Source organism: Python bivittatus, unplaced genomic scaffold (genome assembly GCF_059951505.1).
Source record: "Python bivittatus isolate LINGU-HERP-01145 unplaced genomic scaffold, Pbiv_v1 ctg000980_np1212, whole genome shotgun sequence".
In the NCBI taxonomy this organism is placed as follows: domain Eukaryota; kingdom Metazoa; phylum Chordata; class Lepidosauria; order Squamata; family Pythonidae; genus Python; species Python bivittatus.
In genome coordinates this window covers 4,369,988-4,490,074 of record NW_028277125.1, presented here as the reverse complement: position 1 = coordinate 4,490,074, position 120,087 = coordinate 4,369,988, and the positions used below count along the sequence as shown (strand labels likewise).

At 47.2% G+C, this 120,087-nt stretch overlaps 3 protein-coding genes across 7 annotated transcripts; all 3 read right to left on the bottom strand.

Moving 5' to 3' along the window:
- Nucleotides 1–15,854: 15,854 nt before the first annotated feature.
- On the bottom strand, nucleotides 15,855–40,107 carry CHRNG (cholinergic receptor nicotinic gamma subunit). Of its 4 annotated transcripts, none has more exons than XM_025167382.2 (12): nucleotides 39,827–40,106; nucleotides 37,799–37,938; nucleotides 35,113–35,157; nucleotides 33,730–33,839; nucleotides 32,684–32,839; nucleotides 32,026–32,123; nucleotides 25,596–25,799; nucleotides 25,402–25,516; nucleotides 24,860–24,974; nucleotides 23,315–23,522; nucleotides 21,256–21,389; nucleotides 15,855–17,297 (listed from the first exon to the last, which is right to left on the bottom strand). In XM_025167382.2, exons 2-12 carry the CDS (start codon nucleotides 37,892–37,894, stop codon nucleotides 17,133–17,135), a joined length of 1,446 nt encoding a protein of 481 aa, XP_025023150.1. In that variant the 5' UTR covers nucleotides 37,895–37,938; nucleotides 39,827–40,106; the 3' UTR covers nucleotides 15,855–17,132. The 4 variants fall into 4 exon arrangements, with proteins under 4 accessions (XP_025023150.1, XP_087988101.1, XP_087988102.1 ...); XM_088131975.1 differs by lacking the exon at nucleotides 39,827–40,106 and adding an exon at nucleotides 38,508–39,184; XM_088131976.1 differs by lacking the exon at nucleotides 35,113–35,157 and having other exon boundaries at nucleotides 39,827–40,107.
- A 14,367-nt stretch (nucleotides 40,108–54,474) lies between these two features.
- CHRND (cholinergic receptor nicotinic delta subunit) lies at nucleotides 54,475–72,248 on the bottom strand. The gene is made up of 12 exons (XM_007429367.2): nucleotides 72,169–72,248; nucleotides 70,278–70,423; nucleotides 67,384–67,428; nucleotides 66,630–66,739; nucleotides 63,834–63,989; nucleotides 63,455–63,570; nucleotides 62,059–62,259; nucleotides 60,948–61,059; nucleotides 60,419–60,533; nucleotides 57,483–57,693; nucleotides 56,314–56,432; nucleotides 54,475–54,852 (listed from the first exon to the last, which is right to left on the bottom strand). Exons 1-12 carry the CDS (start codon nucleotides 72,218–72,220, stop codon nucleotides 54,670–54,672), a joined length of 1,566 nt encoding a protein of 521 aa, XP_007429429.1. The 5' UTR covers nucleotides 72,221–72,248; the 3' UTR covers nucleotides 54,475–54,669.
- Nucleotides 72,249–75,422: 3,174 nt separating this feature from the next.
- Nucleotides 75,423–99,504, bottom strand: PRSS56 (serine protease 56). Of its 2 annotated transcripts, none has more exons than XM_088132241.1 (16): nucleotides 99,289–99,504; nucleotides 97,413–97,574; nucleotides 93,723–93,776; nucleotides 91,522–91,711; nucleotides 90,391–90,499; nucleotides 90,128–90,287; nucleotides 89,371–89,513; nucleotides 88,184–88,343; nucleotides 87,499–87,687; nucleotides 84,185–84,346; nucleotides 82,996–83,098; nucleotides 82,110–82,254; nucleotides 80,004–80,145; nucleotides 78,535–78,627; nucleotides 77,075–77,199; nucleotides 75,423–75,881 (listed from the first exon to the last, which is right to left on the bottom strand). In XM_088132241.1, exons 1-16 carry the CDS (start codon nucleotides 99,488–99,490, stop codon nucleotides 75,708–75,710), a joined length of 2,313 nt encoding a protein of 770 aa, XP_087988367.1. In that variant the 5' UTR covers nucleotides 99,491–99,504; the 3' UTR covers nucleotides 75,423–75,707. The 2 variants fall into 2 exon arrangements, with proteins under 2 accessions (XP_087988367.1, XP_087988368.1); XM_088132242.1 differs by lacking the exon at nucleotides 99,289–99,504 and adding an exon at nucleotides 98,400–98,575.
- Between the last annotated feature and the right edge of the window lie 20,583 nt (nucleotides 99,505–120,087).

Here is a 120,087-nt window from a genome sequence, read left to right as displayed (position 1 = left end):
AATAAGCCTGTTTTAAACTAGGCACTGGAGCTTTCTAGTGTTTCAGAAATGCTATGGAAGCAGCATGCCAGGGGTGTAAAGGTTAGGGCGGTGTTTCTCAGCCTTGGCAACTTTAAGAGGTGTGGACTTCTACTCCCAGAATTCCCCAGCCAGGGGAATTCCACACCTCTTAAAGTTGCCAAGGCTGAGAAACACCGCCCTAATGAATACATCTCTCCACCTTGTTATAATACTAAGGATCCAGATGTACCTCCTGTTCATTGGCCAACAAAGGGAATTTGAGAACAACATTGCCCAAATTTAAAGTCCAACTCACAGATGCGTTAGACTACAACCCCCATAATTCCCTATTAGCTCACCATTTGGGGGACAAGGCGGTACTAAGCTTTAGATTCCTGTTGGGGGAGAACTTCCTGCAAACTAGCAATAAGAGTTGGAAAGAAAACCCCTTTTCCGTCTGCTTTCCCCCAGCGCGGGCCACTCATTTTCCCCCGCCAAGAGCCATGCTGGCGAAGAACAATGAGGGAGGCCAGCGCTGAGCCAGGATTTCGAGAGCCCCCTTGTTGGCGGTATCTGTCACTAGCCACAATGGGATCCTCATGACTACGTGTGCCTCAAGATACCTTCACCCGAATGGTGCGGCGCAGTGACCCTGTGGCATCTGATGTAAGCCACTTAAATTGCATTAGGGCCTGCTGATGCCAGCATGCACAAGCCCAGGGTGTCTACCGGGCACGGTCAAAACAATTCAAGATGCCAGCCCCAACAGTTCAGTCAAAACAGCCTGTTCTTTAGGTACGTTGCGTACAATGCACATAAGCAGCATCGGTTTGCACCACTCTGTCCACCATCTTGATTTTTTCTTTTACCATACTCCAGAGATACTCCTGCACAAGTCACCTGCGCCCTCCCCTTTATTAAAAGGGGGCACTGTCAGTCGGAAGAGCCCCCTATGTGGATGCTTGACACCAGCTCAAGGCAGCAAGTCTTAACCGGGCTTATTTCTTGTGATTTAAATGTGCAGAGTGTCCTAAAGACCCTCGGAGCCAAGAGCATAACAAAACAACATTGATTTTTCTTTCCTGTGTTTTTATTGCTTATCTGTTTGGTCGTACATGTGTGCCCACAGAATTGCAAGATTGTTACGCAATTGTCATTTGGAGGTTGGGTTTATTTGCCATTATTCACCTGCTCCCTGAGAAATGCCTGACGCATCTCTGGGTCAGCTGTGTCTTTTGTCTGGGCCTCAGGCTCCCAGTGAAGCTGAAGCTTGATCATGCCCCCACCGTGACAGAAAAACATGTGCCAGACAAGAAGGCGGCGAAGCACGTAAAAGGAAATGTTGCAACAGAGAGCGGCTGGCAGGGAAAGCTCCGCATCGTGGCTCTGGGTCCTGCCGTGGGCCAGGCTCCCGTGACAGGCACAAGGGAAAGGGGAGTTGAAAGAGGGCTGCTTTTGAGTCACTCGATAACCCTAACCTGCTCTTTGGAATAGAGGCCACTAACATGAGCAACCCAGTCAAAAGCAAATGGCGCGATGCATCCCTCGCTGAAATAATTGCGGAAAGTCCCAGTCGCTCTTTAACGGGACAGCTTTGCTTGAGGGAGCTGCCCACTTACACTGTCCTGATGCTCCCGAGATCAAAGGGCTGTCCCCTTATCCACACAGAGACTTTTCTGTTTTTGCAGAAAGGGGACCATGAGAGGTTTTAGTGGCAGTTCCCTCTTCCTAGTGGAAACTATCATGTGCCAGGAACTAGCTGAATAAAGTAATGAGATACTCGGGGGGGGGGGGCAGTCATCTTTTTTATACAAATATCCTGGCCTTGTTGATGCAACTTTCTGAGCTCATTTATTGGGGCATGCAAACCTTGTAAGTAACTCCCTAGGTCAGCCCTGGGTTGCTTTAGCGTCCATCGGTTGGGGCGGTAGGCTAAGCTGCTGAACTTCCCCGACATTAGGCCAGCGCAGACGTGCAAGGATCACACTGACCAAGCATTGCTTGTCTGTCTGTGGCTCTGCCGCTCTTTAACTGACCCAGTTAAACATGAAGCCTGAATCCGGCCACCCGGCATTTCAGCTTGGTTGCTGGAAAATCTTTGGCCAGTTGCAGATCGGCATCCACGGGTGGGGGTCAAAAAAGTCAAGATGGCGGCAGCCCTTTTGAAGCCCTGTGATGCACATAAAAAAGAGCAGAGCTTTGCTTGTAGTTGGCTTTTTTGATCTTCCCTGTGAACGCCCGTCTCGGGGATGATGAGAGGCGTAGTTGACGGTGCATCAGAAGGAAACCGCCTTGCAGGATGAGCAATTGGTGCCTCTTAAGCCTACCCCTGATCTGGGAGGGAGAATGTGGACCTCAGCCTCCCTTTTTCCTCCCCCCACCCCAGCCCACCCCCTCAGCTGCACCCCTCGCCCCCTCCGGATGCCGTTTCTGGTTTTCCTGCTCCGCGCCACTGCAGCAGTTCGACATTTATTATTCAGCTAAACGCACGACCCCCACTGTTTTCAATATTGGTTATGGTGGGATTTGCGTTCCGCTTATAATAGCACTCCGGTGCTGTAAGCCGACAAAATACCCATGTAAAAGCCGCTGACGCTGCCAGCTGTGCTCTCCTACCCGCCACGTTGCATTAATTGTTTTGCAAATGACGGCACTTAAGGCTTTAGTCTCGCTCCTGAGCCCAGCTGTGCGTAGAAGAAGTTGCGGCTGCTTCAGCTGCTCCCGCGCTCGGCGTACCGGCTCCTCCAAAGAGCCGAGGCCGCAGCTGAACCCAAGAACCCCGGATGAGGGGGCTTTGTCTCGGCTCCCTGACCAGCTTCCATGGCTTGTCCGAGCCCCTTGCAGTCTTGCATCCAGTTTATTCTGATTTCCCTTTTTTTTTAAAAAAAAGAGGGAGTGAAGTGTGTTCTTGCTAATGTCAAACCTGGGAGGGAAGGAGGGGCTGGAAGCTGGAAGCTGTGCAGATAAACCCTGGTTTGGTGGTGGAACCCAGTCTCTGCGTGGACAAGGGTTAAGCCTAGTTGAAGGTGCAGGGGACAACCTTGACCAGACTTTGGACCAGTGTTTCTCAGCCTTGGCAACTTGAAGACGGGTGACTTCAACTCCCAGCAAGGCTGGCTGGGGAATTCTGGGAGTCGAAGTCCACCCGTCTTCAAGTTGCCAAGGCTGAGAAACACTGCTTTGGACTAAGGTTGGGGGCTGATCCTCCAGGAATGGAGGGAACAGTGAGAGAACCGAGGCATGGAAGAAGGGAGCTACCCCTGGTTCTGGAAGGCTGGACCAAAGGCTACAGCCAGCTGGTTTCTTTTGTTCTTTGAATGCTTGGAAACACTTCATTTTCCACCCCTCTCTTTCTTCTTTGGCTTCCATGCTAGGAAGCCAACACAAGCAGGGGTATAGGTGGAAGACCTCCGGGGGGGGGGGAGAACATCCACTGGGAGGGCTGGACTATCAGTTAAGTCCCTGTCCAGATGGCCAGTCATGCAGTTTAAGACACAGGTGCCATCAAGGTGAAGCTTTTTGTCATCCTGGTAGGAAAAGCCTTTTGGGCTGAATATTTGCATCAGCACAAAAGGCTTTTTGCATATAGAAAAATGCGGTATTTGCAATAAAATATTAGCAAAATATTTGCAATACTTGCAATAAAATATTTGCAATACTTGCAATAAAATATTTGCAATATTTGCATCTCTCAGGTCACAGGGAAAAGCCCTGGGAGATGGCTGACTATCCAGTGCTGATGGAAATACTGTGGACAGCAGCCTTTCCCTCACCCAAAGCTGGCACAGAGGTAGGTCTTGCTGGCAGGGGATGAAGGGAGTTGTGTCAGTTGGGCCAGGCAGCTCTGTGGCACTGGACGTAGTCCTTTCCAGCAGAGATGTTCTGGATGCTGCTGTGGGGCAAGAGGGCTTTGCCCTTCCCTCTTTCTCACGACCCCCGTCCTCAGCTCACTTCAAAAAACATGAAGTTCTGGGAAGCAACAAAGAGAAGTTATAATCCCAATTTTCTGCCACCGGGGATCAGTCAGGCTGCATTCACACATGCTGAACCAGGTCAGACCCAGAAGATGCATTTATGCAACCTGTAAAGGTTCACTAGGTTTACTCTTGATTGGTTGGGTAGCAGGGCAGTTAACCAGGGGTGGAAATTCAGTCTGATTACACTTTATGAAGGTGGGTTAAATCAGTAACCCAGGTTAAGCATGTTGTGGGAACACAGCTAAAACTTTCCCAACCTTTCAGCACCAGTGGGCAGTCCCAGAATTTGGAGAGGTCCTGAGCCAAAAGTAAACCGATGAGGACTTGCTCGAGAACTAAGTACAAGAGCGGAGCTTAACCACAAAAGCTAGTCTTTTGAACCCCCCCACCTTGCTCTAGCACCAGCTTCTCAGAAAGGAAGCTAAAAGGTCTTTTTGGAAATAGATCTAGCAGGCAAGAGAGCCATTGCTTTGGGAACCCAGGAGCCAGATCAAGGCAGACTTAGCACATGCATTCATTCAGGAAGGGCAGAAGATAGTGTTAGGCACTAGCCTTTGTTTATTCATTTACCCAAGTTCAGAGAACCAAATTGACTTGAGATGAGGCTTTTAGCTAACAGAAGTTTTATTGGCCAAGAAACATTCTGGATGACTCCAGAATGTTTGGCAAGGTGTTGAGGAGAACCACACCTTGCAAAGCAAGCAACAAAGATTTTATAGGCATTTACAAATGTAATCAGATCATACATCCCCTCATGTCCATATAAGGGATTTTTGGGATGCTCTAGGGAGGAGTAAAGGTAAATCTCAGAAAGAAAGTTAGCCCAACTCTCTTCTCCTGTTACCAAAGAAATGCCTACCTCCTTATCTCTCTCTCTGGAATGTAGGGCCCCTTTCTTTGCAACTTCTTTGGAATTCGGTGTCTCTGCCTGCCCGTACAAATCTAATTTACAGTTTACTTGTTCAGTCAGGCATCTGGCTAATTGCTTCTAAAGGAAATGGGGTGGGGGAATGGTGTGCTGTCTTGGAAGGCAAAAGCAAGTTAACCCTTTATAAGTAAGATAGAGTGCACTGTCACATGCATGCCCACACACTACGTGAAATATATATATAGAACACAAAATCATATATCAAAACAATGCCCTTCAATAGCTTGGCCATCTCAGGTGTAGCTGACCAACATGAGGCAGTCGGAGAGCATTTGGTGCAGAAAACATAATTCCCTAATCCCTGCACCAAGAAAGCAAGCAGGCCAATCAGATGGCAGGCTAGAAACAGCTTTCTCCCATTTGGGGAGATAACAAAGAAAACAAATTAGACATACTTTGGGAATTCCTGAAATGAGGTGTGTGTTGGGGCGGGGAGGAGTCTTGTACTGGACATCTGTGGGTAAGTCCTAAAGTCCACACTTACAAAGGTCCGGTCTTTCCAGTTTCATTTCTCCAGCCTTGCACTAAACCAGGAAGTAGCACCCAAGTCTGGGAGACCCCCAACACAATGCTCCTGTATCCAGCTCTTTAGACAGCCCATGTCAAAATGGCAGCAGACAGGGCTGGCATGGGACTGCAGGGAAACAGGTGTGCCCACGTTATCCGGGGGGGGGGAATGAACCCTAACTTGGCTCACCTGTCCCAGTGAACTCTTTTGGCTGGCAACCTTCTGGGTCTCAAGAATTCTTAGCTCTTGAAGCCTCCTTGAACAATGATTAGAAGTTAGTACATGGATGAGAGGCCACCAGGAAATCTCGAGACGGTCGGCTCGACTGGGAAGTCAACAAACATTGCAGAAACAGGCAATGGCAAGTCATTTCCATGCTATTTCCCCCCACCTTACCCCCAAAACAGCATGTTTGTGAAGTCACCAGAAGCTAAGCTCAGTTTGAAGAATGCCATGAATTCCCCCTTTTTTAACGAGCCCCACTCGCTGCGCTCAGAATCTCCACCCTTGAGACTCCGTCCCTCCATATCTGAATCTTACCATGCCAGCTGGGTCCTCCCAAGTCGAAGGAAGCTGCCACGCTGGCACTGGATGCCTACAACCAGGAACTGGGTTCACATCTACTTTATGCTTCCTAACATTACAAGACAGAGCCCATTTGGTGTAGAGCAGTGTTGTCCAAACTTGGCCACTTTAAGATGAGTGGACTTCAACTCCCAGAATTCCCCAGCCAGCCATGAAGTCCACTCATCTTAAAGTGGCCAAGTTTGGACAACACTGGTGTAGAGGTTTAAGGCACCAGGCTAGAAACCAGGGGAGGGTTAGGCGCGAATCAGCCAGGTGACCTTGGGCCAGTCCCTCTCTCTCAGCCCTGGGAAGATGGCAATGGCAAGCAACTTCTGAAAAAGTTGCCAAGAAAACTGCAGGGACTTGTCCAAGCTGTCGCCAAGAGTCAAGACTGACTTGACTTGAAGGCACAGACTGATTTATTCATCTTATAAGATATGCACTCGAGGCCTAGCCAGGCTCCCAAAGCAGTCGCCAGAGGGAGCTGTTGCACCAGGCCTGCGAGATGGACAGCTGTTCCTGGGTACCCCGGTTGGCAACCGCCAGAGACCACCAACCCCCATTGGAATATCCCATGTCGGTTCTGCCTCTCCCATCCAAAAGCTCTGTCATTCCGGTTGGCAATTTGCTGAGGAAAGGATCAAGAAGAGAAAGAAATGCCCGGGGATGGGAGGGGAAGGGAAGGGGACTAGTTTTGGGAAGGCCGACTTAAAACATCGGGGGCTTTTCAATGGCTGAAAACAAGCCCCTTAGCAGGGTTTAACGCAGGGAAAGAAAATACATCCGTTTCCTTTCTGCCATGCTAGAGCTGCCCATTGAGAAGGCCTGATACGGGGCTGGCTGCCTCAATCTTTTTCCTTTCTCCTCCACCGTCTATTTTGTAATCTCTACAGAAGCCTGAAATTACATTCCTACAGTTCTGCAAGAAAAAGCAAGCCGAGACAGAGAGAGAGATCTGGATCAGGATGGAGAAGGAATGCAGCCAGACTGTGCTTCCACAGCCCATCATCTGGGTTTTGCCTTACTCCATTTTCTCAGTTCACACAGCACCTGATTCCTGTCACACGTAAAAAGCAGGTAAAGCTTCAATCACACCGTCAAGGCCACCTTCCTGACTTTTTTCACCATACCCCGTGGATACCCGGCTTGAAGGTTTATTTAGTCCTTGCTGTTCACGGGACGAAGAAGACACGGTAAGAAGGGAACACCTTTGCATACTAATAAATCTGAAGCAGGCTCTCACAAGAAGCAAGAAACAACAGGACAATGATGCTAACTTGGGGACCAGACCCTGCAACAAACCCAGATGTCTGCTTTGCCCCCAGATCCACGCCAACAGCGCCATCCCAACCCCAGCAAGATACACGCGCAGGATTAGAGCTGCCTTCACCTGCTCTTCCTCCAGTGCGATCCATGCCAGCAGTGCCAGCAGTGCCCTCTGGAGTTTGCAGAGGAGGAACGAGACAAACTGTGCGCAAAAGAATTGATGGAGGCAAGTTCGACAGCAGGGCCCAAGAGAAGGCAAGGTAGCATCAGAGCATTTCAACCTCCCGGGACACTCCGTAGCAGACCTCAAAGTGAAATACATCAACAGTTTATGGGCCACCTCAGAAACCTTTACAGGTCTCCACAAACAAGAGTTTTGTTTTTTTTAATGCATTACAATTGTTAATTGATAAGATGGTTTCCCTACATCTGCATAAGCACCCTGCCTCTCCTGCCTTGCCCCCACCTCCTCCCAATTTAAATCCTACATCAGTTTATCCTCTCTGTGCATCGATGAAGTCAGCTGCTGCCTCTGAATGACATTCGTTCAGCTCAAAAGGTGCTACCAGACTCTGATTAAGGGAAGAAGAAGCTCACTCTGCTTGGTGAACAGCACCTCAAGCCGGATGCCAACGGTGTGGTGCAAGAACGTGCTGGGCAAAGCAGCCCAGAGAAAAGTGAGAGAAGTCCATAATATGTGCTTGTCCCTGGTCAAAGGCGTCCATGCTTTCTCCACTCACCAAGAGGAACTCTCCTCCTTGCTCAGGTCTTCTGCAACTGGTAGAGAAAAGGGATCCCCATGAAGTCTGGATAAAGCCACCAGGAAGATCTTCTCCCTGCTCACTTCTCCACAATTAACTCCACTTCGTTCCCTAAAACTCTGGCGTTTCCGTTCAAGGCCAGAACAGCTGATCCCAGAGAGGAAAAGAAAGTGCAAAAGTTGGAGATACTATATCTAAAGTACCTTTCCTTTATGGAGGGGGCAAGGTGACTCCAGGTTTTTTAGAAAGTGATATTGGCTCCTCCATGGAGAATGGGCTGGGAAAGACTGGTATCGAATAGGATTGACAGGGAGTTTTTCTTTCTTAACTATCACTACTTTAAGAAATGCTCCCCATGATAAGGATTCAAGGACACCGTCATGCTCCCTAACAAGCGAGATGTTCATGTAGTAAAACTGGGTGAACACCTTTACGTACTTCCTCCACTGTGGCCAATGCTGTTTATGCCAGAATATGTTTATGATGGCTAAAAGCCAGTTTGGTCTAGTGTTAAGGCCCCAGGCTAGAAACCAGGAGATGGTGAATTCTAGTTCCACCTGAGGCATGAAAGCCGGCGGGTTGACTTTGGGCCAGTCCCTCTCTCTCAGCCCCCAACGTCAGGCTCGGGCGACAAGCTGGTCGGTCAACTCCTGTTGCAGCCAATGGATCAATATTTGGTTGATCTGAAAAAGAGCAGACCTGCACAAGCGGGAAAGACACTAGGAAGAAGAAGAATGTTTATGATGGCTAAAAACAAAGTTCAGTTAGAAACCAACCATGTCAAAATAGGGTTTGGGCTCATAAATAGTAGGGACCTGTCAAAGATTTGGGCATGGGGATCATAAAAGAAAGGACTTATGAGCTGGGAAGCATTTTCCAGTCTTAATTGGAATAGTTAACTCACCATAGACTAGTTGCTTTCATACAAGGGGTTTAACCTGCTTACTGGGCTAAACTATCATTTTATGGTGGAGACAGCTTTGGATCCTGAGTAGAATAGATGCCTATAAAGAATGGTTAAAGGACTTGGGCCCATTTAGCCTAAAGAAGAGAAGGCTGAGGGGAGACCTGATAGCTGCCTTCCGATACCTGAAGGGCTGTCAAAGAAGATTTGTCCTCCATGGCACCTGAAGGTAGGACAAGAACCGATGGGTGGAAGCTGTACAGAGGAAGATTCAAATTCAAAATAAGGAGGAGTTTCCTGATTGTGAGAGCTATCAAACCGTGTCTCTTGGAACCATCGGGGCTCCATAATTGAAGGCTTTCAGTCAAAGGCTGGACAGCCATTTGTGTGGGATGGTCTGGGCTTCTTGCCCTGGACAGAGGGTTGGACTGAAGGACCTTCAAGGTCCCTTCCAACCTGATGATTCTATGAGTCTGGTAGAAACCCCAATGAGGGCATCATTATGAAAATCGTGAGAATTATACACTTCGTGGTGGTTGCATTGTTTGAGGGTGGTGGTGTCAAGGCATCGGTCATCTCAGCCTGCTTCACAGACACCCATGCTTGGGTGTGGTCACTGAAGGTCCACGGAAGGCTTCCACAAAGTCACAATTCCATTAACTGTACTGATTTAGTGAAATTTAAAGGCAATTTGATCTAATTTAAGTGTTGCCCAGCCCCATGTCAATCTCTTTTTTAATCTTGGCTTTGCCTTTTAATTCTTGCCCAAAGATCAGCCAAAGTTCTTAACTTCATCCGTTCTTTTGTCCTTTGCAGTTTAGCATGTTATGCAAACTGAGCCCAATCACTAGTTTGTGGTCCTTTGCGTTGTGCGAATTTAATACGCTTTCATTCAGTGTTTTGTCTGATGCAGCTGTCATGTCCAGTCTGGAGATATTCTCTTCTCCAGAGCTGCCCTGAAGCTGATTTTTTAAAAATTGACTTTGTGGTCTTTCCAGTGTAGAGGGTCACTCTCCAGGCCCATGTTTTATTTTAAATCTTGTCCAAAAAACCCACCCCAACCCACCACCATTTCTGAAAGCAGAAAGAAGGCGGCAAGGTGATGGCATCCACATTGAGCCAGGTTTGAGGCTGCACAAAAGTTACTTGTAAGTGTCTTCTGCATTTTCCTTACCTGGAATTCCTGCTCAGAGCAACAGCGGCTGGTCACCTCTGGACCTTCAGGGTAGCCAAGCCTTGCCCATCATACCCTTCCAGGAAATAGGAGAAGAGCTGGCATCTGAGCACACCACAGCAAAGTTGAACAACCTTTGCGGGTCCATGGCACTTTTAAAAACATGTCCTGCCTGGTCACCCAGAGCAGACACAATGGGTTGGAGTCCTTCCCCCCCCCCCCCCCCGCCATTCACAAAATGCCCTTTTACTAGCTCAGTGAAGCAAGACTTTCCCTTCCTCTTTAAGCTGCCCTTGGAGACTTTTTCCAGCAACCCCCCACCCCACCCCACCCCTTGGACCCCAAGATGCTCCCTCCCCTCCCAGCCATCTTGGGCTCGTGTTGAGCTATTGTCCCCCATCCATTCTATTTTCGAAGACTTCTATAGGGTCAGGATGAAGCCCCGAGGCAGGACTAGAAATGAAGATAATGTCTTTATTATTCTCATTGAGCTATAATACGGTGTATTTGTTTGGGCATAGAGTTTTATGTGACTATGGCAGCTGGGTTTTTTTAACCTGGGTTTAGATTGCTATGTGAACCCAGCCAATAGCTATCTGCTTCTATGGATTTTTTATTTTATTTTTCTCTTAGCTTGCACAACTGCTATTGCTCCTTCCTCCCTCCCTTCCTTCCTTCCTTCCTCCCTCCCTCCCTCCCTTCCTTCCAACATGATGTCAGAGGAGTGTTTCTCAACCTTGGCAACTTGAAAATGAGTGGACTTCAACTCCCAGAATTCCCTAGCCAGCCAGCCAGCCAGGCTGGGGAATTCTGGGAGTTGAAATCCACCCATCTTCAAGCTGCCAAGGTTGAGAAACACTGTGCTAGAGTTTTCCTTTTTCCTTCTTCTTTTCATTAAAAGAAACTAAAACAAATAATAAAGCTAGGGCATATGATCCCTCAGGATTACTTTTCCTTGAAAACAAAGGTTTCTTCAAGACTGTTTTAAGATCCTTTAAGACTTTTTAAAATCCTTTGAAGAACTTCTGAGATCCCAAAGGTTGGCCATCTCAGCGGGCAGAACTGAGAAATGAGCCACTTTTGCACGGCGCCTTCTTTCCCTCTGCAAGTCTGAACGCATCTCTTCTGCTCCAAACAGCAGAACACATTGTAAGACTTATTAAAAAAGGCATCTTGCCTGTGGCAGAACAGGAAGTGGGGTCTGTTAATACGTTCTGTAATTTACTACATTTCTTTAAATAATCCTTTAATACACTGTACCGGCTTTCCAAGCAAGCTGTTTCTGGACTTCATGAGTTGCATTCAGATTACGTTTTGTCACAACTAAGGCCCGTTGGAATTAGCAGGACTTAAGTTACTCATGGTGAGGAACTGGCCACTTCCCACCAAACTATTTAACTTGGTTACTGAATTCACCCATTTTTCTGGAGTCCCTCCAGATATTAAACTAGAAATTATCCAAACGGGCTAGGTTTGCAAAACACCAAAATACCAGATAACGCTAAGCACACAGCCTGTGTGCAAACGTGAGTTTCTGGAATTGGCAGAGCCCTCACCTTTGAATCATGGTGCCAACCAGCTGGTTCTCGCTGGTGAAACCCTTGATCGCCATCTGGGACAGCCCCAGAGGAAAGGTCTGCAGAGCCAGGGAACAAGGTGGCCTTCTGGATCCTGGAGAGAAAGGTGGCAGGACCGGGCGGGCCCACACAGTTGCTGACTTCTGGAGGAAGGAGAGACCATGTGAGACCCACAGCCGACACGGAACTGCTTCCTCACTGGCCTAAGAGGGGGGCTGCTATATGGGTCCAAGGTCTCTCTCTGCCCTAACCTGGCCCTTCCTGTGAGCATCTCTATTATCGCCAGTGAAATGAATTCACATCACTTGATTCCTGCAAAATGTGTTAAATGCTCCAAATCGAGGGGGCAAAAAAGGGGCATTGCTATTATTCCTTGCCGGCAAAAAGCAGTCTGGGCTGGCTGATTGGTTATGGGGTTATTTTTGTCAGCAAGCAAGGAACAAGGTGGGCTTTCCTGGCGTCTGAGTGCTGCAGCGACATCGCTATGCAAGCCTCGCCTGCCGTGATGCCCCCCGACAGGCACTTCAGGGAGGGGCTTGGGCAGTGCCGCTGCTCTGGGGCGGGGCTTGCCACGACTTGCCTTGCTTTGCGGCTGGCCTCTCTGGCTGCGCTTCGGCTTCCAGAATTCCCTAGCCAGCATGGCTCAAGGGGGATTCTGGGAAATACAGTCCCAACATGTTTGGAGGCTATTCCATTGGGCGAGACAGTCCTGCACCGGGGTGGGCAACGTTGGAGGGGGCGCAATTCGGCCACCTAATCTGGAGGGCCACAGGAGGCCATCCAGGGGCATCGGCAAAGGGGCGGGGCCACCATTTTTCCCCCTTCCCTCCCCGAAGGGTTTAAGGGTGGGGAAGGAATTGCAAGGCCTTTGCACAGCCAACTGGTCCGTGGTTTATCCTTAACCCCCACCCAACTCCCCAAATTATTAATTGGGGGGCTGATTTGAAGATGCTTTCGCGGGGGGGGGGGACTGGATTAAAGGAAGTGAGGAGCATGGAATGGAAAAGTATTGTGCCTAAATGTTATATCTCCTTGAAGCAAAATGTGTAAAAACCCTGATCTCTTTGTGTTCGGGGAGCCTCTTTTCATGAGGTATCCCCTTTACTGCTGCGCACCAATAAAGACATTTTGCTCTAAAGAGTTTCTCGTGTCCGGCGAAGTTATTGGCAGTCGTCTCCGGGCAAGAACCCCGTTCTGGGTCCAACAGAAGGCTTCACCTTTGCTTTGAAAACTCCTTCAGAACAACATTGCTCAGATTGGGCTATTTTGCCACTGAATGTGGGGGGCTCGATCAGCCACAAACCGGGGCCTGGAAAAATGCCTGCGGGGTCCGTATGCAGGGGCGGGGAAGCCCCGAGCCACAGGCCAATGTTCCCCCACCTACGAGCCAAATTTCAGCCATGCAATCTGGGGACGTTTTGCGCTTTGGGGAGGTTTAGGGAGAGCTTGCTCCCAGCCCGCCTCCCCATGTGGAAACACCCGGGAAGGATCCCCCACTCTTTGCTCCGATGACCCCCAGGATCTTCGGAAGATCAGGAGCGCAAGCAGCGACCTGCCACCCCTCGGCCTGGCTCCTGGCTGGCCTCCTGCTTTCCCCCGTGCCCGACCTTCATTGCCTGCCCGCGCAGGACAGAAAGTCCAGCTTGGGCTGCCACAGCTCTCAACGGACACTTCCCTCCTGCGCTACCACAGACCCATTTCTTTGGCCGTGCCCCTGATCAGGGACCCGCTTCTTCGAGAGCCGCTGGCCAATCCTAGGGCAAGAAGGGGACCCCCAAAAGACACCTTTGGGCATCCCATGAAGTGGAGTGCAGTACACCCAAGTCAGGATGGGTCAAAAGAGTCAAGATGGCAGCCCCAAATGTGCAACTGGAAGCCCCGCCCCTTTTTGCCTGCATCACCCGGGGTTCACATCTGAACCACTTTGTGGTTGCTGCTGTTGCTGTTGCAACCAGTGCCACAATCATGTGTTTGTACCCCATGGTTATTGGGGTCCATGGTTAAACACACGCAAGCACACACACAAACATACAGACATACTTAATGGTTGTGTTTAATACAATACACTTAATCGGGACAGAAGTTCAACCAGCTAAGCTTGATTCATATTAATGTTAGTATTGTCTTGTTTTTCTTTGTTTTAGCACATTTTACAGCTCCTGTCTAATTGCGTTAGGGTCCGATCCAGTATCCAAGTTGTATGAGCTGTGAGAATGCAGCCACATCTTTATGTGTCTTGTGTTTATCAATGCTTCAGGAGTTTAGTTTGTACAAAACCTGATGCAATTCTTTACCGACTCTTTAAATTCTCTAGCACGCTCAATAATCAATTAGTTTGGGCAGATGATAAAGTTACTTTAAAACGGGAAAAGTTTCTAAGAAGTAAACAATTAAAGGAAAAAGGAAACCCATCAAACAATAACAGGCTGCTAATGAATAGCAAAGCTTTAAAAGCCATTATTTCAGCGTTGAGCAAACTGTTCGAATGGAATCAAGTCAGAAATTATAAAAATATCAGTGAGGAGTGGAATGTTAGTGCGCAGCACCAAAGATGTGCAAAGTCTTTCAAGCTGGAAGAGGAATATTCTGGAGAATTCAGGACACTCTGTTTCCCCTCTGAGGATGCCCAGAAGTTAATCCGCCAAACCAGAATCAGTTCAAAATATTCGAGGAGGTCTCAGCTCTGCTCTTCCAAAAACCCAAGTCCAGAACATGTGAACCATTCCTGACATGAGGATCTGCGCTCCCCACATAGCACCCCAGACGTGTAAAAATGGGCCCCAGGCAAGGTTCCCTGAGGAAGAGATTTCCTAAGACGGGACCGCATCAAAAAAGCCTCATATTCAGATTCTTCAGCGCCCCCCCCCCCGCCATGTGTTTATCTTAGCTACTCATCCGATTTCCCACTTTTGAAATACTCCAATATAATTTACAGTATCTTATCAATAGGAATCGAATCACACCTCCTTTTGAGATAAAATACTTAGAAATGTGTAGATTGAGATAGAACACATGAAGTCTATTTCAAGGGAACCCTCTTTTCAAAATGTTTGTAAAGATCATTACTACTACTACTACTACTACTACTACTACTACTATTATTATTATTATTATTATTATTATTATTATTTTAAATTTATTGGCCACCCAAATCCAGTGGACACTGCATGCCAACGAATTTTTTCTACATCTTTTTAAAGTCAAGAGAGCTGGAGGGAATTTATTCCAAGCAGATTCGTGAGGAAAAGCGTGAAAATGCAATGGAAGCCTTGCCCCGTTTTCACCACAACACTACTTAGCTTTTTTCCACTCAGAGACTGCGCTCACGCAATACGCATACCCTGATTACTAAACTACCTTACTTTCTAAGTTTGCACATTACACAGAACCATAAACTCATATGGCCAGAGCCAATTTCTTCTAAAGAAGATATAAGATTAGACATCTGGAACTTTTTAGCTTGGAAGAAAAGTGGTTTGGGAGGAACATGGTTGAGGTGTGGAAAATCATGGGGAAGGTGGACAGGGAGAACGTTTTTCCCCCTTCCTCAAAGATTAGAAGAGGATCATCCAAAGAAGGAGATTCGTAGCAGACGAAGGCACCGCGGCTGCGTTGGTGAGGTGGGCTGGAGAAGTGTCGGAACGATGCCCTTCGCGGCTGGCACAAAACAGCCGCTGCAGTCCTCAGCCTTCCTCGACTAGCAGGGAGGCGAACCGGTCCAGCCGCCTGCAGGCCCAGAGCACTAACGGCAGCCGGGTTGGCGAGAGCCAGCCAAAGGAGGCAGCTCTCCCAGGCTCTTGGCAGCTGGCAAGATCCGTGTGGAGTTCAGAGACCCCTCAGATCTTTCCTACTTGATGTGAGAGCCCCAAGGGAAAGAGGAGCACCCACACCACACAGCTCTTGGTCTCTTCCAGCTTCCACTGGGACCGTAACCCCAACGTTTGCATTCACACAATACGCCGAACCTGATTCCTGAATAAACCCATTTTCTGGGTTTGCCCCACACTCTGAACTTTACATTACCCAAATAGGGTGTGCTTATGCAACACGTGGAGCCACATCGAGACCGACGCAAGGTTTAACTAAAGCAGGCACGTCACAATTAGCAAGTCGTGCATGTCCAGTTTTTCATGAGGTATGCAGATGTCAGCCCTTCAAGGTAGACCAGACCAAAAACCAAAGTCATGTAGGCCAATACTACTTTTATTGTAAAGTTAGAGTAACAGAATCCTGCAAGTCTGAATGTGCTTCCCTCCTTCCTGCCTTTATCTTCACGAGAACTAAGGAGGGTCTTGTCTGAGACGCTTTCGCAGGTTACAGTTCTGCCCCCGGACTCAGGTTTCTTTTATCTGACCGTTGTCTTGGTAACGGCTCTTCCTCCTGACCCGCAAGGCCATTCCCTCTGCCCTCTACAATGTGGCAATCAAACTGAGCTTCAAAAAGTATTCAGGAAGGATGTCCAAACCTTCCCATCGGTTTATAACCAATGCAAGGTCCTCTGAAAAAAATCAGGCCAGGTGAATCATGCAGAACGATATAAAGCCCAGGTGGATGGGACTGTGTGCACATCAGACAGACTGACAACGTTGCAGGGATAGGAAGGGTTGGGACGGCACCCTTGCCACAAATGCACAACTGTTCTCCCCTCTACCCTGCTTCCTGGTAAGCATTATTTGCTACTGGAAAGCAAAACAGCTTGTGGAAAAGGAACAGGGTTGTGCAAGAGGGTGGAGGCAAAAAAGTCAAGATGGCGGCCACCACCGTGCAATCGAGGGCCCACCCCTTTTTTACAAGCATGACAAGTGAACTTCTGGGTCACTCTTCCTGCTTCTTTCAAGACTTTAACACAATGTTTCTCAACCTTGGGAGCTTGAAGATGGGTGGACTTCAATTCCCAGAATTCCCCAGCCAGCATGGCTGGCTGGGGAATTCTGGGAGTTGAAGTCCACCCATCTTCAAGCTCCCAAGGTTGAGAAACATTGCTCTAGATGGTGCTTCAGGGCATATGAGAACTCAAGCATTGCACCACTGCTGTGCAATCGTGGAGAAAAGTGGTTTCCGGCACTGACAAACCGGTGCTACATTCCTGCTCCCCCACTCTGCAAAGCACTTTTGGAGATCCAGTCCAAAGCCCAGCCCTGTGAGATAGGACAGTTATGGCCTATTGAAAGCACCTGCTGCGGCTGCTGAAGGGGAACGGAGTCTTCCACAGTCCCCAGAGAAATCAGAGGTGAGGCTCTTCCCAAGCTCTTGCCAGGGTGGAAATGTCTGTTTTAGCTCTTCCTGGAGAAACTGCGTTGGCCAGAAGTCTTAGCCTTCTGCAGAGGGCAGGGAGGGTCTAAAGGGTTATTTCAAAGCCCGCAGTTCCCAGGTTAAACCCCAAAACCTTGTGCTATAGCCTTGCTCTCAGGATAACCCTCCTCCAAGCAACGAGACGAGTCAAGGGCTGGCTCCCGGTCCTCGCCCACCTCTAGGGCAGGTACCGCCTTGGATCTCCCACAAAGGGTGCTGCTGGGGCTTGATTGAAGTGGGCCATCAGGAAGATGCCAACGGTGCCAAAAATAAAAACAGAGGCCATGATCAGGAAGCAGACCCGGTCAATGACTCTCCCCACCAGGATCCATTCTTCATTTTCCTGTAAGGGAGGAAAAGTCAAGGGTGCCGCAAGGCGGAAGTTCTCCAGATGTTGGGGGAGAAGAATGGTGGGCCCTGGAGACATCCTGATCACCACGGTTGCATGCTGTAATGCATAATGGGTAACCATGGTTGTGGGCCACCTGAGGCTTCCTGGCCCTTTCAAGCAGCCTTCCCAGGAGCAAGGTTCAACTCAAATTCTGCCTTTCCAGCAGGGGCATCCACAGGGGAGTCAAAAAAGTCAAGATGGAAACATCAAATGTATGACAAGTAAAAAAGAAGCAGGGTTTCCATCATGGCTGCAGCTCCCTCCTCTTTTGGACACGCACCCGCAATGGCTGCCCCAGCTTTTTTCTCATCCTATTCCTCACACACAAAAATAGAAGGCGTGTTTGGGGGATTTTTGAGGAGATACCATAAGTATGGGAAGAAGGAAGCGTGATCAGTATCTCGGCTCTCTCCATCTTAGACTCAGATGAATCTGTAGATGCTCAGCATATTTTCCTTCCCACCTCAACCTCATCCTGCCCTGATTCAGCACCATTCTGGGCAACATTTTTAAAAACGCCACGCGAAGATTTACACATACAAAATTTCATATAACTTTTCCTTACATTTTCTGCTAAGGTGTATAATTTTTTGCAAGGATTTTTTTACCCTGGTGTGTGCCTTTTTATCTGCTAGTTTTCTTAAATGCACAGCATTTTGTGTTTCTTAGAGTGCGGTCCTAGGACCCCAGGGGTCCCCCAAGACCTCTCAGGGGCCCTCGAAATCAAAATTACTTGCCAGCCTAGGTTGAAAAAGAATACAGTATTAAAATCCCATCCAAGAATCGTGAGAAGCAGCAGCAGCAGCGAATGTGTCCATTTTAATTTTTAATGCTGTCAATTTCAATAAATGTACCCCATACAAACAAAAGCTCTTTGGGGATCCTCCGTAATTTTTAAAAGTGGGAAGGGGTCCTGAGAGAAAAAAAATTGTGAAACTCTGTTCTTGGCCATTTATGTGCCTTGTTTTGCACAGAGAACACATTACCAAAGGCCTCTGCAAGGCAGGTCAAAAAAGTCAAGATGACAGCTGCAACGGTGGGGTTGAAGCCCTGCCCCCTTTTAATGTGTGTAGCTGCCATCTTGACTTTTTTGACCTGTCCTGTACATGTTCCAATCTCTGCAAAATTTAGAGATGCATTTCCGTTCAAATAGACTAGCCCTTCCAGGCAGCAATTTCCAAATCGGTTCCCCTCCTCCACGTCACTAATCACTCGGAAGCCAACAAAAATCCTGTTTACTTCCTTTTGGCCTTGAAATGCAACCAACAGGTAGAGAACCACCCTAGCCAATCAGATCTCCCTTAGCTGACCAATAGGTGAGTTCCAACCCAAAGGGCTGCAAAGTGTCCCACCTCCTAGGGTACCAGAGCATCTGGAGGGGCAAAAGTCCCTCACTTTGACTTCATTCTAAAGAAAGCAATATCAGTCAGCAGAATGGCCCCCCTCTGTACCCCCATGTGTGCCATAGAGGCGGGGCTTCGATTGTGACAGTGCGCCCATCATCTTGCAGACTTTGACACACGCACACATGCTCCACGGATGCCGTGTTGGAGAAGGAGGCAGCTAGCCAAAGTTCCCACTGAGTTGGAAACCTTTGTAAGGAGGAAGAGGGGGGAAAAAGCTTTCTTTTTACAGAAAAATATTCTTTGAAAGGCTGCGCAATGGCCAGCAATTTGGAACAATTTGGAAACGAAATGCAAAAAAATACAATAAAATAAAATAACAGAGCTCCCCGCTGAACAATTTGTTTTCCAGCACTTTAAACCTAACTTATTTATGAAATCCAAATGGAAAAAACTGCTGAGGAAAATAAGGAGAGAAAAGCTGGAAATACATCAAGATACAATCTGATGATCAATTCCAGCTTGCCAGCAAGAATAGATGAAAGTGAGTCTGATTACTTCTGTGATCCATTTATAAGAGAAATGCTGATAAATGCCTACTTTCTTTCCAAGGGAATGAATCTGAATTGCTAGATTTCCAGCTTCCTTTTTAAAAAAGGCTTTTTAACCTGCATCTTACCATCACGTGGAGGAATAGGCAGCGAATCTCGATACATAAGAATCAATCTTCTTAAGCAGAAATGCAAAACTTCTAAATTTGTGAGCATCACTGAAATCAACTGACAGGCATGCAGAACTATTAAACAGGGAACGTATTCTCACTACAGGTAATCCTTGACTTATGACCATTCGTTTAACAACTGTTTGAAGTTACAACAGTGCTGAAAAAAGTGACCTACAACCGGTTCTCGCACTTACGATTATCGCAGCATCCCCGCGGTCATGCGATCAAAATTCAGGCGCTTGGCAACCAGCATGTATTTACAACAGTTGCAGTGTCCCGGGGTCACGTGATCATCATTTGCAACCTTCCTGGGAGCTTCCAACAAGCAAGATCAATGGGGGAAGCTGGATTGGCTTAATGACCGCAGCAAAAAAGGTCATAAAATTGGGCATGATTCACTTAACGACTGCATCACTTAGTGATGGAAGTTCTGGTCCCAATTGTGGTCGTAAATCGAGGACTACCTGTACATGCAGAATTTGATTGCTGAATTAACCCATTTTCTCAGCTTGTACAAGAAGCTAAACCACAAGGAAAGCTTGACCAACCAAGATTACCACCAACCTAGCCTAGCAACTGGTACAAATTCACTGGATAGGTGTTTACCTGATCTGGTCCATGGCTAATAGAGTCATGGCGTTTTGTTGGCACCAATATGGTAGTGAGTTGCCATTCCTTTCTTCTGGATGTTGGATACATCTTCCCTGTCCACCAAATTGTTTCTTGTGGGTGTGTGGTGCAGAATAGAGGAGGATCACCTGGTGTCCTACTTTCTGTCTCTATACTGCTGCCATTCTGTACATAGAAGGCTTAAAGCTGGAATAACCAAAGGCTACTCCCTTTAGGATTCTCCATGCTAATTACTCACAGGATAGTTTCTGCAGGCTCTGGAAAGTTCTGTCCCTTTTGGCATAGAGAGATATATAGATAATGAAAATTGCTGCCGTTTATGAATGTATAGGCAAGCTATATTTGTGCTAGCTGAACTGAGTGGCATGGGCCTATGATCTGGATCTAGGGACTGACCGGGAATACGCTGGGGACAAACCTCAGTGGAAATTATCCACAGTAATTTTCAAAGGCTGGGACGTTTCTGGTTTGGTATGGTTTTCACAGTGAAGCCCACAGCTTTGGGATTTCTTAAGTACTGGAGAACAGCCATCCAGGCCAGTCTTTTTCAAGATTAGCTAAATTCAGCTATGTCCGAGTCATTAGCGAGATATTATTACTACTATTATTTGTGTGCAGGGGTATGTGCAAGGGGAAGTCAAAAAAGTCAAGTTGGCAGCCATGACTATGCTGTTGTGGCTGCCATCTTGACTTTTTTGACCCCCCCAGAGATCCCTGGCTAGCACATCTGGGCTGCATGCAGCATCACTGTCATCTAGACATCCCCATGGCTAGCTGGGGAATTCTGGGAGTTGAAGTCCACACATCTTAAAGTTGCCAAGGTTGAGAAACACTGCCCTAACCTAACCATCTTTCCTCTCTTAAGTTTCACAGAATGCTTTTTTATTTCTGCCATTTACTCTTTCCTGTTTTGACTCCCTAACCCTTTCCAACACATCCTCGTCTTCTTTCAGATTTAGGAGGAATCCATTTTAAAGACACTCACCCGTGGGCCTTCTCCAGTTTGTCATTGTTTTTCCCCTTACCCCATCCCTATGCAAGCCTGCCGCTCATGGTTGCCCCGGAAAAAAGCCAGGACATCTGCCCAGATGTTGATTGTGCTTGCTCTTTCAACCCATGCAAAGCCCAACTTACAGTTGGAGGCCGGTGGGAAATGAACCTGCCCCCCGTGAATCTGGTCTGGCACAGACCTCCATCCTTAAACGGCACTTACACTATCAAAGTCATTCTTCTCTTGCAAAGTCCGGGTGATGTGGTTGCAGGCATTCACACAGGTCTGGATTTCCGGAGCGGTGTGGCGCAGGCTGTTGCAAAAGTCCTGGGGACATCTGTTCTCCAACCCTTTTCCTGGGAATGGGAATTAGAAGAGAGGAATGTCAAAGATGCAGGTGTGAGACTAGGCTGAAGCTGCCATAACCTAAAGATGAAGCAAGCACTAAGCAGGGAGGACAAAAGCCAGGAATCTTGTCTATGAGATCTCTTCGGGGAGGTAGGTAAGAAGGAAGCAAGTTGTTAAGGAAAAAACAAAGGACCTGAACCAGACAAAAGAAGGTGAGCCTGAGCACATGAGATAGGCCTCACCTGAATCCCGTCAACTTGTAAATCAACAAAGGAAGGGCTTTTGGGGATAAAAGGGGTCCCAAAGCCCACCCACTCTGAGTCTTCTGAGTCATCTGACTTGGCGGCTTCCGTCCCTCTAGCTAGTGCCTGGGAGCCTAGTTGGGAAGGAGGAGGGTAAGTGTGGATGAGCGTGTGTGTGTGTATGAGAAAGAGCAAATGCACCTTGCAACCAGTAAAGTTTTGCCATTACTTCAAATTCACTGGGTCTCCGTGTATGATAAAGAACCTCTTGTGCCTCAGTGTTCGGCTGGAAGTGATTTGTGTGTATCCCTAATTATTTCCCCGCTGTTGACCAGGGCTGTGTGTCTGTCTGCTCCAGCCACACCTCTCTGGAAAACCCAGGTAGAAAGCAAGGGGGGCTGCAAGATCCGCGTGCCTCAACGGGCCGTGAGTGTGTGTGTGAGTGACCATAAGCCGAACCTGGCAGCAGCGTGTGTAACACAAGCAAAGAACGGGAATGGGAAACTCCAAAGAACGGCAAGTTCTGAATGAACGTCTGGAGTTCTTCTGGCAGGCAGAGCACTTGCGTTCACACAACACGCTTCACCAGATCGGGTGCGGCTCTAGCAGCTGCATTTCACAATGCGGCTTGGAGAGATTTTTTAATGGCTTAGGAAACTGAGTGAACCAGATCCACCATTCAGTGGACTTTCTCCTTCCCTTGACCGTTCATCCATTCATCCACCAAGGTCACCTCCATGGCCCATTCCTACAAGGACCATCTTTTCTTGGAAAAAATAAAGCACAAACCGGAAAAAGGGGCAAATCTGAAAGAGGCTCATAAGAATTGTTTGTGTTTATAACTTGGCTTTACAAAGGAAAGTTCAAGAGCAAGACCAAGAAAATGAAGACTTAAATTAAATAAATCTAAAGGATACCTTTCTGAAATAAGGGGCTCTCCGTTATGATAAAGGACATCTGGTCACTGCACCCGTTCTACTAAACAGGCTTGCAGTGCAGCCGCTGGATCTTGACTTGATCTGACCAAGCACACTGTGTGAATGCATCCATTGTCTGCATTCACACAATACAGCACACGCAAATAAATTAGCTCTCTGATGATCCATTGTGACGGGAGATGGGAATGACCTTGGGAGACAGGAGGAAGAGCCACAGGCTAAATAACGGTCAGAGAAATGGCAGCTGAGCCCACAGAAGGAACGGGGTCATGGAAAGCATCTCAGAAGGGACCCTCCCTAGTTTCCTGGTCTGTAAAGTTGGGGGGGGGGGAGAGATGTACTTTCAGACTTGCAAAATTGATGTCAGCCTTGCACGGTAGTCCAGACAAAGAAGCACACCCAGAAGTCCTAGCTCTGTCTTTATTGTAAGGTTACATGAACAGAATCTTGCAAGTCTGAAAGTGCACCTCTCCCCCCGTCCCCTTTACAGCCCAAGAAGTAGGGAGGGGAAAGTTCTGAGACACTTTCTACCCACCCATTCCTCTTGTGGGCTCAGCTGCCTCTTATCTGACTGTTCCCCTGGCCGTGGCTCTTCCCCCTGCCTCCTGAGGTCGTTCCCCCAGACCATTACACCCAGTGACTTGGTTCACAGGACATGCTAAAGCAACAGCTGAGTTTCAACAACATCGTGACCGTACAGTGTCATTGCCCATTACCACAGCCAGGGTCCCCTTCAGCCCGCAAGAAGCTCACCGATCTTTGCCAGGAGGATCTTCATCAACCCGTCTCGTTCCTTCTGCCTCTCAAACAGGAGCTCACTCCGTGCCTTCCACAGCATGTACTCCTCAGCTTTCGCCATGAGCCCCAAGGAGCTCCGTCGACGCACGATCTGATTCCCAGCAGGTACGGAGATGCGTCTCATGTGCATGCCGAGGTAATGGGGCACCAGGTGCAGGAACACCTACAGAGCCAGGTGCTGAAACATGTTGGGAAGTGGAAACAGAAAGGAACGCCAGGAAAACTTTCCAGGGGATGCAACCGTTTGTTCACCGGGGGCATGCTGGCTGGGGAGTTCTGGGAGTTGAAATCCAGACATCCTAAAGTTGCCAAGGTTGAGAAACACTGCTCTAGTGATAGAAAATTGGCTGTGTGCAAATGAACTCCCCCCCTCACTTGGTCTCTTGTGGAACCTCATCAGGTTCTCATGGGCGCCTGGGGTTCCACAGAACACGGTCTGAGAAACCGTGATGGTGAAAATTATTGTTGCAAGCATGCTCCCTGCTAGGGATGAACAAACTGGGGGGTCCAGAACATTTATCAGTTTTATAACCTGCTCCCTGTTGACAAAAAGAACCTGCTGCGGTTTTGACCCTACCGTGGGTTAAAATGTTCAGGTCTCCTTCACGTTTTGCTCAGCTCCTGCTGACCCCTTGACCCTTCCATGCAGTTTTCTTAGCAAGAGTGCTTTGCCAGTGCCTTTTTTCACCATGTTTTTCAATTTCCCCATCTTGCCTACGGCCTGGGGATCTCCTTGTTGCCTCCCATCCAAAGACTACATTGGAGCCTACTTGCTTCCAACCCTAGTCAAGGTCAATGTGAGGCTGCTACCTGCTGAGACAAAGAGGGTCCACCGGCCAGTTTATCTGGGGCATCCTTAACATTCCTTAACCAAACTGAACTACTTTGTCTTAGTTCAAGACCCTAAAGGAAAGTTGCCCAGAATATCTAGGAAGTAAGTACCAATTTCTCTGGAATGTAAGGAGAGGGTATGGCAACTGGGGGAGCCAGTTTGGTGCAATGGTTAAAGGCACCAGACTAGAAACCTGGAGGCTCTGAGTTCTAGTCCTGCCCTGGTCACAAAGCCAGTGGGTTGACTTTGGGACAGTCCCTTTCTCAGACCCAGGAAAAAGACAGACCTTCTCTGTCATGACACCCACCCTCTGAATAGCATCCCCCCGCCCCAGAGATCCATATACTCCCCACCCTGATGATCTTCCTAAAGTCTTGGAAAACCTGGCCATTCTCCCAGGCTCTGGAACTGGGTGGCCGCTGAGCCCCCGCGGGTTATTTTCTTAAATTGCTCTGTAGGGTTATCTCCTCTGGATGTCTGTGATCAGTTTCCTAAAGTTTTTCGTTCCGTGCTTGTCAAGTGTAGGCTGTCATTTGGAGTCTAGATTATGCCAATAAATATAAATAAATAAACCCCTTCCAAGAGACCTGCAGCCAAGCCTGACTCAAAGGAACAAAAAGGAAAACCAAAAACCAAAAAAAAAAAAGCAGAGCATCCTTGCGACTCACCTGTCGGACTCGCTCCGACATCGAATGGGTATTGGGGGTCCGCAGAGAAACATTGAGGACGATAACGGCATTCATGATGATAACAATGGTCACCACCAGAAGGAAGGTTAAGTACCTTTCAACAGAAACAGGGACGCTGCGCTCAGCTCTCGTCGCTAACAGAGTCACAGGATTAACAGCCATCTTCCCTGTGGATCTGCCCCCACCAGCTCCAAGCTCAGGTTTGGCTATCATGGATTTCTCATCATTTCTCATCCCAAAAGCGATCTAAGCAGCCCCAGAAAAGAGCAGAAGTGGGGTAGGGAGAGAGGCCGAAGGACTCTGGCCAACAGGCAGCCCCTTGAGGGTGGTGCGTCGTGGCGTGCCCCTCTGCACCCACCGCAGCTGATAAGGAAGGGAGCTCCCCCGTGGAAGGGCCAGAATTATTTAATTAAGCGTCGTTCATCGCTTTTATTCCGGGAGTCTCTCGCCCACCCCCTCTCCGGCATCCAAAGCGGCAGCCGCTGCCACCAGCAACACCATCCGTCTCGTAACACACTTACTTCCCGATGAGCGGCACCGCCTGAGATGTTTCCGGCACCTTTTTTGCAATCAGAAAAAGGAAGACGGTCTGGGCTAAGAGGACATTGATGGAGACCGTGCACTTCTGTCCGCCCGCTGCCGGAAGAAGGAAGGAAAACAAGAGTTTTGTCCGTCCTGTAACAGGGCAAGGGAAGGGGCTGTAACAGATGCTGACCTTTCGCAGGCAGGAAGTACACCAGCAAGGCCACGAAGGAAATGAGCACGCAGGGGATGATAATGTTGACGATGTAGAACAGGGGCTTCCTCTGGATGATCAGGAAGAAGACGATTTGCTGGTACCCGATGTCGCTCGGGGTGAAGTGTGCAGCATTCACAATCTTCTTGGCTGGCCGGTGCTTGATCGCCCACTCGCCATTCTCTGCCGGAAGGACAATCAGATCAACCGTAGCCCATCTGAAGCCCGCTTGCTGGCCAAGGCTCTCTTCCCCAGATTTCAGCATAAGCGTCTTCTACCCAACGGCATTACGGAATAACCGTGAGCCCCGTTTGCAGAAAAAATGAAAGCGGGATAGGAATTCCAATTAGGGGTCTCTGCAGGGGTGGCCAAAAAATGAAGATAGTGGCCATGACCATGTGATCAAGCCCCTGCTTTTGTCATGGGTACCATCTTGACTTTTTTGACCGCCCCTGTGGATGCCCTTGGATTTGATGTGGAAATATAAGTAAATAATAAGCTTGCCTTTCTCATCATTTCAAGTTTTTAAACCAAAGAACAATCCTAAACTCTCTAGCTGTCGATATTGTGGAAAATGTTGATATCCATTTCTCACATTCTCTTTTCTGAGCCTTCTCAATCTTGTTTCCTTTTCTTTTTTGTGGATATTATGTGGGGCTTGAACATTCAGCTCTGTTCTAGATAAATCTGGATGTAATGAAATCGTTTTAGTCGGTGGCTGCACTCAAGCCAGTCTAAAGGCTTTGAGGCTGCATTTGTGCAACATAGCAACCATGGTTGGTGTTAACCTTGGTTAGGTTTTGTGGCTTGGATTATTGTTTGCACTCAGCCCCCCCCAGGTTGCTTTATCAGTCACTGTCTTATCTGAATCCGGAAAATGGGTTAAATTGCAAACCTAGCTAAGCACATTGTGTGAATCTAGCCTCCCTGATTGAATGTTTCCCCATAATGGGCCTGCTTCTTATAAAAATAAACGAAACTCAACCCAGTTGTGGTTTTGGAGTGTGAGGAGAAAAAATGATTTATTAATCCTTAAGGCCTTTGTTAATTGAAACATACTAATAAAACTAGCTATAAAGCAATAAACGCTAACACCAAATAAAACAAGCTTACAGAGCAATAAATAAAATTGTTATGTGGACTAAAGTTTTCAGTCATGGACCGGAAGCCGGAAAACAGATGGACAAAGTAAAGTGCTGATGAAAGGAGTGTGATAAGAGAAAGGAGCAGGAAAGTGGTGTAAAATTAGCACCAAGGACGGAGTCGAGATTGTGGTTTGTGGTTTTAAGGAATAAAAAGGGGTTGCTGACCAGGGGTCGGGGCCACTCGGTTGCAAGCGGTCCATTTTGACCGCTTGCCCGTGCTGGTCCTCACTGCAATGTGATGTTATGCAAGTATGTTATGGTTTTGCCTGTTGAACTAACTTCTAATAAAATTTTAACCTTCAGAGTCTTTGAAGTGGTCAGTGTTTTGGTGTGTATGTCTCTCGTGCTTAACGAGGTTTTCTCCTGACAGGAGGCAGCAGCCGTGGTGGAAAAGACTGAAAAAGTTGATCAGATGTACCACGATGTCTGCTGTAATCAAACGTGACTACAAAAGTTCTTATGCTTTTGATGTTGAATCATCCCTCGTTCTTAACATTCTTTTTTAATACATTCAGATGTAAATTGAATATAATCAAGAAAAGCTGAATGGAGCTCTTACAGCCCATTAAACACAAACTTGCAAAACCGTGGCACAAAAAAGACGGCAGTCTACGTTCCCCTGAACCATTCAATCTTTCTGGTCTTAAAAACACCTTTTCGCTGTGTTTACACAACAAGTTTAAGCTAGTTATCCAATCCGTACAACACATAGAGCCATAACTGGCTTACTTTGCACGACATACTGAGCCACACTCCCCCAAATCCCAAGGTTAATGTTAACATTTAGCAGCCCCTGTGTGCTGTGTTCGCACAAACCAGGTGCAGTGGTTTGTGTGAACGCAGCCTCTTCTCCGAAGACGCTTGCTACGGCTCCACCATCCCAAAAGCAAGACAAGAAACAATCGGTCTGGCTTACCAGGAGGTAGATTCTGGCTGGACATCAAGAAAAATGTCCTAGGGTCAGAGCTGTTCTACAGTAGAATCAACTTCTTTAGGAGATGGTGAACTTTCCTTCACTGTTAAGTGGAGACTGGAGGGCCATCTGTCTGGAATGGGCTGGTAGTGAATTCCTGCACTAGAGGCTCCCTAAGATCCTTTTCTACCCTTCCAGTCCATAATGCTGTGACCTTTCCATCCCCAACAGGTTTCCCTTTATCACCTGCCCCTCCACCTGCAGGGCTCCTCTTGCGGGTCTCCCCTTTCTATTCTCGTGGTGCTCTGTCCATAAAAAGCGGTCAGGGTGGCTTGTGCAGAAACATGAAAAAACACTAGAATGCCACTGAGCTTGGCTCTTGAATTACCCCATTTTCTGAGCAACTGTACTTGTATTTCGTGCACACTTAAGCCCGGTATGAGACCATTTGCATACAGTAATGCCCTGAATTATAAATTAACCACCGGGGTTGGATTCACACACTGTCCTAAGCCACAAAAAGATTAGGTTAACACGAAACAAGGTTAACCCGAAACAAGTGTGGAGTGTTACACCCAAGCAGCGGCTAAGCCGTCTTTGTGCAACCTGGTTAAATGGGAATCTGGTCTTGCAGCTAAGCCCCTCCGCCACCAAAGTCATTCCGTCATTTTTGGAACGAATGGCACCTCTGATGAAGAGAGGCTGAAGAGGGGAAAGGCGAGTGCAGACAAAATGACCATCCGAAAGATGCAGAGATCTCTCTTTCGGATCTGCTAGGGGGGTCCAAGCATGCGCGGGTTCAAGGATTAGAACGGCTGAAGCAGAAGACCTCTCTGGGTGCTGGGCGTCTGAATGGAGGATCCCAAACCAAGAATCAAGACCCCGTCTGGCCAAACCCGGGTTCTAGAGCGGCTCTGTTCTGCAAGACGATTTCCATCAAACGCTGGGCTTTGATGGCAACATGGCAGCTGCAGAGTCCCCAAGGTCTCCAGGTGCCTGCTTTTAGAAAAACCCACATTCCTCTTTCTTCCACTCTCCCGGCTGTTGCACGATGCCAGGCGTGACATATTATTAAGCTGATGTTTGCTCGGTTGTCATATCCCCCTCTCCCACCCTCTGTCGACGGCTGGAGCGACAGCTTCTTAACAGGGTAAAATAACTGGCTTGTAATGAAAATGAAAAGCCTCTCGCTGCCAGAAGAAGCCTCTCGCATTTTGGAGATGCTATTAAAACATGACGGAGACTGTCAGCCTCCGCAGGGGCTCAGAGTTCTTGGGCTCCCTGAGAAATCAGCATCAACCTCACCGTTAGCCTTAGGAGGGGCCGAGAGAAATCAAATCTCTTGCTGCAGACTTATTAAGATGCAGCAGCCCCCACCCCCCACCCCCCATGCAGAGAAGGGTTTATCCATCCATTTAACCAGATCAGGTAAAGATCTACCAGCTGCATTAACACGACATGCAAAGCCTGCCGGGTCCTAACCTTGGTTTGTGGGGAGAAGTGTGTGGCTTAGGATGCTGTACAAACCCACCAGCACCAGATGGCTACACTCAGTAGGGGTTAGACTAGATGTTCTCTAAGACCCTCCTAACCCCTGCATTCTACAATGCTATGAAACGAGATAGAGAAGCTAGATTTGGAAGAAGCATTGAAGACCACACTGCAAATATCCGATGGGTGATGAAAGAGGCAAGGAAATTCCAAAAGACACTTATTTTTGCCTTATTGATTGTACAAAGTCTTTTGACTCTGTAGATCAGTGTTTCTCAACCTTGGCAGCTTTAAGATGTGTGGACTTTTAACTCCCAGGATTCCCCAGCCAGCCTTGCTGGCTGGGGAATCCTGGGAGTTGAAGTCCACACATCTTAAAGCTTCCAAGGTTGAAAAACACTGCTGCAGATCACAACAAATTGTGGATAACATATACTGGGTTATCTTATTTGCCTACTGAAAAATTTCTTGGATGCCCAGGAAGTGATAGAAGAGAATAGGAAGCAACTAAATGTTCAAAATGGGGGAGAGAGAGTGTCAAGACCGTATCCTGTCCCTTTATTTATTTAATTTCTACATAAAATATATGGTGAGATATGCTAGACTTGGTGAAAATGGAAATAAAATGGCTGCAAGAAATATTAGCGGCCTCAATTATGATAACTGCGGATAAACTTTGGATGGCTGGAAGCAAGGATGACTTAAATAGTGTCTGGTTGAAGGCAAAAAGGGGAGAAAATACAATAGCCCATCTGCTCCTCAATATTAAAAATTACAATTATGCCACAGATAATGAAATCCCTTGCAAAGAGACCGAGAAGAAGTTGAAGTAGTAATAGGCTTCATCTTCCTAGGCTCAAAGATCCACAGAGGTGGTGCCAGCAGCAGTAAAATAAAGAGGCATCTACTGGTTAGGAGAAAGACTTTTGAAAAATCTGAGCAAACTATTAAAATGCAGAGACGTTGCATCCCCAACAAAAGGATGTATTGTCAAGGCCATGATTGTGCCAGTTGTAACATCTGGCTGGCCGATCAGAAGGCTGAGCAAAGGAAAATTGCAATGAAGAACATTGTTGAGGGACCCCTGGACCGTGAGAAGAACAAATGATTCAGTACTATGGTAAATGAGGAAATGCTAATGGGAAACACAAGGAATGCTTCAACATTTTAGACACCCTGCAAAAACTAGACTCATTGGAGAAGGCCCAGGTGTGTGGAGAAATCAAAGGCCATTGGAAAAGAGGCCAGCAGAAGACCCGGCAGTGAGATGCTAATACTGATGTCACAAGCTTGGAAGAGGTCAAGACATAGATACTGATGAACAATTCTGGCCAAATGAGTTCCACTGGATCACGGAGTTGGAAGTAACTAAACAACAGTTCTATGATCAGGTTATGGTTGATGTGTGCTGTGAGAGCCCAGAAAAGGGGTTAATTCACCAGATTGCATAAACAAGTTATGCAAATGCAACCTAAACGTAGTATGACCTCACCTACCAAGCAGCAGTGCTAACCCCACTGCAATGCCCCACAGCAGGCTTCCTGAATCTGGTGCTCCCTAACCCCAGATGTAGGAAAGAGAAGAGGACAACCAGCAGCCAGGTGGAAGGGCTCAGTTGCAATGGCAATGGGGACATTGTTAGAAGACCTGAAGGACCAGGCTGGGGAGAGACCATCATGGAGGTAATCTATCTGTGTGGTTGCTAAGAGTCAACACTGACTTGATGCCACATCATCCATCCATCCATCCATCCATCCATCCATCCATCCATCCATCCATCCATCCATCCCCCCCAGATATCCTAGGGTTGCAAGATCATGCTGAATGGCAATGCTAGAAATGGATGTCTGAATACCCTCTGGAGGACCTGAGTTGGGAAATGCTACAAACGCTCAGAAATACGTCTCAAAGACTTGTGCCATTTGGGTTCACTCTAGGCAGCTATCTTCACACAGCCTTCACGCAACCAGGTCAAACAATGACCTAGCAGCTGACTATACCCCATCATGCTAAATGTGATTCTTCCCAGCTTGCTTTGCTCTTGGGGCTTAATTAGCGTGCAATTCAGTGTATTGTGGAAACCCAGAAAATGGATTAATGCAGTAGTCAAGGTTCATGTATTGTTTGAAGCTAACCCTTAGATTTCTCCAGCAATTCCTCTCTCAGTCAGACATTTCTACCCAGCCTTGTCACTTCCCAGAGTAGAGAAAGCAGAGAAAAATATTTCCTACCCTCCCTCTTGCATCACAAGAAGACCAAGAGTAGCTAAGGAAGGTTAAGCAAAGTCAGAAGGATGACACTTCTTCCTCTTGGGGTCATTAATTAACTTGTGGGATTCCTTGACACATGAAGTGAGGGTGGCCAGTGTCTAAGCCTGATGCCCCTCCTTCTCCAGCCTGAAATCCTCTAGATCACTGTTGCTCAAACTTGGCAACTTTAAGACATGTAGACTTCAACCTCCAGAATTCCCCAGCAGCATGCCAAGTTTGAGAAACACTGATCTAGATGTTTAGGGATTACTATACCCCATATTTCCAGCTAGCATGGCATTTGGTGATCATCCTGGAAGCCGTAGTCTCAATGCACTAGAGGAAGAGTTGCCTTCGCTTCATTTAGAAAGGATGAAAAAACTCAAAGGACAGTTTTATCAATGGCTACAGGTCAGAGAGCTGATTGGAACCTCCATGTTCAGAGCCAGTCTAGCCTGGAATGCCACAAGAGTCAGGTAGAGAACAGGGGAGAGGAGTCACTTTCAAGAACAGACATCCAGTTGACCACTAATGGTAGCAATGCTAGGATGGCATACCAGATGCAGCAAGACGTGGGTCACATCATTAAATCCTTCCTCCTGCCTGCTTACCTGTGAAGGCTTCAGGATCAATATAAATCCATTCAATTGTTTTTCCCTCTTCAACGGTCAACAAGAGGTTGATTTCAAGGGCATTGTAGGTCTGAGATCTTGCAAGGAGAGACACAGAACTAAGATCAATTCATAGCATTGGTATTGCTGAAGCATCTATCAAGGTTGTTTCCTCTTCCACCACCACCACTAACCCTAGCCCTTTTGCCTCCTTCTCCCCTCTCTATGATCTGGACCAATCGGCCAATGGCAGCCAGAGAATCCCAGCCAGAACTTCCATGACAGCAAGGCAGCTCAACCAATCACTGCCAGAAGCAACGTCACCAACCGTCAATCTCTAAAGTCATTTAGGAAACCACTTTACTAGATATGAAGATATTAGTCAAGACAGGAGTAAGAAGAACTTGTTCAGAAGGACAAATTATCCTTAGTAATCATGACATATATTTAGCTGGTGAAGAGTATGGCCATAAGCTATCCATGAAAGGCAGGGGTGGGAATGACAATCTGAAAGTCACACCAGATTTGGTCATTGGGGACTGGTGGCCATGCTTTAATCTGGAGATCTTCTTCCAAGGCCACCAGGAAGGTCTCGAAGGCAAGTCAGATGCTATTGCCCATCCTTCTCCTATCACAAATGGAACACACAAGGACTCACTGGAACACCATGGAGCAGTTTTGCCAATCGAAAGGGAAATAGGTGACGAAAATGGAACAGACACTCCGGTAAATAGCTGGGGGCAACCAAGTGATGTTTCCATCAGGAGCCACCAAAGCGTTGGCATATAAGGCGACATCAAAGACCCCATCGATGCTGCAGAAAAGAAGAGCGGCAAGAGATCAGGGAGGTTTGAGGCTTCCATTTCCTGTCTTGCTGGCTTCACCATGTGGTCTCTGTCCCACAAGCCATTTCATCCTTCTGCAACAAATGCTCTTTGGATGCACTGAATTCCCCAGCTAACATGCAGCCCCGGGAATGTTAAATGTGGCCTACCCTAAGGCAGTGTTTCTCAGCCTCAACAACTTTAAGATGTGTGGACTTCAACTCCCAGAATTCTGGGAGTTGAAGTCCACTCATCTTAAAGTTGCTGAGGCTGAGAATCACTGCCCTAGAGATAAAGGAGGGCCATCAAAACCATCAGTTCCTGTGGATGCCTCTACTTAGAACAATGTTCCTGTTGCCTTTCAGCTAGCAGGAGCAACAGAGCTGGTGCAGAGGGGGTGAAGGAAAGGTGACTGTCCCTAGGAGAATCCATGAAAGTGTAACGGTGTGTGGGAATGACCTTGGGAGACAAGGCCCAGAGATGCTGCCTAGGGGACAGTCAGAAAAGAGACAGCCTAGTCCGCAGCTGGACAGTGGGTGGGGCAAGAGGCTCAGAAGAGACCCTCCCTAGTTTCTTGGGCTGTAAAGGGGACGGGGGGAGAGATGGACTTTCAGACTTGTGAGACTCTGTTAATGTAACCTTACCATAAAGTAGAATTAGCTCCTTTGGGTGTGTTTCCTGTCTGGTCTACCTGCTAAGGCTGACCTCCACCTGCTGTCTCTTAACTGAACGTTCCCTAGGCAGCGTGTCTGGGCCCCTTCTCCCAAGGTCATTCCCACACCCCATTACAGAAAGGGTCCCACTAGACTAGGACATATATTACAGAAAGGGTGGCCATCAGGGGCCTGGAAAGCAAAATCAACTTTTGCAGGGTACTGACTTGTTCTCCAGGACTATATCTGGCAGCCAGAGCAAGGTCGAAGGGATCCGTAAACAGCTGATGTTGTCATAATTCTCTGGGTCCCACTGCAGACGGTAATCTTTCCATTTCTGGCAACGAAAAACTTGATGACTCATATTGGCTTGGCAAATAGTCACAAGACCAGTGGCTAGTTTCTTTAACAGACGAATCTCCTCCATGCATCTCAGTTATTTTGAGCCAGGCCCAAGTTGAGTTTCACAAGCACCAACCCACCTCCCCATTCACTATCGAATATACTGGGGTAATTCTCAAAAATCCTGTCCAGGTTTAAAGAAAAGCAAGTTACTAGTCCTCAGTGCTGAAAATCACTGTTGGAGCTAGGACCCTGGTTGAGATATTCTGTAAAGTATTACGGCTGACTGATGTTTCCTTAAAAATCTCTTCAAAGAACCTAGACTTTTTTTTTTTTTTTGCCCTTAAAATGAATTTTTGAATAAAATATCTTAATGAGTAGATAGAAAGATGCGTGCCTGTTTGTATTTCGTCATTTGAAAACAAATAAAACAGCAATCAGAAGAAATAATTACAGTAAGGCAGTGATGTGGACAGATATGACCACAGGTTAGTGGAAACCATGGTTAGGAATGGAAAACCACATTCACACACACACAAATCAGAACTCCTGGGTGTGACATTTCCCACATGCCTGGGCTACAGCAGAGAAGAAGACTTCCCCAGGACTAACCCCAACTTTGGAGAGCAATAGGATGCAGAGAGAAAACCCTTCCCTGATGATCTGAGAATCGAAGGAAGAGAAGCTGGCCTGAATTTGCAGGTGTCCTGCATCTAAACAGGAGGCTCCGTGATTTTGCAAAGATTAAAGAAAGCCACGTTGCACTTCAAGAGAAGCTCATCCTTTTGCCCCAAGGGCCTTTCTTACTCTGCATGCATCACTCAGGCCTTTTTAATCTATCCTCTCTTGCCAGGCCTGGCCCTGCTTTCCCCATCCATCTCAATGGTTGTAACTGCCCAGCCCACAGCCACCTGAATCCCAAAGCTGAAGCAACCCAATCCCAGGAGATCCCTGGACTCCCCACACAGACCAGACTTCCCAGAAGCCCACCACTGGAAAATGAAATCCAGAAAGATCAACCATGCCAGAAACCCACAACTCTTCCCCTAAGATTTCCAGTGATCTCTCATTGTTCCTCGACCTTCGCCATCGTCCTTGTAAACTTCAAGGATCTTCATGTGCATTTCTACTCTGCTGTAAGTCAATCCCTTTTCGCTTGTCCTTGCTATGACATAATCAGACTTCTTGGAGTTCAACCAAGTCCAGCTGCCTGTTTCACAGGAGTCACATAGGTCCCCACGAGAACAGGTATTTGTCTGCGTCCTTACCATCTCTACCCAGACATTCGTTGTGAGAGCCTCATCGATTTCGTTCTGGAAAAGCACAAAACGTGATTACAGAGACATCAAATAACTCATCTCAGCCAGGCACAATTCACTCCCAAAATCTTGGAATCCAGAGCAATGCTAGAGTTTCAAAGTATTGTCGAAGGAGGTTACAACCTCTCCATCCTGGTGGACCTCTCCTATGTTGCATTTCTGGAAGCACCGTGGTGCTATGTAAACTTTCTCAACCTGGCATGCTCCATGCACAGAAGTCTTACTCCCAGATTTGTCATGTCTGAGAAAAAATTTCAGACTGAATTTGAGAAACGGATCATGACATGCGTGCTGACTAACAAGCGCTTCAATTCCCAACTGCTGTAACCAAGAATGTGCTCTGGTTAACGGTCTACGCATCCGTAATAGTCTGGGAAGAATGAAAATGGATTCAACAGGATCCAGTGACTTTAGGAAACACAGATTTGGAATCCAAACGTAGCCTTTGGCAGAGCACGCCACTATGTTTCATGGAGGGGATCCAAGCTGATCCAGGAACAGTTCTGAGGAACATTCTGCCAATTTCACAAGAGTAATTTGCAAGCAGAAGGAATTTCTAGATGGAAGATCACCGCTCTACAGATGGCCAAAGAGTATTTTGCACCTTCTAGCTTGGCTTACCCTGGTGCATTAGAAAGGCAGTGCTAGAATCGAGGGATTACAGTTACAAGAATGAGGGTCAAGCTAGACTTCTTCATTGTGCAGATCACTGTTTCTCTGTTTCATGGCTGGTTGGGGAATTCTGGGAGTTGAAGTCCACACATCTTAAAGTTGTCAAGGTTGAGAAACACTGGTGCAGATTCTCAGCCAGTGGAACAGGTTGCCACATGAAGTAGCAAGATGGCTGGAGATCTATAAACAGAGGTTGGATCCTAATTAAGCAGGGGGTTGGACTACATGACCTATGAAGCCTCTTCCAACTCTGTGATTCTATGATTTTAAGCACAACTGAACAACTGAAAGAATCCCACAGATCTAATACCACTTTTGGCTTTCAGGCACTCTGTGTGTGTGTGTGTGCGCGTGTGAAATCTGACACTCAAACCAGCTGATTCAGTTCTGGATCATTCTGGCTTCTTCACCTGACTCAGATTTGAGAGTGAGCAGGAATATAAAATTAAGCTCTCCATTTCTGCTGGTGAAGTGACAAAAAGCATATCATAGCTTTGTCATATTTCTTGAGATTTCTATCATGAAACCCAAGAGATGGCACTCAGGAAATTAAGGCTAAGCTCAAACAGCAAGCTTAAACCCAGATCAACAAAGCACAGTTGCTACATTCACTAGGGAAGAGGTTTGGTAGCATGGGGAAGCTGTCTCTGATTCATTAAAGCGACCGTATCTTTTCCACGGGATGTGTGGCTGTGGCAGAGAGAGATGAGGCTGCTACAGTGAGTTACAAGGAGATGCCAGCATTCACACTTCCTGCTTTCCAAGCATCTCTTCCCATACATGCTATAAGCCAGGGTTCCTCAACCTCAGCAACTTTAAGATGGGTGGACTTCAGCTCCCAGAATTCCCCAGCCAGTGGGGAATTCTGGGAGCTGAAGTCCACCCATCTTAAAGTTGCTGAGGTTGAGGAACCCTGCTATAAGCAACTAAATTATGGTACAGCTTAACATCCACGACAACAACTGGGTTGCCATGATACTGAATCACAAACTATTCAACCCCATTTTTGCTTAGCTTAGTATCCAGCAGATTAATGTGTAGACTCTTAAGGAGGGAGATGAAGAAGAGGACCTCAAACTGATGTGCAAGAGGTATAAATTCTCCAGCCACACAGAACATCCTGTGTGTCTGGCACTGTTTTTCTGTTCTTAGACGTTGCATCTTCTTCTGGAGACTTTGAGAAGGGTGAAGCATTCTTGGTGCTAAGGAACAATAACATGACCCCTGAAATCTAGGACAGTGATTCTCAACCTTTTTGAAGCTGCCGCCCCCCTAAGGAGCGGAAAATTTTTCAACGCCACCCTTTGTGAAAATCCTGTAATTTAGGGTATGGGGGGGGGGGGAGTTACTGAATTATAAAAGGCAAAAATTTTAAGTAATTTTTTTCAGTAGACTTACACACCAAATTTGTTCGATTTAACTCGATACTTTTGCCCTGGAAGGTAATTGCATTCCTTTTATTAAAATTAAAATGACTAATGCAAAAAAAATGAAGCGAACGCAAAGCAACTCAAGAAACACGGGTCAAACCAAACATTCATATTGAAAGGACGCTCAACGCACGCACTGCGATTAATCGCACGGGAAAACAGCTGATGCATGCGCTGTGCTGGTTGGGATTGGAGAAGAATCGTTGTGTCGAGTTCTTCAAGGTCAGCCTACCTAGAATACAAATTCGTCTCACCGTTCTTAGAAGTGCGTGAGGGCAGCCGTCGCGTAAGTTCGTTTTATTGCTGGTACAAATGGTGTAAACCGGATAATCAATTTAATAAATTTTGGGGGGAGTTTTAAAATTAAGTTCGAATGCCAAAACATGCTCATCACCCCTCTACCGCCCAAAACATGCCCACCGACCCCCTACTGCCCAAAACAAAGTTCACCATCTTCCCACCGCCCCCGTTGAGAACCAATGATCTAGGAGAAGGGATGACAACCCACCCCCACCCCCACCCCGGTTCCTTACCAGTGAGATCAGGTTGGTGAGGGTAACCTTAAGGGAAACATTTACAATGTCCCCTTTGTCTGCAGCAGGGCGAAAATTGCGGTTATAATTGGCCATCAGATCGTTGAAAAGCTGTTCCTCCTGATTCCGGCTCAGGACCACTGCAGAAGAAAGGAAGAAAGAGGGATGTTAACAGGCAGGACTCCATGAAGGGGATGTAAACAGGCAGGTCTCTACGAAGAGGATGTAACAGGCACAGCTCTACAAAGAGGAGTCCTTCTTATGAGAGGCCAGAAAATCATTCCAAGTATTCCTGCAGACTTTATATGGATGACTCACACAAAATGGAGCCTTGCCCCTTGGATACTGGAGATCACTTCCGTCTTCCAGTGGTCTCATGCTCAAAGGTGTCTATGAGAGACCCCTTTGGCGAGAGGCTCATCTTGCGATGGGAAGAAAATCACTGGCCAAGAGATTTGCATGATATGCTTAAACAGATCACTAACAGGTCAAGCAGCTGCATTCCCACATCCCGCTAAACCCCATCGTGGGATGATGTTTGCAGCTTACCATGTTGCATAAACACAGCCCCTTTGGTTAGTTTATCGTTCACAGAGTCTCGTGCAAGCACAGGAAATGCATGAACCCAGAGCCGAATCCAGCATGCAGCCATTTAAAACCCTTGCCATCCTTTAAGAACAGTTATTTAAAAATGCAACATTTGTCTCACCTCAGATCTGGTTTCTCTTGATGGCCGCCCAAAAGCACCTAGGAAGCTCTCAACTAAGGCATAAAGACAAAGTCCTTCCTCTGTTGTTCGTTTCAAGCACTGCTCATTTGGAGATACACTATCCCCATACATGGAGGCTCCAGAGTAAATAGCTTTTGGCAGATCTACTTCATGAAGAAGAATTGCATGATGACAGATTATCTGTGTATATTATCTGCATCTTTAACCTGGTTCCTGAATTAGCCCAGTTTTGCATCATGCGCTGAACCAGAAGCCAACCACAGATACCATAGTTTAAGTCCCTCTGAAAGCTAACCAAGATAAGGCAAACCACACAGGAATTAACTTTTTTTTTAATGTGCCGTATATGTTGCCCACTTCCCTAGGTGGCTCCTTAGGATTTATAAATATTCCTACGCAATGAAAGTAATTAAAATCAGGCTGCAGCGTTGCCGTACCGTCTCCCCCCAAAACCCTCTAAAAGGGGAAAAGAAATGTTCTCGGCTTCCTGCCAGTCTGCAGCAAAGAGGGGAGCTGCCTCAGACCTTGTGGCCAGTCGTTCCCCTGCCTAACTCCTCAGCTGGAAGAAGCAGAATTCGCTGCTGAAGTTGAACTTGGTGAGAACTGCAAATCTTTCCAACGTGAGGGCAGAGCCAGCTGTACAAGCAGGGCCCATCCTGTGAGTAATCTGGGCCAAGCAACATAAGGCTTCAAATACCAAAGGGGTGTCTGTGTGTGTGTGTGTGTGCGTGCGCGCGCGCACACAGTGCATTCAGCTGTATTAGGCCCCAGAGCAGTGTTGTCCAAACTTGGCCACTTTAAGATGAGTGGACTTCAACTCCCAGAATTCCCCAGCCAGCCATGCTGGCTGGGGAATTCTGGGAGTTGAAGTCCACTCATCTTAAAGTGGCCAAGTTTGGACAACACTGCCCTAGAGCAACGCGCACGCGCACACACACACAAACCCACAGGGCTGGATTAGGGCCAACGGGTGCCCTCAGCCAGCCCAACAGTGGTGCCCCTCAGCGGAAGCAAAACTCTCACGTCCCGAGACGGAAACCTGCGTGCTCTCTGACACCTTCAAACCAAACTGTTTAAACTTTATCCGGTCCCATGCCAAAGAAAACTTTTTTCAAACCATGCAGATTGAAGCCCAACGCGGCAGATAAGGACAATCACGAAAGCTTCCAGGGTGGCGGCGGAAGAGCGAATGGCGCCATAGCGAGGGGGAAAAACCCTTCCCTTGGTGCCTGAAGCAGGTGCTTATTTGGCTGAAGGGGCAGTCCAGGGCTGCCCCCCCAGCCGGCCCTGCCACCCACCTGAGCTCCCCTTCCTGGTGCCGCTCCATTTGTCCCTCTGCGCGCTGCAGCCGTCTGAGCACCTGAGGCCCGACGGGCAACGGAGAAAGGGCAGGGCGGGGCATGGCGGGCGACCGAGGCAGCTGCCTTGGGGACCAAGCAGAGGGTGAGGACAGCAGTTGCTCCCGGGCCAGGCACCCAGCCAATGCCGAGCCAGGCCACCCTACCGCCACTGCCCCTCTCGCCCAGGCCAGACCCCCCCCAGATCAGGGACGGACTGCGAGGAGGGCCGGAGGAGTGGACTGCCCTGCGTCCCCGCCTTTGCATGGAGGGGGTCCGACTGGCGATTCCCCTCCTTCCCTCCCCTTTGCCACCTGCCGTGCCCAGAGAGGGAGGGGGAGGTGAATGAGATTATCTGGCCAGAACTGCAGGGAAAGTGATCTGGGAGTGTCGTGTGCAGGCCCCAAGTCAGGAAAAGAGCATTTAAAAATAGAACCCTTTTCCTTTCTCTCTCTCTCTCTCTGTCGGGCAAGGGAAATGTGTTTCTCCGGTAAGGAAGAATTTGATTTAAAAAAAATAAAACAGAATAAAATTAGTAAGGACTGAGATTTCGGATCCATCCTATTTCTGCTAGATACCTAAAGTTTTGTTCAGGTTCCATGGCAGAAGCGTCTGCAGGGAGGGGGTCAAAAAAGTCAAGATGGCAGCCAGAACCAGGCACGTGAAGCCCTGTGTATTTTTACAAGTGTCACCTGGGGCATCAATGGCATGGTTGTGGCTGCCATTTTGACTTTTTTGACCCCTTTCCCACAGACACCCCTGGTCTGTAGGTATTCCTTGGGAATACTTTTAACATCTCCTTCCTGCCGTGGGACTGGGAGCACTCCAAACCAGATGTTGCGTAGGGCCCCCCAATTCTTTAAATTGCCCCACCAACTGGGCCTGTGAAGCAACTGGCAACCAGCAACTGGGAGCCAAGGCAGAACCACCCACACAAGAGTGATGTGCCACCCCAGAAAAGTATCACTCACCACTTCTGCTGGTCTGTGGACCATCTCCAAGGACTGCCCCACACAGAGCACATTGGAGCAGTCCAACCAGGGGGGTTAGCCCAGGGATCTCTCCTTCCAGAACAGGCACAGGCAGTTTAGCTGTGCCCTTCGCTCTTGCCAAGGCTGCGATAGGGAACCCAGGATGACGCCCCCCCCCAAAGTCATGTGACCCAGCCAGCGGCATCTTTGGGCAGATCTTCTGTAATCTGAAGACCAGCCGCCAGGATCAGCCGCAAATTCCCTTTTCCCCAGTCCGGGAAAAAGTTCTGTTTGCTCTCTGGCACGCCGTCTTTTAGCGACCTGAAAACGCGCAGAAATGTTTGAGGCATCAACCCTCAGCTCCCCCAAAGGAGAAGCACGGCTGGATATCGCCAGCTTAATTTTTGGTATTCAGCTCCAGAGCTACATGGGATCCTTCCCAGGGGCTTCATACAAATATTAAATAACAAAGTATTTTGTTTTATATATATAAAAAACACAGAACCCTGGGGGACGAGTCCCAAAGGACTGAGCAGAAGTCAGAGAGAAGCAAAAAACGTGCCGTGTTGCGCTTCTTGGCCCAGGTTTTTAAACCGTGTCAACAGAACATAGATAGCGGGATCAAAAGTCAGGGGCAGATCCAGGAGCCTCGCTGGGGTCCCCCTTCTGAGATCTCTTTGTTGGGACAGATCCTCAAATACAGCCAGCCTTTTTTATTCCAACCCAAACTAGATTATGGATTTTCTAGATGAGTTTCTGGCCTTCCGCCAGCAGGCCAGCTACTCCTTGGGAAAAGACAGAATATTGAACCCTACGTGCTATAATAGTTGAAATCAGTGTTTCTCAACCTTGGCAACTTTAAGACGCTGGCTGGGGGATTCTGGGAGTTGAAGTCCACCCATCTTAATGTTGCCAAGGTTGAGAAACCCTGGTTCAAATGATTTGAGTCAAGCAATGGTTCTTAAAAAGTTTTTCCAGCTGCTTTCTTAAAGGGAATAATCATCTCAGAAACCCCTAATCGTACAGAGTCTTGAAAGGCCCTTATAAACCAAGTTAGGGAAGGATCTAACAAACCACTGGTGCACCGAATTAGCTTAACTTGGTTACTGGATTAATTTGTTTTCTGAGTGTGCGCACCATACACCAGACCATGAATGAACCAAACTGGCTGGGTTTGCATAACACATTAAGCCACCCAAAATAACCTAACAAGGTTAGCTAACCAAGCTTAGCAAGTTGAGCCAATGTAACGGCTAGGTCTTTAACTAACCTGGGTCTAAGATAATGTGTGAATACAGCCCATGATTAAACTAATTCTGACGCATGTTACTAAATAGTGTACTGGATCTCTCAGGAATGCCATGTGCCAAAGTGGCATCCCCCCCCCCCCCAAATTTTGTGATCTGATGTGAAGGCATTTGCCAGGTCTTTACCTGATCTGTCATGCATGTTACATGAATACTGTCTTAAATATGTGAAAAGTTCTTTTATGAAAAAGGAAAACTCACATACATCATCAGCTATGCCTCTCTTGCATTCCTTCTTGTCCCTCTTGGATCTGAACTAAAACATAAACCCCGTAACAGACTAACTCCTGGGCGATTCCCGGTCTGAAATGAGCATTTAATTAGGTAAGCAGCCAGTATGTCTTCGGTACAAATTGATTAATAATAAATAGCTCTCCCATCTGGGCCTGAAACCCATCCCTATCTGGTCCACAGATCGTTGCCTAGCTAATGATTTTTTTAATCCTCTCCATTATCAAATTATTAGTGAACAGCCATCACCCAATAAACTCTAAGAGGCAAGCGTGGGGAGAAACACTGGCAAATTACCTTCATTAAGATAATTGCAGCCGCTTAGCGTGGGCTGCAAGGGAGCCCCAACTTTGACACGAGCGAGCACCACCACTGGTTCACCACCCACACTCTTGCATAGCAATGCAGCCAAGGGCTGATCTCTCCCAGGCACTTCTCTCTGACTGTGGTCCCATTACGGGACTTCCAGTTTAAGGCCCAGGATCCTTGCAGAGCTGGTGAAATGGCTGGGCTTCTGCTCCCGCAGCTTGTGAGTCGATGGTCCCCGAGGGTACGCAAAGGAGCGCCCACAAATTCTCAGTGCCTTTGCAAATTACGGCATCATTCCCAGGATTCCTTGGGGGAGTGAAGACCACTGCAGGGTTGGTAACAACCACATGCCCCTCGCACAGAGCAGGAAGGTCGCTTGGAAGCCCTGGAGTCCAGCCCCCTCCTCTGAATTAAAGCACCCCCATCAATGTCTGCTTAGCCTCAGCGTCAACTCATCCAGTCTGGAGCCCCCCATCTTTCTGCATCATTGCTTTCCCTATTGAATTGTCCTTCCTTTGGGGAAAATTGTCTAACATTCAATCACCTTCCTCGTATTTAAATACATTCTGCATTCTGGGATAAGAGCAAAGAGGTCTGGATCTGATTTCTCCAGCAGGAAGGGGATATTCTTCTGCCTCCAAAAGCAAGGGGTGTAAGTTTGGGCTGATCAAGTTTCGGCCTCTAAGTGGTATGCTCTCGCCTGCCAAGTCTGGTACCGATCTGGAATGTGTCATTCAGGATGCAAAGTTCACCTGGAAGCCAGTCTAAATCCCGTTGTCAGGAGGAGGAAATTGCTAAATTCCAGGGCGAATTGATAGTGGGCTATGCGAACAATGAATGGGCATGCCAGATTGCCCACGTGTAAGACAGAGAAGCAGGTCTTATAAATAGCAGCTGCAAGGGAGAAGCACAATATTGGATCATGCAGTCTTAATATATTTAATCTATAAAATCCTAATGAAATGGATAGGGTGCTGAGACTCACCCGCGGGCTTGAGCTGAGTGCCGTGCTGAAGCAGCAACGATGGGCACAGAGATTTTACATGCAATAAAATCTTCTTCTTTGGCTCCCCTTTAAGGGTCTCTCTAGTCTAGAAATCATCCAAAGTGGTAGAAAAAATTTCCCTTCCCTTCCTGATACACGTGCTGCTTGTCCCCCAAATGGTTGAAATCGCATAAGAAATGGCGAAGCAGCCAAGATAAAAATCCAGATTAAATAAATCTTCCACAATCCAAGAATTGTCCTTCCAACATACTTTTCAGGCTGTGTCCACACAGCACAGTTGAACACCTAGCAAACTGTACCAGCTGCATTCACATACGTGTTAAACTGGGTTAGTTTTAACTTTGGTTTTTTGTTTCTTTGTGCTTAAGGGTAGTAGAGGAATGGGGAGAGTACATGGATCCAAAAGTGAGTTCATCAGTAATCAGATTAAATGCTGTGTGAATGCAGCCAGAGGCTTCAAAAAACCCTGGAAGACACTTGTCAAGAAACCTTGGAAACATCTGAGAATGGAAAAAGATGCACGGAACAGATGCAGAGATGCCCACGGGGGGGGGGGGTGTCACAAAAGTCAACACACGTAGAAAGAGGCAAACTGCCATCTTAACTTTTTTGACACACACACACAGACACACACACACCCCAGGGACCCCCTGAACAGATGGAACAAGAGCTTCCTGAGGAAGAGGAGAGACAAGTAGCCTGCAATGGCAGAGGTGGTATCAGAAAGACCTGAGCTCCTTTAGATATGTTCGAGATGAAGGGAAGAGAAAGGAAGACCATCTGTCCAGCCAGGATGGCAGAACGCTCCCAGGTAGCAAGGAAAAAGCAGAGCAGTGCTCAGCCTGTCTGGTCTCTCCAACAGGAGTACATGGATTCCACAGGGAGATTAGGAAGAATGAGATAAAGGGACACGACTGAAGTGTGAGACTTAAAGAAATATGTTCGGGGAAGATCTCTTTACTTAGAATGATTTTGAATCTCCAAGGCCAGATGATTTGCGTCCAAAGATACTGAAGGAGCTTGCTGATGGCTGGGCTGAAACATTATGTATTCTCTTTGAGAAATCTTGGTTAAAATGGCAGATGACTGGAGAAGGGTAAGTGTTGTTCCTACTTTCAAGCAGGGAGGAGAAAGGATCCAGGGAACTACAGATTAATTCGTTTGACATCCATACTTGGAAGGATTCTTGAGTAGGTAATAAGGGGATCAAGCAGTAAGCATATTGAGAACAAAGTGCTAATTACCAGAAGTCCATGTGGATTTATAAAAGACAAGTCTTTCAGACTAATCTAATCCCAAATTTAATCAGGTCACTTCTTTAGTAGATTAGGGGAATGTTCCATGTATAATATCTTGATTTTAGCCCAGCATTTAACAAAATGCCTCGTAACATACTGATCGGGATTAAGTGATTAAGTGTGAACTGGTGTGGCAACAGATACAGAGTTGGATCAAAAATCATGCCCAAAGGATGTTCATCATACCTGAGTCAGGTATTAAATGGGATGCAGAAGGATTCAGCTCTGGGTTTTGTATTCAACACTTTTATTGATGAAGTGGATGAAGAGGTGCAAAGATGTATCACACTGACAGTTGGGACAAAATTGGGTGGGATGACTAATATTCTCGACAGCAGAAATAAAATTCAAAATCTTCTTGGCAGATTAGAGAAATGGGCTGAAAATGATAGAATGAACTTTAACGGAGAACAATGCAAATCTTTTCATTTTAGGAAACAGGAATAAAATACTGTTTTAGAATGGGAGATGCTTAGGTTAATAATGGGGATTTGTGAAAAAGATTTCGAATTGCAAACTGAACACGAGTACGCAGTCCATGTGGATGCAAAAAAGACAAATATTGTTTCCAAGTCACCGGAAAAAATAGTTCAATTTTATTCTGCTTTGGTCAGATTCCACCTTGAGGACCATCTCACGTTCTAGACCCCATATTTGAAAAAGGATTTGGACAAACTGGAGTCAGTTCAGAGAAGGGTGATAAAGATAGTTGGGGACTAGAACTCAGTCCTGTCAAGAGAGATTGAAGAAACGGAGAATATTATTCAGCCTTAAGAAGAGAAGACTGTTCTCTATTGTCCAGAATGCAGGACAGGATAACATGGATTAAAGTTACAGGAAACAGATTCCAGCTGAACTTTAGGGGGAAAAGTGCTAACTGTAAGAACAATTTGTGGAACTAGTAACTCAGAGAGGTGATGCTGGATATGTTCAAGCCAAAAGACAGCTGTCTTTCAGAGATGTTTGTATTTTACTTTCAACATTAAGAAGGGTATTGGATCGGATGGCCTCAGTGACTTCTTTCAACTCTCTGATTTTCTATTTTAAAGTTACAATTCAGTTACAGTTTTCAGGGGCTAGTCAGATGAGGTCTTTGGTTCTCAAGTTATGCATGCAGGATGCAGAGAGTTGGAATCTAATTTTTGCAAAGTTTGGCTGTGTTCACACAACATGCTCAACCAAGAGGCATTTGTGGCTTGTTTAGCATAAAGCTTGCACGAGTTGCTAAGATTGGTTAACCATAATCTTGGTTAGATTTCTGGTGGCTTTGCAGTGAATCCAGTTCATCTGGGAAGTTTGTGCTTCAGCATCTTGCGCAAGCAAGAAAATAAATCAGTTCAGTGACCAAGCAAATTATGTTGTGTGAACACAGCTGTTACGTGGTTTGCCTAGCAAGTAAACTCACCTTCAAACTTCAACCCAACTTTCAGTCACCATATCTTTATGAACGACGGTACTAATTTCCATGCTAATTTGTTGCAAGTTTAAATGTTTAAATTCAATTTAATTTTTAAAATTTAAATTAAATTTTAAATTAAATTAATTAAATTAAATCAAATTTAAATGTGTAAAGTTTAAAGAGATGAGAACACCTAGGTGCCCTTTTGTTGTGCATTTTTGTCACATTTGCTTGTGAAAATTCAAAATGAATTCTCAAAACGTGAAAACGATGGAATGACTCCTTCTGAGTCTTTTTCTATTCCATACATACATACATACATACATATATTTAAAAGAGATGAAGAAAGGGGTAAGATTGTCATTCCAAGCACTACTGCTGTCTTCTTTTATTTTATCCCACAATATTGTGTTCGCTCAACACTCTTTTTTTTTTTTAACTTTTTTATTCTTAAAAAACAATCTTACCAAACATTGAACAGCGAGTCAAAGCGGGTTACAAATACAAATGTGCATAATCATGTTGTCATATTTCCAATATATCCAAGTGTATATGTATCATCAATAAACGCTCAACACTCTTAACATACTTGGGCATTTGCATGAATCATTAAATTGGATGAATTGGGCATAGTGCTAGAATAACTCAGCAGGTTCTGCAGATCCAGACTGGTCAGATATGGTTTCGGGTATTCTGTAAATCTAGAAAAATGGGGGAATTCAGTACCCATCCTAGGGGTATGGTGTGAATGCAGGCACACACACACGCACCTACACACACACACACCCATCGCCACCTGTCTTCTGCTAAATCTTGCACACTTTCACTTTGGTGGCTCCCACCTTGCCTCTGTTCGAGATGCACCCTCGTTGGCCTGGCCAGGAAAGAACTCTTAAATTAAATTAAATTAAATTAAATTAAATTAAATTAAATTAAATTAAATTAAATTAAGCTTTGGCCTTCTCTCTCAGCTTATCTACCCATCGATCTGCCACAATCCCTAATTTACCTGCAAGGAAGCTGAAGACGAGGGCTACACTTATCCATTTCATCTTCATCTCATGCGTGGTGGGGGGACTCTTCCTTCTTTGTCCCCAAGCAGCAATGTGGCCGCTGGCATGAGCTGGAGGGCCTGGGACGTTATGTTGACCAGCTGCCTGGCCCCTCCCTCCATCCCCCCATCGCATCCCCTCCTTTCCAAGAAAGTTGAGGCTCAGCTGTTGAGCTGGGCATTGTCAGCTGTTCCCCGGATGATCTCGCAGCCCATCGCTGGGGAACAATGCTGGCCTTCGAGGGAGGGACCCTTCGAAGGACTGCCGGTTTCCATCACCCTCTCTGAGCACTGGATAGAGTGAAGCCCTTATGTGGGGGGGAGACTGTCCTGGGGAGGGAAAGGCTGGGAAAATGCCAGGGCCAACTTTGTTAGGCAGTGAATTAGCCAAGGTAGCAATGTCGGAGAGAGCCACACTCGTCGACAATGGCAAAAAGAATCAGAAATCTGGTAGCCCCTTTTCCGACGAACGAATTTTATTTTATACAGCTACAGCTCACAAAAGCTTTGCCTTTGAATAAAATTTGTTCATCGGAAAAGGGGCTACCAGATTTCTGATTCTTTGCCAAGTTGCCAAGGCTGGCACTATCCAGGACGAAAAGATCACAGTCCTCCAGTACTTGATGGGGGGGAAGATCTGCCCACTTTTCAGACATTGCCAAAGGAGACAGACGTTGTAGGGGTGGTCGCTGCTCCTCTTCAGTGTTCCGATCTGTAAAATGGGAACAAGGAATCAGTTTCCTTACAGTGGGCAGAAGGAAAACCTGGAATGCCCAACTGCAATTTCTCAGCTAACTTGAAACCAACTTCCACAGGGCTTACGCCTTCGGACAGTCCCCTCCCAGAGATGTGGCTCCAGTTCACCCCTCCTGCTCCTGAACTCTGCCCATTGTGGTTTATACAATTCATCACGGTTAACCAAATAAAGTTATTAAGTAACAATAGCCGTCATAAAAGTAAAATAATCAAATAAAGGCAAGTTGCGCAAATGCCGTCAAAGAATGTAGAGGAGCTACTCAGAGGTGATCATCTTTTTCGGCACTTCATTTCTACACAAAACATTCCTCACCGGTTTACAAGGGTCCTTTTCTGAATGAGACCCTGTTTCCCAACCTTGAAACCTTTGAAATGGATTATAAGCTACTGCATATTTTCAGAGACATCCCATATTATTCGGCATCGTCTGGACCCTGGTATTTGGCGATGCTATGCCAGCCCTGCAAGGTAGGCCCAGTCAAGAAACAGATGCTGCAGGATTCCAGGAAGGCTAGTTTATTGTTGTAAATATAATAGCAGAAATTTGAAATCCTATCCTACGGGGCATTTACAGTGACGCTCACTGGCTTCAGAATGGCAAGCGTAAGAAAGAGATGGAAGTCCTTGCCTGACTGATTGATTGATTGATTGATTGATTGATTGATTGATTGATTTTTCAAATTTGTCACCGCCCATCTCACTGTCGAGTGACTCTGGGCAGTTTACAATAAAAGGGATAAATATTAATTAGAATAGAATAAACATTAATTAAAATACATTAAAGTACAAGAAGATTCCTCTGTGAAAATAAATAGCTTCCAAGGAATTGATGTTAACTATTAGACTTGGGGAGTGTCTTCAAGGCGCCAGCCACCCCCAGGGGTGGTTATATCCCTTCTCACCCCGCCCGTCTTTATTTATTTATTACATTTGTATGCCACCCATCTCCCCCAGAGTTGGCAGGGCCAGGTCTTCCGCCCTTTCTGGAAGGCCGGGAGAGTGGAGGCCCGCCTCACCTCTGGGGGAAGAATGTTGCATAGAGCGGGGGCCACGGCAGAGAAGGCTCTCCTTCTGGGCCCCGCCAGTCGACATTCTTCCATCGACGGGGTCCGCAGCAGACCCTCTCTGCTTGACCAGGTGGGACAGGTCGAAATAATGGGGGTGAGACGGTCCCTCAGGTAACCCGGTCCCATGCCATGCAGGGTTTTAAAGGTGATAACCAACACCTTGAACTGGACCCAGAAGCAGACTGGCACCCAATGCAGTTCCCGCAACAGAGGTGTTACATGTGCCATCCTTGGGGCACCCAAAATTGCCTGCACCCCTGCATTCTGCACCAGCTGTAGCTTCTGGATACTCTTCAAGGGTAGCCCCACGTAGAGCGCATTGCAATAGTCTATCCGGGAGATGACTAGGGCGTGAGGGACTGACCAGAGGGATGCACATTTAAAGGGGTAGGGCTCAAGTGGTCACTGTTGCTGTTTGGAAGCCAGTAGCCATTGTTGTGGCTGCCCCTGGCACCCAAATCTTTCTCAGCCCCATCTTATACTGAATAAAAAAATCAAGGTAAACTTAATTTGAGTTTCTTTCTCACTCTCCCTTCAGTCTCTGGACTGTGTAATCTCTTCTCCAACTCCCTCCTGAACTGTTGGGTCATACAGTATATTCCCCAAGTTCAGCTCTCAAGTCCTTTACAATTTCAATGTTTTTCCAACTTGGCCACTTCAGGACGTCTGGACTTCAGCTCCCAGAATTGGAGAACCTTGGTCCAAACCATAGCAAGGGCATCCAGGGGTCATTCACCTCTCAGTGCTCTTGGAGATGGGGAAGGAGGTGAAATAAGGATCCAAAGATAATAATAATTTTAAAAAGCACGCTGGTTGGGGAATTCTGGGAGTTGAAGTCTGCACACCTCAAAGTTGCCAAGTTTGAAAAACGCTGATTTAAACCCTCGCGTTGCCTTCCCACAACATCCTATGATTGGTTCATTTTCATCCCTGTTTGTTTCCTTGCATGTTGTGAAACTGAGCCCACTGTGATAAACTGGGTTTTGTAAATTATAATCGGTTCATTTTCATCCTAGTGTTTTTCCTTGCGTGTCGTGAAACTGAGCCCACTGTGGATTTTGTAAATGTTAAGAACCTGGAAAATGGGTTCATTCAGTCCCCGCATCAAACAGGTTGTGTGAATGGAGCCCCTGAGTTCAACTGGAGATCAAGGATCTGAGATTTCAGGTGACAGGTTTATAGCAGCCATCCCGAAATTGGACCCCACGAGATTTTCTGGGACGACGACGTATCCCCAGTTCTTGGCCAGCAGGAATCTGTCTTGAGGATATTGTTCCAAGGCCAAATCAGAGTCATTGAGACAGGCGCTCGATCAAACTACCTCAGATTATCCGGGATTCTTTGGGGGGAGTCGCATCAAATAAACGGCCATCAAGCTAGTTTTCGAGTCACAGAGGAGGTTCAGCTCCTGAAACATCTTGCAATCTCACTTTCAGTTTGGGATTTTCGTTCCCAAACTCCAGCCTCCAATTGTGCCTCGGAGTTGCCTTCACACTGCTTATTCAGCTGGATTTAGGCTTAACCTTGTTCTGATTTGGTTCTGGTGAATTAAGATGGCCTGTTTGGGCACCATATGCCGTACTGTATCATGCAAACCCTGTCGTGAGATACGGGGGGGGGGGGGGTGTTATAGAAATTGTTTAAACAAATAAGTAAAATGCTTCATTCAGCAGAGATGTTGTGTCAACACACTATAAAGCGAAGAATTGAATGCCACTTTTCCCCCCATGGCTGATAAAGGAACACAGCAATTACATCCATCTGACTGAATTAATTTCCCCAGGACCAAGAGTTTGCCTTCTGTACCATTCTTTCAGCCTTGTTTTCCAGCGAGGTCTCCCCGCCCCCCACCCCACAAAGGCTTCTCCGTGGCTGTGTATTTAGGTGGCTCACGGTAGCAGTCAGCTCGGCGTTTGCATCTTCCATCCTGGAAACCCTCCGGCCGCAGCTGTCCCTCCCCTGCCCCACCCCGAGGCTTTGCATTCCAGGCCAGGGAGCTTCAGCTGCTTCCTATGAAATGGGATCTGTCCCCCAAGAGCTGCTTCCTGATGGGCTTGAGCACCTCTGCTTGCCGCCTGACCTCCTGGCCTCGTTTCCCTGCACAGCAGCTGGCGGGAGGCATGCCTAGCCTGGCCCCCTGTTAAAAATAAGCCCAATGCTCCAAACAGTTTATTGCAAACTTTTTTTCCTTCCAGGCCCTCTTTGGGGTCATAGGGTGGGTGGGGCTAAAGCCAGGAGTGGGCGGGGCTGGTACAAAAAGGCGGGACCTTCAGGCCTTTTATGACACCTCTTTTGTCCCCAGCTCTCTTCCTCTGTCTACAATCACACAACATGCTTAACCAAGTTCCTTATTAACCTGCACTTTGGGTTTGCACAATAAATGCAATATGCTAAGCCTGGTTAATTTTAACTTGGTTTTTCTTCTGCTTTTATTTATCATCATGCAACTGGCCCATTTGAGTAGTTTATAGATTCAGGTATTGTAACTGGTGAAGCATGTGGCGTGAATGCAGCAATGTTCTTCCCTTTCATTTAAAAGCATTCATTAATACTTTTAAAACTAAAAATATTTATCAATATTCATTAATTAAACATTAAATGGAACTCCCTGTATGCAACCTGTGTCTGGGTTGTCTTCCTTACCTCTTCCCTCCCCATAGGCTCTTCCTTCAATGTCCTGCCTTCTTACATTGTCACCGTTCAGGTCGAAGAGCAGATAGGAATGTCTGAACTAAAATAATTCAGACAAAGCAAACTGTTTCACAACTGCCTTCTCCAACAGCTCTGAGATCCTGCAGTTGATCCTTATTAGAGCACTGGATGAAAGCAGAAGCCCAAATCTTTTTGTGTTAAGATGGATTTCTGCTCTCTGACAACTTCTGAATGCATTCAACCACATTCCAAGCTGGATTTTGTTTCCTGGGGTCCTGGATCCTGAAGTCCAACATATCTGGGGAGGGCTAGATTGGGGTAGAGTTATTAAACAACCTTAATATTTCTGTTAGAGCTGTTACAGTGCGATGTTTCTCAACCTTGACGACTTGAAGATGTGTGGACTTCAACTCCCAGAATCCCCCAGCCAGCAAGGCTGGCTGGGGAATTCTGGGAGTTGAAGTTCACACATCTTCAAGTCACCAAGGCTGAGAAACACAGCTATAGTGGTTCTGTTTGTGTGACACATTGAACCAAATCAGTTAAAATCTAACCAATGCATTCATGGCTTACTTAGTTAGCTCTAACAGTGGTTATTCTTTGTTCATAAAAGTGTTGTTCAAACCCTGTCATTTTGAATAGCTTTTATTAAAAGATTTTACATATATAATAAGAAGTACATTGAAAGAAAAAGATACAGTAAATGTGAAAGAGAAAAGAAAAGAAAGATTTTAAAAACCACGTTATTAGATGTGCCATACAGAGGATATGGAACAGATATAAACCCAGGCTGTGCCCGAAAACCCCTTTCTGGATCTCAGCACAAGAAACATTTTACAGAAGAGAAACAACAGGCAAAGACAAATGGTTAACCTACCAGGAATTATTGGAGAATCATCCAGGGGGATATAAAATTAAATTAAGAGAATAACTAATGGCAGAAGGATATAGTTGTCCATAGTTCTCCCATTGACAGCTATCAGAAATATTTAAAATGGATAAATAGACTCATGGTATGGAGCAAAGAAAGGCAGAATTTGAAGTGCAATTGTGTACAGATGATGAACATGTAATTGCTAAAATGTATAGACTTTTGTTGAAATTTGAAATGGAAGAAGAATGGGGTAAAGAATGTATGATAAAGTCGCCTAAGAATGTTGGTTATAATATACAGATGGATCAATGGGAAAATACGTGGTCAAAAGGGTTGAAATTTACATTACGTTACGGTTTTAAAGAGAATTTTTATAAAATGATGTATCATTGGTGCATGAGGCCAGAGAAATTATCCAGAACGTATAAAGGTATTCCAAATGTATGTTGGAAATACGAACAACATGAAGGGACATTCTATCATGCTTGGTAGACATGTAAAAAAAGCAAAAAAAAAATGGATTCAAAAGCACACATTCATACAGAGGATTTTGAAGACGAATATTCAATTGAAGCCAGAACTTTTCCTTTTGGGACTGATGGATACCCAGTTCGAAAAGAGTCATGGAAGATTATTTCAAGATTTGATTACTGTGGCGAGATTATTCAGTGCAGAGAAATGGAAAGATTGGGCATTACCCACCACGGAGGAATGGTTGGTGAAATTGACAGAACTTGTCGAGGTGGCCAAACTGACTTCTTCGATTAGAGAAAGGTCATTATTGACATTCATCAATGTCTGGGAAACCCCTTATGGACTTTTTGCATAAGGAAGAAGATGATTTTGTGACTGATGGTTTTGATGGTTAGAAAGAGTAGGCTATAGAAAGAAAGGAATGATGAGAAAGGTTTGATCAGAACTGTATGAACAACTACCAGGAGGAAGATCGGAAGGCATTTCTTTATATTTCTTTTCATGTTTTCTGTACTTTTCTTTCTCTTTTTTCTTGCTCTTTTCCTTTTGTTTCTTTTCTCTTTCACATTTACTGTATCTTTTTCTTTGGATGTATTTCTTATTATATGTGCAAAATCTTTTAATAAAAACTATTCAAGCCCAGTCAGTCTGGACAGTTTATGATTCAATATATTGTCTAAACCCCATAAAATCGGGCAGTTCAATACCCAGATTGAGGGATTGTGAGCGAACTCACTGTGTGTTCTTCTCTCCTTTCAGCTCAGAAAATATGCAACACTGATTTGAATTAACAGTAGCTAACATTACGTGAACAGTGGTGAAGAAATCCCCAAAACTGAGATGTTTTTGCCCTGCAGATACCCTTTCTGCTGGATACTTCCAGTCTGAACCGAAAAGCACCGAAACTTACAGAATGAGTTTTGCTCTCTCTCTTCCTTTTTTCAGAACTTACCTGCAATCAAAAATGTTAGCTTTCTCTTTCTTTTCCCTTCCTTTCAATCCTGAAAAAAAAGTAATGGCGCTGTTCCCCATACTGATAAAACAGGTCATCTTCAAGATTAGGGCTGTGTTGGGTCGAAACCTGCAAGAATTTGGGTCGTGATGCTGGACCTGCCCTGCCTACAGGAACCCTTAATCTTCAGTACAGAGGAAGTCCCTGAGCCTTCTGAGCCTTTCCCAAACACCCTGCAAGAGACACCATTTGGGAAGCAGCCTTTATTAAACCTTAGGGAACAGAACCACCACAAAAATCAGAAATAACTTAAGGGAGCTCAACACTCCAGATGTTTGGGGTGGGGGAGCCGCAGCCAGCGTCAGCATCATCACCCGTCCCAATCCACCAAATCAGGCAGCTGCGACAGATGTTCCTGATCAACGGTGCTGGTGCTCTGAACAGGGGTCCCTTGGCTTTAGTGGTAGTGCTTGTTATGCTCACTGTAGTCATAAGGATCCCCCTCAAAGGGTAGGGGAGGAGGGTGGTTGTAGATTCCCACCAAGAAGATCCATAAAGTCCCGAGGCTGAGAATGGGGGTGACCAGGAAGAGGCAGAGGCGGTCCACGGTCCGGGCAATGCGGTTCCAACTGTCTTTCTCCTGCAAGGGGAGATACGTTGAAATAACAGGATTGGGAAGGACCCAAAGGCGCTCACACACCCCGGATCAACTCCACAGCAGCGTGCCCCCAGCGCCACAGCAGGAAAAGCCTGCTGGATGCGCTGGCACAGCACGCTCAGCTTGAAAGTGGCTTAATTCAGCAACCAGGTTAAGTGAGTTGTGTGAGCACAGCACGCCTCTCGCCGGCTTTCCCCATCCCTGCCAAGCACTGACCACCATCTGCGTGATAAAAGTCACTTTGGCTACCTTCATCTCAGACATTATGCATAGCCTGGTGACTAAGTCAGTTTGTTTTCTGGATTCACACGATGCCCTGAAACATAAAATAGGTTTGTACCACACATGAAGCCCCTCAAACAAACTAGTTAAAAGGAGCCAGGATTAGTATGTTGTATGAATACAGCTGCTGGGTCTTGATCTGATTCAACGTATTATATGAATGCAGCCTTTACATGGCCAGCCAGAATGGTAGCAACAACAGATGTGAAGGCTCAACTTGGAAATTTAGAATGGCTCATAAAGTATTATTGTTGTTGTTGTTCGCAGAGTCAGCCAGACATTTAGAGTGGTTTGGCATTTTTATCCACCTTTTGAATCCTTCCCAAGGACCTGGGATAGGCAGATGTTGTTTGATGGTATTAAAGGTTTTGTCACAGGTTGCAAGCTGTTCCAAGTAAAGCTGCCTTTTCAACTGACCGCTGATGACTTTTTTATTATTATTTTCATTATTAGCATTAACATTATTATTAGCATCCTCAGTCATGATTTCCACCAGTGATAAATGGACACCTTGAACAATTAATAAATATAAATGTATCTTGATGTTGCTAGAATGTTTTATTATTCCCCCCCCCCCCAAAAAACTAAGGCTAACTAAGTTTGGAAAGTAGAAATTTTTATTAGAATTTTGCCCACAACAGAACAGGAACTGACCATTGAGGAATGTTGCGGTCATAGGAGGCAGAACAGGAAGCAATTAATTTTTTTAAGAGCAGGAAAGAAAGTGCCTATTAGTTGCTCCAGAATTACCGAACTAAAGTTAAAAAGTGCAAACAGTGAAAAAGAAAGAGAAAAGAGAAAAGTAAGTAAAAAAAAGTTTTAAAATGTTAAAAAGTAAGTAAAAAAGGAATGGCTACGAATCAGGTTGGAAAGAACAAGACGCATCACACCAACTACAGTGGGGTGATGTTTAATTTCAAAAGTGAGTAACTAAGGAAGACTGTCCCCAACTGGTGGTTCGGCAGAGGTCCTAAGAGACCAGCTTCCTGAATACTCCACCCGTTTCCCTACTGCAAGCACCCAGTTGGGAAAACCTGTTCTCAACCACAGCCAGAATGAACCCCATCCTTCTGCACTATGATAGCAGAGCATCGTCGTGTTTATGACAGATCTGAGGAAGTCAGGATAAGTTGGTGATCCTGAAATGCATGACACGCCTACCTCATTATAGTTGTTCTTCTCCCGCATGTGCTTCACAATGAAGTTGGCTCCAGCAATCGCTGGCTTGATCTCATTGTAAAGCTGTTCTTGCAAATCGTCTGCCCCGTGGGGGTTTGGTCCTAGTGGGCAGAAAAGAAGGAAGCTGTGAGTCAGGGAGTGGGGAGATCTAGAGAGTTGCAATGATTTGTGCAAAGCAGCTAAGATCTTGCAGGCAAAACATGGGCTTCTACCGAAGACCATCAATTCCAAAATTCATCCGTTCCAAAAGAATTGAAATGAGAGTCTCAGCTTCCAGGAAGAGATGTGGAGATGGCAGACCCACTGAGTCACCATCAGATTCTACCTCAAATGGAAAGTAATCCTTTCCAAGCAAGATTCTCCCAGAGTTTTCTTTAATAAGATTTATTGAGATGAAAGGGACGGGGTTACAAGAGTTCCAGCAAAACTGAATTACTTTCCATTGAGAAGCAGTCAGTGACCACAGACATTATGGTGGAGACTTTCTGATTTTTCTTTCAAACAGCATTCCCATGATCTGGTGAACTGGCAGGTTTCTTTGCTGATAAGAGGGAAGCCTGCTGCCGGCTATTTTATTTAAGTCTTTTGAACCTTTGTCAGAGTGAGAATCAACTCCTACACAGTGAGTTCTGTGCCAGTTCCAGTATTCCTGGAATCCCCATTGGAGCCCACCCTTCTTAAACTATAAGTCAGTGTTTCTCAACCTTAGCAATTTTAAGATGGGTGGACTTAAGATGGGTGAACATGGCTGGCTGGGGAATTCTGGGAGTTGAAGTCCACCCATCTTAAAGTTGCTAAGGTTGAGAAACACTGCTATAAGTTCATGAAAGACAGGGGGCTTTGTTAAAGAGGTTAAACTAGCCAGTTAATCTGCTGTGGCTCCACCTGGCCCAGTTAAACTTGTGGTGTGAAGTGTCGGATTTTTGCACAATACACCAAAATAGCTAAAACAGGGTTGAGTAGCTTAGGATTCTGCAAGTTATGGGTACCCAGCCATTGTCTTCATGTGTGATGTGAACTAGGGCATGTAAAGTCATCGGTTGATGCTGGATTAGAGGACTTTTTCAGTGGTGTCCACACTGCCCTTGGGCATGGAGGCTTAACCATGACCACCGACTTCTCTGCCGCTCCCCTTCCCCTTTCGCGCTTACGGGCAGGGGTGATCCGGCTAGCTAGGCCATGCCTCTCCGACTGCTTCTCAAACATGAGCTCGCTGCGGGACTTAATGGTGAAATATTCCTCAGCCTTGACGATGTAACCAACGGAGCTACTGCGCCGGATCAGCAGGCCTTCCCGTGGCTCCAGATCAATCTCCGCTGGCTTGGACATGTGCAGGAGGCGAGGAAGGGTGTCAAGGAAGAGCTGTGGATAGAGAAAGGAGGAGAGGGGAGGTTTTCTTCTTCCAGGTTTTTTTTTTTTCAACTTCCCAGTCTGGCCAGCAGCTGAAAGATCTCCTGGTAGTCTCCCATTCTAGTGCCAAAGTAAACCAAAGTGGACTAGAAGTAGCCAGCTAGTTGTGTGTGCCAGAATAGGCCCTTTGAAAACCAAAGCAATGCCAGAAACAATGGCAAGTGTTAGAAATAAATAAGAATCAAATGTAAGAACTGCAATTCATTCAATATTAGGCTTTCGTGAACCCCCAAATATCCCCTAACTCCAGTAAAAGAGAGCCTCTGTAGCTCAGGGTTGAACTGTGGAGTTCTTGGTGTTCTCTGAGCTTGGCGGTTGGCTTGCAGACGTTTCATTACCCAGCTAGGTCACCTCATCAGTGCACAACGTCCTATGATTGCTTCGTTTTAATCCCAGTTTGTTTCCTTGCGTGTTGTGAAACTGAGCCCCCTGTGGGTTTTGTAAATTATGAGAACCCAGAAAATGGGTTAATTCCGTCCCGGCATCAAACAGGTTGTGCGAATTGAGACTCTGAGTTCAACTGGAGACCAGGGAACTTTCCTGCTTTTTATTTCACGGGAATATTGACCCTCAGTAGCAAGGGGTGGTATACCTGGGAAAAACCCCGGCCGACAGTTTGGCCTCACATTTGCCCCATCCCCTCCAACAAAGTTCTGTACCTCTGGGAAAAAAGCCACAAAATGCTGGTTTTTCATAATACGGCTGCCAAGCTCCAGGCGCCTACAAAATTACTGCTTCCGACTAAGCTGGTCTATGACTGTAATTGATGTGATCTGATTTCATTGTTTCCAAGGCAACCCAGCTATGAAAACTCAAGTCACCCAGGATTGGCGGATCTTGAGGGAACGGGCCAGAAACCTTCCAAGCAGAGGCATCCACGGGAGGTCAAAAAAGTCAAGATGGCTGTCACAACACAATTGAAGCCCTGCCTCTTTTTTAAAGGTGTCCCAATGCACATGAACAAGGGGTATGGTCATGACAGCCAATCTTATTTTTTTGATCCCTCTCCCTGGATACCCCAGGTATAGACTTTGGCCTGGCCTGGCCTGGCCTAGCTGGGAAAACACAGTTTGGTGGTGGTCCTGTACTCGCCTCGTGCTGTGTAACAGGGAGGCCCTCCTGAGTCATGGGCCCCGTCTGTTTGATTCGACGTGGACCCCTCCTGACCTGCTCAGCTGCAGCTTTTAAGCTATCCTGGGATGTCCCCTGGCAGAGTTTTCTGGCTAGAGGCAATGGTCCCTGAGTTTCGATGCCCCTGAGCTCATCTGGGATGCCCTGCGGTGAACGTGGCCGAGCCTTCAGACTTTGGGTCCCGCCGATGCTGGTCTGGAGAGCTCAGTTGCTACCCCCCCGTTTTCCTCAGGCCCAGAGAGAGCAGAGGCTGCCCACTCCCGGCACAATGACGGCTCCCTGATCGAGAGAAGGGCCTTTATTACAAAGCCATTCATCTGCCCATCTTTCATGTGCTGGGCCTTAGGGAACATGATGCTCCTGCACTGTGATGAGTGCCAAGAGGCAGCTGGGTTCCTTCAGGAAGGCGACAGTCCTAAACCAGAGGAATTTAAAAAGCTATTTGGAAGCAGCTGCCGCCAACCTCCACACCGTCTCCCAGACCTCTGTCCCAACGAATGCTTTCGCCGCCTGAGGAGACGCCAACATTTGCACCCTTTCCTGCCTGGGTTCCTGGCAAGCGGGCCCCGCTGGGCTGGAGGAGCAACGGCTGCATTCACACAACCCGCCTAACCTGGTTCTGAATGAATTTGTTTTCTGCGTTCACACAATACAATCCACCAAAGTTTGGCTAATGTGGGTCTTCCAGGCTGTGTGGCCATGGTCTTGAAGTTTTGGTTCCTAACGTTTCGCCAGCATCTGTGACCAGCATCTTCAGAGGGCAGGAGCACAGACAGGAGCGGTTCTCTCTGTGCCCAGGGTGATGTGACCCTTTTGTGGGTATTTATAGACATAAACGAGGGTGCCTGCGGGGGGCAGGGGGGTTGTGGGTTAACGAGCGGCTGCTTGTTTTGGTGTCAGTGTACGTGTGTATCTCCCTGGGGATTAGGCAGGGTTTTTTGTGTTGAGTTGTTAATGAAACCAAAACCAAATAAACAAAATAAACCAACGTTTATTTGCAGTCCAAAACCTACATTTGGGTCACGTGCTAGAAAGAGCCACAAAGGAGCAGGTTTAGCATGTTGTGTGAATGGAAGCAGCCGGTTCAGCACCTTTAGGGTCACCACCAATTAAGCAGAGCTGGGTTAAAGCAGCTTCTGATGTTCCCAGGGCTAGGACTCGTTCCCAATTAGTGTTCATAAAGTGGCAGTGTCAGCCTTACAAATTCCTGCAGCCCTTGGAGGTAAACAAGGCATTAAATTCCACTTCAGTTCATGCACAAGGGCCCTCTACTAGTTGGATTTCTAAATCTTCAGCGTTTGATGGGTTCAGTATTTGTAAAAACCAAGACCCTCTCTCTGTTGGACTACGCTGGAAATATCCAATATAGTAAGACTGTTTCATCCCTGCAGGGTAGGGTCAAAAAAGTCAAGATGGTGGTCACGGCAGCGCAGTCTGCCTGTTTTTCATGTGCAATGCACTGTCATGACCACCATCTTGACCTTTTTGACCCTACTCTGCAGATACCCTTGATTGCTTCTCTGTTGAATAGTTCCTTCTTTCTTACCTCTTTCGTCCGTTCAGACAAGACATGGGTGCTGGGTGTCCGAAAATGAATGTTGAGTTCCACGGTGCAGGCCACCACGACGGCAGTCACGAGAAGCATAACGAAAAGCAGGTACCTATCAGCGGTATGGATGAGCATTGATCAAGTCAAGGGGGATAATTTCAAATTATTACCTCCCATTCTTTTTTCCCCTTTGAAGGGCCTTCAGAGAGTTCTGAAGCGTCTGCTGGGACGGTGGGAAGTTCATCACATGGATTATGACAGTGTTTCTCAACCTTGGCAGCTTGAAGATGTGTGGACTTCAACTCCCAGAATTCCCCAGCCAGCATGGCTATCTGGGGAATTCTGAGAGTTGAAGTCCACACATCTCAAAGTTGCCAGGTTGGAAAAACAGTGTTAAACCAAACCTTATCCCTCTCCAGCCAGAGTGGCTTTGATGGTATCTGGCTAAAGAATGATGGTAGTCGCAGTCAAAAACATCTGAAGGTTCCCAGTTTAGGGAACTCGATTTAAGATCTGGGAGACTTACTTGCCAATGAGTGGGATGGCAAAGGAGGTGGCAGGTAGGCGCCCCGAAATCAGCAGTAGAAATACTGACTGAGCCAAGAGGATAGAAATAGCCAAGGTCACTTTCTCTCCACCTGAAAGAATGATGAGAATTGCACCTCAGAACACCTCCACCAATTCTTGGCACCTCTGTCATTCCCTAGATCTGTTGCCTCTAGGACAGTGTTTCTCAACCTTGGGAACTTTAAGAGGTGTGGACTTCAACTCCCAGAAGCCCCCACCCACCTTCTCTCCACACACATCAGCTGTCCAACATATTCCCCTAACCTTAATTCTTATTCCCTGCTCCCCCACCTAATGTCATCTGTCATCTGCTCCATTATGAATTGGGGGTAGGTGGGGAGGTGACGTCATGCAAAGATTTCTGGGTCTGGAATGATCACCACCAAGCTAGGCCACGGGCTGGGTGGAAAATGCCACTGTTAAATGCCCCTTCAGTTCTCCACAAAGGAAGGAAGCAGTAGGGTTTTACTGATTCCCTTTTGTTATTGCAGGATTTTAAAATGCAATTTAAAAAATGAAAGGAAAAAGGAGAAAGAGTAAACAAGGACTTCCCCATACACACTGAGAAAGTAGAGCTGATTAATTAGTGGGCAAATTGGAATATATACCCCAGGGGTCCTGCTGTAGCAAGGAGCTAAAGCTACAGGTAGGAAGCCTCTAATTAAAGGGACAAAAGCTTTGAAAAGGTGTATCTGTTCATAGGAAGCCTTTAGTTAAAGGCACAAAAGCCTCAAAAAGCCCACAATGCACAAGTTGTGACAACCGCATCTTCAATTTTTTTTTTTTAAAACACAGGCTGGAAGAGGAGAGGAAATCCTGGGAACTAAATGCAAGGTGATGACATCTCCATTATTCATTGCAAAAGTGATTCAACAAAGCCACACAATCAATTTGGAAGCCAAAAAATCGCGTAAGCAAAAAGAATTTTTTACAAGCAATCAGGAAAGGCCAAATCCAGGAGAAGGGTACTTCCGCCTCAGAGAGACGGACATGTTTTATAAAAGTGTATATGTAGATAGGCATAACTGAACATCAGCTGAAAGTTTGGGACGCCCAAGGGGACTGCTTACTGTCAGCCGGCAAGTAGAACACGAGGATGGTCATGAAGGCGATCAGGATGCAGGGAGTGACAATGTTGATAACATAAAAAAGAGGTTTGCGCTTTATGATGAGGTAGAAGGTGATGTCCTGGTACTTGTTGCTCTCTCGAGAAACAAGCGGGTTGATGTTTTTACGAGCTGGTCTGTGAATAATCTCCCATTCGCCATTGCCTGAGGGTTGTGGAGAGAGAATGAGACACAGAGACAGCATGAGCCAGGAAAGCAAAGCAGTTTAAAGTAGCTGTTCCACTGGACTTTTCCAACCATTCCCATAATCCCCAGGCAGTCTGTGAATTAGAGGAGCTGTGGTCCAACACGGGGTGGAGAGAGCTACCCTTAGCTGCCCCAAACTCAGCCATGCAGCCGTTGCACGTGGAAAAGACAAGGAAGCCTCTTGACGGAGCAGTCACTGGCCTCCCCCTTTAGAGGTGCCGGTGAAATTTGGGCCCCTTTATAGGTGTAATTGGTCTTTCTCTGTTCTAAAACTTTTTAGAATTTTTTTTTTTTTTACAATTTCACAATGCCGTTTTGACCTTACAGCCGGTTGGGTTGGCTGCAAGGGGTCCAAACAATCAAGTCTGGTGATTAGAAAGAAGACTGGAAGCTGCTTCTTTATCATTTCTCCTTTCCTTTCCTTTCCTTTCCTTTCCTTTCCTTTCCTTTCCTTTCCTTTCCTTTCCTTTCCTTTCCTTTCCTTTCCTTTCCTTTCCTTTCCTTTCCTTTCCTTTCCTTTCCTTTCCTTTCCTTTCCTCTCTTCTCTCTCTTTCTTTCTTTGCACTTTTTTTCACTTACTTATTCCTTTCCTTTCCTTACTTTTCTCTTTCAAATCGGTATGGTTTTTATTCTTTTAAAAATTTCTTTAATAAAAATTATATATAGAATTATATATAAAACATATAAAAATTATATATAGAATTATATATATATATAATATATAAAAATTATATATAGAATCATATATATAATATAAAAAAAGAAAAAAATTATGAAACAATCAAGGGGGCGGCTGAGACCGTGCGCTTGAAGACCCACCCTTTTTTGATGCCTGTCAACCCTTGAAGTTTCAGCTGAACAGAAAGGCAAAGGAGTGCTTGAATAAAGAATAAAAAATATATCATAATAAACTGAACATTGCTTTGACTCCAAAGTCTGGCTCACCTTATGTCGCACCAACCCACATTGTGGTTTGTGGGAATTCAGCTAAGGATGCTCTTTGAGCCCTGTTCCTGGGACTTGAAAATCCTGTGTTATGGCTTGTCAGGATCCAGCCTATTGGGGCTGCTTCTGCAAGCCACGCTTAAGCAAACAATGGCTTGTGTGATAGGAAAGCCAAGTTCACCACACCGCAGCTTGCAAGCGTCCTTACTTGTAAATCCTCCCGGGTCAATGATGATCCATTCCACAAAGTACCACGGCTGGTTTTCACCATCTTGTTTGGACATGATCTGTATGTCGATCTCGTTCGCATTGTATCTCAGGGAGCTGGTGAAGACGAAGAGAAATCCTTGTAGCATCCGTGCTACAAAAGTCAGACCGCTAAGAGCCCTTTCTGCAAATACCCAACCCCGTGGATTGTTAAGCAGCTTAACAGGTAGCTTTATCAGATTGGAAAAATCTAGCCCAGTCCACACAGCTTAAAGTTGCCAAGATTGAGAAGCACTGGGTTCAATGGACCCCCTGGCTCGGGCTTTCCCTTTGGACTTATCCAGAGGGTATCCATGGTGGCATCTCTCATAGCTGCTTACCTGAACTTCAGGGTACAATTCTGCCAGTCAAAGGGGAAGTAATTGACATTGATGGGGCAGGCGCTGCGGAAGATGGCAGGCGGTAGCCAGTACACCTCGCCCGAAGAGTACACCAGTATATTGGCACGGTACGCAATTTCAAAGTTTCCGTCGTTGCTATGAAAAGGAACGAAAGGCGCCATTGGAAGGGATCGTTCTTCCCAGCCAGATCGTGGTAGTCTCGTCGACTTCATCCTCATCCACCTTTTCCCAACCAGTCCCTTGCAGCAGCGTGGGACTCTAGTTCCATAATCCTGATCCAACACTCCAGTCCTGAAATCCCTAGCCTGTTGCCGGGGATGATTGGAGCAGAGGTCCAGCACCATCAGAAAGAAGGCCGACAGATTAGGAAGAGCTGTCAACCAGAGATAGGGAGAAGTTCGGGTTCTTCACGGAAGAGTGTTATTTAATTTAACGTCACTGTAAATATTAAGGAACATTCTTACAGTGAGAGCTATAAGATGAGGTTAAAGCTGAAATGTTCTTCTGGGTTAGGTTTAGAGTTTATGTTTGCTTTGAAGATATAGTGAATTTGGGGTTCTGTACCACTAACCAGGAAACGTCTCCCCAGTATTTATTGTGAGACCGGGAGCTGCAGTCTCACAATAAATATTAGGGAGAATTTTCCTGGTTTGTGCTAGTGTTAGATTGATGTTATCGTTGTGACTTTCTTCTGGGTTAGAATTACAGTAGAGGTTTCCACTGACAACCTGGTGAAGTTAGAATTAAGATTCAGTTTCAATAAGAACGCTTATTTAAATGAATGTCACAATAAACACTAGGCCACATATTTGGGATTAGTCGCAGTTCTAGATTTATCTTACGCTTTTATTCTAGGGTTATGTTTCCAGCACATATTTGCATTGGAGATCAAGGGAAGTTAGGGTTAGCGCTCCACTTCTTTAAGGACTAGTGTTTACATGAAGGTCAGGGCACAGGGCACATTTTGACTTTGCTCCCCCAAAAACAGCTCCCTTCACCCTGAGGTCCTCAGCAAGAACTTTGTGATGAAAAAGGAACTTGACCAGGATCCTTCTTAGCCATGGATCTCCTTATGGTCCAGTTTCCTAAATGGCTGGAGACACACCCCTGTGGTTTCCCTTTCACAAATGGGCACCTGATGTTCTGTTTGGAATTTGCGTCCGTGTTTGTCTGCTCTTGAATTCCTCAGATGATCAGTGCTGAGCGATCATCATCATTACGATTAGCCCATTGCAACGCTACAATCCAGTGCTGAGTATCTTGCACAGGAAATTCCCAGGAACCGCTGGCTAGTTGCCAATGAGAAGAGGACGCCAGCGGCCCTTGGGAGCAGCAACGGCCAAGAACATGCCAAGCCTGTCACCTAAGACTGAAAGTATTTCTTAGCCATTGATGGATATGCCAAGCTGACTTATCTCAAGAGGTCGCCCTTCTTAATCACCTGCTCTGCAGTATTTCGTATGCAGTCCCACTTTGACCAAACCTTGTTTACACAATGTCAGTTTGTTCCCTAAAAGCCTTCAACTTTAAGGTTGCCTTCATATAACGGGCTTAACCTGGTTACTGAATCCAGGAGTCCAATATAAAAACTAAAATAACGTCCCCCGCCCCACAATGCTGTTGTGCAGATGATGCAAATAAGGTCAGAAGTCATGATGCAACTGATGCAAAATTGCATCATTTGCACAACAGTGTCATACAGCAAGTGAAGTCACACACACACACACACCCAAGTGGATGCCCATGTATTGAACAATGGCTGGGTTCATTTACTAAGCCAAAAAACAACTCAGTACCTACACGAATCAAGCTTTAGAGCTATGAGACTTCAAAAAAAAACCAACTGGTAGCAAGAGATAAAGAAAACCAAAACTTGTTGGGGCCTCCAACAGTCACCCAGATTTTTTCAGCTGAGCCCAAGGAGGCTTAGCAAACTCCACACATTTATCTACTCGGACTTTGTGAATCTGACCTGATTTGGGGTCTTGTGCAAATACAGTAGAGACTTGCATTGCAAAAGGGAGTCAGCAAAGAAAAGGATGAATGGATGCGCGAGGTGGCACAGGCCTGAAGAGCTCGCTGCACCCACCTTAAATAGACAACATGTTCCAGTTGCTCCTTTTCCTTGCTTTCTTTCCTCATCCCTCCCCGTAGCACCTGTTTTCATAGGCAGAAAATCCTGCTTTCAAAAAACCGGTTTTTTTCCTGACCCCATCGGTTTGCCTAGGTTGCTGTTACTCTTAATGCCTTTGGAGTTTTGTGCACTGACATGTGCAAAGGGAGCTTTTGTTACTGTTGTTGTTAGTCAGTTTACGGTTCTGTGTATTCTGTGAATCCGGAAAACAGGTTAATTCAGTAACCAGGTTAATAGGGCAATGGGAATGCAGCCAAGTATGCATTTTCTTCTCCTTCTGTAATTTTAGTGCTGAGTCAGATTGTCCTGTTTCTGTGCACATGTGCTTATTTGCAAACCGGAGAGGATTTAGCCCCATTTTTTCCCCTTTAAATCCGCTGTGGCTGCACTTCGCTGAAAGCTAAGCATAGGGGAACCTGGTTAAAATTTGGATGGGAGACTATCAGAAAATCCCAGGGCTGTAGGTTAGCCTCGAAGTCAGGAAATGTCTTGGAAAAAGGCAGTAGCAAAGCACCCCTTTTCGTCTGAAAGCCCACAGAGCAGAGCAAAACATCACGATCTTCATGTCTGCAAAGCTCACGGCTGTTCAATGCAGAACCCAGCAGAAGTTAGCCATTCTGGCCACCGCTGCAGATGCTTACTTGTTCTCCAGAACAATGTCAGGTAGCCATAACATCTCTGGCTGGAGGCGGAGCACTTCGATGACACTGTACTTAGTCGTGTTCCATTGCAGCCGCTGATCCACCCAGCTCTGATATAAAACAGGAACGCACCCTGGTCAGAAAGATCTATTCACACATGCTACTGACCCAGAAAAGGGGTGGCTTGGTCTATCACACAGGGTTTCTCAACCTCGGCAACTTTAAGACGTGTGGACTTCAACTCCCAGAATTCCCTAGCCAGTGTATGCTGGCTGGGGAATTCTGGGAGTTGAAGTCCACACGTCTTAAAGTTGCTGAGGTTGAGAAACCCTGGTCTATGGCTGGTGTGGGTCTTCCGGGCTGTGTGGCCGTGTTCTGGATGTTTTGTTTCCTAACATTTTGCCAGCATCTGTGACCGGCATCTTCAAAGGGCAGGAGCACAGACAGGAGAAGTTCTCTCTGTGCCCAGGATGATGTGACCATTTTGTGGGTATTTATAGAGATCAGCGAGGGTGCCTGAAGGGGGTGGGTGGGTGGGGGTTTGGGTTAACAAGTGGCTGCTTGTTTTGGTGTTGCGATATGTGTGTATCTTCCTGGGGGTTAGGCAGGGTTTTTTCCTTCTATTGAGTTGTTAACGAGTGGCTGCTGAGACCCACACCAGCCATCGTACTCCGGCCGTGAAAGCCTTCGACAATACATTAAACCCTGGTCTATCTGAATCAGCCAAGACATCAGGAGAACTGGTGTCACTCACGTGCTCCAGCCAGACGCTGGTCGTGAGGGTTTCATCCACTTCTTTCTGTAACGACACGCAAGGAAAGATGGTTAGAGCCAACACTCAAGAAAAGAGACGCTTCCGAAGTTGACAATGAATCTGCATTGTATTCGGTGGGAGCATCTTCAGCGGAGAGAAGGGCGTCCTTTTTAAGGGACGCGGATGTTGTGGAAGATGAAAAGGACAGGAAATCTCTCATGGATGCCTGGAAGACTTTGGTGGGTTCTACCTGGACATCCAGAAAAAAGAAAAAAAGATGTACCTGCTCTGGGCTTAGAAGCTGAGCAGGCCTAACTGGTGCTTGGATGGGAGACCACCAGGGAATCTAGAGCCTGTAAACTAGATTGGGAAATTGACAAAAAATCTCAGGAGGAGGCAAAGGGCAACTCAACAATAAACTCTGTATTATTCTCAATAAACATAGATGGATTTCACCAGGAAGTCACCAAGTGACGAATGTGACTTGAAGAAAATATGATTTTACTTACTTATATTTAAATAAAAGTTTGTCTATCCTGATGGAAGGGGTCAATCCAAGCACTTTTTCATCAGTTCCAGTTCAATGGATTTCACTTAGCAAGCAATAAGTTTTTGCAACTCGCTGCCACAAGATTCCTGTTCTCAATCTGGTTGACTGCGTTAACACAATATACTTAGCCTGGTTTTGGAATGAACCCATTTTCTGGGTTCGCACAATACACAGAAGTATAACTTTAAGCACCTCAGCTGAGTCCATGCAACACAGTAAGCCACAAAGCAAACAACTCAAGGTTCAAACTAACGAAGGTCACTCCTTGTGCGCACACAGTCCTCCTTAGCTCTTTAACCCACATAAGACATAAGTGTCTTCTGCCAACCCAGCCATGAGGCCTTTGGGCAAACCCAGAAAATGCTTTGGGTCAGCAACTAGGTCAAGTCGGTTGTTTGAACACTGCTGTAGGACGACTGGCTGGCCGGGGAAGGAATGTGGGAATGTGGGAAGAGCGGGGAGGAAAGGAGCAGGGAGAATGAAGGATTGACTGCTATAAATTGGATGCTGTCATGAAGGGCTCAGCGGCTGGCTTGGCTCAGAAATTGGCAAAGGCTTCCGGGGGCAGCTGGAATGCCAGAGGCTGGGCTCGAGCCAAGGGGCAGAGGAAGTTCTTACTTGCACGATCCTTGTTTGTCCCAGTCCTGAAGACTTCCAGCTGATCTGCCCTTCTGGACAACAGTGTTGAGAAAAGCCCAGACGTTGGATTGCTCAAGCCGGGCAAATCTTACATCTGGGTTGTGTTCATGCCACACAACTAACCTCATTGCCCAATTGATCCATTTCCTAATAGGCACTAAACCACAGGGTAAGTAAGGGGGTGGGTCCACACAACCCCTCCAAAACAAGCCAAGGTCATCACTTGCCATTCATAGCATGTTGTGCAAATCCATCTGCTAGGACTTTGGGGTTGGATGAAGCCAGCCCGTGTGACCTTTTTGGAATGGCAGTAGATTTAAGACAGATCCCCCAAAAGCAAAACCTAATTCATGTATGGAATTCACAGCGGCAAGATCAAATGCTAAGAAATCTGGAAGGTCAGACCCCTGTACTGTGGCCCCTAACTGGGGTGGTTTTAAACAGAGACTGAAACATTCATGAAGAAGGTAATATTAGTCAAAGGCTAATGGAACCTCCACGTTCAGGGCAGTATATCTTTGAATACTAGATTATGGGGCCAAGCCTTCTGGTGTTCTTCCTAGAGAATTCTGATAGGCCCATGGCTGACTCCCTTCCCAGAAGATTTAACTGGCCCAGTTAACAGCATTGTTGGAACACAGCCACTAAATGTGTGTGTGTTGAGTTTGCACAATTAAAACATAACTTGCTACTTTCTGGCTCAGCAGCTCTAGGTTCACCCGGGTTAAGAACGTCCGGCTTAAAGACGACCCATAGTTACGAACGGAGCCTACTGTAGCAAAATTTGAGTTAAATACACAACGATTCGAGTTAAATACAGAATGGTTTGAGTTCATTACACAGTACTGCTTATACCAGTGTTTCTCAACCTTGGCCACTTTAAGATGTGTGGACTTCAACTCCCAGAATTCCCCAGCCAGCCATGCTGGCTGGGGAATTCTGGGAGGTGAAGTCCACACATCTTAAAGTGGCCAAGGTTGAGAAACACTGACTTATACAATATTATACAATCATTCTGTTCTGGCTTATGTACAAATTCGATTTAAGGACAGACCCTGGGAGTGGGACTTGTTCTTAAACTGGGGGACTCCCTGTATTCCTAAAGTAAGGTACCCCTTGCTAAATCTGGCTAGTGTTAATGCTGAATGGTTGGTTTGATTGAGAATGGAGTTCCAACTTCCTCTACCCACTTAGTTTATGATTCCATATGTTGGGTAAATCCAGAAAATGACTCAATGCAGTAACCGGGTTAAGCATGCTAGGCAAATGCTACTCTGGCCTCAGGCGAGCCCAGCTGGAGGAGGCGGAAGGGGACCTTAAAGGAAAGTGTTTATTAATTAGTAAAAAAACAAATTAGAAAGACAATCTCCATTTGAATCATGCTGGCCCATTGGGAAACTGACTTGCAGACCCTTGAAGCAAAAAAAGATGGCCAGCGTCCCATGGATGTGGCTGATAGGGCAAGAGATCCATGCACTCCCTCTTTGCACAGCAATGCCCCATTAACAGTTGCTAACCGAGGTGTCCACAGGAAGGGGATCAAAAAGGTCAAGATGGCAGCCTCAGCAATGCAATTGAAGCCCCCCCCTTTTTTTGCATCCCATCTGTCACACGGTAGCAGCCATCATCTTGACTTTTGTAACCTTTTTGACCCTCTCTCGATGGACAGCCGTGGTTGCTAACTAACAGCTGCAGGTGACCTCACCAGGGAGACAAGATTGGAAAGGGTCAAAGCCAGGTAGATGGTCACGGTCTCGTTCTTGGACACCACCGGTCGCAGTTTATTGTCATACTGTCTGTCCTTGAAAAGAAACTCGATCAGCTGCTTCTCCATGTTCACGCCCAGGACACCTGCAAGGATATGGAGAGAAGTTAGCTGAGCAGGCCGGGCTGTTGGGGAGACACTGTCTGGAAGATGCCAAAACAACTAAGGCTGGGGAATTCTGGGAGTTGAAGTCCACCCAGCTCAAAGTGGCTGAGGTTGAGAAACACTGTTATAGATCACAAGGCCCACAATTGCATTGATTCTTTGCTTTTCTGTCCAAAGGTTTAGCCCAGTGTTTCTCAACATTGACAACTTTAAGATGCGTGGACTTCAACTCCCAGAATTCCCCAGCCAGCATGGCTGGCTGGGGAATTCTGGGAGTTGAAGTCCACGCATCTTAAAGTTGTCAATGTTGAGACATACTGGTTTAGCCTGACTGGTAGCGGCCATCTTTAATGACTTTTATTGGGGGACACTTGGCAGGAGTGGCTTGTGAGAGATGTTTTAAGTACCCCCTTTTCCTGCTCTATAACAGATGCTCAAGTTCATTCACTTCACGTGGCCCATGGCATGGGTTGGGTTCAGACGATCGCCTAACTCCTAAGGAAAAAACTAGCCAAGGTTATCATCGGTGAAGCTGAACATATTGCACAATGCAAGCAGGAGATTTTTTTTGTAATCATTGGGCATTGTGTACCCAAAGCACACCATACCTTTCTCTGAAAATCTATCTACCTTTTCTCTTTGAAAACATTATTTACAATGGAATTCTACTTTTTCAATGCCAAAAATGTGCTTTACGGTCATTCCCAGTTTAAGGGGACGGAGCTAGAAATACTTGACAGTGGGCACATTATAAAACGGAGCCATTCGTTTTATTTCTTCGGCTGAAACCTCTCCGTGACTGAGGTCCTTGGTTTTACAGTGGCCAGCGAGGTCTTTTATGCAAGATTTTTCCTTAACTAACCTCAGGAAAACTATTATTCAAGTTTTGGCTAAAATCTCAGCTTCTTTCTTCACAAACCCAGGAAGTTTCTTATTACAAAAGGAAGGCTCAGTAAATGATATTGAATATTTGGATACACAATTGGATAAGTGCTATTGAATATTTGGAAGATTCTGCGATTCTGATTTTATTTAAACAGACACACACAGACACACAGGTGCACACAACAGTTGTCTTTGTGCTTGGGGGACAGTGATCAGAGGAGAAATTATGGAAGGAGGTGGGCAGATCAAACGTGCAAAAGTGGGACCCGCCCACCGTGATCCACCCACCCCTGTAGATGACATACAATAGCTTTCTCTATAAGGAAACACAAAAGCATTTGGGGGGGGGGCTCTACCCTGCATTTTTGCACACAGCTAAATCAAGAAAAGCAACATACATCTCAAATCAAACTCTTCTTTAACCTCAGGTCCCAAATTATACCCTCAGATGTAAAAAGTACATGAGAAAATGGAAGGCATTTTCCTGATTTCTCTCCCTGATAAGAAGTCTTGCTTTCCAGGGTTGTGGGTGCTCCATTGCTGGAGGTTTTCAAGAAAAGATTGGACCACCCTTTGTCCGAGATGGTCTGAGGACTCCTGCCTTGGGCTGAGGATTGGACTAGAAGACCTGCAAGGTCCCTTCCAACCCCAGGATTCGATTATTCTAGGTCAATTTCCAGGTTTCAGAATTATGCCTTCCTAAAGACAGTGTCCCAGCCATTCAGAAATGCCAAATACAGGGGTTGTCTGAAGCTGTTTTTTGCAAAGCATGGGATAGTTTCCCCTTAGGGCCACGTCTGTGCCCCCATCCCGGGTATCAGGTGGGATTGGGGCCTCTTACCTGGCAAGGCGAGGGCCCAGAGCAGAGTGAGTTGCAGCGTCCGATCGTACATCTTGGCACCGGCTGGGCTGCTCCCTGTCCCTCCGCTGCCTCTGTGCGTATCTGGCTGGGCTGGGTGGAAGTTTGAGCTGGGAACGTGGATTGACAACAGCAGCCGGCCCTGGGGGCAGGGAGAATTACCAGCCAGCCTGGGAAACAAGAGACTGGCATCCTACCCCTTCCTTCCTCTCTGAACTCAAGGGGATTTTTGCTTCGAGAGAAATGAGCTGGCAGAACTGGTCTGCCTGCTCCACATTGGCTGCGTTCATACAACCCGCCAAACCAGGTTGGGTGAAATGTTAGCAGATGCCATCACTCAGTGGGCTCAGCTTGGGTAACCCTGGCCTGTCTTTTGGGGCTTAACATCTGGTTTAAAGCCAGCCAGTTGGGTGAGTTGACGCTCGGCATAGCGTAGGGCAAGAACTGGGTCAAATGGGTTATGTGGAAGGACCCATAGGTTGCTGGGTGTGGGTTTCTGCCATGACCGAATGAAGGAAGAGCAGATGGGGTGAGGCACCAGGGTTAACTTGGTGGTAGAAATGGATGCCTGCAGAAGGCCAGTTAGGTGTTTCGCATGCTTTTTAATGTTATATCTCCATGGGGGGTTCTGGGAGTATTTTATATATTCCTATATGATTAGCTGCCTAGAGCCTGAAAGAATGGTAAAACTTTAAAAACTTTCCAGCCAGAAACCCGCTTAAAATTCTCCCCCCGTTTCCAATCCATTTCTCCCAGAAATTTCTGATCAGCATCTGTTTCTGCCCAAGAATCTAAAATCTCCCCGCCACAAATCTCCACATTTCATTTTTACATTGGTTGGGTTTATGTTTAAAGCAGAGGACCCTTAGCGAGGGGGCTATATATCTTGGAGTTCCTCCCTCTTTGTGCTTGGGGGTTTCATCCCATTTCCTCTGCCATCTTGCCAAATCTGACACCTCCCTATGGATACCCTAGCTTGTTGATTAAAATGAGGTTCTCTAGCTTACGGTTGGGTAGCAGTGTTCACACATGAGTCTTATTGGGTCAAGGAAAACCCAGGATTCATCCAACATGCTAAGCTCAGTTAAAGTTCACCAAGGTTAATCATTTTTGGCATAGTGCAGTGTTTCTCAACCTTAGCAACTTTAAGACGTGTGGACTTCAACTCCCAGAATTCTCCAGCCAGCATGCTGGCTGGGGAATTCTGGGAGTTGAAGTCCACACGTCTTAAAGTTGTTAAGGTTGAGAAACACTGCGTATTATGGAAACCTAACCCTTGGGGTTCATTTCTAGTTCAACCTGGAAAAGGATTAAATTCACCGAATAGGTGAAGTATATTGTCTGAATGCTGCTTCACCATTATATTCTGATCTGTTTGATCGCCTGGGATGAAAAGTGTCCATTTCAAATATCAAAGCACAGTTTGGATCCCCCTCCCCACCTCCCAAATAGGTAGGGCCATTGCTCATCCAAGGTCCCTTTGTCACTTGACACTTACACCTGACATTTCCTAGAAGACCTGGCATTCTTTCCAGGTTGCCCTTATTGGCTCAGTAATTTGGTAATCTGGATTGACCCCAGGGATGTTCCCATGGGGGAGAGGGTCAAAGAACTTCAAGATGGTGGCTTCAACCAGATGATCAAAGCCCCACTCCTTTTTGCATGCCATCACAGCCACCACCGTGACTTTTTTGACAGCCGCCAGGAAAGCCCCCGATTGACTGATCTGCAGGCTTTGTATCTACAGGCTCATTTTTGGACTTTCTTCTTTCATTCACACGCAGACACACACATTTCACTAAAGAAAACTCCCTTGTTCCCCCCGCTGGATCAATAGGACCATGATTACTTGTCATGTTTTGTTCGTGGGCGAGTGTGCCTGGCAGAGGGGGAGATCACACTAAGGGCATTTCCCCCCATCAAATTTATAGTGTGTTCCTCCTACAGTCAAGTCTGCAGAAAACTAGACAAGGATAAACTGTGCTGTCTCCATTGCGGATCTCTCTCCTGACTGCCTGGCTGCGGTTCTTTTGCAGCCGGTCCCTGCCTTCCCTCCAAGGAACCTTTAATGGATTTTACAAGCCTTGAGCTGCGCTTGAAAGGTGTTGGAAGAAAGGGGAAATGACTCTTTAGAACAGTGTTTCTCAACCTTGGCAGCTTGAAGACGTGTGGACTTCAACTCCCAGAATCCCCCAGCCAGCTTTGCTGGCTGGGGGATTCTGGGAGTTGAAGTCCACACGTCTTCAAGCTGCCAAGGTTGAGAAACACTGCTTTAGGACATTGGTGGAGCGAAGGACAACATAAGTTTGTCTCCCTTGTGGGTGGAAGAGAAGAGGAAGGCATTGTCATGGGGCCCCAGCAGGAAACCACCTTGTCAAGGCACATTTGTATTATGGCTGGGGGCAAACGAGGACATCGCCCCAGATTGCCATTAGAGGCCCCAAGGAAGAACTTCAGAGAAATGGATTCTCAAGTATGTAGGAAAAGGGGCCACTCGGGTGTTGAAGAGAAATGAGAAGGCAAGAAGGAAACGGCAGGAAGGCTCAGAGATTTGAAACAAGACATTTGGAAAATAGCCATTGGCAAACTCAAGAACGTTTGTGGGGAAAGTCAGGCTGGGCAAAAGGAAGGAAGGGAATACGTTGGTTGACCTCCATCCTACCCTTGAAAATGCAGGAAAAAGGGAGTGGTGATTTTTAACAAAGGGCAAAAAAGGAGGAACGCAACCGGGGGGATCCATTTGGGTGACAGAAGCTGGGCTGGGGTCTTTTTGGAGTTGGGAGTGGGAACTCTACATTCCCACAACATACTGAGGTTGGTTTATGGGGAGTTGGAGGGGGCTCCTGCATCATGTGAATCAGGAGTGGGCAAAGAGGGGGTCAGAAAAGTCAAGATGGTGGCTGTGGCCGCACAATCGAAGCTGGCCTCTTGATTTTTTGGCACCCATACCCCCTTCCGTCTCACCCTTGCTGAGAATTCAGCCTGTTTGGATCAAGTTATGGGTCAATGTATCATGCAAGCCCAGAAAATGGATTAATACGGGAACTAGGTTCAGGGAATTGTGTGCGTGCAGCCAAATTGTAGTCCAGGTCCTAAAATGAATTTCATGAAAAAACCCTCAACATCTCATATTTGTCCAGTTCTGACATATGCTGGCTGGGGACTCCTGGGAGTTAATAATGACAACAACAACAACAATAATAATAATAATTTATTAAATGTATATGGCACCAGACTCCCAGCGACTCTGAACTGAAGTCTGCACATCTTAAAGTTTCTGGGGTTGAGAAACGCTGATCTAAAGCATTGGAAAGACTTCCTGATTGCCACCCCAACTAACATGCAGGATGGTCCTGAGATACCAGCCTGAAGAACAGGCAGATATCTCTAGAGCCCTCCCCTTCCAGCAGCCAGGCCTCCTCAGGAGTCAGCCCCGTACCCCGAACGTGTGCCACAGCCTTCTGCCTTTCAGCCTGGCTTGGATGGGAGTCCACTGGTTTGGCCTTCCTGGCAGTGGCACGTTAGGTCTTCAGCATCCCCAAGGCGAGAGCGATGATTTCAGGCATGCTACGATAGAGCGAGTCCTGCTCCAGGCCCACCAGACCCGTGAAGGTGGCGCTCCTCTGCCCAACAGTGGCCTGGATGTGAGCTCGGTAGAGGCCCTTGGAGTTCTTGGAACCCAAGTCCACCAGGATCTGGGGGGAAAGGGGAGAAGAGAGAGGAGGAGACCAGTAGCCTGGGTTCACACAACCCATGGAAACCCTAAATGCAATTATGTGCACCGAACAGCTGATGCCCCAACAAATAAACTCTATGTTGGTTTAATGAGAAGGCCTGGAACCCAGACCATGGCTGGATTCCCACCACAAAGCTTAACCAAGGTTTTGCACTAACCAAGCTTAGTATGTTGTGCACAGGCTGTCCCTGAGTCTTTACTTGACCTGGTTAAGGCTACTGGGTGAAGAGAGCCAATCTCTGCCCACCCTTGGAAGACTGTCATCTCAGAAGGTCACCCAATGCTGGGCACCAGTGCCAACCCTCGACTCCCAGACAATCCTCACCGCATGGACCCAGGGTCTACACTGGAGCCCAGGCAGAGGGGCAAGCAGGGAAGAAAATGAGGCAGGGCTGGAGAATGTCTTGCTCCAAGTCCTCCCAAAGTGAGAGCCAATTCAGTTCCTAAGCCACAAGGTTCAGTGTGAAAATAATGAAATTTAAAGTCTTCTTTAATTGACTATGTATACTGGGCAACATTTTTAATTGGTTTGCTATAGCTATCACTTTTCTCTGGACTTCCTTCCTTCCTTCCTTCCTTCCTTCCTTCCTTCCTTCCTTCCTTCCTTCCTTCCTTCCTTCCTTCCTTCCTTCCTTCCTTCCTTCCTTCCTCACTTTACTCTCTGCCATTGGATTCCCTGGTGGTCTCCCATCCAAGTATTAAACAGGCCTAAGCTTACTTACCTTTTGAGCCAAGACAACATTGGCCAAGCTATGCTTCCTGCTGTGGCATGAAATCCATTTAAGCACATGTATATCAGCTTGGAAACCTAAAAATTTACCCTTCTCTCAATTTCCCCCCCCCTACAGTTTAAACACCACTCTGCTGCATTTCTCTTTCCACACACCCTCCCCTTCTCTCTGGCTTGGAAAAGAGATGCACAATCAATCGATCAATCAATCAAGGTTGAGAAATCCACAGAACAGATCAACCCTGTTTATAGGTGTTCATTTTGCTAGGGCAATTTGCTCCCTTACATGACAGAGGAAGGCATCACACAGCTTGGAACTTTCTCCACCAAAGAGAAGCCACATAGTTTTTTAAATTAAGTGCCCCCTGCTCCCTGCTTGCTACAGATGGGAAGGTCAGAGGGGTGACCCATTCCAGCCTCACCTCCTGGAATTTCATGGTGAGGTCCTGCTCAGGCACTTGCAGAATCCAACGGTACGTCTCCTGCACGGAATGGACACGCTGAGCAGATTCATTCACCCCCAGGCAACTGGAGCCTGTGGCAGGGACTGGGGAGGAGAAAGGCATGGGGTAAGTCTGTCAGAGTGGAAAAGCAGTGTCTGAACCAGAGGGCTTCTCAGCGACAGAAGTCCTCTCCAGACTCTTGTGGAGATCACAGAGGATCCTCCATGAGAAGCTTCTAGAAGGAAACACCGTTTATGGACTTCTTGAAGACCTCTCTGCTGACTTTGGTCCACCTCATGGGACAGTCGACATGGGCTGTTATCCAGCCAACCAAAAACATTTCTCCTCCTGATCTGCAAGTGTTGGGAACTGGACTAGGACCTCCCACATTTGAAGCAAGGACTTGCCACCATACTACAACCTCTCCTAAGGCACACGACTCAGTGACTCAGCCATGGTGCTGCCAGCTTCTACCCACACTCTGGTTCATAGAGAAGGAATCTCAAGTAACCAGACTGAAAAAGTCCTCCTGGGATATTAGGAGGCCACATCTAGCTGGGCTGGATGCTACGCTGGGTTGGCACAGCCAAAGACGTGTCCTCTCAGGTTGAGTGAGTTGGTGTGAGTTGGGAGGACCCAAGAAGCAACCAGTGACAGTATGGTGGCATCAGAAAGGGCTAATTTTTCCAACCTGCTTGGTACCAGCTTGGGGGTTATTTCATAGCAGTGTTCCTCAACTTCATTGACTTTAAGATGTGTGGACTTCAACTCCCAGAATTCCCCCAGCCAGGCTGGGGGGATTCTGGGAGTTGAAGTCCACACATCTTAAAGTGGCTAAGGTTGAGAAACACTGAAACCTACGATTATTCAAGGCATTAAGGACTGGCTTTTGGAAATGTGTACTGTATCCATTCCAGAAAAGGCAATATTTTCAACTAATCAAAGAATGAAGCACCTTCAACTAATGAAGAATGAAGCGCATTCTTCTTTGGTATAGCGTTATGATATTTTACAATGATACAGTAGTATTATTAGATCATTTCTTTTTATCTCTTTGTATCTTACAATAATACAGTATAGCATTATAAAGTATCTTTTGTACACCAGGGAGATCTATACATTTCATATATACGTTAGATGTTTTGTATAGCGGTTTGTTAAATTCTGTTAGAGTCTTTAAAATTTGGGGAGTGGTCGTTTTCTTTCTTTCTTTTCTTGTTTGGTTTGATTTAGTTTTAATGTTGCTTTTTTATATTAATTAATAGCATTATATTAATTAATATAAACTTTATATAAACTTTATATTAATATTTACATTTTATATTCATTAATAGCAAGAGCATGGTTCTTTCCTATGGATTATTGTTGGTATTCTGTTTATTTTTTGTAATCTTCCAAAATAAAGAAGAATAAAGATTAAACAATTGTTTTAAAGATACCGCTGTGCAGTTGATTCTCCTTTTCCTCCGTGGGGCCAGTCCCCAAGCTGCGTTTCTCTCGCTGAGGACGGGTCTCGCTCACCAGGGAATCTGCTGCAAAGCAAAGTGGGAAACAGATCAATTCGGTCTGTTTTCCAAAGTTTCACCCCCAGGAATGAATTCTGGCCATCGCAGCCTATAATATCTGGAAGATGTCAGAAAAGAAGGGCAGAACCCAGAGACCATCTTCCGCTTTGTTCAGCTGCTTGACACCCAATATCCACTTTTAAAATGTAACAACATCCACTGGAGTGGGCCGCTATATTAAATTTAAATAATAATACAACAACAATACATTGACCACATCTAGCTGGTACAACTTGACTATAATCTTCCCATTTGTAACATCTGGCTGTGACAACTGGGCCATTGGAAAGGCTGAACAAAGGAGAACTGATCCCTCAAATGGTGGTGGAGAAAATTGCTGAGGGTTTCTTGGACCAACAAGAACACATCGCTCAGTAACTGATGAACCCAAACCAGCCCTCTCACTAGAAATGAAAGTAACACTTGGATATTTTGGACACCAAAGGCCAAGTCTAGAGCAGTGTTTTTCAAACTTGGCCACTTTAAGATGGGTAGCGTTCAACTCCCAGAATTCCTCAGCCAGCATACTGAGCTGGGGAATTCTGGGAGTTGAAGTCCACACATCTTAAAGTGGCCAGGTTTGAAAAACACTGCTCTGGAGTCACCACATGCTTGGAGGTTCAAAGGCCATCAAAAAGAGTCCCACAGAAAACAAGGCGGATAGATACTATCACTGATAACACCAGAAAAGTTTGCAAGAACTCAAAGAAACAGTTATGGATGGAGAATCTCAGCAGAAGGGTGTCCACCTGGTTGCAAAGTGGCACACTCTCTGCCAGTGGGGTTATAATTCAACACTGCAAAACTAGTTGATGGCTGATAGTTTAAATGACTTCCTTCTTAAGGGTAGGGATACATATAACAGAGGAAGCAGTCTTACATGAAATCAACATTTTGGCTTATTTAGTTCTGAATTCTCCTTCCCCAACTTGGTGCCCTTCAAATGTGTTGGCTGCACTATTTGCCTGACAAAAAATTATGGAATTCACTGCCCAGCAGTTTAAGAAGGCTCCAGGCTAGGAAAGGCTGATTTTCTAATGTCTCTCCATGTTTCACTTTGAATTTATATCCATGCTTTGTACAAGGCAGGGCTTCTCAACCTGAGCAACCTCCATGTCTGGACAAACACCCATCATTCCCCAGCCAGGGTGGCCATTGCTGGGAACCGAAGTCCACGCTTCTGAAGTTGTCCAGATTGGGAGAATGGATGTAATTGATAAACAAGAAATTGTGCCCAATACATTGCCAAGTCAAGGTTTGCAGTTAGTTTCCTCCAATCTTCAAGCCTTGGCATACCCCATCTGTCTCTTTTGCTTCCTTGGCCCTGCACATCAGCCACGTACCATTCGATGCAAGCACTCGAATTGTAGTGGCATCTCTCTCTGGTTCCACATCTGGAAAAACATCCAGGTGCAGTTCTTTCTGCAACTGCTGAAGGAACATCTGCCCTTGGATTCGCAATTCATCCACCTCCTCTTCTGACAGCTATGGAAAGAAGGAGAAGTGGGACCAAGTGAGCAGACGTAATCACAACGGGCCAAGGGGTCTGCCGATGAGACACCCATCCAGTTCCCCACCAAAATCACTGCCTAGGGATGAGTGGAAAGGAGATGAAGCAGATGGCAAGAACGGAGCCAAAGAAACAGGGGTTGTCCCACATCATATACCTGAAACACACCAACGTCAACTTATAAGGGGCTGTATTCACACCGCAGACTCAACCAGGGAAGTTAAAAGTTATGTAGCTTCATGCCCACAACCTGTTAAGACTACTGGTTTTACTACCTTGGTTTGATCTTGGTGGCTAGCCACAGTTGTGCATGTCTAGATCCTTCAGTGAGTTTATGTTTTAGAATATTTGGCTAACCCAGAAAAAAGAGTTAATTCAACAATCAGGTTAAAAGTGCTCTGTGAATGTGTGGATATGGCCTGGCTCTGTGTGTGTGTGTGTGTGTGTGTGTGTGTTAGTTTTTGAGGAAAAGGCCCTTTGGAATAAAATTTCCCAGATTTGCCTTGTCTAGAATTTCTGCTATATTCTGGAGTTCTGAATTCCCTGATGTAGCGGGGATCTTCCATTTTTCTAATTTTTATTCCTAGATATGCTGCTTATACCCTTGTTGCAGTGATCGGTTCTTTATGCACTTTCCCCTTCCTCCAGTTACTAATACAATCACTGATAAATCTCTGCAAAATAATAATCAGATGGAGATCTTCTGTGTGTGTTGATAAGTTGCAAGTGTATTTTTTTAGGTGTGGAACCAAAATGCCCATTAATAAAACATGGCACCAAAATAATTGAAGGCTGGGATTAAACTAAAATGGAGTAAGATAATCTGTGGTTTAAAGTGCTGGGCAAAGCCAGTCCTTGTCTTAGCAGGTAGTGTGACCAAGGAGTCACATTAAGCCATTATGTGGTTTATTTGTCCAGCATTTTATGTCTTTACATACGAAGTGTACACCGCAATTGGGTTTAGCATATCATGGAAACTCAGCATAGGTGTCAGGTTACATGTGAACACATGTATGTCACAATAGTATTCAATTCTGCTTTTAGAAGGGTATAAATTAGCATTATTTTTAATTATTAAGGGGACGCGGTGGCGCAGCGGCTTAATGACGCTGAAAGTTGCCAGCCAGAAATGGTCGACACTTCAGCGGTTCGAGTCCAGCCTTCGTGTTAACAGGGTTGAGCTCCTGTATCCTCCCCAGTTCCTGTCAACCCAACAGTTTGAAAACTCACGTGAGTAGATAAATGGGGACTCTCACTCCGGTGGGAGGAAAAATGCTGGCAGCGCCTTGCAAAAGGAGTCAGGAGCAGTTGCTGGTAAGCACGAAACCGCGCTCGCCCGAAAAGGGCACAAAGCAACAGAGACCCCGCCTCCTGCGCTCGCCAGCTGGGCTCTGCTCTAGGAAGGAGGCTCTGGCAAACCACTTCTGAAACACCTTGCCTTGAAAACTGCAAGGACTCGTCCAAAAGCAGTCACTGCAGAGTCGGTAACGACTGAGCGCAGATAAAAAAAAAAAAAATTAGCATTAGTTACTCCTGGGGTGAAGCCACCAACTCAGTCCAGTTCAGATTGAGTTAAGAGCACATGTTCTTACGTAAACTAAGTTTGTCTGAAGAAGAATTCCTGCACTGGGTGAGAGTTAGATTCAACAACCTAAGTGGCCCTTCTCCTAGGATTCTATGGGGCAGATAAAGGCATCAGCTATAGCAGTGTTTCTCAGCCTTGGCCACTTTAAGATGGGTAGACTTCAACTCCCAGAATTCCCCAGCCAGCCATTCTGGGAGTTGAAGTCTACCCATCTTAAAGTGGCCAAGGTTGAGAAACACTGAACTACAGGCTTCAACAACTGTTGCTCCTCCAATCATTCAAGTTGCAATCCATTTTTCCTGCTTCTTTTCAAGGCACAATGCCATGCTATCTTTGCCACTCCTATTCCCATACCTGTAGGAAATGCCGGGTCTCCTGTCCAGCCGGTGCAGTTGCAAAATGCTTAGGTGGGGTGCTCAGCTCTTGCACCCAGTCAGCCAGGTTGGGCCCTGTGCCTTGGAACAATGAGGCAAAGGAGGGGAGAGGGGGCGGACGGCGCCTGTAAAGGGAGGAAAGGGGGGTCAGCCCAAGACTATCCCACTCCTGCCGTGAGGATGCCAAGGCCCAGAAGGGAGGATCTTGCTTTCTACCCACCATCAACATAGTGGATGCAGACTTTGGGGGTGGGGGGAGATAGGTAAGGGACAGGCAAGGGGCATGGAGACCCCACTGTCTTCCTTCCAATTTATCAGGGTTCGCAATTGATCAAGAGTCCTGTTCTTGCAAGCAAATGAAGGCACTCTGTTCTTTTTCAATAACCATCTTTGCACTGGATTCTTAACCCAATCGATATGAAAGAGAGTTCCAGGGTTCACGTTTTCTTGCTCAGAAAAAGGGCCAATCCTTATTGCTCACTTCAAACCCTCCAAAGGAAAGTCTTCCACATTCCCCCCCCCCAAATTCTTTTAATCCAATTTAATTCAGAGGTGGTAAGTTACCTTCCCAGTCACTGGGCAACCTCCAGAACTTCCTTTCCTCCTCCTCCGCACCTTCTTTGCTGATCTTCTGCATGATCTATCAATTTTGGTGCTTTAGGAATAGCAAGTAGACCAGGAGCTTCCTAAATCCTAACTAACCTTCCTAACTTGCCCCTCACATGAAGCCTTTTTATACCCATTGCATGCATGACCCATGTAAAAAGGGAGCAAGGTTCTACTTCATGGTTGTTAGCCACCTCCTCCCCCAGCAGATGCCCCTGGACATGGGGATGCACCCAAGAAAGACACAAAGGGAGTGTTACCTTTTGAGAAAGGTCTGGGCTTCTCGCTTCTGTATTTTCCTGAATTGGGCCAAGGGACTTCCATTTCCTCTTGCAATTCCAGCTTCTGTATCTGCAACCTGGTCTTTAAGGTAAGACAGGTGTCAATTTGGGAAGAAAGGTGCCTTCTCATCTTCGCCTACAGCAGATGCAGGAAGGTTTGGATTTGGAAATCTGAGCAGAGGCCTCTAGATTTTAGGCCAGTGTTTTTTAAACTTGGCCACTTGAAGATGGGGGAACTTCAACTCCCAGAATTCCCCAGCCAGCATGGGGAATGGGAAATTCTGGGAGTTGAAGTCCCCCCATCTTCAAGTGGCCAAGTTTGAAAAACACTGTTCTAGGCCTTAGAAAGCTATTCAGAAAAAATATGGAAGAATCAGTTCCCAGATATTTAGGAGACCCAACTGTTACACAGCCAGCCAGTTGCAAGTTTCTGCATTATCTGTGAAAAGACCTGCTTCTTTGCTGAATCATAGGAAGGACGTTAGAAAGAGAATCCAAAAATCTCCATCCTCTTGTACAAGAGAATGCATTTGTTCCAAAAAGGGAAGAGATGCGTTTTGGAATTCTTGCAACCGTTACTTCTCAATAAATCTTGCTAAAGAAAATTCCGTGCTTGGAAAAGAATCACATTTGGTTTTACGCAGCTGCCAAAAAGTCTGAGGAATTGCTAGGGGAACCAGAGTCCAACACCTCTCTGTTCATTAAGGAGCCCTGCTTCCATGTCAGCCTGAAAAAAATTGGATGCTTTAAGGAATCTGCTCCTTGTCTTTGAAGGAACTTTGAAAGCTAAATCAAATTAAATCTCATTTCGTTTTAGTGAAATCCAGGAGAATCCACGGGGGGGTCAAAAAAGTCAAGATGGCAGTGGTGACTATGCAGTGAAAGCCCCACACCTTTTGTGTGTGTCATGCATACAATGCCCATTAAAAAGGGTGGGGCTTTGATTGCACAACCACGGCCATTGTTTAACTTTTTTGACCCCCATAGATGTCTTTGCTGAAAACTAATTTGAGTTATTGAAATGTAGGCATGTTCCCCAAATGTAGGCTTGTTCCCAGAATCAAGCCAGGGAAAGCACCAGTGGCTGAATTCATACATCATGTTAAACTTGGTTAGTATTAAACTTGGCTAGGCACAACAGCCATTTCCCCCGCTCCCCAAAGTTCACCTTGGGAGTCCAGCTGCCCTCGAGGGGGGAAGAGGTACCCGTAGACGTGCTCCACAAACTGGGGGACGGAGTGCGTGAAGAAGGAGAAGTCGATCTGGGTGCGGAAAAACTCCTCCGCCTGGCGCAAGAACTCCAGGAGGGTCTGGAGGTAGGAACGAAGCTCTGGGGAGATATATTATTGTGGTATTTTTATGCCACCTTTTTTTCATCGATGGGAAGAAGATGATGAGAGCAAGGCGGGGACCCCTCCAGGTTGCGCTGGGGGGCAGCCTGAAACCTGCCTCCCAGCTGGGCTCGCGTGAGGCTGAGCTGGGGGGGGCGCAAATGAAGCCATCCCACTAAGCCTTTGCACGCGCATGACTGGGGTTTTGCTGGATGGGGCGTAAGGTGAGCACATGTTGCGCACTGGCCTCTCACATCTCATAGCCATTGTGCACTCCGTTTTCATCAGGATTTGAGGGGGAGGCAGCGGGATTTAAAACTCTTTCCCTGGATGTACTGATCAGCCTGCCTGCCTTCCTTTCCTCCCCACCCCACCCCACCCCACCCCACCCCACCTTTAGCCTTCCCCCCTTCCTTCCTCTTCCTCTTCCACTCTCCCTCCCTCTCCCCTTCTTTCCCTCCCCCTTTCCCTTTCCCTTTCTCTTTCTTTTCCTCTTCCTCTTCTTCTTCCTCTTCCCTCCCTCCTTTCTTTTCCCCTCTCTTTCCTCTTCCCCTTCCTTCCTTCCTTCCTTCCTTCCCTCCCCATTCTTCTTCTTCTTTTTCTTCCTCTTCCTTGTCTTCCTTCCCTTCCTTTCTCTCTCTCTCTCCCTTCCTTCCCTCCCCCTTCTCTTCCTCTGTTTTCCTCTTCCCCATGCCCTTCCCTCCCTTCCTCCCTTCCTTCCTCCCTTCCTTCCTTCCTTCCTTCCTTCCTTCCTTCCTGAATGAGATCACCACGTTCACAGCCTGTTTTGCCTGGACCTAAACACCCAGCAGGGAAGAAGTGAGGGGGAATTTTTCTTCTATTATAATCACGTCCTTATTAAGGAAAATGAATGTTTCAGTACTGCTCCTTGCAATCCAAAAAGAGTGAATTTTGCCTTATTCAGAACTCAGACGTGGAACTAATACCATTAGCATCAGCCAATTTAAAGAGAGGCTAAATAGTGGGGGGAGGGAGGAATAACAGCACACCTGGCCATTCAGAGAGGCTCAATAAGTAAAGTATGGAAAGTGGCATTTACGGGAAAATTAGCTTATTATCTGAAATCCTGAGCAGGAAAGCAGCTAATAAATTTTATAGAGAATAAGTCAATTTTCATAACATACCCCAGATGATAAATGTAATAGTAAATTTGTACAAAACTCATTGTTTTCTCATTTGCTGTATCCCTGATTGTGTGTTACTGCCCTGAAAATTGTGGTTTGTACATGTAGGAAAGAGAAAGCTACCTAGAGAAGAAAGGAGGTTAGTCCTAAAGTGGGCCAGTGAAGAAAAGAATTAGGATTAGAAATATTCACGATTGAACCGGTTCCTGTAACCCCACCTTCCCCAACCTGGCGCTCTCCATCTTCAGGAGGTTGCCATCGTGAAAACATAAAGTCTCCTACGAGTTGAGTTCAGCTCCTGTTGACTTCCTAGAAAGGGTCCAGCAGTTTGCTGGATGGCAGGAGAAATGCAGTTTCCACTGCCTTTTGGGGGGAGGGGGGTGTATTTGGGTCTGGGAGATGCTTCTGTTCAGATGGGAACGCACCTTAAAATTTTTGCAGTCTGCGCCCCTTAGAGGAGTGGGCACACTTCCCTAAAAACTGCCTGAAAATCAACCTAAACCAGTGATTCTTAAAGTGTGGTCTGAGGGGCCCTGGGGATCCCCCAAGACGCCCTCAGGGGTCCGTGAAATCAAAATGGTTTGCCAGATGTCAAAGATATTTGCAAAAATTTAAAGCAATGTCACTCCTGTCATTATTATGGTATACTTGTTTTAAAAATATAGGTTTTTTTCATGGCAAATATTATGTTAATATCTAATGGGTTTAATGCTGTCATTTTTACATGATTCAATACATAAATATTCTACGAACGTGTCCATTTTAATTTTTACTCTGGTCAATATTGATATGTATATAAGCCATACCAAGCAAAGGTTTTTTAGGGTCCTCCATCATTTTTAAAAGTGGGAAAGGGTCCTGAGAACAGAAAGTTTAAGAAACGCTGAGCTAAAGGCCCATGAACAAGACCAGGTTTGTTTGTTCTCTTCAATGATCCAAGATTTTTTCCCATTGCGAGCAAAGGCTGCCGGTCTGCTTCACAACAGCATGGTTTGCTTAACCATGGCTTACTGGATAAACAACCATGGGGGGCTCCCCAACCTGCTACGGCCAAGATCAAATAAGCCATTTGCAAGAACTCCTAACCCGGGATTAAGAGGAAAACATAGAGTTAAACCATTACACGTTTGTTTCCCCAGCCCTACGCTTTCTCTCCCCAGCAGCATTCACCATAAACCGTGCCTTCCAAAACGCCTCTCTTCTGCATGGCAGGTGGGCCAATTTGATTTACTAGTAATTTGCAAAAGATTTGGGGAATTTTTGAGCCTCAGCTACTGTACTTAACCGTATCTGATTGGCAACAGTTTTTTCTCTCTGCAAATAATGATACGGAAATTAAGAATGCGTGGGATAACCAGGCTGGATTTCTGTATAGAAGAGCTGCATGCTTTATTCAAGAAAAGGATGACACAGTTGCGGTGATGTCTTTGCATAAATGCTACTATTACATGTCTCTGACATGAGTAGGTATGTCCACGGGGGGGGGAGGGGGGTCAAAAAAGTCATGATGGCAGGCACAACAATGCAAAAAGTCCTATCCTTTTTGATGTGTCTCCTCTTCCTGCAGAGGCGCATAATGTCATGACAGCCATGTTGTCATCTGCCCCGTTGACCGGCCTCCCACGCACAGCCATGAGCACATCATCAGCTCACACGACATGCAAAGCCATATGGCAGCGTGGCTTCAGTTACCACCTAAACCAGCATTTCTCAACCTTGGCAACTTGAAGATGTGTGGACTTCAACTCCCAGAATTCCCCAGCCAGCCTAAAGGACAATCAGGGGCATCTCCAGAGAAGGTCAAAACCACGTGATCAAAGTGTGGTTTTCCACGCACAAGGTGTGCAAAAATGAGCAAGGCTTCAATTGCGTGGTAGCACCCACCGTTTGGATCCCCCCACGGATGCCTGGGAAGTGGGTCCCAGGCTGGACTAGGTGACCTCGAAGGTGTCCTCCAACTCTACGGTTCTATGATTACGAGCTTCCTCGGAGGCCACTGCACTCACCGCATTGCTGCCTCCTCCCCTTGCACTTCTCCTCGGCGCCCTGGACGCAGGCTGCTGGGCTGGGCGACCGGGAACAGGGCTGCGCATAGAAGGCACACAAGCGACGAAGTTCTGCCAGCTGCTTCTCTCCCGGCGCCTGGGCAGCAGCCAGCCACTCTGAGCAGCTGGGCTCCCGGCTGGAGGGCGATCCTGTGGCAGAGGAGAGCAGAGGGCAGTCGGGGCAGCGCACAGGGAAGGCGCAGGAAAATCCCCACACACACACACACGGCTTTCCTTGAACCACAGGAAAAGCAGGCAAACTCCACAGGTTCCCAGGCTGTTTGGAAACCCCATGCTCAATGCAGAGAGCAAAACTCTTGCTCAGGGATTAGGGAGGAGTGCTGGACAAGGACCCCAAGGGTGCGTTCACCCAACATGCTAGTCCATGCTCAAACAGTGGGCCAGTTGGGGGGTTCAATGTCTGGTCGGAATGACTCAGCCATAGCCTTAGCACAGCAAGGGAACCAGGCTTGTCCCCAAAGCCGCAACACGGTTTGTTTGTTTGTTTGCTTGGGCCCACGCTTCATGAGAATGCTGCCGTTGGGCTAAGCTGGGTTTCGGTCTTTGCCAGTCGTGTGAACCCAGCCCTTTGGTGTATTCTGCCCCCTGCTGGGGGCACTGGGGAAGGGCAGCCCCTCACACTCACGCTCCATCTGCTCTCGGATCCAGCCGGCAAAGGCAGCGATGCGGGTGTACACCCCCGGTTTCCCGCGCTCCCCGCAGCCGGCGCCCCAGGAGGTGATTCCGTGCAGGACGTAGCGCTCCAGCAGAGGATCCCAGCAGGTCAGGGGCCCCCCAGAGTCCCCCTGGAAAGAGAAACGGATGCAAGTCCAAAGCAGGAGGAGGACACAGCTGTGTCCCTGGAATGAATCCTGGGTTGTGGGAATCAGTGCTATCAGGTGGAGGAATCCCACACCCGAGGGTCTCCCGGGGGCGGCGGAGTCAACAAGAGGGCAACTACAGCTGTGCAACCAAGGTCCTGCCCTCTTGACTTTTTTGACCCTCCCCCCCGGATGCCAGTGACTCCTTCGGCCCCAAGTCCAGTTCCCACGATATATAGCTTTTTCTCTCTTGCTTGCTCATGTTTGCACATATGCACGCAGGCACACATAGAGAGATGCTTCTCCAGGGCTCGCTGTCTTCGAAAACAAGCCACCATTTCCATCCGATCCAGTTTGGGACCTTCTGCTTTTTCCTCCCTCCCTCCACACTTTCACTGCTGCGTTCACACGGTGCGCTCAAGGCGGCCACCAAATTCACCCGCTTCCTGGGTTCGCCCAGTGCATTTATCCTCCACCTCCCCCAAACTGTCCAAGGTTAAGGGGAGCCCAACTTGGCCTTTTCTGCCAACACATCACCTAGTCTTCAACAGACGTGGTGAAGCATGCAGTATGAGCCCAACCCACGAAAGCTACCATTGATTATTTTGTTAGATTCGTATCCTGCCATTCCTTCAGGAGCTCAAGCCGGTATACAGAGCCCTCCCTCCGCGTAGCTCAGTGTTGTCCAAACTTGGCCACTTTAAGATGAGTGGACTTCAACTCCCAGAATTCCCCAGCCAGCCATGGGAATTCTGGGAGGTGAAGTCCACTCAGCTTAAAGTGGCCAAGTTTGGACAACACTGGCCTAGCTTTTCCAGTCACAACAACCCTGCAAGGTAGGATGGGTGGAGAGGGAGGGCTTGAGTCAGGGAGTGTCCACGGCTGAGGATGGACTAGGACCAGGGTCTCCCGGCTCCTGGTCCAGCAGCTTTGGCTGCCAGTGTGCAGGGGGTGACCATCACGTCCAAACGCCCTCCCTAACTCCAGTCCCCTCTCACCTCTGGACCCTCACCTGACAAGAGTCGATGCCTCCAGAGAGGTACCCAGCGCAGAACATGGCACTGCTGACAAGCTGGCTCCCTAGAGCGCCACGGCAGAGATCTTGTGCCAATATAGGCACCCGGGCTTCCATGACCACCTCAGCAGGCGGTCCGTCTATGAGAGAAGCAGATGGCGTTACGAGCGGCCACACCACCGAAGGAACATCCCTGCTGGCTTTCCTCCTCCCCCTTGGCAGGTAAGCAAAAGGTAACTGGGCACAGGTGAGACGCTGCAAGAGGGGAACCTCAGCTCTTCCCTTCTTCCTCCTCCTCAGATCCGAGTCCGGGTTTTACGGGCAGCCCAAGGAGCTGGGACAGCTGCAACCTGGGATCGGCTTGGGACTCTTTTTAGAGGCTTCCAAGGCAAGGGGACACTTTCAGCTGGCCGGTTGCCCCCGGAGGGGTTCCAGGAAGGTGATGCAGTCATCTTCCACAGGAAGCCTCCGGGGAAAATTAAAACAGCCCAGCAAGGCCCATCTTGGTCCCTCAACTGGCCTACCTTGCAGGGGTGCAGAGCAGGGGATAGATCGTCACAGAGAAAATCTGTCTAGGTGGTCGCTAGGAATCGAAAATGACTTGATGGCGCATAATCAGTCAATCCATCAACCTTCCCAACGTTTTTGATTCCAGTTCCCATGAGCCAAGCCTGCACGGCCTCATGGCCTCAGTCCAGGCCATCTCGAAGGGAGCAAATGTTCTTGACCTCCGGGTCCCCCCACCCCCCATTACCTTCATAGAGTGAGCCCCAGCCAACGATATAGCAGAGGATCCCCTGGCTCAGCTCCGTGGCCTGCTCTGGGAGGCACACGGGGGTCACCCAGGCCGAGGGGCGCACGGGAGTGCTCAGTTCTAGCAAAGCCACATCCCCGTGAAAGGTCTTCGGGTCAAACTGCAGAAAGAGACATGGGCCGTGGCAGCGGGGGGCAGTCTCAAGCAGCAATGGGGACGGGGGACGTCTCCCAAGGACCGCCAGGAGCAGACTCAAGACTCACCTTGGGGTGTGGCAGGATGCGGCTGACCGGGACCACTTGTTCGCCTTCATCCCGCTGGGTTAGATCATAGTCACCCAGGACCACAGACCAGGCCAGCTCATTTCGGCTTCTGCCGGCAGGGGGCATATTGCAGAACTCCGTCATAATCGGCACCCCCAACTGTCCTCCTTCCCAGCCTTGCCCACCCCAACACAAGGCAGATGCTCACAGCTGTATTTCTCCCCAGAGGAGGAACCCAGAGAAATGCAGCCTTTGCACCCACTCCTTTGCGGTGACCCTGGAGACTTTGGGGTGACTTTGTGAACATGAAGACACCGCTTGAAGGAGACTGTAGTAGTCGTAGTGCCAATTGGAATCAAATTCCTTTTCACTGAAAATAGCCTTTTCCAATTTAGTGTCCTGCAAGCTTTGCACCATTTTGCACCCTTTAGTCCAGTGTTTCTCAACCGTGGCAACTTTAAGATGGGTGGACTTCAACTCCCAGAATTCCCCAGCCAGCCTTGCTGGCTGGGGAATTCTGGGAGTTGAAGTCCACCCATCTGAAAGCTGCCAAGGTTGAGAAACCCTGAAGTAAGTCATTCCCCTCCTACAATTTCTCCTTTTTTTTAATAGCTGGAGCCAAACCCCCAGCTTCCTTCAGCAGAGCAGTGATTCAGAGCTGTGATATTCCCGTGTCATCAACTTGGTTGCTAGACGTTGGCATCGGATCTACCCCTTTAGCCTGATGTCCTTGGATCCTATCAGGTTTTCCAGGCACTGCCCAAATGGGGCCGTGGGGGAAAAACCGAGATCCTAGTCCAGCTGACATCAGAGGCACCGTGATGGGTGTGACGTCCCCTGCCATCCAGGGAAGAAGGAGCATGGCTGAGCTAGGCACTGAAGTTAGATGGGCTTTGATTGATGGGGGAGAGAAGAGGGAGGGGAACTGAAGACGAAGTGGGGGCAAGCCACAGGTGGAACAGGCTGCCCTGTGAAGCAATGAGTTCTCCTTCACTGGAAGTCTTCGGATGCAGTTGGAGGGTCATCTGTTATGGATCCTGCCCTCAGCAGGGTTGGACTAGATGACCTCCTGGATCCCTTCCAACTCGGGGACGGGCATCCCTAGCATGAAGCAGGAGCCCTTTGCCTTACCCGGCAAAGCAGTGGGCAGCTGTGAGGATCCAAGCACCCCCCACCAGCACCCCGCTGCACATCAGCTCTCTGTTGAGCAGCACCGATGCCAGCCACGGCCAGGCGCCAGGCTTGGCCCGGTTGCCTCCCACGATCTTCCCCTTCACCAGCGTTGCGTTAGGGGCAGGGACCCCACGGTGCCCGCACGATTCTGAGAGGGAGACAAGGAGAAAAGATTCACTTCCAGCAGCGGGATACAGGACACTCGGAGTCAGCTCTTGGCTCCCCGAGCTGCACATTCACACAACACATTTAACCAGATATCAGGATTAACCCATTTTCTGGGCTGATGGAATACACCCAGGAATATCTAACCAACAGGGCTGAATTCAGATTAGAGGTTAAGTCACAGAGAAAAAAACTCAAGATACAGTAACCCAGCTCTGTATGGGTTGGCTGGGGAATTCTGGGAGCTGAAGTCTGCAGGGCTTAAAGTTGCAGGGGTCGAGAAACACTGTTCTAGAGGTTTGAAAAGACCTGAAAGGCAAAACAGGAAGTCTTAAGCCTGTCTCAGCTCCCCAAATTGATCCAAGAAAGTTACCCCTTCTTAGGGGGTTCTGCAAAGTGCAAATAGGGTGTTTCGCCTCTGTTTTAGTCCCTCAAACGCTTTAGGTATGAAAGGGAAGGGCCCTGACACCAGAGCAACAGCTGATTAAGATTTCTTGCATACAGCCCAGAAGAGTTTATGTATGCACCAGACCAGTTTTTCTGGCAGGGTGGCGAATTTGCAAAACGGAGGCTCCGCTGATAAAGTTTTTCCCATCACAGCTTCTTACAGCTGCTAGCTTTAAATCGGTGTTTTTCGAACTTGGCCACTTTAAGATGTGTGGACTTCAACTCCCAGAATTCCCCAGCCAGCATGCTGGCTGGGGAATTCTGGGAGTTGAAGTCCACTCATCTTAAAGTGGCCAAGTTCAAAAAACACCGATTTAAATCAATTCACCTGGCAGGTCAAACCACTAACGCAGCTTCCTCTCACCCAAGGCCCTCAAGATGTTCAGTCCAAAGCCATGCTAGCTAGGGAAATCCGGAACTGAAATCCAATAGATCTGAAGGGCTCCTGGTTGGGGAAAGCGAAATGAAAGCATATTAAATAGCAGGCAGATGCTTTAACAGATGGTGCTGCACGTTAAAGACACTCTTGTTTACACGCTGGGAGTTCCTTTGGCTCCAGCCGGCGTTACTTTACAGGGAACGATTACACAGGATGGAAAATATGAACCCTGGCCTTGCTGTGGAACAACACGACGGCCTTTTTGTTTGCTCAGTTCTAAGCTATCTTCAGCATCTGTCAATACGTAGACCGGCTTTGCCAGAAGGGGCAGGTACACCTTTGAAAAAGAAACGAATCGATGCCTATATGCAGATCCCTCCAAGATCTTACATGCTTTGGGGACGGGCACATCTTTTTAAACGTAATTACTTCAAAAGCAAACAACCTTCTCCCTCGACCGCCCTGCCTGCTCTCGCCGGAAGCTTCACCCTTTGCACGTCTGCCTGCCAAGCAGCCCTCGAAGAGCGGGCAATGCCAGCTGGCAAGCCTTATTAGGCCCGGGCTTCACAAGAAGACTTTAGGTTTTGCCCACTGCCGGCGTTTCATTCCAGATGCTGCTTTTCGAAAGCTGCTTAGGCTCTGAGATAGGAAGCTGGACAGAAGCGTGACGCTGTTTGGGCAGAAGTCTCCTTCGGCTCGCCTCTGTCAAGCTTAATCCCAATTAAGAAGGTGACTGGACTGTCCCGTGAGGTCAGCACTCAGCTTGCCAACCCAACGCTGACCTTTCTCCTTAAATGAAACAGCAGGGAACCAAATCAGGCCTGGCTTCTCCAGAGCCCTGCTGAGAGCCTGATGCTGCTAAGCAGTGTTTCTCAACCTTGGCAACTTGAAGATGAGTGGACTTCAACTCCCAGAATTCCCCAGCCAGCCTTGCTGGCTGGGGAATTCTGGGAGTTGAAGTCCACTCATCTTCAAGTTGCCAAGGTTGAGAAACACTGTGCTAAAGAGAACGGGGAAATGGCGCTGCACGTGAAATAGCCTCCCGTGCACAGGAGCCGATGAATTAAACTGGGATCTCGCATGCCATCTGCCCACATGCCATCGCCCACTTCCTATTGCTTCGAGGACCGGTGGCTTCCCGCAATTGATCACAAGGTTGCATTCCAACCTGGAACAGGCTGATCCGCCACTGTGTTCAGAGAGTCCAGATCGTTTTCGAGCCCTGGAAGTGGATAAGAAAGAGGCAATAAAATGAGCCATCCCCTGCAGACATCTTACACAACAAGCTTTTAATTCTGGGACAAGAGAGCCCAAACAGCAATTTGGTCTATTAATCATTTATAGTGGAGGTGCGTGAGTTACTAAGAGTGAGGGGGAAGAACAGCGGTTGGGAAAGCAAGACGTCCAGAGGAAAGCCTACGCTGGCTTTAATTTAACTTCAATGGAATATTGTATTCGTTAAATAGAAATAAGAAGATTGCTCTAACATGTGGCCAAATGCAACTTCTGGGGCAATTTTAAGGGAAGAATGCCTTCCTGGGAAATGAAAGAACTGAATTCTGATTTGCCATAAATCAGTGTTTCTCAAACTCGGCCACTTTAAGACATGTGAACTTCAACTCCCAGAATTCCCTAGCCAGCATGCTGCCTAGGAAATTCTGGGAGTTGAAGTCTACCTGTCTTAAAGTTACCAAGTTTGCGAAGCACTGCCGTAAATAATATCTCAAATCTGTTGATTATATTTTGTTTAGTGACCACGGCGTTCGCCAGGCAACATGCAGAGATTGCTTCTTCAGCAATGCATGAGGTGGTGGGACCAGCAGAACCCCCTTGTGCTAGAACAGGCTATCTGTTCTTGACTGGCATCAGCCTTCTGGGTTCTTCCCTGGATCCTGCTATTTTTTTTATCCAGAGATGCTAGGACAAAGATTTAAAAGGAGACTTCCTCAAAGAATCCAGACCCTTGATATGAGGTTTAAGAACCTGGTCCTCGCTGAATTCTTACCCTCCCTGCTTAAATCTGTGCAGTAATTTGGAAATAACTCAGAAAAGAAGCTTCTTCCTGCAGCTCTTCCAAGAAGCCGAAAAGCCACGGTGGCTTGAAAAAGCTGCAGAGGGGTGTCCCCAGAGCAAGTTCCAAAACACTGCATGCTCCAAAGACGTGCCCACTTGCAGATGTTGCCAGAGGCGGCAAAAGTAGCAAAAAGCCAGAATTAGCTTGGCGCAGTGGTTAAATCACCAGGCTAGAAACCAGGAGACCGTGAGTTCGAGTCCCGCCTGAGGCATGAAGCTGGCTGGGTGATCTTGGGCCGGTCCCGCTCTCTCCCAGCCCTAGGAAGAAGCAGGCCAGGGCAAACCACTTCTGAAATCTTGCCAAGAAAACTGCAGGGACCTGTCCAGGCACCCGCCAGGAGCCAAGAAAGACTCAAGGGGGAAAAAAATCTGTTGCAAGTAGATTAATAAATTTGTGGTAGAATATGAAATGAGTAATTCAGAATTTAATCATTTTAGATGAGCCAGTTTGGTCTAGTGGTTAAAGCACCAGGGTAGAAAGCAGGAGGTGGTGAGTTAAAGTCCCGCTTTAGGCCTGAAAGCCAGCTGGGTGACTTTGGGCCAGTCCCTCTCTCTCGGCCCAGCTCGCCTCACAGGGTAGTTGTTGTGGGGAAAACAGGAGGAGGAAGGAGGATTAGGTATGTTCGCCGCCTTGAGTTATTTATTAAAATAATAAAAGTGGGATAAAAAAAAATCTTTAAAAAAAGTAGCATGTTCCGCTCTTCCTGGTCTTATCCACAGTACAGCCCATCTTCCACCTCTCTCAACCGGGCCATGAACACCGAAGATTCACGAGAAAATTAGACGAGCAAGGGAGAAAGCCACACTTCCCTGGCCTCGCCCCACACCCCGGGACGTGGTTGCTCACGGCCTTCCTGCAGACAGAGCAGGCAGTGGCTGGCCACGAGGCGAACGCAGCTGCTGGACCCCAGTTCTGCTCAAGCACAGGAGCTGGTAAGGAGCGCATACTTTGCTAAGCACCCAGTTCCGGCCGGAAGCTCTCAAATTGCCCGGGCTTGCAATCCCACTTGGCAGCTGGGCACGGAGCCCGGAAACAATCCTTAGGCTGGGGAGAGAGGAGGTACAGAAGGCACTAAAGAGCTGGCTTGGGGGCTCTAAGCAAGCTGCATGCCAAACACAGTGTGAAAAAGCAAGTCTCCTTCTGGTTGAGTGTGACTCCTGATGATTTCACAGACACAACCCGAGCAGTGTTCCTGCCTGCAGCAATGTGCCCAAAAGCAGTTTGCCCTGCCTTCTTTGTTTTTTTGACTTGCCAGTCTAGCCTACGGAGCTCTGATCTCCTAGTGGTCTCCTTTCCAAGTACAAACCAAATCTGATCCTGTCTAGCAGTTGGCCAAATGCTGCCACCTAGTGAAATACAGCATATACTGCAACATAGCACAGATACCCCCAAGAGACAACCAGGACCCAGTCCACCGGTTTCCCATTATTTCTCTTCCCTCTCCAGCTAACACAATTTTGGCTGGAGGGCTTCCCTTCATTTTATTTATTGACTTGTTTAAACAATGTCTGTGCCCACCCATCTCATAGCAATGACTCTGGACAGCATGCAAGAAGTTAAAATCGAGCAACCATAAAGCTGAAAAACAAATAATCTACATAATCAAAATCCAGGATCAAGATTTTGCATGGCGCATTGATAATGGCACATGAAAAATTAACCCGAACTCTTTTTTCTTTTAAATGAGGGTTTCAGGAGATCTGAGGGCTGAAACAGGGGCTATGAAAATTTAGAAGGTTTAAGGAAAAGATACATAAGTAAAAAGCTCCACGTTTTCAACCCATGTTCTCTGAGTGAGCTCTGGGGACCACAAAAGGAACGCAAGTAGGTTGTATGGGGGTCAGGGGCTCAGCCCACCTGCAGGCATCCCACAGAAGTGATAAGGGTGTCATACATGACGTTGCCCAAATTTAATTTGAACAATTTGCATCACTTATGTCATGTCACAAGAGGCCATGCACACTTCTGTCACTGTGGGGTCCATGTAGCCGGCAGATTCAAGGGAAATGGGAGGAGAGATCTTTGCACGGACCCCTTTGCGCAGCCACAGGGGTAAGAAAGCAGTGCAATGAAAGGGTGAGAAAGATGTCGCCCGCACAAGAGGATTTATAGGACCAGATTCTGCCTGTTCAGTGTGCATATCTCAGTAGGGATACTGAGAGATTTCGGCAAGGAATTTCTGTTTTCTGGGGGGGGGGCTCCTACCCTTGGAGCAGTGTGCCACAGAAAATCTGGAGGGCATTGTCCTTTTTTTGCTTTCTGAAAAGCTGCAAAATTGGAGCTGTTCGGAAAGTCTTGGGTTACGATCTCGTCATCAGAACCCTGGACACCTCTATGAGTTGCAGCGAATGAGTCAGTGACCCGATGGCTCTAAAGAATTTATTATGCTCTCTTGTACTGTTTTGATGGTCTCTTTTTAGCAGGATTTTTACTTTCATTGTAAAATGAAAGGAGCCTGCCAGGAGACTTTGTGGAGTAGGGCAGCATAAAGCTCGAGGGAGGGAGGGAGGGAGGGAGGGAGGGAGGGAGGGAGGGAGGAAATGGAGAAAGAGGAAGGAGGGAGGGAGGAAATGGAGAAAGAGGAAGGAAGGAGGAAGGGAGGAAGGAAGGAGAGAGAGAGGAAGGAAGGAAATGGAGAAAGAGGAAGGAGGGAGGGAGGGAGGAAATGGAGAAAGAGGAAGGAAGGAAGGAAGGAAGGAAGGAAGGAAGGAAGGAAGGAAGGAAGGAAGGAAGGAAGGAAGGAAGGAAGGAAGGAAGGAAGGAAGGAAGGAAGTTGCAGCTTACGGGTGCAAAGCCTACTCCGATTCCCACAGTCGCCAAGGAGGCAGAGTCCGCATTCCTTGCACTCTCGCAGACGCCGGCTATGTTCCGACAGGGCCTCCTCCAGGGAGAGCAGGGCGGCCTTCATGGCAGCTTCCAGCACCAACGTGCCCCGGCTGGAGAGCGCTGTGGGGAGAGGTGGAAAAAACTCATGGGAGGAGACAGCGTGCGGTGTGTCAGAGAGGTTCCCAGACCGCGACAGATGCTCTTCCCTGATGGCTCTCTGCAAGAGAAACGACTTTCCTGCCATCAGCTCAAACGGGGACAATATCCTAGCCTACCTCACAGGAACATCGTACAGATTATAGAGCTAGTGCAATGAGACAGCTGGAAAGTTTTCCAATGCTGTATCGGAGCCTGGAAAAGGTCAGCCATGGCGCAGAGCCAAAGAAAAGGGTCACAACATGCAGCGTTACTTTTGTCTCCCCACTTCCCCCCAAAAGCCAATTTACTGAGCCTCCAGGTAGCACTGACTTTTTCTTTCTCCTACAATCATGCCATGAAGTTTCCAACTTTGTGGTGCAGAAATGCAGTGTTCTAGACCAGTGTTTTTCAACCTCGGCCACTTGAAGATGGTTGGACTTCAACTCCCAGAATCCCCCAACCAGCCAATTCTGGGAGTTGAAGTCCACCCATCTTCAAGTTGGCAAGGCTGAGAAAACACTGGTCTAGCAGAATTATAATTCCTGGGTTATGAATGCTGGGTTTAAACACTTATATTAATACAATTTAAACAATAACTGCTTTTAAAAATGGTATGCGACAAATTAAACAAAAAGACAACGTTTTGGTTTCTGTTATAAAAAAGCCAACCCAGGCCACTTTGTCCCTCGGCCGGACAGGGTTCACATTGCCTCCACGACACCTGGGGGGCGCTAGTCCCGAAGACGCTCTAAACGTAGAGCCCGGATTGGCCTCAATGAGGACTAGAATGCTGCCGGCCGCTCTTACCTCGCAAGACGCTGGCGGGCATGGGGAAGAGCTCCTTGCTGAGGGGAGCAGCGGGGGCCGGCTCTGCCTGCCGGGGGAGCAGCAGGAGCAGCAGGAGAAGGGGGTCCATGTCCCGGGGCGGGCGGGCGCGTCTGCTTTCTTCCCACCGCTCGGGCCAGCGGGTCCGAGCGGCGGCGCTTCTATATATGCGCGGGCCGGGGACGAGCGGGGGCCCCTTTTCCCATGCTTTGCCTTGGGGGCCGGGGGAGCAGGTTCCCCCCAGGCTGCATGCGGAGCGCTCGGAGGGGCCGGGGGCGGCGGCGGGGGCGGCCCCGGGCAGCCCCAGCTCCGCTTCATTAAGCTCTGGACGGGAGCCGGGCCGCCGCTTTCCGCCGAGGGAAGCCGCTCGCGGCCCTCCGCTGAATGGGCCCATTGTTGTCGCGTCCCCGCGGCCGCGGGCCCATCAAAGGCGCCCTCGCCATCCGATCAGAGGCGGCCCGCCGCCCTTGATCATTTTCAATGAGGACATCTGCCCCGGGGGGAGCGCGGGGCCTCCGCGGTGGGGGCGGCGATCGCGGAAGAGGCGGCGGCCACGCCGGGGCCGGCTTGGGGAGGGGGCGAAACGGGTTCACACGACGCGCTCCACCAGGTTGGGGAGACGCAGCCTCCGTCGCGGCAGCCCGGCTGCGGTCCTTTCGGTCTGCCTCGGCCTGTGCCCTTTGTTAGCCTGGGGCGTAAAGCCAGGAAAGGGGAGATTCGGGGAACCGGGTCGAGGCAGTGCACCGAGTTTGGGAACCCGGTGAAGTTAGGGGATGCCTTCACACGCCAGAATTCCGCTCACCCGTTTTCCGGATTCCCAGGACACCCTGAAACCAGATCAGGTAACATCCTAGCCAATGCATTCACATACCGTGCTTAGCCTCTGTTAGGTTTCCATAGCTTGAGCCACAGGAAAGGTGATGTCTTGGAATAAAGTCCGGGGGGGAGGAAAAGGTGCTATAAGGCGAACCATTCTGAATGCACGCCTGGGGCAGCATCCCTGCGATGATGTCATTGCTCACTGGCCCCTCTTGCACGGTCCCCTGCAGGCACCCAGGCAGTGAGACCTTCATCCAGGTTTGAGTTCCCAGGCAACAACCTGGGCATGATTGTTGGCAACAGCCTGTGTGGATTCTGGGAAACAGTGTAAGGCAAGGCAGGAGGGTCCCAGAGGCAACAGCTGGAAGGTCCCAGGGCTGTCAGGTAGACTGGGAAGTTGAAAGCATGTCCTGAAAAATGGCAACAGCAAACTACAGCGGTGATGTTGCCAAGGCACATGGCTATGTGCAGGATGTCCTCAGGGGTTGAATTCAACTGGGAATGGCAGCACTTACTTGACCATAGTTGATCTTGTTAAGCAGGGTTGGATGGAAGACCACCAGGAGATCCTGAGGCTGTAGGCCTGACTGGGAGGTTCAGAAGAACCCCAAAAGAAGCCATGACACATTTCTGTATTACTGCCATGCGAGCTACATCACCTGATGGCTGGTGAACTGAAAGGTATCTTAACTTGTACTCTAGCCAATATAGCAGAATATTGGTAAAGTATTGGAAATATTTTGCAGAATATTGGGAAACCAATTATGGAAAGGTGATGGGATCTGTCTGGCAGTAGGATGACACTCTGGAAACTCAACAGAATGGGGGCAAATTTGGCATGGTAGGAGAAGTCAGCAAAAGAAAGGTCAGGTTAAAATATGGGTTGAACCTGGCCAAAGGCTAGGGAGGAAAAGCAATGCCCCCCATTTTCCCAGCATGTCCTCATGGGGGAGGCGGTGGGGCAGCGGCTTGGAAGGTTGGTGGCCCCTCCAGTCTAAGCCCTTCCCTCTTCCTTCCCAGTCCTGTGACCTGCACCCACACTATTGCCCTGCTCTGCTGGCCTTCCCTGCCTTTCCAACCCATTGCCAGGTAAACTAAGTAGGAAATTTGCCAGAGACGATTTACTACTTAGATTAAGATTAAGCTTCAAACCATGCTAAGGAGTCCCACAAAGACTCTTATCTTCAAAGGGACTGTGTGTAAATGCAAACGGTCCAGAAAGGGGAGGAGCCCACTCGGTCACCATGAGAAAGCCGGCTTTTAAAAGGAAAGACATCGCTGGGCAAGCACTGCTGATCCCAGACGTTTTCCCAAGAAAGGGGCCTCACCCCATCCTGTTTGACTGGCGGCTGCAACGGCTCCCATTATCGACTTAAGAGTGGCTTAATGCTTCTGCTTCCGGGGGCTTCTTGGATATTGTAATCTGGAGTTGGGCTCAGCAATCAAATTCTTCCCATCCAGTCACAACCACTGTTCCTAACTGAGATAAGCTGAATCCCCCTTGCATGGATGGGTGAGAGAGAGCGGGAGAGATGTATTACAGGGGTACTGAGATGATGTGAAGTTTTGACTGTAGAGCATCAGATTTGCTCTGCAATCAAAACTTCGGCAAAGACCAGCAAGTTATCTGCTGTTAAGCGCCCCCCCCCCCCCCCCGCTCCTTCTTTGAAACAAGCATCATTCAGACACGCTGCCCACAGACGCCTCCAGGAACCTTAAACAGAAACGCGGCTTGCGGAGCTTCTCCCTTCCCGAAGTAGGGAGAGCTGGGGGGCTGGGAAGGGCTCTGCTGGGGGCGGCGGTCCCTCTCCTGAGCGCATCTCCCTCCCTGCTGCAATTGCCCGTTCGCTCCCAGACCCCTTAATTGTCACATGGAGTGTTTTCGACAATAGCCACTTCTCCGGTGGATCAAAAGGCTGTAATTGCAACGAGCGCGGGGCTCGGAATAGCTGGCAGCGGCGTGGGGAAAGGGGGAAGATGAAAGCGGCGGCTGCCGCCGGTCTCCCCTCTGTCCTCTCTGTCACACGCACGCACATGCTCCGCCTGGCCCCGAGCAACGGCCAAGGGGTGGACTCCTGCTCCATAGGCAGAGAGCGCGCGGCCGCGTTCACACAGCCCCCTCGACCCGATTACCAAATGACTCCGTTTTCTGAGTTACCACAAGGCGTTAAGCTGCAGGTAACCAAATTCGCCGGACTCTGCTCTACGCGTTCAGCTTCTGGCAAAAAGTAAAATAAAATAACTCAGGTTAACGCTAACCGAGCTTGGAAGAGTGGACAAATGCAGCTGCGGGGAGGGCAGCTATAGAGAGGCCGGCAGGCCCGACCCGGGAGGGAGGAAGGAAGGAAGGAATTCTGCCCAGGCCCTTGCAAGGAGGAAAACAGGGGCGCCTCCTTCTCTTCTTCTCCTTCTCCTCCTGCCGATATTAGCAACCTGGCGGCCCTTGGTGATTTCACCCGCTTTTCTTCCCATGCGCTGCGCAAATCCAGGAGCAGGTTAATTCGGCGCAAGTCTAGCCTATCGGTGCTTCTGCACAGATCCTGGAGAAGGGCGCCCTTCCTCCAGATCCTAAGGGCCGGCTTCTCCAAACAGGCCGGCAGACCGGCTCTGCCCCCCGCCGCCTCCCACTCCCCGACCATCCGGGCCGCCCCTCCCCGCCTGCTTCGCCGTCCAGGGCGCCTTTTCCTGCCCTTAATCGCAGCTTTCGCGCATCTCCGGCCGGCGCGCCTCTGACCCGCCAGCCGCGCGCCTCCAGCCCTTCCCTCCCCGGCAGCGGCGCGGTTGAGCCTCGGTCTGTGTTAGGCCATTGCTGCGCGCAGGCGAGCTTGGGCGGCCGGGTAAGGGTGCTGGAGGGAGACGAGCGCGGCCCGGGCAAGGCCCCCCGCGGGCGAGGAACGCTCGGCTCTTCCGGCCTCCGCGATGGAAAGGGGCCGGCGAGCGAGCCAGGGCCGGAGTCTCCAGCGCAGCGGCCGCGGAATCCTGGCTGCTCCCTCCGGGCCATCCAGCGGCAGCCGGTGCTGAATTCCGCAGGATCTGCATTCGCGCAAGAGTTGCACCGGCCGCTGAGCACGAGAGGACGGGCTGGCGCGACACGTTCAGCCAGCAAGCCCACAAACACCATCGGAATTAACCTGCCCATTGTGTTGGGCGGCCCCCAGCTCTTGAATTGGTTTGGTTCAGAGTTTCTGGTTGCTTGGGCCGGGCTCACACCACCTCCCTGAGCTACCTCATTTAAGGCCTAGAACTTGCCTGGGCCTGGCATGCAAAGGAGGGTTCCTTGTCCCAAGATCAGAGAAGAGAATTATAACATTTTCTCACCATCTTTGGAAAGGATGTGCATCCTCACCAGCCATGCTTCTGACTTTGGGGGGATACATAGCCTCTGTTCACACAACACCCTTAACCTGTTCCTGAAGTCATCCATTTTCTGGGTTCACACAATATTTGGAACCCTCACCCAAATGTGTGCAGTGGGTGCAAACAATAGGTTAAACCACACCAACCTTACCTAAACCGTCTCAGCATCTACTAGGTCTATAATTACCCCAATCAATCATGTTGGAGGATCACAGCCAGAGGGAGAATCTGCAGATCATTCCAGTGATCATCTCAGCGATCTAGTCCAAGAGAGCTCTGTAAATTCTCAGGCCCAATCTTGTTAGCGTGGGAAGGTCCCATAAAACCAGCAGAGCAATTTCCTGAATGTTGAATGAAATAAACCAATGTTTGTTTGTTTAATATTAGCAACACTGTATTGAAGATTGAACCAAGAGTGGTGAAAGGGGTTGGAGGGTACCTCTTGGGGAGAATGGGCCCCATTTTAAAAAAAAACTCAAACTAAATTCTTGAGCAGGAAGGGGGAAAGCGGCAGTTCACCCATCTTTTAGGATCAATTGGAAAATTGATATTATTTTCCCCCACCTGTTAGGGGCAGAAGGGTTTAGGCCAGAATATGTTGATTCTAGGCCATAATATGTTGATTCATGCTGAAATGGTGCAAGTCCACTGGGGTCATAGTCATCATATTTCAGTAGGAATACAGATGGATCAGACAATTGTAGATTTCCCATCATTTCATCTCCATCCTGTGAAAACCCCTTCCTGCATGTTTTCTACTTTTCGAGGCTGCTATCAAATATAGCAGTGCCCATTTTGTACCCTGGCCATTTCTCATTAATGCCCAGATACTTCTGAAAATTAAATAAATCTATGGTACCTTTTTATTAATGGCTCTTGTAGCCATTAAAATTAAATACATCTGGAAATTAAATAAATCTGTGATACCTTTTAATTAATGGCTCTTGTAGGAGTTATTTGTTTTGGTTGGTTTTTTTTTAAATGGAGCTTCCACATACAAGAGCAGTCCACTTGATGCTGGAGACAATAAAGGAGTAGCATTCTTTATTGTGCCTTGTTTTCAACAGGGGCTGGTTATCTCCGGAGCTCTTGAACTTTGGGTCAAATTCACAAAAGAACACTTTTTATAGCTTTCCCTCCTATGTAGTACGGTGTTTTTCAACCTTGGCAACTTTAAGATGTGTGGACTTCAACTCCCAGAATGCCCCAGCCAGCTGTGCTGGCTGGGGCATTCTGGGAGTTGAAGTCCACACTCCTTAAAGTTGCCATGGTTGAGAAACACTGGTGTAGTAACTAACCCCCTGGGATCATGTTGAGCATGTTGAAATTATTCTAGGTCATTCCTCAAGATGGAGCTCTGACTCTGCCATATTCTGGATAAGGAGGAGAAACCTGCCCTACCAAGTAGCCCAGCTCTTGCCAGCTTAGCAGCCCATAGGACTGCAGCTCCCACAATCCTCTGCGGCAATTTCTGGTATGGAATTCTGAGAGCTGCAGACTCGTAGATGTCGAGCAATGTTTCTCAGCTTTGGCAACTGGAAGACATGTGGACTTCAATTCCCAGAATCCCCCAGCCTGCCATGCTGGCTGGGGCATTCTGGGAGTTGAAGTCCACACACCTTAAAGTTGCCATGGTTGAGAAACACTGGTTTAGAGGACATAAGGCTGGGCTAGAGCTCACTTTTCCATAGGAATTTCTCTCAAACTTTCTATTTTATAACTGGAGAACGATGCACCTTGCATCATCAAGGGGGTGGAGGGATTGTGCTGAATAATCAAATGGGGGGGGGGATCTTTGGCACCTCTCACATTTATGGTAATCCTGAACATTTTGAATGCTCAACCCTCAACTTTCAGAGCTTTGACTTTATCCGTAGGAAATGAAATAACCGGCACAGATCTTGGGGACTCAGAAAGGTTGATTTGGGGTCTGCTGAAAAGGAGATTTCTAACCCCAGACTGCAGGGGAATGGCCTAATTTCTGAAGACCAAGAAAGCGTCTTCATATTTGCTGGCACGCACTTCCCCTTTATTGTGAACACTTCCCAAAGAATGCATTCACACAACCCGCTTAACCCGGTTACTGAATTAACTCATTTTCTGGGTTTATCCTAAGGAATAAACCATCCACTAATCAACCATTAAGCCCCCAGGAATAAAGAGAAAGGATTAACCAAGGTTAATCCTAACCAACTTTAGCATTTCGGGCAAACCCAGCAGCTCAGTTTTTTAGTGACATGATTCACTGTATTGTTTGAAACCAACCAACGATCTGTTTTTCCCAGGGGGCTGAGAGAACAATCTCCCTTTTGGTAACCCCTGGCTAAATATCCATTTGTCATGCTTTTTAAAATCTCTCTCCACATCTTGATCTGTAGAGCGCATGATTCCTTGGCATTCAGCCTTTCTATTAAAAGCAGTGCATAAAGAGGTCCAGCCAGCTATCAATTGCAGAAGTGATGTCATTGCAACAGGAGGGGTTGGGGAAGTTAACCCTTGCTTGGCTCTAGAGCCCATTCACCATGAAGAAAGTGAGACTAAGATTCAGTACAAAGAAGACCACGCTAACGACAACAGATAGAACCACCTGCCTTAGAGTTGGCAATGAAGATATCAAAGTGGTGGAGAGCCTTTTTGGATCAACCATCAACAGTACAGGTGGTCCTCCATTAACGACCACTCATTCAGCAACTGTTCAAACTTGTAACGGTGCTGCACAAGTGGTACTTTAGACCAGTCCTCAGAGTTCTGGCCGTCACAGTATCCCCGTGGTCGCCATTTGCAAACTTTTTTGCCAGCTTCCAACATAGTTTATGGGGATGCCAGCAGGAGGTTGCAAATGGTCCTCGCTTAATGATGGCAACCGGGACTGTTGGAATCACCATCAGTAACTGGTGTAGTCACATGACATTGTGCTTGATGACCACGTCGCTTAGTAATGGCAATTCTGGTCCCAACTGCCATCATTAACCGAGGACTACCTGTAAAGGAACAAGCAGTCAAGAAACACGCTGCAGATGAGCACTTGGCAGGGCAGCCATGAAGGCCTTGGAGAAGATCTTCAGATGCCGCAAAGTGTCTCTACCTACAAAGGTCAGAATCGTGCAAGCCATGGGATTTCCTGTGACAATCTATGGAACTGAAAATTGAGCTTTGAAGAAGCGGCACAGGAAGAGCATTGGCGCTTTAGAACTTTAGAGTTGGAGAAGACTTCAGAGAAGACCATGGACAGCCAAGAAAACAAACTGATGGATCATCAAACAAACCTACCCAGAGTTCTGACTGAGGCCCAAATGACCAGGCTCAAATGATCCTCCTGCCGACACACTATGTAAAGATCCAGCTCTCTGGAAAGGGCTCTAATGTTGGGAAAGATGGAAGGAAAGAGAAGAAGAGGATGACCAGCAGCAAGGAGGACAGACTCTGTTTCAGCAGCAATAAGGGCCAGGCTGGGGACAGGTCGTCATGGAGAAAACCTCTCTGTGTGGTTGCTAAGAGTCAATGCCTTGATGGGTCCGCAGCAGCGGTCATGCAGATTTTTGCAGCCCAGGTATGATAGCTCATGTTGTAGGACAATTAATCAAAGTCACTGCCTTCACTTTGCAGGGTTTATTATGCCAGTACAGAGCTAAGTAATTGGACTGGAGCCTGCCACACACACACAGACACACACACACTTACTTTTCAGTGCCTATTGCCTCCAAGCCGAATTCTTTTTCCATCTCTTTTTCTTTAAACTTACCATCAGCAGCTCCAGGGTTTTTTGCATTCCAGAGTGAATAATGGCTCTAATTTATTATGATTATTTTCTCTTGCAGTCTAATTGCAGCGAATGGAAACAGCCTTCTTCTGATGCTGATCACTGGCACAGAAGCAGGATGCAATCCAGATTGGGGTCAGTGAAAGGGGCAGCGGGTTCAAGCTCTCCTCCCCTCCACTGACCCCTCATCCATCTCTTGCTTTACAGAAAGCAGTATTACTGCTTATGTAGGGATGATCTCATCTTCACGTTGACCCTGACAGCGGCTGCCGTCGCACAATGCGCTTAACCTGGTGACTGAATTCATCCATTCTCTGGATTCACACAATATACTGGTCCCATGTAGGTTCACAAAATATGCTAAGCCAGAATAGAAGGAAACCTGAACGCATTTAACGGTGAACAAACTTAGCATGTTTTACAAATGCAGTCTCTTGGTTTTTAACCAACCTGGTTAAGAGCGTTGTGTGAATGCAACCCTAGTAACTACATTTGCAGTCACGGAATCCAAAGAAACCAAGATTGGCACTAACAGAGCGTAACAAGTTGCATGAATGTTCTGCTGCAGCTGTACGTGAACTCTCTTTTTCCATTACAGAGTAGCACTGGGGATGTGTGTAATGTGTGAGTCTCTTATCGGCCCCCAACAAGCCCGCGAGGCCGGCTGGGGGTTGCAGGGCAACAACATCGAGAAAGATTCTCTGTTTTTCAGCTGAACTGGCAGTTCAGAAACAAAGATGCCTGCCTGACAGATCTACTCTCGGTTTATTTGCACCCATTTCTGCATTTAGTAGCTCATGAATCAGTTTAATGGGGCTTATGCCAAATGTCAAACAAGGGCTCTGCCAACTAGCCAGGAGGACCAAAACCCTCCTGACAAGATTCTTTGCTTTGAGGCTGCTTGTCTAAAAAAAGCAAGCCAGCTGATTTTTTTGAAGCTACACATCTCAAGTTATGCACGGCGTTTTGCAAGGCTTTCTGAAAGATGCTAGTTTAACCTCAGTCCCAAAGATAAAAAGAGGCATTGATCTGCAAAAAGCCGTGCAGTGTATCTATATGTACAGATGCAAATGTAGAAATAATGACGGGGTGGCTTTTTTTAAAGGAGTGCGTTGCACCTTTGTGGAGACTGTGATCCTCCTTGGAACAGAATCCTCAAATCGTTGAGTTGGGAAGGTCCCGTGTGGTCATCAAGTCCAACCCTCTGTTCAGCGCAGGAATATAAATTCAAGCATTCCAACAGATGTCTATTTAAGTTCTGCTTGGATACTTCCAATGAAGGGAGCCACTGTTCCTCTGGTTGTTGGTCCCACTGCCAAACTGCACTTATTGGGAGAAAATACCTCTCTAATATTCCATAATATTCCGTTATTTCATCTTGGCAGCTCAGAATGAAAGAGAACAGATCTTGACCTTCTTCCACTGACACCATTTCAAGGTATTCCCAGTTCCTTCACTCTCGAGGTAGAACTTAGTTTCTCCTCTCCTGATCATTCCCATTGCTCTTCTTTGAACCTCCTCATTTTTCTGGATCTTTCATAAAAATTGGTACCCAGGACTGGACATAGCACTTGAATGATGAAGACTTGACAGATTACACAGAGGTGGTCAGATATTCACTAAAAGCTGATATGAAGTTGAGAATATATTTAAAAAAAAAAAAGGCGGAAACTTTTGAGAGTTGCAGCTCGCTTCATCAGATGCATGGAGTGGCTAAATTGATGTAAGATGTACATTTGGAGCGGGGGGAGATAGGGGGCTAGCAGACGCAGGTTACATGTGAGACAGGTTACCAGTAATGAATTGTAATGAATTAAAAACCGACTGTGTTTGTTGAGATCTTCTAAGATGGCCTGAAACCGTTTGATGTATTTGAGTTCAACCGTTTCTCGCTCGCTGGTGCTGTTAAAGCCCCACTTTCCCAAAACAGGCCCTGTGAGGTCTGCTACGGAGTGTCCCGGGAGGTTGAAATGCTCTGATGCTACCTTGCCTTCTCTTGGGCCCTGCTGTCGAACTTGCCTCCATCAATTCTTTTGCGCACAGTTTGTCTCGTTCCTCCTCTGCAAACTCCAGAGGGGCATTGCTGGCCGCGATGGCATGGATCGCACTGGAGGGAGAGCAGGTGAAGGCAGCTCTAATCCTGTGCGTGTGTCTTGCTGGGGCTGGGATGGCGCTGTTGGCGTGGATCTGGGGGCAAAGCAGACATCTGGGTTTGTTGCAGGGTCTGGCCCCATGTAAGCATCATTGTTTCTTGTTGCTTGGGAGAATCTGCTCCAGGCTGGGTGGATTTCTACATGCAAGCATGTGCCACTCACCCGGTGCCTGAGAAAGGGCAGCATCATCGTCCAGTATGGCCTGCAGATTATTAATAATGTGCTCGAGTGGTTGCAGCCGTGAGCTGTAGGTGACAACCAGCGGTGTTCCACCAGTCAGGTTCTGTGATCTCTTTTTCACAGGTCCTCTCTGCGGATTGATTTGGCTGTATGATTTGTGTATTGATCTCATTGGGAGGGTGGCTCAGTATCCTGGTTTAATTTTATCAGTTCAGCATCTCAGTCAAGTGGATCAGGACAAATATGGTTATAGTGGCTATAGACAGTTGATTAGGGGTATGTTCTAAGTCCATGCTTCTTGATCTCAGCAAGATGTGTGGACTTCAATTCCCAGAATTCCCCAGCCAGCAAATGGCTGTGTAAAGCAGTGTTTCTCAACCTTAGCAACTTTAAGATGTGTGGACTTCAACTCCCAGAATTCCCCAGCCACTGGCTGGGGAATTCTGGGAGTTGAAGTCCACACATCTTAACATTCCTGAGATTGAGAAACACTGTTCCAAGTGGAAGCTTGTAGGGCCTAACTTAGCCTAACTTAGCTCTCCTATGACTTGAGAATACCTAGTAGTTAATTTCCTTATTTGGAGACTATTTTTACTGATGCAGCCTTTTTAAAAAATTTTTGTGGCTACATCACACTGCTGATTATTATTCAGTTGGCAATCAGGTGCTCTTCCAAGATCTTCACAAGTACTAATATTAAGCCAGGAAAATCTTATAGCTGGGTATTTTATTTCTGTAACTTAAGCGAAGAACTTTCCATTAATCTCTTCTAAAGGTCATCCAGTTACTTCTATCCCAATTCTCTAACTGACCAAAATAATTTTTTATTTTATTTTTGATCTTTTAGTGTGTTAGCCCACCCATTCAATGTTGTGTCATCTACAAATATTAACGCATTTCCCCTACTTTTTAATTAAATGCTAAATATCTTCTACCTTTTAATTACTAAATATTAATAAAAAACTCCAAGAGTATCTATTCAGGAGTGAACTGTGTGCCAACCTCCTTAATAATTTTGAGGAGGAACCACAAATAAGCAGTCAGAAATGAGTGCTCAGACTGATTTTTGTGCTAGCTGTGAATCCAATTAAATGTCATACCATCTAGCTTGCTAATCACAATGTTACGTGGTCTTCTATCAGATACTTTGTTGCAATGAAGACATACTATGTCTACAGCATTCCCACATTCTATTAAGTTACCTAATTTTTAAAAAATCAGATAAGGTTAGTCTGAAGAATTATTGACATTCCATGCTGACTTCTGATAATTATTGCCTTATTTTCAAGATGTTTATAGAGGGATCTATTCCACAATCATCCTAGATACTGATGTCTGCAGTTCATTGCATCCTCTTTCATCTCCTTTTTGAAGATGTGGACTTTTGCCCTTCTTTAATCATCTGACACTTCAGCCATTCTCCAGGATTTTTCAAAGATAATACATTGAGTTTTGATCAGACCATCATCTAGTGTCTCCAGTATCCTAGGATTCCATTAATCTCACCTTGAAGATTTCAACTTATTCAAGGTATGCCCTGTGGATGTAGGGTTCTCTCTCTTTAAAACTGGTTGGTTAGCTAGTTTATTTAGAAAATTTATAAGACTGCCCAACTCTAAAACAATTCCGGGCAGCATACATATACAGTCGTAAAATACGGTTAAAAAACTCTAAACCATGGAAGACATCAACTATGGGGTGGGGGGACAATAAAACACTTGAGATCCACCACACACAGTCACCCAAGGCCTGGGGAAAGCACCAGGTTTTCAAGACTCTTTTAAACATGGCCAGGGAGAAACCAGGTTGAGGGTGTTGTATGAATGCAACTTTAGTGCCTGAACATAGAAGTAACTGCGCTGTATGGAGATTCTACAGCACTACTATATTTCTCAAGCTTGGCAACTTTAAGATGTGTGGACTCCGACTCCCAGAATTCCCCAGCCAGCTGGCTGGGGAATTCTGGGAGTCGGAGTCCACACATCTTAAAGTTGCCAAGCTTGAGAAACGCTGCTCTACAGTAAGTGATGTAGGGTAAAAGGAGATGCAGTTTTCTCATTTGGAGAAAGAGAAAACGGAGAAAAAGCCGGGAGCCTGGAGAAGAGATGCTGGGAGATTTACGGCCAGCTCCATTCCCTTGCCCTTTGCGTCTCACTTCTGAAGTAGTTTGATGCAAGCTCCAGAGCAGCTGAAAGTCGGTGTCAGCAGAAAAATCCATTACGTCCATGCAGAAGTGCAAACTAGCTTGTCAAGGATTTACAGGAAGGCACAATAGGTAGCTAGAGGGGAGAAATGAACTGGGAATGCCTCAGCCGCTGCTTTAATTCAGTCCACGGCAAGAGGAGCTGGAGCCGTCATCCTATCCGGAACAGCAGGGGCACCTGTGGGGAGGTCAAAAAAGTCAACATGGTGGCTGGGATCATGCAGTTGAAGCCCCGTACCTTTTTTACATGTGCCCTGTGTGTTGACTGAAGCAAGGTATCGGCAGGGAGGGTCAAAAAAGTCAAGAGGGAGGTAGTGATCATGTAATTGCACATGGGCACCATGTTGACTTTTTTGACACCTGACCTGCCCTGCAGACAATCCTGAGGAGAGGCGGACAGTTGGCAGACCTGGAGAAGGGTTGGACAGACTGGGGTTTGGGATCAAGTCACAAATTATGAGAGAATTTAAGGGTGTCGTTGTTGTTATTATTATTATTATTTTGCTATGCATGTTTATGAAGGCATAGGTACAAGAAAAAAAGGTATTTACAAAAATTCCATCCTGCATAAACAGTTCACAGCTGGAGAACCAAACTAATACAGGACTACAGGTAGTCCTCATTTAACAACTGCAATTGGGACTGGCAACTCGGTTGCTAAGTGATGTGGTCACTAAGTGAATCATCATGTGACTGCAAAGGACTTACGACATCAGTTCCTCTGCAGTCGTTAAGCGAGACATCACGTGACCATGAATTGTGACCTCCTATTAGCTTCTTCACTGACTTTGCTTGTCAGAAGCCGGCTGCAAAGCTCACAAATGGCAATCACGTGATCATGGGATGCAGTGACCGTTGTAAGTTTGAGGACTGGTCGTAAAAGTACTTTTTTCCCCCAATAATTCTCTTAAGATTTTAAAAAGAACGATAAAAGATAATACAAAGTAAAGGAAAAAAGAATACAATAAATGCCCCCTTTTAAGAGAGCGATTTCCCACTCTCATCACAAGTAATAAACAATTTCACCCCTCTTAATTAAAAAATATAAAACTCCTCATCCCATAACCCATCTCTTAGTAATAAACATATCAAATAAGTAACATCTTCTCCTTATCCAACTGTCAGCAAAAAGTCCAAACAGGTCTAAAATATTAAAATTAATTAACAAATATAAAACTCAACTTTCCACGCCGCGACTCTTAACTGTAAGCAAAACCCCATTTAAAAGGCATAAAAAAGTATAAACAAACCAAACCTAAAGTTTAACATAACAAAAAGAGACCATTTCTCCTTTAAAATAAACAATTAAAAAACAGACTAAAAATTAACCTAATAAAAAGAGTTAATTTCTCCTTTAAAAAATATTCACACAATTAGATACTAAGCATTTCGATACCAAACAATTAGGATACAGAAAATAGCTATAGAGTAAAGAATTTAAACACCGAATAAGCAAATTCAGTATACCACATTTTTCCTGTCAAAATATCAGTAAATCCAAAAAGAACCACCCAGAGTAACAACATGCCCCATTTTAACCCTGGTCAAATAAGCCGATTTTATATCCCCTTTTTTTATGCAGAACAATATTTTTCTGTAATCCATTCCAATAGTTGTTGATCCTTATTACGAATGTCTTCCATTCCTTGAGCAGTTTCTTTTGTAAATCCAACAAAAAAGATTTATTCCCATTACTCTCTGGGATTCTCTTTTTTATTTCCTTCTTAATTTTTGAAACCTCATACAGTTCTCTCTTTGCATCTGATGACAGGTTCTTATCCAAAGTTTAATTCATGTTACTCACGAATGGAATTTGTTGTATATCTTCTTCTGAAGACATTTGTTCTGATGACAGATTGTTCCCCAAAAGACACAATATAGCTGCCATAATTGATTCAAAGTCTCGGCGCAGTCCTCAGTGGAGCTCCTCGAAGATATCTCTAAATGCCGTGAAAACTTATTTCCCACAAACACGCATTTATTCTTTAAAAATAATTTCAAAGTCTTCATATTCAAAGTTCAACCAACGTTGTCTGAGCCCTTAATCTTTTTAAAACTTTCTGTAGCCAAAACCTTGTCTGGCTTTTTGCTGTTTATTTTAAATTCTTAAAAGTTATCAAAAAATAAATCTTCATTTTCTTATATTAAGGCAGTGTTTCTCAACCTTGGGAACTTTAAGATCGGTGGACCTCAACTCCCAGAATTCCCCAGCCAGCATAGCTTCAGGTTTCCCCCCACCACAGATCAATGGTCTTTTCATGAGGAAGAGGAACAACTGTAAGAAGAATCCACTTGGGTGATCTCGCGTCTCTCTCTTTTATCCAGAGAGGATCAAAGCAGAAGACCTGCTAACCGGCTCCTTAAAAAAGTCTGCAAACGTCAGTTCTGCTTTTTCACAGAGCCGTCATCAGTCAGCCATCTTCCCCGGAAGTCACTCTTAAAACTACTTTTTCAGCGCCGTCGCAAGTTTCAACGGTTGTTAAACAGGGCAGTTGTTAACTGCGGACTACCTGTATATGTAACTAAGGCACAATCAATTCCGATTATTATTTTTCTTTTTATATTGCAAGAACACTTTGCGATATGGAAAAGGGCAAAATGCATGGTTAATTAATATAAATGGTTTTAACTGCAAGGAGGGTGGGATAAACAGGCCCCACCCTGGCCCTGACCCTAATGAGATCAAATTCATCCTTTTAAAAGCCATGGGGCGTCCACAAAGGAAGGGAAAGAGAGGGCTGATACAAATTGGGGAACAAAATCCCAGGAAGGGGGACCCAGGAGGGAGCACCAAAGGGACCCCATTCAGAGCAGCAAGAGAGCAAATCGGATTACGGAGAGAAATTAGGGGAGGCTGTAAGTGAAGGGCCCGCATAGTATAGTGGTGAAGGGGTAGGACAAGGAGCAGGGAGACCCAGATTTAAGTCCCCTCTCAGCCATGGAAACTCACAGGACGACGTTGGCTCAATTATTCTCTCTCCACCCAGCCTACCTTGCAGGGTCGTTGTGGGGAAAATGGAAGGAGAAGTGCTAGGTATGTTTTCCGTGCTGGTACTGCGGGCTGCCAGCCAACAAGACAGCAAGCTGGGTCCTGCCACAGTGCAGCGATAGGCAAAGCACGGGCACAGTGTTTGGAGAAAGCCAGTCTGTTTTGCCACCATCTTAAGCAGCCACTGTAAACGGAGTCATGGCTTGGCTCAGGCTGAGGCCAGGAATCCAGAAACGAGCAACGAACGCAAGGGAAAAGACGGGGACGCAGGCAGGTGGGACCCTTCGGCACAGCAAGGGAGACCCAACAGAGCCGAACGTTGCCGAGCTGCTCTCAGCCGCTGCTGCCAGGGAAGAGGGCCGATAAACCAGCCCCTCTGAGCGTCCACCCATCCACAGCTGTGGCCCTCTCCTGCTCTGCACGGGCTCTCCTGTGGCCTTTTTCTTGGTAAGTCTCCAACCTGCAGAGCTCAGGTCTCTGTTATTAGCTCCGGATCACCCGGCTCTGCTTCGGCCTGGGCGGCTGGGCTTCGGGGTCTGCGAGGCTGCGGGTGGGCAGGCAAGGCGCCTGGGGGCTCTCTGGATGTGCCCCAACCAGAGTGGAGCCATTGGCCCCACCACTGCGGGAGTCACCCACACCGAGACTCCTGTCCCAGATGCTCCTTACTCCACTTCCTCCTCATCAGAGGACATGTCCAGCGGGGCCATAACAGCATGCAGCAGCCTTCAGCTCTGGAAGGAAGTCCGTTGTGCGCTGATGTCGGGATGTGTGTGCGGTTATCGTGGCTACTACTGGATACCAACATGCAGAGACCCTTCCGTTCACACGGCTCTGGAGTAATGGCCCGGAGTTAGATTCCTGGAACCAGTGGCTGCATTCACACAACACGTTTTTATCAGCTTTTTACACACTTTTACAACATGCATGCACAAAACAGTCTGGCTAACCTTGGTTACTTTTATCCTGGCTTAGGTTGGGGAGGCTTCAGATACTGGAGGAACGCAGCCCTTTTTAAAGTCCTGTGTGAACGCAGAACATGGGTTAATTCAGATGCCAGATTCAAGGTGTTGTGTGAATGCAGCCAGAATTAGAAGGGGGCAATGGAGGCCCCCGAGTCCAACCCCCTGTTCAGGAATAAAGATGAAATCTCCTTTGAGTTGACTCCTGCGCACCCCAGGGCTGCATAACCAAGCAGTTTTTTTTAGCAAAGTGCAGAAATAGTCAGAATCCAAATTAAAGCATCACAGCCTGATGTTGTCTAGCCTCTGTTAAAGGGGGGGGGCACTCCTCTGGGTCACAGGTGCCCTGTTGAACTGCTCTTCCCTTCAGAGAGTCTGTTGAGCAAAATTCACTGAGAAGAAACGGGGTTACAAGAATTCCAGCCGCTGAGCTATTTCCCATCTACAACCAAGATATCCCAGTACAGTTTGGGCAGAGACTTTTAAATTTCTCTTTAATTGCTTTTTCGGTGACGGGCAGGTCTTTTCACAGATAACAAGGAAGCTTGCAGCTGGAGGTTTCTATCAGTATCTCTTGAATGGGGTTGGTCTGGAAACGAAGCATTGGTGGAGGAATTCAGCTCTGGCCTTGAGCAGGGACAAGCAAAGAGCGAAAGAGATAGCGAGAGGAAGAGGTTCCAGTTTTGGCTGGCTGTCCTTAAAAAGGGGCAGCGAAAGTTGTGGACAAGGCCAGCTTTCAAGACTCTGCTACTAAATCTCCCAAAAATAAAGTAGCATTTCTAGAATCCCTGCCACATCTGATCCTTGACCCGGCCTCCTCTGAAAGGCTGGCACCCTTCCATCTAGCATTCGGACGTTTTTCCTAACATTCAACCACGATCTGCTGTCCTGAGACTTAAGCCTTTTTTCAGACTCACTTGGCCTTCCACATCCAGGCAGAGCCTTGCCCCTTTGAAAAGCGCGCGCTCGGCCCCTTCGCCCTGCCCATCTTCCAAGATGCATAGCCCGGCCCCAATTTCCTGGCTCAGATTCCTGCCTTGTGGGGGGGGGGGGGATGCAAGCAGAAAGTCCAGCTCATACTCTGGAGGATCTGAGGGCAGGGGGGCTTTTCTCAGCCCATTCCTGGTGCTTAGCGGCATGATGGAGCCCACCCCAGAATGCAGAACTTGAGGAAATGTAAAATGTACAGTAGTCCCCTGGTTAAGAACGTCCTGTTTAAGGACGACCCATAGTTAAGAACGGAGCGTACTGTAGCAAAATTAGAGTTAAATACACAATGGTTCGAGTTAAATACACAATGATTACACATTACTACTTATACCACTGTTCCTCAAACTTGGCAACTTGAAGAGGTGTGGACTTCAACGCCCAGAATTCCTCAGCCAGCAAGCTGGCTGGAATTCTGGGCATTGAAGTCCACACCTCTTCAAGTTGCCAAGTTTGAGGAACAGTGGTATAATCCTTTCCCTTTTCTATCCAGCTGAATGTTATAATTCAGTGTAAAGTTTTTTAGGGGTGGGTGGGTTAGGACACCACACCCAAGGCTTTGCAGGGTGGATTCTCTGAGAGGTGTACGCCCTTTCTTAGGGTCTCAGGCCAAGTTCAACCACCTACAGACCTTGCTCCATTCTCCATGTGGATTCTCCTTGGTTGAGTTTCCTGCAAGGCAAAATAAAGAATTGGGTGGGCAACCTTTTGGCGCTGTGGCTCTGTGCCATTCTGAAGCAGGAGGAAAAATGATAGGAACCTAAAGCAGAGCTTAGCACCGTTAAAAAGCAGGGCCTCTCCCTCCCACCAATACTGAGAGCCAGAAAGCTGCATTTCTGCCAGCAGATTTGTCCATCACAGCTGTCCCGTCTCCAAAGCATGCCAAGTTTGCTCACCCCCCCCAATCCGGTTTCCAGTCCCTCTTTTTAATTTCTGCCTTTACCTCCAAACCATGTTGGTCCACAGGCCGTGACGGCTTACGGCTGCCTTCCATTTTGCCATCGTCAACTTGCGCAAAAATCCTTCCGGCTCCATTCTAGCATGTGCTTGGACATGAAAGAGCAAAAGCCTCTCATTTCTTTATTTTCACTGGCTTCTGCAAGTGAGGGGGCTGGCAAGTCATTTGTACAAGTTTCCAAGCATCCTGTCAGGACGTCAACACTTTTATATTTTCCTTATTCAAAGTAAGCAAATGTTCCCACTTTGATTTTTTTGCCTGTTTCTGGTATTTCCCTGCATTAATTCATTCCACAGCTCAGTAACCCAACCCTGAGGTTTCCTGTATCCAGTTCCCACATCCGCCCTTCTCTCACCTGCACACGCTCTCCCTCCTGAGCTCTTTTCGCACAACGTGCCGAACCCAATCTGTCGTGTTCACAAAACATATTCAGCTTAGTTAGGGTTGCCCTTGGCTAGATTTTTTTGTGGCTTACACCTAATGAACAAACCCAGCTTGTGTGGTTAATTTATAACTCAATATATTGTGTGAACCCAGAACAATTTGCCACTTCCTTCCTTTATTAGAAGAACAGAATGTATGCTAGTCAATGGTTAGGGAGCCAGCACATATTAAATAAACATAATCCCTTTTGTAAAATACTTGGAGTTAAAGCATTAATTATTTAGTCATAATTCTCAAGTTAACTTCTCCCTGTTTGAAGCTCTCATCCCATTTTGATGGAGCGCAGCATCAAATTCCACTGTGCTAATGAAAGAGAGATTTATTTCGGGGATCACGAGATGTACATGTTTCCCCCAGCGTTCCTGATGGCTGGTAGGGGAGACATTTAAGTCTTTGCCCTTGAGTCATCCTGCACATCTGGTGCGCAAAGAGCATGGCACTGGCAGCATTTGCGCAGCAGACACACTCACGCTGCTTGCTAACCACGGCCTAGCTAGGCCTTTAGGCGTTGGGAGCTTCGGATGTTGAACACACCCAGCTGGTTGGATTGCAGTATGAATCAGGATCTTGTGTGCAACCAGGAGAGAAGGGTTAATTCAGTGACCAAGAGAAGTATGCTAATGTGAACCCAAGCAATGTGGGTAAATGAGGGTGACCCTCTAAGAAAGTAAACCAACTTGTTGGCCCTCAAAGATGGCAGCTTGTATCTGAAACCTTACACTAAAAGATAGAAAGTAACTCCTTCCTTCCTTCCTTCCTTCCTTCCTTCCTTCCTTCCTTCCTTCCTTCCTTCCTTCCTTCCTTCGTCCCTCCCTCCCTCCCTCCCTTTCTCCTTCTCCTTCTTCTCCTTCCTTTCTTCTTCCATCCCTCCCTCTGTCCCTCCCTCCGTCCCTCCCTCCGTCCCTTTCTCCTTCTCCTTCTCCTTCTCCTTCTCCTTATACACCAGCATAGCTGTGGGACTGGCAATTGCACAGAAAATCAAGCCTGTGGCCAAAATCGGGCCTGCTGCATTGACCCCACTAACCCAGAGCAGCACCAAGAAGGTCCCTCCCCTTCCCTAAAGGTTCCCAGATCTGGGCTCTTGAAATCTGCCTGGCCACTAGATGGCAGCTGAGACCACGTCTGTTTGCTCCCATCTGGTGGCGGCCTGAACGTCTGCAACGTGGATCTGGTCCCCTGGTTCTCTCCTTGTGGGCTGGCAGGGCCAAGGGCCACACAGTCTCTGATAATATCCAGCCCCCTTGGAGGGCCCAATCTGGCCTTTGTCCCAGAACCTGGGTCCCACCCTGCACTGGAATAACCATATTCGTCACTGTACCAGACGGGAACTTTTTCTGAACTTGGGAAGACATTCTATTTTAAATACCTGCATAAGGATAATATTTTTTCCTAAAACTATATTTTATGAGGTCTAAGATTTATTTCTATTGCAGTAGAACAGTCAAGTCTTTATGCACCAACAAAGTTGTCTCTCCCTGGATTGCAGAAGTGTTTATTCCACCACAGGGTCATTGTTCTGCACACACTAGTCTGGAAGAAAGGCTACCTTAAGCCAGAGCAAGATTACGCCATAAATGAGTCGAGGCTTTAAAGTGTCACAGGATTGTTGTTGGTTTTGCTGCAACAGATAAGTGTGGGGGCAGCAGCTGTGCAACTACTGATTATATAGACAGTAAATGGGCCAGTACATGAGCACAGCTCAGAAGGGCATTGGGAACAACACCAGAGGCTCAAAACTCCAGTTGCTCATAGACAGAGCAGTCGCCCGAGACTCAAGGTCCAGGCAGACCAATCTGAGCACAGCCTGGATGGACTACAGGAAAGCCTATGACTCAATGCCACACACGTGGATCTGTGAATGCCTGGCGCTATTTGAAGTCAACAGGACACTAAGGACCTTCCTCAAGAACTCAATGGGACTGTGGAAGACAACACTGGAAGTCAACCCAAGACAGCTCGCACAAGTGGCCATCGAGTGTGGCATATACCAAGGTGATGCACTGCTGTTCTGCATAGGGCTTGAACCCCTCAGTCAGATAATCACAAGGATTGGATATGGATACAAGTTCAAGAGTGGGATCACCATCAGCCACCTCCTCTACAAGGATGACATCAAGCTGTATGCGAAGAGTGAATGAGACATCAACTCACTGATCCATCTGACATGGATCTACAGTGAGGACACTGGGATGTCATTCGGACTGGAGAAGTGTGGCAGGATGATAGTAAAGAGAGGGAAGGTAGTTAAGACCGATGGAGTGGAACTACCAGTGGGCCACATAGCAGACATAGAGACCAGCTATAAATACCTTGGTGTCTCACAGTCACACGGGAACCACGAGGAGGAGGCAAGGAAGACAGCAAGATCCAAGTACCACCAAAGGATAAGGTAGGTCCTGAAGAGCCAGCTCAATGGGAAGAACAAGATCCATGCCATCAACATGTATGCCCTGCCAGTCATCAGACACCCTGCTGGTATAGTGAGCTGGCCAGAGGAAGACATGAAGGCTGCCGATGTGAAGACCCGGAGGCTCCTCACAATGTACGGAGGTTTCCACCCCAAGTCCAACACCCAGAGACTGTACACCAGCCGCAAAGAGGGTGGGCGGGGTCTGATGAGTGTCAAAGCCACTATCCTGGACAAAACCCAGAACATCCAGGAGTGCGTCAGTAAGATGGCACCCAAAGATGAGCTGCTGAGAGAATGCCTGAGGGAGTAGCAGACATGGAAAGAAGTTCAAGCAGAGGAAGTCCCATGGCAAGAGAAGACCTTGCATGGGATGGACCATCGACAGATAGCTGAGGTGGCTGACATTGGGAAATCCTATCAGTGGCTGGAAAGGGCCGGACTAAAAGACAGC

What these genes read in the sequence shown, in the direction of transcription:
- CHRNG (XM_025167382.2), bottom strand. Translation starts at nt 37,894, where the DNA reads ATGGCCAATTATAACCGCAATTTTCGCCCTGCTGCAGACAAAGGGGAC. An exon ending in CGAATGTCTGGGTAGAGATG is followed by an intron (nt 33,840 to 35,112) that starts GTAAGGACGCAG and finishes TTTCGTTGCCAG; the next exon opens with AAATGGAAAGATTACCGTCT. An exon ending in TGTCGGAGCGAGTCCGACAG is followed by an intron (nt 23,523 to 24,859) that starts GTGAGTCGCAAG and finishes CTGGCTCTGTAG; the next exon opens with GTGTTCCTGCACCTGGTGCC.
- CHRND (XM_007429367.2), bottom strand. Translation starts at nt 72,220, where the DNA reads ATGTACGATCGGACGCTGCAACTCACTCTGCTCTGGGCCCTCGCCTTG. An exon ending in CTGGGCCCTCGCCTTGCCAG is followed by an intron (nt 70,424 to 72,168) that starts GTAAGAGGCCCC and finishes ATATCCTTGCAG; the next exon opens with GTGTCCTGGGCGTGAACATG. An exon ending in AATTGTACCCTGAAGTTCAG is followed by an intron (nt 63,571 to 63,833) that starts GTAAGCAGCTAT and finishes CGTCTTCACCAG; the next exon opens with CTCCCTGAGATACAATGCGA.
- PRSS56 (XM_088132241.1), bottom strand. Translation starts at nt 99,490, where the DNA reads ATGAAGGTCTCACTGCCTGGGTGCCTGCAGGGGACCGTGCAAGAGGGG. An exon ending in CCTAACAGAGGCTAAGCACG is followed by an intron (nt 97,575 to 99,288) that starts GTATGTGAATGC and finishes CTCTCCCCACAG; the next exon opens with CGCTCTCCAGCCGGGGCACG. An exon ending in GGGGAGGAGGCAGCAATGCG is followed by an intron (nt 84,347 to 87,498) that starts GTGAGTGCAGTG and finishes ATATCTCCCCAG; the next exon opens with AGCTTCGTTCCTACCTCCAG.